Source organism: Malurus melanocephalus, unplaced genomic scaffold (genome assembly GCF_030028575.1).
Source record: "Malurus melanocephalus ecotype Western Australia unplaced genomic scaffold, MMel_1.1 scaffold_76, whole genome shotgun sequence".
In the NCBI taxonomy this organism is placed as follows: domain Eukaryota; kingdom Metazoa; phylum Chordata; class Aves; order Passeriformes; family Maluridae; genus Malurus; species Malurus melanocephalus.
Genome location: NW_026623308.1, coordinates 2,469,599 through 2,613,777, shown reverse-complemented (window position 1 = coordinate 2,613,777; position 144,179 = coordinate 2,469,599). Strand labels below are relative to the sequence as shown.

The 144,179-nt window shown below is 39.4% G+C and overlaps 2 protein-coding genes across 2 annotated transcripts in view; one reads left to right on the top strand and one right to left on the bottom strand.

Moving 5' to 3' along the window:
• ANKRD29 (ankyrin repeat domain 29) overlaps positions 1-16,558 on the bottom strand; it is a 31,092-nt gene extending 14,534 nt beyond the window's left edge. The window contains exons 1-5 of the mRNA XM_057367258.1: positions 16,489-16,558; positions 10,762-10,872; positions 8,963-9,061; positions 7,023-7,121; positions 711-809 (exon numbers count right to left, since the gene is read on the bottom strand). Of these exons, the coding sequence (XP_057223241.1) occupies positions 711-809; positions 7,023-7,121; positions 8,963-9,061; positions 10,762-10,872; positions 16,489-16,509 (429 nt within the window). The 5' untranslated portion in view covers positions 16,510-16,558. The remainder of the gene's footprint in view (positions 1-710; positions 810-7,022; positions 7,122-8,962; positions 9,062-10,761; positions 10,873-16,488) is intronic.
• A 14,209-nt stretch (positions 16,559-30,767) lies between these two features.
• On the top strand, positions 30,768-134,505 carry LAMA3 (laminin subunit alpha 3). The gene is made up of 76 exons (XM_057367257.1): positions 30,768-31,040; positions 36,861-37,013; positions 46,700-46,817; positions 47,431-47,549; positions 49,073-49,243; positions 50,310-50,407; positions 51,899-52,014; positions 54,935-55,053; positions 58,393-58,483; positions 59,468-59,599; positions 60,946-61,008; positions 62,094-62,135; positions 62,267-62,404; positions 63,256-63,390; positions 66,411-66,457; positions 67,361-67,460; positions 68,707-68,759; positions 69,125-69,230; positions 70,161-70,260; positions 70,700-70,856; positions 72,640-72,778; positions 74,453-74,595; positions 75,882-75,982; positions 76,101-76,254; positions 77,641-77,801; positions 79,690-79,798; positions 81,746-81,843; positions 84,027-84,192; positions 84,603-84,729; positions 85,580-85,719; positions 86,098-86,213; positions 86,714-86,925; positions 87,720-87,924; positions 88,545-88,689; positions 89,470-89,610; positions 90,958-91,122; positions 93,360-93,461; positions 94,407-94,490; positions 95,430-95,660; positions 99,358-99,471; positions 103,170-103,279; positions 105,081-105,161; positions 106,531-106,637; positions 109,312-109,362; positions 109,746-109,897; positions 110,423-110,533; positions 110,633-110,744; positions 111,336-111,503; positions 112,619-112,815; positions 113,560-113,676; positions 114,145-114,296; positions 115,632-115,773; positions 116,350-116,449; positions 116,822-116,938; positions 117,022-117,201; positions 119,026-119,168; positions 120,212-120,385; positions 121,528-121,679; positions 121,780-121,942; positions 122,420-122,553; positions 123,039-123,186; positions 123,401-123,520; positions 124,437-124,561; positions 124,889-125,009; positions 126,113-126,253; positions 126,993-127,123; positions 127,939-128,073; positions 129,675-129,819; positions 130,112-130,263; positions 130,666-130,855; positions 131,141-131,281; positions 132,083-132,242; positions 132,377-132,504; positions 132,624-132,717; positions 133,058-133,177; positions 133,355-134,505. The coding sequence occupies exons 1-76, from the start codon at positions 30,783-30,785 to the stop codon at positions 133,495-133,497; spliced, it is 10,026 nt and encodes a 3,341-aa protein (XP_057223240.1). The 5' UTR covers positions 30,768-30,782; the 3' UTR covers positions 133,498-134,505.
• The last annotated feature ends 9,674 nt before the right edge of the window (positions 134,506-144,179 follow it).

The window sequence follows — 144,179 nt, the reverse complement described above, 5'->3', positions numbered from 1 at the left end:
GCTGAAAAAACTCATATATCTCAGGGAAACAACTTCCTCTTTGTCAGTCTTGAGTGCCCTGGGGTAGGAAAGAGCAGTGGGAAGCAGAGGCAAAATCTGCTACTCGTTTCTGTTGAATGCCGAAAAGCCTAACTTATCTGTGTGTCTGCTGGAGTAAATTAAATCCAGAGCTTCAGCAGTTCAATCCAAATTTCTGAAAAGTCAACTGAACAACATCAGTTCAGCCATTTTAACTATATTTTGTCCAAAACACTGGCAAGCTGGAAATTCACAAATACCAAATAACGTAATTTCAACTGTTATTAAAAATATATTTTAATTTTTACTATTCTTTCTGACAGAAAACTAATGTACCTTGGAGGCTCTAGAGCTACTCACTCTTCTGCAAATCGTGGTCAAACATGACATAGTCTTTCATCCAAGGCTAATGGGTAACACAAGCCTGTTCCAGATTTGGTATGTATCCTTCACTCAGATAAAGAACCAAAAGGCAACCAAAAAATCTTTTCTAATTTTGTGCTACTTCTCTCGGCATCATGAAAAGCAGACAGTTAACAAAATTCACATCTTAGAGGAACAGAGTACTATAAAACTGCAGTGTTTGGCAAATGCCTCTCTGTTCTGGAGCCAGGGTGTCTGCTGTTGTCCAAGCAACAGCACATTTGTTCCACCACCACCATTGTCAATATTGTGTGTGTCAAATAACTCACATAGAGYTGATCGTGAATGTTGGCGCCGTGCTTCAGCAGAGTTTCCACTACTTTTGCATGCCCGTACTGACAGGCAGCCAGGAGAGCTGTACCTCCATCCTGTGAAAAAGYAAAGAATGGGCACAGTCAGGTGAGAGGGCAGGTGCTGGACTGAACATCACCATTAAAAAAAAAGAGCCAAACGTTAAGACTTTTCAGAGTTTGGCTCCCAGCGGTTCCGCAATGGGTAGCTACTGAATTTTTCACTACTTTAATGCCAAGCATTGACAYGTAAATCTTTCAACTTGGCTCAGTCACTATATACATTTTTCTCCTGAGTTTTCTTTAGGGAGGGACAAGAACTAAGAAGATTCTGCTTTTTTGTTCCTCATTTTCTGCCTCGCCATTTTAAGATTTGTTCCCTTCACAACTCCAAGCTATTCCATGTCTCTTCCTTTTACACCCAAATTCCTCATGCATGACAAACTCTTCCACCGATGGAAGGACCGCATACCCTTCCACTGCTCCAGAGCCTATTGATCATCTTCTCTTCTTTGGCCAGAACATTGTGCCCTGTTTTCTCCTGCCTCTCATCTGTGAGTTGTTAGCCTGAAGCATTTTAAAGTATGCTAGCTAAGTGAGGAAGTGTCAATCTGACCAAAGGCATGACCATCAGTGAAAGCCCTGTTATTGCTGCTTGAGAAGCGATCCCTGCAGGTAGGATCAATCCCAGGCAGYCAGAGTTGCTGCACATCACCACTAAAGGGAGACCTAGGCACATGCATCAAGCCCTGCCCGTAGAAACACTCCCTTGGGAGCCATCTGGGAAGGGGAACACCTCAGTGTCACTGGCAATTGACTCCAAACCAGCTGAAACAACTGAACCAGCAAACACAGGTCTTGCCATCCTAAGTGTGCTATGCCCCACCCAAAAACTGCCAGTATTTCTGACACAGATATGGAGTGGAAACTCTTATCTTCTGCCTGGGATGGCACCATGCCATAGCGCAAAGATGATGCACACCCCAAAATACCCCCACCACAGGTCTTCTCTCTCCTTCCCTGCCTTGTCCCARTCTCAAGCCTCTCCTCCACAAGATAAGCTATCTAAAGTATTTCAGGTAAATGGTTTCTAGAGCTGTTATTAATGTGGACACAAGACTCTGCTTTCCCCTAGACTTGTTCTCTGAAACAACTCCAAAGTTTGTCTGAAATTTTCCACATAGACAGATATCCACAAAAGAAGTTACAGCTTGAGTGACCAAACAGATCTTTTTTAATGGGAAGTGCCAATCAAATTTATTAATCAGTGGTGCAATTTCAGGGCTATAATAGCCTTGCGAAAACTCAAGCTCTGACATGACTGAGCTAACACACAGGCACTGTTTATAGCTACCCTCAAAACCTCATATTCACCCCTCCTGCCTAAGAAAATGAAAAGAAAAGAAGGTTTGGGTGTCAGCAAAGCCAGAGATGTGAGGCTGTTGTGTGACAGTCTAAGGATTGCCTATTAATTCTGGATTATTTGAGTAAATACAGTGTGTAATCAGGTCAGTGGAGTTAAGTTTCTCTTATGAGAAATTAGACTTTACTGCCAAGTTAGCTACCATAATTTAATGGGAACTGCTGGAACAAAACACAAAAGCAATCACAATTGTGCCTGGAATAAAAAACACTTTATAAACACTTAAAAGACAATGGAAAAGCTAATAGCTTCGTRAAACCTATTTCCTCTTTCCAACCAGCTGAAAGCCACTTTGCTCAAGTGGTGATTTACCAGCTCAAATGGCTACAAACAAAAAAACCCAGAAATTTTTTAAGACTCTTTCTCAGAASGAAGTTGAGAGAAATAGTTAAGTGAATTAAGAAGACAAACTATGCTATCCAGACTGAAGGACCTCTGTGGAGATGCAGGGAAAGAAAAATTTTAGGAAGCTTAAAAATATCAAAATTCCCTGTATGGAGGGTAAATAGACATGCTCAGTGGGAAAAGTTTGTTTATTGCTTTATGGTCTGGCTTTTGTTTCCTAAAATTCTTGTGTTTTCCACAAACTCCTGATATTTTTAGAAGATTGTTCGGTTATTAACATAACTGCAGTAGGGAGCTAGTTGACAGATCTCAAATAAAAGGCAGGCCTGCAAAGCTAATCACAGTTGGCATAGCAGAGCTGAAGCCCAGCACTTGGAATCCAAATGTGTGATCCCACCTTGGGAGATGCAACAGCTTGAGGTTTAAGAAGCGCAACACTCTCCCAAGATATGTCTAAGTGACTCAAAAAGGAGATCCTGACCAAGTGTTTGGTTTAACCCAGTGAACAGTTGTAGATAGATTTTTTTACTTTTTTTTTTTTTTTTTTTTTTTAAGAATAACACAATTCCAAAATACACCATTGAGATCTTTCAGACTTGAGTGACAAAGTTTTCCTTAGATCAGCAGAGGTTAGAAGAAGAGCATTGGATGGTCCCCAATTCCATCTGTCCAATCTGAATCAAATATTTACTGGTCAGAGAGAACTGGGTAACAATCCCTGGGCTCAAAGATCTGGTCCCTGATCAGGAAGACAACTGAACTCTAAGATCTGCTCTGYGGTGTGTCTGATACTTGAAGCTGAATAAATACACTCAACAGAAGGGACTGGGATTCCYCTGCATGCTCTGAGTTTGGGGCACCATTGTGAAAAATCAGATCCTACATCTTTCTGTAAGAAAGGGAAGCTGGATGCAGGAATCTTTTCCACTGACCATAAGACAGCACTTAGCTCAATCTAGGAATTGCCAAACAGTGTGAAGGTCCATTGTTTATTATTAGGAGAAAATTCAGTCCCCCCCCCCCAGCCCTTGCCTCTACTGAGCTTTCATCTGGTTTTCTCTTACACTTTACTCCAGCAAGTTCTAGCTGAAGACCCTAATGTTTTAGAGACCACAGGAAAAGCAGGTAAGTTGTGGGAGGTTAAAAAAAAAGTAGATGACAGAGTTTTTAACATCCCTTTCAGCCACGTGATTACCTCTTTCCTTCTTGGCTTCAGCTGAGATAAGTAAAAAGCTGAAGCAGCATCTTTGGTACTGGCAAGTCTCTTGGAAAATCTGAGCMGGGCAGCAAGTGGGAACTGGACACATGAGCAAGCACTGAGGCACTGCTGAGGCTATCCCCCTTCTGCAGAGCGCAGGAGGCCGCCTGTGCTACCTCTGAGAGAAGACACATTGCCTTGGGTTCACTTCTTGCTCATATCCTGTTTTCCTGACACAATGAAGCTTCTGTTAATCCTGCACTGCAAATGTTTCCAGCTCAGATAGGAGACACTTTTCTCACTTACCTCTGCAATTCTTCCCCTGATACCATTTTTCTGCCTTCCCCAGAGTGTGTCCTTGCTGCCAGCACATAACCGCAGCTGCCAACCTCCCGTGAAAACACTTGGAACAGTAGCACTGGGCAAGACCACGCTAAGTGGTGTAGACTGCCCTATTTACCTGCCCCTTTCCTCTGTCATCATCACCTGAAAGTAGCTTAGAATTCTATGCTGTTTTACCATAACTTGAATATGCTACAGAGGAGRGGAACTGATCTCCTGCAGTCACTACCTGCTGAAAAATAGCCTCTGAACAAACTGTTCAACCTGCAACTGTTCAACTTGGAAAATGTTCCACCATGCAAAACCTTTTAAGAACTCACATGCTTAGAACATGTATCAGAATAAAAGAAAAGAAGTTTCAACCTATATTAAATATTTCTGGGTGTCAGACTGGGACAATGCAGAATAAAATTAATGATTAATATTAAATGCAATAATTATAATTATATAATATTTAACCTTCAACAGTACTACTCATTTCTTTACAACATCATTATTTATTGCTAATTACTTTATTATACTGTTCTAGAACATGTTTACTTTTCCTGCCATAACAAATACAAATTTTAATGATAYAAGGCTTAACAAGAGTTCCCTGCCTGTATTAAGATAGTTCTCCTGAATTTTAGTATACAAGTAAAAAAAGTAATAATCACAAGTAATAATCACACAATTACAGACAAGTGCATGAAGAAGATGCTGGGGTTTGCAGTTCCTTGCTTTAAAGTCTCTGTTTTCTAGGATACATTCAATTTGTGGGCTTATTTCAATCTCATGTCTTAATTTATGATAGAAATATATACATTCTTTACAAATGGATTAATTTTGCACTGCCCTTTAAAAACAGACAGATCAGCCATATATTTTCTAGTGCTGCTCCCAACTGAGTGTCTTAGTGAGAAAATACCTTATCCCTAAACTGAAAAGGAATATTTTATTAACTCTATTGTTTCTGGGACTTGCGAGGGATATAGTCAGTCACCTTGGGCACCTGTTAACAGAACAGTGGAATTACTTCGAGCTATGAAAACCRTATTATTGAATCAGAAGGTGGAACTGATATGAAAGCACACTAACAGACCAGTGGAAAATGCACTACACCTCACTGGTGCCTCCTGCTCAGGCGCACACTGGGTGATGCTACTGGAAAATCATCTCACATGCACATCACACACCAGTTTCCCATGTTACATCCATTGGGAGCTGGTGTTATCTTTCAACCAGCTTGTCTGGAAGTAGTGGAAAACTGTAGAGTGGAGAGGAAGAGCAACCTGAAGCTTAAAAGATACTTGGGACTTGGGCAAGTCAGATCTGGGTTCAGAAGAAGATGCAGAGAGGAAAAGAATGGAAGTTTCCAGGTGAGCAATAGTAGACACCAAACTTGCATATCTCCAAAGATAGAAGCCATTTGGACCAGCTGACTACAGGAATATTCTTTTATAATTTAAATCTTTGCTCTCTTTTATCTGCCCTAGTGTTTCACATTAATTTATTTTGCATGCTTCATAAAAGATGATCTCTTTTAATGAAGGATCAGACAATTTCAAGCCTGCTGTTCACCTTCGGGATCAAATCTTGGCCTCTTCACAAACTCCTAGTTCACAGGCTGTGGAAAGATTCAGTGAAAATGTAACTGTCTCTGTAGACAGAATAAGGTACTGAGTCTCTGACTTCACAGCTGAATGCAAGGGAAGATGACCCCTCTGAACCTGGATAACCCTCATCCATACTCTGAAATAAAAGTCAGAGAAGCAACACTTACTTTAGTGGGCAACCTTACCCAATAAATGTCCCACATGAGGTTATCCAGCAATTTAAGAGCCAGCTGTTGTATTTAACATTGCAACCTCCTGCATTGCCAACATCCACAGCTGCACTCCATGTTGTGTTAAACAGCCACGATTTCATTCATGCTTTTATTACTGATTGCTGCTGTGGTCAGAAAGTTGCTCACCACAAGCACAGATCCCTGGAGTACCAGAATCCTACTGTATGGGCATGTGTGGACTCTGGCCACAAAATCTCAGGATTTTAGCCCCTGGAGCATAAGGAGTTGAGTTTCTGATGTTCCATCAATTCCCTTAGTACTTAGAGCCTGTGTTTCCAGGGACTCCAGAAAGCAGGTATGAATTGAGGGAATCATTCAAAACACAAACTAAAATATCTCAAAAAATYGGTAACTGTGGGGTAAAGAGCTATTCCTTCTTCAAATATCTCACTAGGGATCCCAGAGTAAGTGACTGGCAAGTGTCCTGCTCCCCAGATTATGGGAATGCTTCAAAATGTAGCAAGCATGTCAAGGACATTTAATGAAAATATGTTTCTATTTTCCTGTTTGCTGAAAGCAGAGGTGCTAAYAGTGCCTTGGGCAAAGAAACTGGGTTGATGTTCTGCTGTTAATGATGAACTGCTGATCTTGCTGCTGTTGAGGGGCGAGGAACCCAGGCCCTGCCCCCTGTGCTTCTGGGTATTCTATAAGGATTTTCAAGAGGGACCTGCCTGAACAAATAAATAAAAGCTCTGAGGTGCATTTCACCTTCTTGTCACAGATGGGTAAGTGGGAATTTAGGGAGGACTGAAGCCATACTCTTACATATCCTATGGTGGCAYGCAGAGACATCCCAATGTAGATCAAATATAAGTTCTATGCAACTGAAGTACATAAACAAGTAAACTGGAATCCTACCTAAAAGGTACAAAAAGACCCTTTGATCTTATATTGGAAGATGGCTTATGAGGAAAGACTGGTATCACTATCAAGGGACAGATTCTTGATGAACTTACGCCATTAAGTCTAGGCAGTAAAAGCTAGTCCCAAGTTAATATTTCACAATGTGTTGCATTATTCATATTACACAAAAAAGGTTAATGTAAAGAAATTTCATCATCTTAACACTGCCCTGCCATATTACATGTGAATACAAAAAACTCAGTCTTGACTGTCAGAATGTATCAGCATGCAAAAACGGATCCATCATCTTACTTTATTCTTAAATTCAGTGGAGGCTCCAAATGAAAAGAGATACTTCACTACATCATTGTGGCCTTGCTGTGCAGCAAAGAACAGAGGAGTTGCACCTGACTGTAAAGGAAAAATTGATTAAAAGAGTAACAAACACATAACACACTTGACTGAAGTATAAACATTTCAAATTAAAAAGTATGGAACTCAATCAGTTGCGTATCAGCTGAAAAGACATRATGAATCTGAAGACTCCAGATGTTTTCAGGTGTCTTAACTCAGTCTTCTTCCCATTGCACTGAAAAATCTTCCCAGCATCATACATCTGAGTAAGATCCAAGAACTGAAACCCCGCATTTCAAACAAGTTGTAGAAGATACTGTCATTAACATGAAAGCAAATTGGGCTCCAAAAAATGACCATGTTAGATTTTAATGGCTGGACAGAAGGAYRAAAGAAAGAAAGAAAGGGAAGGAAGGGAAGAAAAGGAAGGAAGGGAGGAAGGGAGGAAGGAAGAAAAGAAATGTAGGCTTTTCTGACTTCGGGCTCTCTCACCCCCTTGCAGAAAATACAGGAAATGGTAGCTACACATTAAATTCATTCCCATACCCAAAGCGTCTACAATAGTACATGGCCCCATTTAGACCCATTTCAGAGCCTCCTGTCTTGGACACATTTATGGAACCCTCACTCCCCCAAGCTTCACAGCAACTTCAGACCACAACGAGTACGGTTAGAGTATGTGCATTTAGTTGCAGAACAGTGCCTCTGGTCTTTAGATCTTAAACTTCATCTGTTTTGATTCCTTTCTGCAACAGAGTGATTTTGGAGGCTTTCAGTGTTTTTCTTTTTGTGGGCTTGTTGAATCAGTACTTCCTGAGTGATAATCAAGAGCAGATCCATAAAACTGTTCTTAACTTTTGTTACTGCTTTCCAAGCAATGTTTACCGAAGGGAAGGGACATATTTAATCACATATTTTGTTAGAACAGGACCCCACTGAAAGACACTGACAATCGTGGTTAGAGCAAGTTTAGGCCAGTAGGTGCAAAGACACCTATATCATCAAACATGGCATTCACTGGCTCAATAACTTGCAGATGTCAGCATGAGATTAATGCTCTGGTTGCAGGTAACCAAGGAAAGTAAGAAACATTGCCTTGTATTGTTGGAGCAATGAGCACGCTGCTGTCCTGTGCTACCACCATCCCATGTAACAGCACCCCATCCTTTAACTGCTCATCTCTCAGGACCAGTGCCTGTCCCAGGGCAATTTTGCTCTTTGCACAGCCAATATGCAGACCAGAGCAACTGCAAGTACTCCTTATCTGTCTGCATGGAGTATGAATGAAAGGAACTTTCCCAAAAAAATCAGTTGCTGATGTCTCTTCCATGCTGATATCATGGTGCAAGACATGCCTTGAATGTCAAACAGAGATGCAGGGTAGGGTACAGGTGATAAAGGTGTGTGACTGTTAGAGATGAGTTGGCTCAGACTAAAAGGCAGAAACTCCAAAACATAGAGAGTAAAAAACAATCCCTGCGCTAGCAACAACATCTACTCCATTTTAATGACCAGGCAGCAAATCAAAAGGTAAAGGTCTCCTCCTTATWATTTATTGCATCCAGGGAGCTGTAAATTATTGTGCCAATGAGTAAAACTGCGAATACATAAATGGCATAACCCTGGGGGGTTACATCCCAGATGTAACTGACCCTCACCAACCAGATGTGCTGAAAATGTTGGATGAGTTGTTATAAATGTACCCCTGGCATCTGATTTTCTATTGTAAACTCCAGATATCTGATTCCCTGTTGTCCTCAGAACAGAGCCTCTTAYACKTGTTATAAACACACTRTRCAGCAGGTGACAAAGAAACAATTGGCAACAAGCAGCAGACAACACTCTTATTATTTGCAATAAACCAACARTCACTTAATCAAGCCCTGTTTGAATCCTACCTCTCTCTGCAGATTGATATCTGCTCCTTGCAACACCAATTCCCGCACACAATCTATGTGGCCATAGTAAGATGCTACCATCAGAGCTGTTGTGCCAAGCTGGGAGTAAGGAAAAACAAGTCAGTACCTTCAACAGACACCTACAGCAATGAATCAGGCTGTCTGGAAGAGACAGCATCTCTGCCAAAAAGCTGGAGGGAGCTTATGATATCTTATTGTCCCAAAATAAGTGCAACAAGTATAAAAAGAATGGGTTTTGTTCCTAAACAGCTTTTTTTCTCTTTTTAGTCAGAGAATCCCAAAGTTCTTTGCATCATTTCCAGAAGAACAACCTCAGACGCAGGAGCTGAGTGACTCAGCTGAGTCACTTAATTCTGAGTCATAGTCAGGAGTAGGGGCTGGGTGATTTGAACAGTAATTCCCTATCCAAATAATGAGAGCACACTCACTCGGTGACTCTTCATATTATAAAAGAGAACTTTCTGTACAGAAATATGTGTTCAGCTCCCCCAGTAYACTATAAGGTCACTTCCAGTGAACGAAGCCGTATTTGTGTGTATGCAGTGTATGGACAATATGCAGAAACCGCATGCATAAGGATGAAACACATCCTTCAAAAGCATTCTTATACAGTAGYTCAATTAAAGAAGGAATGGGTGACWTAAAAAAGAAGCATGAGGTCTTAAATTTTACAAAAATAATTCAGTCTAGAAAATGTGTATGTCTGATATAATTATTAATGCAGTGCAGTGTGAAAGTTCTTATCCAAAGGTAGCCTTCTTAGGAGTAAAAATGAACAGTAGTCACTTTATTTTTACACACTGATCTCTATCCTGTTTATTTCAAGCCTCCACCTGAACATCCTTCCCTCCCTGTCAGAAGGACTGTCATGGCACCACCTCCAGAAGTACTGTAGAACAAATACTTGCCTACAGGGCAAAAACGAAATGAAAATGAAAAGACAGGTTGAAGTCAATGGGCTTAGGAAATGTCTTACACTTCGAAGGTATTTCAAAGTGAAAGAAGCTGTGGCAAGTTCATGTTTCAGGCTGGAAGTGGCACTAATCCTAAACAACACCAGCACAGTTCAGTGTCAGTCAGTCTCAATGCCAAAAAAAGAAACCTGGAACTTCCCAACCTCATTTTTCCCTTGCTCTTTGACACAGCTTAGCACAATCAAGTATCTCATCATGTGTTGTAGGCAAAATCGACATACTCATTATCTATGTTATCAACCCATTTCTAATCTCAAAACTAATTTCAACCCATGTCAATTACAGTAAGGGAATTCCCATGAAATCCATCCTATGTCTGGGCTCCTCTTGCTTGGCAGTCTTGTGCCTTCATGTTGGTGCCCAGTCCAGAGACTGGGCGGAGAAGGAAGAATTTAGGAGGCCAGCAGTTGTAATTATGAGATCTGCTAGCTGATAGAATCATTGCTACCTGGGCTCAATTGAGTCAGCTCTTCACTGTGATCTATTACTGCAGTGACATTTCTTTGCAAAGAGAAGCCCGAGGTGCTAGGATCTGTGTTTTCAACGTCAGCACCACAAATAACTGTGTAAGACACATTCTTGAGTGCTGGCAAATTCTTAACCCCTTGCCACTGATGTAAATCATCACACATTTTATCTTACATTTCAAGCTTGATTACTGACAAGAGAAGGTTTTAAATCATTCTGAAGTGCCATAACATTTTCATATGTTYCATGTTAGATCACTACTACACCCTCTGCATGGTGGGCTATGGAAGGTGATGCAAAATGAGTGCTGTGGCTATAGGTGCATTGTGTGCATACGCTGTCTTTGCAGTCCACATCGACTCGCCCACTGTTCAGCAGCAGCTGGAGGAGAGCCAGGTTTCCTTTTCTTGCAGCCCAAAACGCAGCATTGGCAAGTGGTGTTTCTTTCTGGTGGAAAAAAGARAAATAAGAAAAAAAGAAAAGAAGCTGAAATAAATCACTTCAGAAAACATATTGGACAAGCGCACACATTGCATACATTTTGCATTCAAACCAGGCAAGTTTCAGCTTAGTGTGTTGTACTTTTAAAAGCAGAACATGGAAAGGAAGCTAATTTCATTTCTTTGTGCAAYTAAAGAGGTCAATCTTCCTGTGCTACCTCATGTTATTTCAAGTCTTCCCTGTGTCCATGGCAGCCTATGTCTCCTAGATTATTCTGTAATGAGAGATGATGCTAAGCCAGATCCACAGGGAAACATCATAAAAAACAACTTACTCAGGGATACCTGTAGTGTCTGGTTTGTGGTGGGGCTGCCCACAGTTAGGCTGAAGCATCCTGCTGATACGTCCTGCTGCAGGACTTCCTCTTGGGTTCCAGATTAGCTCTCTGTTGTCTCCTTCTCTGCACATGAAGTTCCAATACGGAAACAKATTGCTCATCCATTTCCCAGACTGCTTGCTCTACCTCCTGCCTGGAATTAACACCCTGTGACTGTGGGCCTGTGCAATATCTSCTGGGTAAGAGTGAATGATGACTGCTCCAGCATAGGAAAAGGACAGAAAAAAAAAAGACATGGACTTTGCTCCTGAACTCTCAATCTAATCGATGCAGAGAGCTGCCAGTATGCTGCCTCGACAGGTAAGCAGTGTCATGGGTGAAGTGTTGGGGGGAAACACCGTGATGACAATGATACCTATCCTAGAGCAGGCTCATGCTGCTGATTTTTTAATAAGGCCCCAAACCACCAACAGGTCAGTAAGGCATCACTTCACTGATAGTYACTTATACCAAAACAGAGCCAAAAAGACCCAGGTGCCTTGCTTTCCAGTGATACTGAATAACCCAAAGAGGATGCAGAGTGGATATAAAAGTCAATCATTCAGCTTTAGAAATGAAATAGGCACTTCTCCTTGTCTAAATGCCAATGCGGACATGTAATGCGGTAGGGAATCAGGATTCAATGGTTTTATGGTTTGTAATTAAAATGCACATATACAGCACAGTTTAAATACCTTCCTTCACTGACATGAAGACAATAAACTTTGCAGAAACCCGCAGACACAAGAATCATAGATCTGAACCTATCTCAAGTCTGTAACACCGAGCACTTTCCATGGGTTGCATTTTTAATATTAATAGGTTGGAAAATTGGCAGCTGTTCGAGACAAGAGAAGTTCCAACCATTCAATAAATTATAAGTCACTTCCTATAAATTGATAGTGATATTTCTTGTACCAGAACACACAGGGGCAGGAGTCTGAAAATTTCAGCAACTGCAATAAGCTAAATTCTGGTCTTCTTTTCACAGCTAATGCATTTCTCCGGAGAATCTGTAGATAATGTTGACTGAAGTAGAGACAGCAATTTATCCCCTCCTTGCTGGCAACACTGTAGTGTCTTCCTATCTTTACCCTTAGAACCACTAAAATTTTATGTAAAAGCAAACAATTGACCTAAACACACAGAGGCTCATGTTGCTCTTTCTGCTCTTTAGACAGATATTTATTTATAGAGCTGACAGTTAGGAATATTGTCTTATTAGCTTTGTTATTATGATATTCACCAGAARACCATTGCTAAAGAATTATATTTAGACCTTATAGAATGGAAAATCAAATTCCTGACCTTTTACTGTCCCAATCTATCCCTTAAAGCTTTAGTAAGTTTAGAAGTATATCCATAAAGGGAAAGATTTATTTAACCCCAGTTTTCACTACAAGGGTACAGTAGCAGACGGTATTTTATTATGCACACCATGCACCACCACCTTCATTGGTCAGGTGGGCAGGAGCTGAAATCAGTATTCAGGAACTCCTTACCTGATTTCACCAGTTCACATGAGAAGAGAAAAGAACTAAATGTCCAGTGTCACCCTGGACTGGAAGCAGAAGTTCAAAGTATTTTGCCTTATGAGTCATAAATATCTACCTTTTTTTTCTCCCTTCTAAGTCCTACAGTAGCTCTCCAGCAAAGTTRTCCTCATACTTTGGATCAGACCCAAAGAATGGAAGAATTCTTCAGTGCATCAAGGACACAAAACTAAATTTTTCGCAGTGGTGCTTTTGACCCCATTTGCACTGACTGCTACCAGCACTTGTACTTCCCCTTGTGCCCTCGCGTTACTTGGGATTCCTTGTATGGGAGTATACAGCACATTCACACCATCAGCCATCCAGTGATTACATTAAAAAATCAGATGCAAAGCTGAGCTATTTTACCTGTTGAGGTGAATGAAAGTGCAATCATTCAGATTGATTTGAGCATTTTACAAGAACAGTCTCATTGTATACCATGTGGCAGTTTGTATCTCTGGATCTCTATCTATCTCTGTGTTCTTCATTTTCTTCAGCAATACTGACACAGTGGTAGGCAAAATGTAAGACACCACTTTGGGGATAATAATCCAATTAATTGAATTCTTTTTTTTGGCAATAAATGGGTTTTAAACTGCAGGATGTGACTGCTGCTGTTTGGTTATGAATTCCGTCTTGTCTCATCACATACTTTGTAAGGAGAGATAATGCTGAATTTCAAGAGATTAATTGGACAAAATTTTCATGTAATTCTCATCATAAAGCTAGTCTGCTCCCAAAGTATTCTCAAAGTAAACAACTGATCCTCAGCACTGACAGTCTGGGAGCAGGATGTAACAAACATTTGAAAATGATTARCTAATAGCTTTGGTGAAAATTGCTTATTTCATTATGTCATTTGCTCCAGCATCAGCAACTTTMAGGATAAAATTGCCTTCACTTCATCAAGTTCTCTAAAGTTTTATTTTAAAATCTGGCTCTGCTATTAATTTTGATTGTTTGTATGTTTTATGASAGCCCAAAGATGAAATGCTGGCATTGTATCCATGCTGAACTGACATTAGAAAAAACAGTTAATCAAAAATGGCCTAGAGAAAAACACGTATTATAAATCTGACAAGACCATTTCTATGCAGGGATACAGAAAAAATGGATTGTCCTAATGTTTCTATGTCATTTTAGATCTATTGAGAGGGAAAGTACAATTTAAATACAGTGACTATGAACTCCCGCTCCCTGCCCTTCCTTTGACTTGCTGTTTGCAGAGAAAGGGCAGGTGGCAGTGAGGAGACCCCTGAGGAAGAAGAGAGCTGTTCTTAAACAGGGGTCTTGTAGATGGAAGAAAAGAAGCAATAGACAAAGAGAAAGMAAAGAGAAGAAAGAGAACACTAGCACACTAGCTTGTTCCTTGTGCTGTCAAAATACAAGAAAATTCCCTTTTCTTTCTTAGTTTCCAAACCAGTCCTAATGGAAAGGAGGAACTCAGTAAAAAGTTTTAAGAAGAAAAACTGGAAATCAGGATCAAGCATGACAGAAAAGGCTAGTGCAATTTAGGAGCAAAGAGCTCTTTATTAGCTAGCAATACATCCTACATGAAAGATCCTGATCAAAAAAAAAACAAACCAAGGTTATTCAATATATAAATGTTGTTTAGTCAGGCTAAATGTCAGAAGAGAGGATGTTTGTGTGAGAAAGAAAAATAAATGCTATTCCATGGGTAAGTAGGATAATAAGATGGAAAACAGGAACAGCCAGTGGCAAATACAGATAGTAACGATCCAAGTTAAGTTTGTGATCTTCTGAGAGAAAGAAAAAATGTCAAACAAAAAGTCACAGAAAAGGAAGAGAAAACAGAGAGAGAGAGAGAGGGAGGTATGGACTACAATTTCTCAGAGGGAGGGAAAGCAGTGAGCTACTTGGAGCAGGAATACTTGAGAATGTGAGAAATAGGGCACAGAAAAGAAGTTGGTAGGGACAGAACAGAAAGTTTTATCTGAAGTATAAGTTAAATAAACAAGGAGGMAAAATAGGATAAAAAAGCAAGAAGAGGCTGGCATCACCAGGGACATGGGGATGTTAGGGTGGATGCTTGTGAGTAATGAAGGCAGGAAAAAACTCACACAGAATGGAGGGACAGGAAGATTAAGGAAAGAAAGAAGGTGTGAGACCAATGCAGGACCAAAAAGGGAATGACCACAGAGACTGCAGTCCAGAAAGCCAAGTGTATCCTGAGCTACATCAAAAGAATCATGACCAGCAGGTTGAGGAAAGAGATCATCTTCCTCAATTCTGCTCTGGTAAGACCACACCTGGAGTACTATGCTCAGCCCCAATATAAGGATGTGGACGGGCTGGGGGAAATCCAGAAGAGGGCCATGAAGATGGTCAGAGGGCAAGAGCACTTCTCCTATGAAGACAGGCTGAGAGAGTTGGGGTTGTTCAGCCTGGAGAAGAGAAGCATCCAAGGAGACYCTACAGCAGCCTTACAGTGCCTAAAGGGGACCCTCAAGAGAGATGGAGAGGGACTTTTTACAAGGACATGTAGTGATGGGACAMGGACAAATGGCTTTAAACTGAAAGGGGGTTGGTTTGAGTGGGTATTAGGAAGATACTCTTTATTGTGAGGGTGGTGAGGTACCGGAACAGTTGCCCAGAGGAATTGTGGGTACCTCATCCATAGAAGTGTCCACAGCCAGGTCGGGTGGAGCTTTGAGCAACCTGGTCTAATGGCAGGGGCTGGAATGAGATGACCTTTATGGTGCCTTCCAATCCAAGGCATTCTATGATTTCACCACCAAGCACAAGGCTGAGCTGCAGTTTGAACAAAGGTTCTCTRCTGAGTGCCACAGGAGGAAACCACCTGCTGCACCACCATAGAACTGACAGGGTACCACCAAAGCACCAGCATTCCAGGGAAGAGATACACTGACAGGAGTGAGACAAGTACAGGGAATAATCCATCAAATAAAGTAGTGCAACACAAGCAATATGGCAAAGRACTGGCATTGAGCTGCTGATCAATAAGAGAAGGGCAAGCACAGCTTCCAGAAAGTGCATAACAGAGAAGATGTACATCCATCACAAATATTATCTGTTAACATCATTAGTAAATTGCTGCTTGCTTCCCTCTTTGCCAAATAATCTTATTAATCCTATCCCTAAATTAAAAAACTTACTTCAGGCAATCTTTTGAAATGACTGCTCTTGGACGGGTTTGCATGGAAGAAGTACAAAAAGTGATAGGAATGACAGCTGGCAAAGGGAACGAACCAGTCTGGCTTCAGTGGCCACCACAGCCTGAAAGGAAGAGCACGGATAAAAGCTGCCTCCTAACTATTACACAACCAGCACCAGCAGAGACGGTCGGAAAAGTGAGGAGGAGGCTCCTGACTGCACCAAAACCCACAGCCCGGAGCCCGGCCACGCTAGAGCCAGCGTAAAGCTCCACGGAGGCTCGCAGTTTATGTAACACAAGCCACGCACCCTTTTGGGGCTGTCAGCGGGGAAAAGCGCCGGCTCTATCAGCTGCCAYCGCAGCACTCCCGGGGCGCCCCAAAGCTCGGGAAGGACGCTGCTGTTTTCTTTCCTTCCGCCCTACACCATCCTCGTTTTTTCAAAAAAAAAAAGAAAAAAAAATTAAATCAATCCCCARATCTACCGGATACGACAGAGCACTGCACGGGCTGCCGGCATGACAAGCGCAAAGCGGGAACCCAAACGCGCATCCCCCCGCCCCGCTGCCCGGCTCACCTTGAACGACATCCTGCACATCGCCGCGCTCCGCCTCCGCTCCGCACCCTCCCGCGCCGCTCGGTCCGCACCGCTCCGCGCCCGGGGCTGCGCGGGGCCGGGGCGGGGCGCGGCGGGGYCGGCGCCTCCCTCCCGCATCACTTTGTGCTCATGGGCTTCTGGCTACTATTCTTCTTTAAAGGTTCTTTTKGGGGTGGAAAGGGAGTATTTGGTATTATTATTGTTATTAGTATTAATAATAATAATAATAGTAGAATATAATTAATTCTATTCGAACATACATTACTTAAATTAGCCCACTAGTGAATATAATTACAGAAAACGGTATTTCATGGTTATTGTTGCTGCTTATAATTATTATTGTTATTTCTATTGTTGTTAGCAGTAGTACTGGTATTATGAGCAGTATTATTTAAAATGGGCCCCTGCTSCAGCAGCATCCTGAGAAGCCAGCCCCCACAGTGGGGATCCCACACTACTTAGCGTCGGGGTCAGACCTAGAGATCAGGCCTCTGCAGCCCAGAAATAGCACTGAAATGGTCCAAAGCAAAACCTCCTCACCCCAACCCCAGTCTCACTCTGGTGTTAAGCCCACATGCATGGCACCTCTTTTCTATTTTACAGCCTGTTCCCTTCATATCTAGAAAAAACACAAACTGTTAAGAGCTACTGCTGTGAGTAAACCCATGGTGTTGCCACACAAACTTGTGGTGGGGGTGAGCATTCCTTCACCTTGCATGCATCCAGCTATCACCAACAGCATCTTCCACGGGTGATATGTTCTCATTAGGAAGCCAGTAAGTTCTTAAGGGCTTAATTTTAAGCCTTTAGAAATGAACAGCCATAAAGCCAATTCATGTCCTGTTTTGCCTGGCTGCCACAGATTTCATTCAAAGTCTGCGTGATATAATGTAGGCAAAGCTAGGCATGCTCTGGTGAAAGATTTCTGAATTTCTTTGCTATTGTTGGTTTAAACTGAGCCCTTAGGGATTTTCTTCTTTTGATGTGCACACATAAATCCCATTCACGAGAAAATTATGCGCGTGCATTGAGAGAAAATACTTGTGCTGAGATCCAAACAGCTTATTCTACAAATCTGCAAGTGAAGGGGTTTCTGCAGATCTTTCTCCCGAGGCAATGTTCATCTGTGCATCTGTGCACACAGTAAAACAAACAGTAGACAAGCAGATGAAAGGTGCTAATAGCACCAGCTCATCTCAGAATGCATGGCCTGGTGTGAACCTTAATTACTGAGATCATACAAACCTGGATGATCATTCTGACTTTTTCTTAAAACTTAAAATTATTGAATAAGCTCAGTACATTGCATAGTTGAGAGTCATCCTTGCTCTAATCCAGTTACACAGTAATGATTGTCCACTGAAAGAGGCAAATATTACTGAKCTGTACACATTCCCTATCTCATCCTTGGAAAATCCCTATATTTATTCAATCTATTGTGAATAACATGCCAAACTTTTCACATTCATCAGCCAAAATGTCAAATYTTATGATGAAGAAAAACCAAAGAATTCTCTGGATGAACAACGAAAAAGGAGACTAAAGCAGTACAGTTTTTTGGGGGTCTGTATTTATCTTGAGTGTCAGGAGAAAAATTTTAAAGTGCTTTTTTAAATATCCCCACAAAATCTGAAATTGCACCTATTTTTAGTTGCACATGGTCTCCCGTGACTTTTCTTTTTCATATTTAAGTRCAATAATTTGTCAGAACAGTTGAATACAGAATTACATATATAAGGTGTGTTCTTTTTTTGGTGATCCTTTTAAAGTTTATCCCAAAAAGCATTTCGAAACCATTTTTTTTTTTTTTATGTAGATCTCTGTCTGTTGTAACAGTCAAATCTTGTTTAGGGGGAAAAGAGGAAACACACCTCATATATCTAAAACTAAGAATTTACAATTAGTATAACTGAACCTTAACAGTCTAACATAAGAATCATTACTAGAGCAGATGTAATTATTGCAGAAAAAGAAAGAATTTATACAAAGAAAAAATCAGTATTAACAACATTTAAAACGAACAGTTAAAACTTACATACAGTTCCTGGTTTTCACTCCTCTTCTGGATATTATCCTCACCTTTCCCCTGCTCTGCTATGTCCCAGAGTTGGTGGTTTCATTCTGTTGGTGGTGGTTTGGGATGTTATGGTGAGCTGTCAGCATCTGGAATTGGTTGTTGCAGTGAATATGATGTTCATGTTAATGGCTTCTCCTCCTAGTCTGTATCCAAAGTCCTTCTGGCTCTAGGATCCGCATAATTCCGTTTCATATACTTGATGAAGTGCTTGTACCTCTGACATTTTTTTTCACTGGTCTGCAGCTCCATCTTTCAGAAAACTAGTTCCAATTTCAATTAGAAAAGCTGCTGTTAGTGATGAGCCACATGAAATAAAATTGAGGGAGGTCAAGAACAGACTAAAGAGAGCAAACCTGAAACGTCTCAGTCCCAAGGCCCTGCTAACTCAATGCCTGTTACTATMGTGGGAACACTGTATTTTAGGGCTACTTGGTGATGAAACCCACATCGCCCTTACTTTTGATTCTTGGCAGAATATTTAAGATTGCAAGATACTTGTACTGGTTGGGATTTGTTAGCTGTTTGGCAGAATTCATCTGTGGSGCAGCAGGCTGCATTCCTCTCACCYAGTATTTCATCACAGTGATTATTTCAAATATCTTGAGTCATGTTGTTTTGTGCAAATCTGAAGGCTACCTAAGAACAATTGCAGGAACAAATTAAATTATTGCCTTTAAAAGCTGATCCAACCTTACACTTCTGTGTAAGTCACAAATAAATCACCTGAGCCAGAATGGTTCAGGCACATCTATATATTGATGATTAAGAGAAGTAGCCCAAATTTGGGGTTAGACAAAACATTCATTTGGAGATCTTGATCTATACATCTACAAGTTTTTATGCGAGGATGACATTAATTTCTATTTGCTTTAAAAACAGCAATCAGCAAACACTCATTTAGAAATGAGTGAAAAGCAATGTAAGTTTACTTGCTGTGTATGGAAATGGATAAATACATTTCAGTAGATGAGGTGATCAGTGTGTGTTTTGTAACTTTGGTGAACTCTGACATGGGAGTCTGCCYTCATCTCAAGAAGCTGTTGTTAAATTTGACTGGCATCTTCCAGACTCCAGAGCTCTTTATTGCAGGGTGTGTCACACAACTGCATGTGTGTAACTCAGRAGATATCATTGACAAATACATTTCTGCAATAGCTTTTGTCATTTCCCATATGGCTGTATGTCAATAATGTCAATGTTTTTGCTKTCAATATCACCTGTATAAAGATCATTGGTGAAAGCCCATGATATTTATTCTCTTATTGTAACTTACTTCATTTTTTCTGAAGCTTTAAAAATTGGGAAGATCTTAGTATAATGTTATTGATTTCAGCTGTATCTGAATTGTCTTCTTTCCTTGGACATTTGCTTCCATTAACATTTAGTTATTGAAATAGTTTTTCAAATGTAAATAGGTTTCTATGTTTGTTTTTTTTCTAGAAAAAAATTATCCAAAGTATAAAGAGTACAGGCAATTTAAAATAAAAAATGGAGTAATCTTCAGCAGTTTCAGTGACAAATTTTGAAGCCTGGATTTTACCCAGACAACAACAGTAATAAGCCTGGCTACCATAAACAGCAAATTCTATTTCTATTTTACTGAAGGTATAAATCCTATTTACAACTCTAGTTCCCTCTGCATGATTTCAAAATCCTGGATCACTGCCTCTTAGAGGACTGGTGTATGCTTCTGTCTATGACCTCCCGTGTGGGCTTGGGCAAGCCTTTTTTGTGCCAAAATCTTTCAAAATAACTTCTCACTTTGGCATCCTTACATTCTTTTTCATTGTAACTCAAAATGCTGACACCAGGACATAAACTAATTYTGAAGCCATCAGCCTAAGGTTTTTSTACATCRGTTTTTRTCAGCAAYATTCAATACCAGCACWCAGTAARAGAGCAGGTCTCTTTTTCTCTTACCCAATCCTTGGACTCTTTATGTTGCTGAAATCACTCTTGATGTTGGCTAAATCCTGCACAGTGCTTTGGAGTGAACTGARCTGGCAAGCTCAGACACCACCAGCAGTTCTGCTGTGCCAGCATGGGCATCTGCACAGACCAGCAAATCCAACAGCTTGGCTGGCTAAATCAGCTCATGCTGACCTCTCGGGGACATCTGCTTCAGTGCTCTTGTCTGGATGAGGAGTACACAGCTGAAGTSAATGTCTCAGTTGTCTCCCTTTACTGTGCTGTTTTCTTATTGTGGAGGGATCTTGTACTCTACAAACCGGATCCATTTTGGACTAACCTCACAGAACTTCTCCTGCAGCAGACTCAGTGCACTGCAGCTGCAAACTGGGACTGAAAGAGAGCTGATCTGAATCAAAACAAACACAAAACCCCCAACTTGAAATGGGTACAAATGTAGACTTCAGGTCCTTAGCACCAACTGTATGCTCTACAGATCCACTCSTGTTAGGCTGCACTACTTGCAAATGTAGACTGGTAGGGTAGTGCTACTACCACCACAGCTAGATTAGGTATTGCTACATTGCAATGCAGCCTTTGATGTAGGAAAAAACCCTCTTAAAATAAGATGCCTGGTGCAGTCATGTTGGCCTCCCACCCCTGCCTGAAAAGTAGCCAAAGCCTTGTGCCATGGCTTCTTCCCTTTGTGTGTTCTCTCATCCARTGAGAATCTGGGAAGTCTCACTATTTGCCCAGGACTTACTGATGTTCTGCAGCACCTACCAATGGTCCACAAACCATCTGGAAATCCTAGGCTTGTCTTCTGCAGTTTACTGTARGTCTCATGTATGTGCTTCATCAAACCCCTTCAAGGACATGGTGAACCTGACCTTTTTCAGGGTGCACAATGCAAATTCATGGYACATAACATACACAATAAATGTGATACTTTCTAGGCATGCTGTATCCACCGACAACAGTTTGTGTCATCAGCTTGTACCTGTTCMACAACAGTGATACACCCTGGAGTGCCTGGACTTGCCCATCCCCTGCCTGGAAGTATTAATCATTCCTAATCCAGCATGCTATACCACCTRGGAATATTCTTCAGTCCAAAAGGAATCTTTGCTTCTTCATTTGATGCCCGTTGGCTTCTTCACTTAGGGTTGAATAACTGGGCTTGCCTCTTTCAATAGAATAGCACTGCTCATCTCATGTTGAAACACTTGAACAGGCACAGAGAAAACCAGCTTCATGTCTCAGATTGATTACTGCTTGTGTACTCAGACAACCTTTGCACAAAATATGGTAGGACATTATGAGGTGGATATTAATTTGAGTGCAATCTATTATTGCTATTCCAACTGATTAAAAAGAGGAATAGTGACAGACCTGAGAGGCATTTCTAAATTAATTCAGCAAACTGGTATTTTACTTCCAGCATTCGCTTGCGTACACAAGGCATTTTAAATCAGGAAAGCGGCAGCAGATCCATGCATGTGTCACTGTTTTAATACCCTAAATTTATCTATTCATGAAMAAAAAGATGCTGCTCATTTCAAGCCAGAAATTTTATTCGTGTGAAATTTCATAGACAAAGATTTCAATAATGTAACTTTGTGGAGATCTGCTACTTCAGGCACTTAAATCAGTAAATCCTACCATACAGTGACAGCTCCAAGGATTAGTTCATAGCATTGCGTCAGGTTGATTCCTGCTGCCATGCCTTTCCAGTACATTTTCACTCTGTGTTATGAGCCTGATTTCAGGATTTAGGAAGTTCTTTTGCSTGATTCTTTAAGGAATATGACCTAGTTTTGTTTATTTCTTTGTTGTAGGACCTATTTTGGTCCAAAATTTTGGGAAAACTAACCTAGTGGGTTGACTCCAATTTTGCAATCATGAGGAACATTACAATCTTCAATGTAATTATCAATTACAATCTTTCATGTAATTATCTTTTTTTTTTTTACTGTTAATTTAAATTCTTCATGTTGAAGAAAATGCATTTAAATCATCAACAATAACATCAATAAAGCAGTCTATGAACCAAAATATTTTCCATCTGGTCTACCATTTCCATTAATCTTTCCCTTGCTAAACTGTAGCACAAACTGTAGCTACATGGGCTGTTCCTTATTTCCATAATATTAAAAAAAAAATACAGGTCTATTTTACAAAAACTAGTGTATGAAGAAAGTACTTYGAGTTACTCTTTATTTTGGAAGGTACTCCTGGAAATTACTAGTGATAATAATAGAAACAGTAAAAGTTACTTCGAAAATAAATCTTGCAGACTTATCAGGAAAACTGTACTAAGTATTTACATGTTCCATAAACCTTTTAAAAATAGAATGGGAAATTTACAAAACTGGACCTGAAAACGGAAAAGTTTATCTTTTAATAGAAATAGCTTACCCAGCATGTTGGTAATACTATTCATTCATCCTTCTAGGGAGCTCTTACCTTAAATCTTTCCTTTCACTCCATGGCCTTTTTGCTAAGGCCTCCTCTGACATCCACTTTCATATCAAATTTGCTGGTATAAGCTGTTGAAAGGACGTGTAGCAGCTGGGGACCACAAGACTGCTATTAACTTCCTTCATATGAACCTTTGAACTGATGCCTGGGCTAATGACCAAGGAATCAGAGAGAAGTTAGCATTACACTCGAGTAAGTAGTAGAGAACAAATTCCAAAAATTGCCACTTGAGTGTTTCAATGAGTTTGCTCTTTTCCTCCCTCTTTTGTTCACAGCAAATTAATAGGTTTTGCCATGGATATGAAGAGACAGGTCAAGGAAATCAATGAAAGGATTACAACTACCATGTAAGACCAATTTCTAGTCCAGTATAAGCACCAGCATGCCATCTTCACTTAAGTGCAAATGCCTTCCAACCATSATACAGTTCAACATAAACATCTCTATGTTATCATTTCTACAGGTATATCACACTCCATTTTTTTTATCCTTCTCCTCCCAGTCTTGTAATTTTGTTCTCTTCAAGTTATATTGCCTTAAGACAGTATACTGGTTGTGACTGTATGTTTTCTTCATCTGTCATTTGCTTTTGTTTTCCCTGATTATCCTCTATATCTGCTGATTTTATGACTCAGTCTGAAGTGAACCATTTACCTATTTTCCATCTGCCCAGACAGAGAGAAGCCCGTGAGGCTGTGCTCAAGTTTGCAATCTTTCTAACCCTGTGCCTGGCACTAAAGTGCTGATGGATAGTGGTGCAGACAATGAAACTGGCTGGCTGAATCCATGAACAATCTCAACYTGATGGACACTGAAGCTCTCTAAACAGAAAGGCATATTCAAATAAATAATATCATATCCATGTTTTCCCAGCCATTGTTTGGATATCATTGTATATAACTTTACTGTGAGAAGTATTGTGGATCTGAAAACACACATGTCATGTGAGTGCAAGAACAGTGCATGATATATCCCATATGCTACTACAGATAGGAAAAACAGCAGGTTACCCAGGGCTTGCTGAYTTTTTTCCACACAATATAAGTGACTTCTTGTAAGTGCAATACTTGTGCACATGTACTAAGATAGAAAAAACTCAGTGTAAGAAATCAGGCCAAATTCTAGTTATCCTCCTAAGCCTAAGTAAACAGATTTGTTAAAGGGGGACACACCTCATTAGTGCTGCACAGGAACCACAGAACTGCTCTGTATTTAGCATGGAAGTGTAAGATTCTTGCCGTCTCATTCACAAGAGCYATTCTGACCAGCTGAACAGTGTGTGTTTACTTATTTCTTCTCTGTCCCAAAAGCTTTGTTCGAGGACAACAGAAGCCATCATGGAGCACAACTTTCAGGGTCCATACACTCTGAAATGACTCCCTGGGACCTCAGAGCTCCCCCCACCCAATTAAACTGATCTGATAGATTAATATCATCCTTGCTTGGAGAGAGTGGAAGTCCTCAGAGGAATGGAATGAGACCTTGGGCTGAAGGTACAGATGACAGGGCACAAGCAAGTTCAATAGGAGTCAACTCTATACGTGTGAGAAACTACGTGCCTTGCCAGGTACAAAATGTATTTGAGTTACTGGGTAACTCAGTCAGTTCAATTTCTCTGTCTTATGCTCTGCTGGCCAGAAAATCAGTCCACTAACTGGAAAGAAAGCACTTGGCTAAAGAACACAGGCATACAACTGTATGATAAAATACCCAAATGACAAAATAATACCACAGTAGCACTAAGAAGCTACTATCACTATCACTATCACATTTCCTAATGAAGCTCCTGGTAATTACCATTTCTGAAACCAATTTTTACTAAGAAACATTCACTGCACTTTCACGTGGGATTTGTTTTAAATTCACTGTATTTCCCAAGTCACAAAAATTATTWTTTTTTTTAAAAAATCATATTTTTAAATACATCTGTTTGAATTTCTAGCTAACACTTTTTGTCTGATCCTCAGCTGAAATAAACCAATTTAGCTCTACAGTCTTCTCAGTCTGTACTGCTGAAAGTCTGGCTTCCTGTCACATTTAAACATCAGGTTCTATTTAAAAATTAAGAACTTGGTGAGATTATGCCCAGGTTAGAAGTGGGACTGAGGCAAACTTGAGGCAATTTGTAACAGCAACACTACTTAAAAGTATAAAAACCTTTCTGGAAAAAGATTCCAGAAAAAACACTGCCTTATAAGTAGAGATCAATCAAAGACAATTCTGGCAGAGAAAACTATGAAATTCAGATGCCAATCTAATTTAACCAATGGCTAAAAAAGCCTGTTAGGAAAAGCAGTTTACAAAGAAGTGGTTTCCACAAGACCTGCTTGGCGTACTGTGGCAGAGATTCAGTGGAGAGCTGTTTTCCCTTATTATGATGGCCAAACAGCAATAATAGCACCRATGTCAGCAAATAGAAAAACAGGATGTGAAAAATACAAGACCTGACATTTTAGTTTTCCCCAGATGTTTGACTGACAAGTCATCGGGTACTGACCAAAGAGAGCGTGTACTTCTTCACAAAAAATCAGGCATTTTATGACCAAGACTTGTTTTCTTTGTTTTGAACAGTAAGTCCATGAGCAACTCTATAAAAAAGTACAGGAAGCCAAGAATAAAAAGGAAATCCATTAAGAAGCAAAACAATAAAGTGGATGAATTTTAACGCTGTCTATTAGAAAGTTTATTCAGGGRRAAAAAAAAAGGTACATCAGCCTCTGTAGTTAACATGAGTTATGGTCAAGTGCAGTTTGCTCAGGGAGTCTTAACTATACCTTTAGCTACACACCCCAGAATATTCTTCTGGACTTATTCTTTGGAACACAACTTGGTGAAGTTGTGTCTCACTTTCACAGCTGCTCTAGCGCCAAGATACTCACTGAGTAAACATTAAAAGATCAAAACTGGGAGGGACTGTCACGAGTTCTACACACTGGCTAGAGATGAGAGCTCATGGTTTTGCCTTGAAAGCGTTATTTCCCTTCTCATGAAAATGCAATTTGCCTTCCCATGAATGGGGAACGTGCTGTAAAGTAGCAAAGATTCACCTTTCCTCCTCTTCCGGCTTAGCACTTCTCTGCASTGAAACAGCATGAAATACCAATCTGCCACAAAAACATTTTAAAGTTTTTTGGTTCACAATCCCATCAAGCCATGAGTGCTTACTAGTAAGCTTTTTATAGGACAGTTAAAAGAAGACCAAAAGATATGAAAAAATACAAGAGCTATGATGAGAATGCTCTTCAAATGTTGCAATTTAACTTGAGAGCCCTTAGAAACTGCGAGTATTCACAGTGGTTTTCTATTATAAGACTATGTCAAGCAAACTTAGGAAGCAGAATGTACAGGAAAATCTTAGTACATGAGATTGCTGACTGGCAGAAGAAAAGATAGAACTTGTATTAGGCTGTACAAGGATGCTAAGTACRTGGTAGCTACTAAAATACCATGCAACAAGCACAGTTGCATGGTACYGCACCATTATGCAGCCATCTAATTATGAAAAAGTTCCAAAAGCATCAGCTGAAATTCCTGAATCATGTGAGATGATAGGACAGACAATATGGGAGGCTCCAATTGAATGGATAACAAGATCTTGCAGGCTCAGTACAAAGACATTCAGAAAAAGATAGTCTACGAAGAAGGATGGTGTCATCCTAGTGTGTAAAACCAGAAAGAAACAGGTGAAAGAAACAAGGAAAAATGAAATCAAATCAAAGGACAAGACAAAAGAGCAGTCCTTCTGAAAGAAGTTCTGAATAACTGGGTTTGGGATTACACTAAGYAATGTAGTCATCTAAACTGCTTCTGCTGATAGAACTGTATTTTAGACCTCTGTCCTAGCTTCAGCATGCCTCCAACCCAGTTACAAAGAGGATAATTTTTTCAAAGTGACGTGGTAGGGTCCTCAAATACTCTGGTGCAAGGAATTTCTGAGAGGTGAAAAGACTACTGTTGTCAAAAAAAAAACAGAGAATAAAATGATCTTAAATAGAATGTATCTTACTTCTTGACATTCAGGGAAGACATAACTACAATGGACCGTTTTACTATTAAACCAGAGCGCCTGCAAGTAACTTTATGTTAGTCTAGGTGTACGGCAAAAAGCTGTTATTAAAACTAATGGAAGTTTACATATAGACACAAACGGAATATTAGTCATGCATAAGCATTTATGACAGGATGTGATAAACGCATTATTTCCTTGATAAAAACAGGGATCGTAATCTGAGTTTGAAAGCTTCTGGTTGGGTATTTACAGTCTAGGTTACAGATGTGCTTACCTGATATTGGTTTAGTCTGTGGAAGAGTCTGCCTGCAAAGTATTGAGCCTCTCCTCAAAATTATTAAGACTGGCTTAAACATAAATGCCACGTAGAAGAATTTTATGGGGCAACAAGATGCACAATTTAATCTTTAATGATCACTGAGCAGAGACTCGGGACTACATAATCTGAGAGAATTTCTAGCAACCTGGTATCATACTGATTCACTATTATCTCAAAAAAAGGAGCAAACTCCCATAACATCCGGTGTGGCAATGTGGGATGATAAAGTAGGARCTAAATATTACCATTAATTACTCAGTGAGCAATAAAAAATATTACTCACTGGGACTATTTATTGATGGTTTCATTTTTGCCATAGATTTATAACATAACATATATGAAAGAGCAGTATGAGATATGCTATACTGCACATACCACTAAGAGAGGGAAAGAGAACACACATCAGCATGGCTAATTTTGAACAAACACACTTGACTTGAAATTTTAAATGAACGTATTTKAAAATAGAAAGAATKATCTATATTCAYAGTAGCGTRAATAGTGTMATGTAATGTAATYTACTTAKGTTATARTAATAYAGACCCAGAAACATTTTTCAATTACCTACATTCATTCAATGAAGTGTTTGATATCAATCAACTAACAAAATTTACTCCTTGCAGATGGAAGAAATAAGCAAAGCAGACCTTACAGAGACTAAAAAAAAAAGGAGGAGAGATTTTACTAGGGGCGCTGTCTTATAACTGCTGATTGCAGAGAGCTGCCAGCTCATGAATTCTTACCTGTGTTTCTGGAACCTGTAATTACAACAAAAGATGACATGAGGGGAAGATAAAGTATCATCCCATGAATTATTGATAGTGACTTTTTACAGGATGAAATTCTACATTAGATAGGGTGAGCCAAAACTCAGTGAAGTCACTGAATTTTCCACCTGCTAGTGACAGGCTATGCTCTCATCATCACCTCCATATACACACCCACACTACTGCTCTGTCTGCTTTCTCACATAAATTTTTCTCTCTGGCTTTGCATAGCTCCAGGGTCTCCATAAAATTTCTCGTCACCTTTTACAGGAATCAAGTTTTCGAGTACCCTTGGTGGGAATGCCACTATAAGCACTTTTTCCAACCACTTTGAGTCAAAAGCAAAAGTTGTCATAGCATTTTTTGTAATACTTGCCCACATATTTAGAGAGATCTGTAGAGATTTTTCAAGAAAATCTAAAAGGTGATAATTTGATCTCTATTTCTAGAAAACACACTGAAAAAAAAAAAAAAAAAAAAAGAAAAAAGAAGTTTGTTTGGTATAAGTGATTACCAAATACAGAAAAATCACCTAGAAGGCCAACAAAATCTTTTTAAATCTAGCAACACATTAAGGAAAACGCACATAATTTTATGAGGGAAGGAATAGGAAGATTTCTTCCTCTCTRCTTGTTTTGTGAATGTTTATAAAGTTGAATCCCTGTTTTTAGCTTTTAAGAAACAATATCCAAGAACATGTCATTATTTTACTAAACTATTAGGTTCTTGCTCACATAAGCTGTGTATTCTCATGTGATACTAACCAATAAATTTGCCAATACTCCCTGTTTGAGAATGGACATCCTTTTGTCCTGTGCAACCCACCAAACAGCTCACAAGAATCTTCTCTTCAAAGTGAGGTTGCAAAGGATCTCCTGAAACTGGATTTCTTACCTGAACCACCCAAAAAAGTGGGCAGACCTTTCTAAGAGCTTGCTCGCCCTGGACTTAGATATTTCCAGATCTCCATTTGTAAAAACTTATATACCTCAGGATATACTCAGGATTTAACTGGTTTTCAATAAATAGTTTGAAAAGACCAGTGGCTATCCTATCATCTGATAGCATGGCATTTTGGTTAATGGAACATTTGCTTGTATTCAAACCTCACATATTTTTACGAAGTACAATCTATTGTATGAAGTGAAATTATCTTCATATGCAATAAGATAATTTCCTTTTCAGAATGTCACAGTTGGGAAAAAGGGAATGTTTTTTTAGGTGCTTTTGAAACCAAAAGCATTTATGAAATCTGATAGATGTGAATTGACAGTATGTACATGTATGAAAGCCTACTTTTTTTATGGAGGACACAAAAATTGTCTCCCATAGTTTTGTCTCTATGGTGTGCTAAAGCCATAGYGGTAAACAAGCAAGGGTGGTGAGATTTTTTTGTAGGCAAAATCAATAGCTTGCAGGCAAAATCAAGGCTGGTCCTTCCTGAAACAATACACCAGGGATCTCTATTGCCACTGCTGAGTGGCATGTAGCAAAGCTTTCATAAAGTTATGAAATGCTTTGCAACTCACATGAATCACTCTTAAAATATTGTAAGCATGTCAATCTACCCATATCTCTTGTCTGAATCCTTCAAATTTATATCATCTCTTCATCTATCATTCTCTTCTTGGAAGAGAACCGAACACTGGATATATGAGCATGTGTAGCTTTGGAAATGTGAATAGGTGTGAAACTTAGGATAGCAATACCATTAATCAGCGCAAACCTTGACAGAGATGACATGGTTCTTAGGCCTCCTTCTCCCTCCCCAACCTCCCCCCAAGCTCCTGTGTTATCCAAAGACTGTGCCAAACAGCTTCAAAAATACAGGAGGCTCATTGTCTGCCCTGGCAGAGCAGGAACACCCATTTCACAAGGAGCTGCGAGCACTGGCTGTGCATTGCAGCGGGGTGGCCCAGGCTGCACKGTTTCCAGCAGCCTCAGAGCACTGAAAACGACAAGAGGAGTTGAAATTTCTGCAGTACTGTTGTACRAGGTCTTCCTGACAGCTTGAAGAGAGAAACAGGATATACCTTKTGTGGGGTTAAGCTTGGACATCTTAACTTTACTCTCTGTATGTGACATGACGGGTCAGGGGTTATCACCGAATCACAGAATAATTTGGGTTGGAAGGAACCTTAAGGATCACCTAGTTTTCCAAATCTCCTGCCCCAGGCGGGGTCACCTTCCACCAGACCAGATGGCCCACAGCCTCATCCARCCTGGCCTTGGACACTTCCAGGAATGGGCAGTCCTGGGATTTACGGTGTTGTGGACAAATTATGAGGGTGGCATGCTCTGAGATTTCTTCGCGGTCTGTCAAAAGTACTGACCCGCGCACTCACCGATGACGAGGAGGCTCAGAGAGCTCCAGCTGAGCCGGGGGCAGCACCTCCCCCGGTGCCCGTGGAGCTGGGCGCTTGTGCCCACAGCTGGGGCAGCCCCGCCGGCCCCGAGACCCTTCCTTCCCCCGGCCCGGCCCGGCCCGCCCCGTCCAGCGCACCGCACGCCCCAGAGGACGGGGCTGCGCCTCGTCCCGCCCCAGCCCGCACAGCGGAGCGCAGGCAGGGCTTGAGAGAGGTGCAGACAGCCCCCAGCCTGCTTCTGCTCCTGCTCCTTCCCAGCTCCCGCTCCTTCTTCTGCCCCGCTCCCGCCCGCCCACGCCCGCGGCAGTGCCGCCCCGGGGGCGGTGAGGGCAGAGCCCGGCGCAGGATGGCCGCGGCGCCGGGCTCCCCGCGGCTCTGGGCGCTGTTCCCGCCGCTGCTCGCCCTCTGCGCCGCGCAGCCGGGGCCCGCCGCCTCCCGCGGGACGGGGCTCAGCCTCCACCCGCCCTACTTCAACCTGGCGGCGACCGCCCGCATCTGGGCCACGGCCACCTGCGGGGAGGCGGCGGGCGGCGGCGGGCGGCCGCAGCTCTTCTGCAAGCTGGTGGGGGGCCCGGCCGCCGCCCCGCTGGGACGCGCCATCCAGGTAACCTGGCTACCGGGACCCCTTCCCCGGCCACCGCCTCCCGATCCCGCGCCGCATCCCCGGGGTGTGTGTGGGGGGCTGTGCGTGTATGTGGGTGTGTGTATGTGAATGTCTGTTTTGGGGGTCACGTCAGACCCTGCTGTGCGCGGTCTCATTTTCTCCTGGCTGGGTATAGAACGGTAAAGTGGAGCAGCGGGARCCCAGGCAGTGAAGCGCCGGGCGGGATGGATGGATGGAGGCGAGCAGCGCCGCTTCTGCCCGCGCACCTGCCCTCAGGTGTCCCGGCAGCTCCTGCAGCCGCGCACCCACACGGGGCCCCGCCGCGGGCAGCGGCAGCCGCCCCTCCCGGCATGTGTGAGCGGCTCGTCCCGTCAGGAGTGCCCAGGATGGTGTTCTGTGGGCTCAGCACCTGGCCCGCGGTCTGCCGTGAGCAGCGAGATGCTGCTGGGGATAAAGCAGGGAGTTTGGAGGGCACAAATGGGACGGGACAGCATTGGGAGTAGCTGGCTGGAGAGCAGGCATCTCTCTGGGGGCGGCGGGCGAAGAGTACTGGCTTTAGTCAAGTATTTTGGAAGCGCTAAATGTGATGCTTATCATTTCTGCCTTGCACTGYTTGTGGGAGGAAGCCAGAGACTCCTTGGGACTGTGACAGGGAGTATAAGCACAGAGGGCAGCGAGGATCATGCTGTTCTTTCCTAGCACAGCTCAAGATTATTACACACGTTTTGTGCTAGTCACAAGAAAGATAACAATAATCTGCAAAACTTCTGCAAAAGGATTAATGGAAATGTATTTTTCCTTTGGAAGAAACAAATACATTTATACGTTTRTTAGATAAGGAAGAAGTAACAAATGCAGCAAACTGTTGTACTGTGAGAGATGCTTGGTATCTGTTTGATCAGAGCTTTCTTAAAAGTGGGGACTTTCCTGAAGCTTCAGACCTTCCAAAGTTATTTTGTTTGTATTATGTCTTGGCAGGAGGAGAAGAGAGTCAGAATGAAACTGCAGTTTGGAAGGGATTTTGAAAGCTTAAAGGTCCCCTGTCTGACAGCAGGCAATACAGAAAGAATGAAAGTAAATTGTTAGCATCTTGGAAGAAGGGCAAGTGTTTCAGAGTCTTAGGARGTGTTTGTATGTCTAATAGTGAAATAACCCTTAATATATTGTTTCAGAAGAGGTTGTAATGACTAGCAGAGTTGTTCTTCCCATTTTTTAATGAGACTAGGCACTCAAGAGAGGGAGAGAGGACTAAGAAGGTGCAGCGTATGTATTCCTTGCCATGTGCCAGAAGGGAGCGTGCACCATCATACAGCCTGTCCTCGCAGTTCATTGGGCAGCCACAGCCAGCAGTGTGCTTTGCTCTGGACTTCCCTCTGCCATAATTCCCYGCCTCACCATGAAATCTTCTTATATCTCTCTCTATCCTTATATTACCTTATATCTCTGTAGTGCTCTCAGTCATAAAAAAAGCTCAAAGTGCTTTTGGAGATGCTTACAGTATGAGTAGGATACAGTTTTACTAATAGGGAAACTGAGACACAGGTATTACATGGTTAAAGTGAGGTTACAGGAAAAGGTTGTGATGATCAGGAAACTGCTTRGTTTGCTGTTTGTAGCACACCTCTGAAGTTTAGGCACCCATCCTTCCATACTGAATGCAACACCCATGGTTAGAGTTGTTTGAAACAGCCATGCCACCTSGTGAATAGCAAACCCAGCACTCTCTCAGCAACTTGATATAGTCCACTGCTGCAGTGAAATTTCAAACTGGCATGCCTTGAAGTATCAGAAATCACAGGGTAATAAAAATCAGCCAAAGCAAACAGCAGATAAACTTGTCAAGCAAGCAGAACGAAGCCTGCATGTTGCCATTGATGGTTTTTGTAGTTGTTTCCTTTATATACTAACACTGAACTGGAAATGAGGGTTTGCTGTGTAAAGGAAGAGGGAGGCTATAAAGGGGGGCTTTCCTCTTAAATGTTTGGCTTGCAGGTCCTAGGTTAGAGGGTTGTTATGGTTCCTGCCCGATTAAAGTTCCCAGAAGGRCTACTGATAGCTCAGCCCTGGCACGAGGAAGCATGTTGTGCCTCTGAGAGCACTTGTGTAAGCACAGATACAGCAGCATCTCTTTCCAGTTTTAACAAAGCCCCATTGAGATATATAACATGAATACTTCTGCAGTCTACCAGTAGTTGCTGTGGTTCAAGAAGGGTTGGAAAGTCTTTCAAAAGGCCAGGGAAATCCAGACATGGAAAATGCACAATGTGTGTATTCTCAAGCCACTTCACCTCTCAAGTTCAAAGACTCTGTCAATAAGAAAATTCCTTCTTTCATGGAAAATTGGAGCAAACTGCATTAAACTTTTACTGAACCTGAGCTTACATAGAAGGATTTAAATTCAGCAGAATTATTCAACTGTTATTTCTTAAGAATCTGAGGGAAGGTCATGTGGTTTCACAAAGTGATAGGTGTAATAGCCACTACGTTGTGCTGGTTCAAGTTCAAGTGATACACACTTGAGTCACTTGGAATCTTTACAATGCTGGATTCCAGCAATTGCTTTGTGAATAGGGAAGTTGGAAAGGAGGTGCAGAAGAAGATCATGGTTCTGGCGAAGGGAGCGGACAGCTCTTTTGCCAGTGCTATCTGAAAATAAGGCAAAGAGGAAGAGAAGCCCCAGGATCATTTGCATTACTCATCCACTGGTTGTTCTTTTTCAGTTGTCATTTAGTGATGGGTCTTTTAATGAAGCCTGTATCCAGCAGATCCAGAAAGAGCATTTGAAGGTTGTCTAAAGGTGATCAGTGGGGTCGCCAGTTCCTTCATGGGCAGCTCAGCCAAGGCTCTTAAGGCAGCGTTGGACATACACTGTTGAAAGAGKTGTGTTTCCCTTATGTAGCACATTGGCATGTGGGACAATGACTTAATAAGAACAGTGTTGAGTGAAGAAATGCACAACAGTATAAAATATTTCAGCAGCTGATAGATAAATGGCATGCCTGGTTTTGCCTGCCAGTCTGTCCACAGTGGTGTGCAGGCATGAGTTAAAAGTCTAACTGCATACCTGTCCTGCCCTGCCAGTGGGCACAGAGCTGCTAGGTATGAAGTAGTGAACAAATCCTTCATTGTTGTCACTTTCTATAACTTACAGATGAGACATTTTCATCCCTGTGTGTCCCTGGTCCACACTGGCATATTTCAGCAAACTCTTTCATGCAGTTCCAGGTCTCTCTTTTGCTCAAGAGAAGCAGGGGAAAGGAGGGTAACAAGGTCACCAGCAAAGGCACACCTGCATGTCTGATGAACTGCAGCCAAAATCAAACCAAGGTTCAGGGCACACTCTACTGGAGTGGGGATGCGTCCTATAGCAGACAGGCTGGGCTCAGTGCGCCTGTGATACTGCCAGTGAGGAGGAAGGAAGACTGCTCTGTCCAATAATTTTTTTTCTTTCATTTTTGTTTTGCTGCCTAGTTGGCAGGGTTGCTGGAATGTAATTTAAATAACTGAAACTCCAGCTGTTGCAATGAAATTCTTTGAATTATGTGCCCAAAAAGAAAAAGATGGTATCTTGAGTTCAGTTCAAGTGCTCTGGTATGCTGAAATCRCAGAAGTGTGTGTAAATTAAACTCTTGTGTTTAATACTCCCCATTGTTTTCTTCTCATTCAACCTGCCTTTGAGGTCGTTYCCAGATCAGACGTGAAATTGCTGTAGCAGCAACTGTTTCCTGTGTACCTCCAGCTTGATCATTGTGAATGTAATTTAGATCTAAAGACTGTGTTTCAAACACATTATAAAGCTATTTAGGGAAGCTTGCCTGTTGTAACRTATATGTCAGAACTCAGGTATGCATTTATCAGGGAAGATGCTCTGATGTGGTGGTAGCTGCAGTTGCCAGTGCATGGATTGATTTCTCAGGGCATGGATTTTTGCAGATAGTGACATGATGTGTTCTTTGTCGTCACYGCAGAAACTGGCAGCATTGCCTGTAGCTAGCATGGGCTGATGAGTATCTGCTGCTGCAAACCATCTGAATCAGACAGTTGTCCTGGCATACTGTAGTTTGTATTAAAGTCAGCCAAACAGTCTTCTTGAGCAGAGCTGGAGGAGAATCGTGTTATAACACAACCCCAGAGGTAGTTAGCCAACTTGTGTATGTGAGTATTTAGTCTCTTTGAATTGTCAAGAGTTAACCCCTAGTCATATTGGCACCAGCAGTGCTGAATCAGACCAGCTAATGGTAGCCATTTGTTCTGAAAACTGCATCATATTCTGGGCTTTCTGTAAACGGAGGATGAGGATGGAACCATTGCTAGATGCAGAAATACTCAATTCAGTGAATATCTGTGTTTCATATTTGAAAGACAAGGGATGGTATATTTGTATCACATGAGAATGATGAAGTATTTTCCAATCCGCTAGTAGCTATGATAGATGTGAAATAAATTATGCTAAACATCTTAAACTCACCAAGCTCACAAGACTGCAGCCAGGAAKAATGTGAGAACCCTTCTGGTATTTCTCTATAAAAAGTTGCCAAGTATGATTGCTCCAGTTATTTTACACTGGTTAGTCTGACAGCAGCAACAAACAAAACAATGGCAGTTATWTGGGATTCTGTTAATTCATAAAAGGTAGGAATGTGCTTCATGCCAGGCAATGTGGAGTGTGGAAACAACAAAAGATCTGTCACCTGTTTTTGATGAAAATGTGTTTAGTTGATAAGATAACATTTGCCCCACTTCCTTATATTTTAAACAGGAGTCCTGCACAGTGTCAGCACCTCACAGACTGATGGATTAAGCAACTGGCCTACTGAAGTAACCGTGTACTGCCATTCAATGAAAACATAATTTTTTACRAAGATCTATGCCTGGTAGAGTTTAGCGTTTTCACTGATTATCTCCACCTAGTGATTGGAAYTTAAAGTGAATGGGATGCTAAAATGGTCCCTTAATAACTCATTTGAGCAGTTCASCACTAATCTTAGTAGACTGTAAAATGTGTTTTCTTGGAGATAAAAATAGCTTGTAGGGCAAGCCAAGATATGAAATCAAAAGACAATAAATTTCCTGAAGTTTATTCATCATTATTGTACAGAAGCCTAAGAGACTTGGAAACCGTATCTCTGGTTCTGGCTTTAGTTGTGGACTGGAAATTGGGCAGTAACTTCTGGAAATGAAGATACAATGGGATTCTTTAAAGGAAAGCTTAAAGGAACAGTCTGTAGGATCGCATTTTCCATGAGTACATACTGTTTAGAAAACTGATTCAGAATATATTACAAAAAGAATTATATATGGCACAAAAAGAAATGTAAACAGTATTATAAAATTCTAACACCAACCTTGTAGCCAAGTAGCAGAGCCTTTTTTATGGTTTTATTTATACCATACTATGTGCATATGTAGGTATTTCATGCTGTYTTGGAAGAATTGAGAATAATTTGTTTGTTGTTCCTAATCTAGTTCTCAGAATCTAATTTTCCTTAATTTTCTGTAAATTTCCTGCAGACACCACTGTAGATGTAATATAGGTATTTTCACTGAAGTTTTGATAAGTTAATRAAGACTTGCTGTAGTTCCCTTATTGAGATTTCTGAAGTCTTAGTTTGTAACATAAAAGTTAGTGTGTTTTAGAGTATAAGTGCATCATTTTATTGTCAGAAAATAATTTATGAATTAAAAATTATACTGCATAAAGGAACAAAATTTACCCCCATTTGTAGTCAGCATTCTAGTTCAGAATCTCAGTTAACAACCACGTGCCATCAGTGCATAAGATTTTGTGTGAGACCACRTTTGTAATTTATTGTGTTCCAGGGCCAGTTTTGTGATTACTGCAATGCTGCTGATCCCAGCAAAGCTCACCCGATAACCAATGCCATTGATGGCACGGAGCGCTGGTGGCAAAGTCCCCCKCTTTCCATGGGCTTGAAGTACAACGAAGTCAATGTCACTTTAGATCTGGGACAGGTAAGTGCCTGAGCTATGGGATGAGGTGTGATAATTTCTTGCATTTATGCATGTGCTTTGCAATTGGGTGAGACTTTTGAGTTCATGATTTTAACTTCTGACATCACCTCTGTTTTATCTGGTTTATGTTTTGTATTTTTTTACCAAGTTCACTATATTAAAGTGATTATTTTCCTTTAGGAATTTTGGTGATGGGGGTTTTCGTGTCACACAAATGTAGTGATGGTGTACTTTCTTGCTCAGACACTGTACCTGATTGACCTGAGGTTATGAGGGAGGACATCAGTTTAAATTCAGGCTCTAGTTTCTATTTAATATTCTTCTTTTCCAGGAGGGTAGAGGGAGAGGCTTCATGATCTCTGTGCTTCACACATTTTGAGAATAATGTTTGGAGTCTGCTTTTGCCTCAGGGGTCCTTCTGGTTTCTCTGTCATCCAGCAAGATCTTCAAGTTAGACAGAAAATTACTAATAAGGTGGTCTAAAAGGGAATGGACAGCAAAAACAGTGTAATGTGAATTAGTAATGAAACCATAACAAGAACGCCCATATTTCCCCTGCAAGTGATAGACAAGTAGCTATGAGTAAAGCCTCTGTGTCTGTTTCTTCAGTCACAGGGATGGATTCTCAGCTGCCATAATTGGGTGCTGATCCAGTGAAGTGAGTTACACTGTGCAAGTTCACACCATGTGAGAACACAYGGTTATGAATATATGTGTGGGCCTRSAAAATATGTATATACRCATGCACATGTATTTTGGAMCACCRTAACTGTTTATTGACTGATCATATAGGATAGGATTTTTTGAGTGGACCTTCAATTTAGTTGACAGCAAGGTGGGTGATAGCTAAGAAAATGCATCTGTGAGACTTAGCTGCCGTTTTGTTGGGGATTCAGGTGCAACTTATTTTACATCTTCTCCTACATGGTGTTTTAATACCCTTGTTCCTCCCATGGCTGGAATGGTTCTCATTTTGAGGATATCCTCATTCAGTGTTTCTGTCTCCAGGAAAGCTGCAGTGCAGAAAGGCCATATTAAACTTCTTTTYCTGSCRTGCCCTTGTTAGCTTCTTTGGAGAYCTACTGACAGACAAYTTACTTTTTGTATGCTGAGTGAACTTCTGAGAAAACTCCTCCTTGGGAGGAGGGATGTGAACTGAGTGCCCTCTTTGCATTGGACTCCTTGGAGACCAGCTRCTATGTGCTAAGTTTTCTGTAGTTATTAAAGGATTCCTTAGAGGGAAATTGTGTTTTTCTCATTACTCTGGTACTACTTGTAAAGGTGACTCTGAATCACCTTTYTTGGAAATGAAGGAAATCCAAGACAAAGGTGAAAATGACTCCAGGTCCTGTGGTCAGGAATGAATTTTTTTTTAGTTGGTGGATGGATGAGGGTTTAGAAGGGTTCATGTGATTTTTTTTTCCCCACTTCACAGTCATTATCTCMTATCTGCATTCATCCAGTTAAACCTGAACCTCAGGATTTGTTTGAACTTGAGATTCACTTTTGACATTTTGCTTMACATACTCATCTCCCAATTCATACAGTAGCACACAATACTAATAATGAAGAAGAACATTAAGTATTGTGAGAGATTAAGCCTACTCAAGTGAACAGGTAAGCACGGAGACCCCAATTCACCKTACTTTATTTCATGGTCCTAAATATTAGGAGCTTGATGTGTGTTAATCATGCAGACTTTCTTAGTAATTCACAGAGATCATTTTTTCAGAGTACAATTCTCCTTCAAGTGAACTGAGATGAAGAGTTTGRTTTTTAAGGAAAAATAAATCTTCTTAAAGTTAGATGTGTGTCTAAATACRTCACGAAACCATGTACTGTAATACGGAAAAGATAATAGGGATGTTGTTTTCATCACTAAATAKTTGTCCTTTTTTGTTGTTTTGYTTCTTTTTAATACAAGGCACTTTTCTTCTGCAAACAAAACATGGAAAAGTTTTTGAGTGAGCAGAACATGACAAAAGAGTAAGGTACATATGCGTGCAGGGAAGCAATGAGCAAGCGTAAGCTGGTCATCAAGCATCCACAATGAGAGGAAGCAGGACATAGTGCAAAGTTAAAAGCTTTTAATTTTCTGCATTCCTGCCATTATATCTTTATGATTGAGAGCAGAGTCCCAGTGGASCTTTGTGCCACAGTCTCACAACAATATTTAATTGAATAGTTGCACCGTGATGGAGGTTTTAGTGCTCACTWAAACTGAGTTGGAGCAGAACACCCACCTGGTGCTGCTTCTGTTTCACGAAGGCTAGGGATGATTTTGAAAGTCAAAATGCCTTAAGGCTGTTAAATCTGTTTGTAAGAAGAATGCTCATTTTGCTGTACTTTGTAAGATRAAAAAAAAGCAAAAACCTTAAAGCAAAAGCCCTGCTTTGCTTCCCTTTCTGGCTTTCTGTACTGTAGTTACATTTCTAATCAATCACAGTCTTCTGAATAACAATTATARTGTTTATCCTTGAGGCAGTCTCCCCATTCTGTTAACATACCTGCTTRCACTGTGGCTATTCCTGACTTGTTTAAAATATTTGGATCAAATGAAGTCTCAGTTATTCATCTAATTGGTTATGTTTTTCTCASTGTAGTTTGCAACATACTTCAAACTTCTGAATCCATAAGGTCTGACTGAATTTCATTGCCCTTCCCCTGACTCTTTTGATTGCCTMATTTCAGCAGGTGTGTTCTCATCTTTGGCTTGCTGAATGCTCAGCAGATATTATGGTTAAYAGTCCCTCAGGTATTTTTCTAAATTCTGTCTTCAGAAGAAATGAAGGTTCAGGATAGCATGATAGTGTATGATGAAAAAGAAATGTCCARCTACAGAGAGTAGTTTAAAGAAGTATAGCCACAAATTTTATTGTTGCTTCTAGTTATGTGTAATTTTTTTTAACTGTGCTTTTGTGGCAGTAATGTGGTACTGAAGGACTCAGGCTTGGTGAAGTGTTATACACTAATATGTTGAATAGTTTTTMTGTAGAGATATTATTAGTCACTGTTATAAATTAGAAATACTCAGTGGAATGCAATGTCCAAATTAGTACTTTTATTAGGGAGAGGGAGCAACTCGACCATAAATTTAAGCAAAGTGGTGTGGCCTGTGGAGGACTTCATACTTTTATGATTTCTGCCAGTTGAGGCATATAAACATTTTGTTAAAAGCTTCGYAGTTTGGCAAATCTTCTGAGTTGCTATTGTACGCTAGAGGTTTAATTTCTACATTGGGTAGCAATCCTTTGATTTACAAACAATATTTGTTGTTTGGAATATTATTAAGCTGTGGCTAATTGCTGTTACTAAAAACAATYGTTCTTAATTTACAAAAGATTGACATGATAACTTAAAATGTTTCTGAAGTTACCGTTAATTTCAGTGTCATTCTGTGAAATACAGTTTCCTGTGCTCACTTCTCCTGYAGGGAGAAACTCTCAAGGTGGTGGGAGATTTATCATGAGCTGCACTGAACTGAGTTTCCAAAAATAATCGTTGTGCTTGTGCTTGGCTTTTGAAGACTTTGTATTATCACTGACCCTGAAATCAGACCCAGCTGTAGCATGAAGTTGCATAACCTCTGTAATAACCCTGGGAAGTCCTACAGATTAGGGCAGGAGAACCACTGCATGAGGCTTCTGCAGTGCTACAGARCTGTTCCTGCAGTGAGCCAGAGCCCTTCCTCTGGAAGCCCTGCAACAGCTCTGAATCCACAGCAGCGCCAAGCCCTTTGCTACTGTTTTGGTTCACACCGGGGAGAAAAGGGGCTTCTAAGTCTGGGGAGGGTGCAATATTGTCCCTGCAGTACACAAAAATGGGGATGTTAACAACACCAAAGTGTTCCTTTATATTAGAGAGCTCTGGTTCTGATGTTTCAGGAAGCTTATTTGGGATCATGCCACAGAACTTTGAAGGCTTTGAAGTGAGTTGTGATTTTTTGGCTCATACCACAGGAAGGTATGTTTAGTTGTGAACTCAAGGGTAACACAACTTCAGCTGATCAAGTAGCAGCTGTCTGATAGAATCTTCTAAAAGTTGTATTGGGTAATACATGTTCCATTTTTTCCTCAGTCACACTACAAGCAGCTAGTTCAGAGTTGAGCTACCAGCCTTAATAAGGGAAATACCTTAAAATACATTCTTTCTTGCTCATGWTTTAAGTTATAATCAATGTGTTGTGTTTTCCTAAGGCATTAATTAAAGACCTTCTCAATGGCTCCGCACTTTCTCCTTATGTTTGCACTAGTAGATACATGGCATTGGTTTTAAAATGCATTTTTGATACTAATTTGCTATTATTCTCAAAATACACAGGACAAAACCTCACAAGTCTTGTTCCCTTTTGCTTTCCTGACATCGTCTTCCTCTGGCTCATCTTCAGCATCCCTTTAGAAAAGTCTTGGTTTCCACTCATTGATTGCATTTCCTTCCCTCCATGTCTGTACTCCTGCTTTCTCCATCTTCCTTTCCACGCTCATTCCTACAGGTTACWGTATTTTTGTGATGTGCTGTTCTAAATACCTCACTTTCAACCAAATGTAGTAAAAGCAGAACCTCTTCTRTTTGCCTCCAACAYTGCRCTTCCATGGGTTTCCTTCCAGGCTSACAATCCTGTTGTGTTCCTTCTRCTTTGGACTGCAGCCCTCATAAGGGGACATTCATCCTCTGGACAACTGAGGGCTGAATCATACGAATCCCTACCCATGTGAATGGTTTCAGTGTTCTGTGAARAAATAGGCCATATGTAAGAAATAACTAAGAGGATTGAGTTAGTCTTTGTCTGAATCCTAATGGAAAAGTGGCTGCACAAGAAATTTCAGGAAAATAATGGAGAGTCATTGATGTATTTGCCTGCAGCCTTGGCAAGAAGTCCAAGGACTGGATGAATATGGAGAATGGACTACACTTTAATTTCTGGAAGCAGTTCTTCCTTTTGGAGTACTGCCTGTGAAAGGTATGGAGASCTTCTCCCTTGTGGTCCTGCCATTCACTGGGATAGAGAAAATATCTCCAGRTATGGCAGTGAGGCCTCTTTGCAGGCACTTATCTAACTAAGTACACTCTTCAGCATCAGYGGCTGGTTGAAGGAAAGCACAGTGGGAATACAACATGCACGGTAATAACAGAACAGCATTAGAAATCCTGTGCTTATTCCCTCGCTTCTGCGCCCCAGACTGGGAARTTGGCACACAAGGAATGACTTCAGCATGCTGTGCAGTGAGAGCCTCTACGGTCACTGTCAGTGTTTGTGCAGTGTAGGCATTGCTGTGTGTATGTGAGTGCAGTTAAACTGGGTGGAACACACTCAGGAGGTCTGATGCCCCTCAGGTACTACCCACACACGATTTTCTCTGCACCTCTATTACAGCTTGGGTATGTTTTACCACATACCCAAAAGAGTAGCTGGCAACTGCCAGAAAGGCTGGGTCAGTTTGCTCTAGCTGGCATTTTTTTGTACTACAGTTTACATTACAAAATACACTTTTGGGAATTGGCAAATACTGACCATTAGGAGTGTTTTACGCAGTATCTGGATCTGCAAGGGTACCTCAAGACCTACTGAGATATTTGAATAAACGGACTCCTTCCCTCTTTGGAACATCAAGAAATCAAAACCTTTAATTTGAGCTAGAGTACGTGAGATTTTTATTTGATTTGAATAGATTGTTGCTTTTGTGGCTTGGTCTCTGAGAGGAAAAAATGGTCAAGACCTTAAGGCTTCATTACACTAGGTAACTAATGGGCATGCACACACTAACCCTATGCAGTCAGTGGCACTAAGTTGTATTGTGGGACATGTGCTGAGCACAGTTCACATTTCCTTGAATCCCTTTCTTGCATCAGTCCCCCTTGGAGAAGTTTCATTTGTGTCCTCTTCTGGGCAATCTGCAACATCAACCACATTATTCAAGATAATGAAAGAAACCTAGAAGAACAACCATACCATGTTGAGGGAAGTTTTGGTGGTGCAGCTAGTATCTGCTAATAAAGTCTGAGGAAATTTCACCCTGCTGGAAACAGCTGTTCTCCGTACTTCTACAATTCAGATTACGTGAAGAAGCAGTGGTATCTTTTAGATTAGAAGAAGCTATGGTATCTTTTTGAACATATCTAGAGATCTATAGAATGCCTCACATTGATGGTATACCTGAATTTAATTGGATTCTTCTTACTACCACACTCCAGGACTTTTTATTCTTCATGAGCCAAAAACAAAGAATAATTGTTTCCTACAGATGTGGCACACAACATCGTGATTGTTTGAAATATTGTGTAGTTTTCTTTTGTACTATTATCTGTCCAGCACTCATTTAACAAGTAATTTCAGTGTTTTAGTATTCTGGTTTGAGCTTATGCTGTCAGGAATGGAGGAGAATGTGCTATACCTTTATATATGCATAGCTAACTTTTACCCATTTTTTAATGGTTTTTAGGATTCAAACAAGTTTTGGAAATGTCTCTCAATAAAGAGTTGTTTAAAATTTTAAGGAGAAAGGAGAAAAAAAAATTAAATTTAAATGATTGTGAATTTAGCGTTCTCATGAAAATACAATGACTAACAGGAAGTTTTCTTTCTGTTGGTTTAAAGTAAGTACGTGCCTGCTGTTAAGAGATCATGAGTATATCATTAGCAATAATGATATCTTTTAATATCTTCTTAAATTCACCTGGAAGAACTTTTACAGAAATTTCTCTCTTTATAATGTAATATTCGTTATGTGTAACGTTGAATTTTAATTTTCATTCTCAGATGAGGAGGGCATTTTGCTCATTCTACTGGATGATTTTAAAAAACTTTTTCTGGGTTTTTGTGAGTCATTAAGGCCATTGATTGCAAGAACATTTCAAATCTGAACACACCTGAGTGAACAGGAAAAGGTGACATCAGTGTGAAGCTGGTTAAATTCCAGCTGTTAATAATCCTTCAGGTTTGGCCTATGGTGCTGGATTACAGCAGGATATGGTATTTGACACTTCAAGCATGCATTTCCAGAGTGCATTGTTTCCATTACTGGAAACAAAATGCTGTTTCCRCTTTCTTTATTCATACAAGAAAATGGTGAGAATTTTGATCAGGCCAAGTTTTTGGGAATTTTTGTGAAAATTTTTTTAGTATTTTATAATTGTACCAAAATGCTTACCTACAGTTTTAACATTCCCTTTGAGAGATGGTTGKTTTTTTATGAAACAAATTCGGTTTAAAAGCAACCTAATTAACACTTTTTGAAAAATTAGGGCACCTTCTTTTTTTGTCAAAAATTATTGGCTGAGGGTAAACATTGCTTTGACTTTAGTCTGCCTTTTTTTCAGAGTAAGTCTTAGATCAGGGTCAAGATTTAAAGTAGTGAAAGCATATTAGAATATGTGATTAAAATTGGCTTTAGTAGTTGCTTTTCTAGGTCTTATGTCAGCAAGGTTATTYTTTTATCTTCAGCTAGGATTTATTTGCTAAACCAAGGATTATTTTTCTTTCATTGTTCTCATCAGATCTGGAGAGAGAGCATTCACCAACTTGGTCAGTATTTAATCTTAGTGGAAGTTCAGATATTCAGTTGTCATTCTGCATCCTTGATCCAGGTCAAAACCAAATCATAGGCACTCATGCAAATCRGAAGCAGGACAGATGATAGGCCTGGTGACTGTATTTCAGTGGTATGTTATCATTAACACTAATTTAACTTTTATCAGACCTGTCCCTTTTCCATTTCTGAATGTGCCACTACAAATGTGAGCAGTATTTCAAACTGAGATGTAAGGAGAGATGCATGTCAGTCGAAGATTTTCATATGTAACAGTACTGTGAAGATGCCATACTTTTTTTCTTCCATTTTTTGATTTGCATGGAGGTATTCAAGATGTGCTGCTATGTGGCAATTTTTTAAGCASTGGCAGACTTGCAGGGTTCCTAATATAATACACATTTTTAAAGAGTAGGTATAAGGCCGTTGTTGTAATCATTCCACAATGTGACTACAAGCAGTGGAGCCCTGGAAAAGGCAGGACATTGTCTGTGTGCTTCCTTTATTTCCTCTTGAGCTTTCTAAACCATCTGTCTGGATTGAATCTCTMTCAGTCAACACACAGAGTGTTACTCACACTTGGTAACATGCATGTAAATATGGGACCCCCAAAGATGTTAAGACATCATTTCAAAGATGAAAGACTATTAATGTTGCTGCCAGTGCAAACCTGGTTTGAACAGCTAAATGCCTCTTGAGAGATTGAGCTGACCAAAAATGAGAACATGAAACATTGGTTTTTTAGGAGTTTCAGAACGATTGTGTTTTCCTAGAAAGATACTGATCTTTGCATTGAGTGGCCATACCAGATGACATGTAATGTTTGTATGGCCAATATCTGTCCTCTGAAACTTGACAGTGAAGTAGCAGAAGTTACTYAAGCAAAGAGTATCAGAAACTCAGTAAGAGAAAATCTTGCCACAGTCCCCAAAGTCCCCAGGCATGCCAAAAGATRCTGTTCCCAGTTTGTGGTTGAGAGCTTGTATGCATTTGTGGTTTGGAGTCTAATAAACTTTGAAAAGTATTAGCTGCAGGGTTATGACATTTGTGAGATATGAGCAAAGATAAACTGCTTGGGTGTATTTGATGTGAGGGCTCTGCAGCAGTTACTTGACAGACTGCTGACTGCAGCTCCCTATCTCCCCCATCAAAGTGAGAATCTCCTGCCAGCAGATGATTCTCARTTGAGGTTGCTGAGTGGGAAATTTCAGTGCAGTTTCACTTGAAGAGTGTACCTCAGTAATGGTTCACTTGCATTGACAGCTCCCATCCATGTCATGGTTGTTTAAATTTTCAATGGTCTTTAGAATCAATCTGTGTTTAGATTTTTGTGTAAAAGTAATTTTTATTGATGTTYTARTTGTTATGACTGTGGSCTATCCCAAGAGGCTTACAGTAAGRTTTCCTGTCTTGTAAGATCCATTTTTTCTCTAGTGTTTGGGAGCTCTCTGTCTCTGTGGTCTATCTCTGTGATACACAATGAACACCTAAAGAAGCCAGATGAAATTTTGGCCTTGAGAACCCCGAGCTGATGAGGCTCTGTGAGCTGTTTCAGACACTGAATGRACTACCAGTTACAAGAATCTGTCCTGTGTTATTTGATACCCACAAAACTTTGTGGTGGCTTGCTTCCATTACTTGGAAAGTCTGTCAAGTGGCAAAATCATCTGGAAATAATCTTAACATTAGGGAGCAGGTGGCTGAGATTACTATCAACCAAAGGAGTCCCAGTGTAAGGGATATTTGCATTTTCTCTTTTGTGATTTTGATACTCCCTGGCTGCAACTCCAATTACACGATTGGAATGCATCACAGATGTACCAGGATGCTGCAAAAGCAGCTTGGTTGAGAGATACAACTTTTCCAGGTTAAGTACTATAACCCTTACATACCCAAGCAATCAGTCTGCTGCACAACAGACCAATTTGGAAGTGTAGGAGTTGACATTTAACACAATCCTGTTGCAGATGTCTCAATGTTCTTAAACACGTTGCCAGGTGAAGTGGTCAGCTGAGAATCTGGCCTCTTATTTTAATGGGAATGAAATGGTATGCTCCCTGTACACTGAAGAAGTGCTTATTTGCATTAGTTTTATTATTGTTGTGCTTTTATAGAGTTAGAAAAAGCTTCTGACAAGATATATGTATATTCTGTTACCAGCTCTTCCATGTTGCCTATATCCTTATCAAGTTTGCAAATTCTCCTCGTCCAGACCTCTGGATCTTGGAAAGATCAGTGGACTTTGGAAAAACTTACACACCCTGGCAATATTTTGCTTGTAAGTATCAATCCTTGTGTTGCTGCTCTTTTGTAGACAGGTTTCTTTAATCATTTGCTCAGTAGCAGCAGAATCAAACCATGGGTTTGCTGAAGATTTGAACTTCAGAGAAGACAATGAACATTAAATACATATAGTTCTCTTTTCCTATTTAGCAACAATAAATTAGTGATAAGACTGTATGAGTATGATACTTGGAAAATGTAACTCAGCACGTGAATATTTTTTACACTCCTGGGAATTTTTTATTAGTTTTGTCTTGGTTTTTGGGTATGTCAGAACTTCAGTGCCCTTCATCCCATGGAACCCTTGAGTTTCTTACAAAAATCAAAGTGAAATACAAATGCAAAATCTTAGGGTACCCAGATAGATTTTTTTGGTGATATGAGAAATACTGTGCCATGTCTTGTCAGGCACCACTCAATTGCTTAGGAAGAGAGATTATTGTTTTGAGGAATGTCTTGTTTTTCTGTGCTGAGTGACACAATCATTGTTATTGCTGTATTGTGGGGAGAACTTATCTGAAGCACAGGGGATACTTCCCTCTAAATTTAAATTAGAACAGTAGTGCTTATTTTCACRTATAAAATTATTTTTGTTCTCCCTTGGCTAGACTCAAAAGCAGATTGCTTGGAGCGCTTTGGAAAGGAAGCAAATCTTCCCGTGAGGAGGGACAGCGATGTGCTGTGCACCACGGAGTACTCTCGCATTCTGCCTCTTGAAAACGGGGAGGTAAGTGCTTTTAGGAAAGCAATATGTGATGCTGGAAGCAAACAGCATTGGTTTCAGGGTTTTGTTGGAAGTAATTTTTTAGCAATGACTACTTGCACCTCTACTAGTCCATAATGGAAGTGAGATTTTGGGAGGGTGACCTGACTCCTCCTAACTTTTGCCATTCCCTATGGGGGTAGGGGCTGCTCAGAGCAACCTGTGTTGATATTTACCATCATTTACGTACCTCACTATAACCATGTACATTTGAAGTGTTGACTGCATTTTCTGAATGCTTCCAGTGTGCATGGCATAGCTCAGTGCASCAGAATTGCTCAYRTGAGTAGAGACTGTAGAAACATATYTGCCATTCAAGAGTAAGTAGCTATTTTAAAAGAGAATATGTAAGAAAGCTATGTGTTTATAATATAAAAAAGTGTTTGGGAAACGTTGCTTTGATTTTAGCCATTGTTCCTTACTAGGTAGAGATGTGGCTTGTGTTGTTTGAATGGATGTTGAACTCCTGGATGTGCTGATGGCTCATCCTGGCATTCTGCTCTTAYGCCTGATGTGATTATAATCCAGATCTGAACTCCTTAAGAGTTATCCAGGGTTTTGAGCAGATGGATCTGGGGTTTTGTGTTAAAATAGAACTTATTCCTAATGTATCTGTAAAATTTTCCTAATACGATATTGTAAAGAATTATTGCCACAGAAGAGCACTGCTGGTGCCATTCCCTTTTAGATATCTATAACTTTTCCTGAAGAAACTGCTGCAGCTGGAACAGTCATCGTTCCCTTCTTATGTGCCTCAGAGTATAGGAGCCATTTGAAAATAGGAATCTGTTATCTGGATGGTTATAAAKAAATTAAAGTCTTTTACTAAGCCCTGTACATATACAGCAGATTATTCATTCAGTAGAGATTCATGATTGCTAGGCTGCTGGCAGCTGTTTCTTTAAAAAATAAAAAAGTATTCGATCCCTGTTTTGGAAGTCAGACAAACCTGCTTTCGTGTGAGGGGATTTTCTAAAGCAACACTGTGTACTTTCTTCCTGAAGACCATTAGTATGCTTGCAGGCACTGGACCTGCTAACAATAATATTTTCCAGGAATGTTTATGCCTTGACCCAAAAATAAATGTGCTTTGGGAAAGAGCCAAAATCTGATGTTTTTACTCAGGCTAAACTTCCATTGACACTGTCAACTGTTCAAATAACTATTTGCAGCTATTCCTGTTGTTTTGTCCTACTTAATCGTACTTCTTGTGTGCTATACCTACTGTTTTCAACACAGATACAGGTGCTTTTTTTTTTGCTTTTTTCCAATGTGCTATATGGATAATGAGAATACATTAGGCTCCAAGACTAACAACACTTCTTTTCCCAATATCCTGACTTCAAGTATGAAATCTCTAGTTGTTACTGCAAATTTGTTCAGAAACAATAGTAAGTTTTTAGATTATTTTATTAATTCTGCTCTGTCCCGCTGTTGGCACTTGCAGCTGATATATTTTAACAAGARTGTGCTTACCTCTTTGCTAGATTGTAGTATCTTTGGTAAATGGCCGCCCAGGTGCAAAAAACTTCACTTACTCTCCTGGTCTTCAAGAATTCACAAAAGCAACAAACATCCGCCTTCGTTTCCTCAGAACTAATACTCTGCTTGGACACTTGATATCCAAAACTCAGCGGGACCCCACTGTAACTCGTAGAGTAAGTATTGTTGTCACTGAGATGTACCCAGCAATCACATCCAGCATGTCAGAGACCAAAAAAATGGTCTGAATGTTTTAAGTTTGCAGCATCTTGACAATGAATTTTGTAGTAATCCACCTTGAAATTGCCATATTTGTCTCCAGTTTTGTTTGAGACAAGAAGGTAACTGGGCCAGCCATCCATGGATATGGATTTATGGAGGGGGAGCAATGATTAATGATTTTGTAACAGACCATTTTAATTTCCTGCTTTCTAATATGGAAGGAAGTTTTGAGTGCATCATGGGAGCTATAAAGAGCCAAAGTAAAATTATTCTAAACTATCTTATGCAGAACTGAGGACTAATTCTCTTCAAGTTTATTTGTCATTACTTTCTGATACTTAYTCACAAAAGGTTTTTGGAACCTGAGTTTCTGAAAGAGCAGAAATCAGAGACTGTACTTGAAAGTTGCTATCTTTCCACAAATCATTCGAGATGCCTAGGTGTTTTCAGTGGATTTTTGGCTATCYAAGAGCTTGAAGGCTAAAGTTCCACTCCCATTCAGTGGGGAAATACAAGGAAATTCAGGGAACACCATACAGAAATTAATATACTTACAGAGATCTCAGACTTCATATTGTATTGCTATTTTTAACCTTTTCATTTAAAATGAAGATTCAGTAACAATTGGAGGAAACCCTGGGGTGAGGCACCAAACAAATGTGTGTGAGGGTTTCTGTGCTGAAAAAGATAAAGCTGTTCCAGTTATTTGACAGCACTCCCATCAAGTGCCTTTATTGCCTTAAGTAAATTTTAAGATGTCGTTCAGAGGCAGAGGCAAATGCAGTATGCAATTTACTTGGCAAACAGCACAGCTTTAGTGAAAGGAACTTCTGGTGTTATCCTGGCCATAGGGTGTAGGATATATGAATGAAATCTGAAGTGTTTCATTAAATTGCTAAAAGAGAGTGCAAATTTTTATTGYAGAAACCTTCCAAGTGTAGGCAACCTGTTAATATTTCTGAAATACTGCAAGCAAGGAAAGACCTATACAGACCCTACTTCTTGTGCTTGTTCCCGTAGTATTACTACAGTATAAAGGACWTCAGTATTGGTGGTCGATGTGTTTGCCATGGCCATGCTGAAGTGTGCAATCCAAAGAGTGCTGAAAACCAATACCAGTAAGTAAATGGAGCTGAACAATAATCTGAGAAAAACAATATATGAATGCATTCAAATGATCTATTTTATTATAGAATGATCTAGACATCCAGGGATGTTTTCATGATATTAAAAAAAAATTAGAATCTGCTAATGGTTGACAAGAAGACATGTCAAGAGCCATTGTGTGTGAAATATAATAATAGGAAGTCTTTACTTAGATTCTTCATTTTAATTGAAATACAAGTTTGGCAGATTGAATAATTTCTTAGAAACCCATAGCTCTTTTTTGAAAACATAAGTTGATATCACCTTCTTATATCAGGAGTTTGAAGTCCAACTCAGGAACAAAATCAGTGAACTACGTGGAGATAMTGAGCATTATAACTGAGCTTATTCAAGATCCAATGGCTTGAGATCATTACTATAAAAAAATAAAAACAAACAATGAACTATTAATTTTCGCTGTCAAGTTTGTGATCTCCACATTGATTTCACAGGGAGTTATGCCAGGCTTCTTGGCTCACCTGCTCCAGGGAGGTGACTGTGAATAATCAGGCTGTCTCAAACTTATTTTAAAAACCTGCTTTGAACTGGCTGTTGCTTTTAACCATGATGGCATTAAACCAGACTTTTGTCAGGACAGTGCAATATTGTCAGTTGTGTTTTTATGAAGAGTAAGTGGAGGAAATCGATGCTTCCATTGCAGATGTCTGTGCTRGAGAAAAGTAAGTAAAGGTGAGAAATCTGTGGAAATAGGATAGTTATACTCAAAAATTCTATTGCCCCTGGGTTGTTAGACAACACATATGAGAGAAGAACATTGTAATAGACCTTTTGAGTCCCAAAGCCTTTGTTCCTCCTGGGATTCAGTTACTATGCAGGATGGTAAGACCTAGCTCATGATTAGAGCCTGCCCTTTAAGTAGGCTATTCAGCTAAATTAATCAAAAACACCCTACATTTCATTGGTGAATACTGTGCACTATCTTAAAAATAACAAGATCGAGTGATGATCTTGGTTTATTAAAAACACTGATAAAATTATTGTAAACAAAGCATATTGAAAAATGATGAAAGCATGCATGTAAAGGTGATAAATATTTTGATTACTGTAGGCCAACAAGCTTGAGCCTTGGAATGGAGGTAAAACCGGATACATCCTAAACTATGATATATCAACTTGATTTAATGACCTAGAATAGTTTYGTAGTCATAATTCAGTCTATTGAATTCAATTATAAAGGTTTTCTATAAGTAATCTGTTCTAATAAATTCATAATCACATGATAAAATTAATCAATCTTGAAGAATTTTAGGAAAGTTCCAAAGCATTCTAGTATTACTAATTGACTTCTTTACATGTGAAGCTTATGTCCTGTCCTTTTCATGCTATGTGTAAGTTTTAGACTGCAGTAAAAGAAAGAAAAAAAAGTTTGGTTTTTTTTTCTTTTTTAAACTTAAGAAAAAAAATTTAAGCCCAGCTTTATTAAGAGGTTTTCATTTCTCTAGATTCCAGTGTGAATGTCAGCATAATACTTGTGGGGAAACCTGTGATCGCTGCTGCCCTGGATATAATCAGAAACAGTGGCAACCTGCAACAGCTGGGAGCACAAACATATGTGAACGTGAGTATCCAGAAAGATGGTGGGTTAAAAGAGATGCTGACAGGAGRGTGGGAATTAGCTGTACCATGCATGTTCAAGGTACACAACCAGCATGCTGCATGCTTTAATACCTTTCTTTTCTGTACAGAGAAAATGCTTTCTTTACAGCAGTAAAGAATAAAAAATGCAGTGAATATTATTTATGTTCTTCTTTCTTATTAAACACTAAAAATATTAATTTATGTGAGAATATGACATGAGAAAAGTATAATCCTTTTTGTAGATCATTGAGACAACATCTCTCCGTAGTCATAGCTGTCTGCTGACAGCTTGGATCTCCAAGTGGAGCAGGGACCTTAGACATCTTGTACAACTCCACAATGTTCCTTTCCACCACCCTACCTCTTGGTGTTCAGATTGCAGAGAGGTTGATTGAGGCTGCCACTGCTTACAGGTGCTTGAGCTGCCCTCAGGTTGACAGTAGCCCTTCACTGTGTGTCAGTGGTACAAAGGTGGGGAATCCTGGCAATTCCACACTTGTACCTCTTCCCATCCTTGTATTTGGGAGTTTGGAGTACTTCAGCCCTACAGACTGAGTAATTAAGCTGAAGAAGGCYATTCTTTTGCCTTTCTCCCACTTCCCCAGTATTTTGTTCTTTCATTAAAGAAAGCAACAGCATGGACCCTCTTTTGGTGATGGGTGCGTATTGTCACAATTGGGTCTGCACCCCTCTGGCCAGAGACCTAATAGGATGGTACAGAAAGTGTTGCCATCTCTGTGCACATCCRTTTTCTTTGTGTCTGACCCAATTAATTTTTCTCATCTGCCTTTCCTGAGAGTAGCATAGCCAGTGGGTACAAACTGTTAACAGGAGTTAACAGTTTGGAAAGCCAAAGAGRTGTACCTATATAATTAGTCTGAGGAATAAGGAGATTACTTATTTTATTAAAACTGCAGTACTAAGATTTGGGAGCAGGGAGGGAGGTTGTGTGTGATTAAAATGTTTGATAGGGGGTAGGCATGTTGGGACAAAATTTTTSAACAATATTTCAAACGTCATTGAAGTTCCCCTCTTTGAAAGGAAAGCATTTTCTGCCAGAAAAGAGATAGACAAAGAGCATAAATAATGTCACATTTTTTGAAGAATGAGTTTATAGAAGATCATCTACAWGATTCTGAGCCAAAACCACTTAGTTTCTAACTATGTCTGAAAAAATACCCTTTTTAATAGGGATTGCTCCTAGCAGTTTGAAGTAATTTGTTTGCCAGGTGCAGACCTCTTTGCTGGCAGCCAGTAKTGAAGGAATTAAAACAACCTTGTTCAAATTTACAGAAGCCTGAGGTTTCTTGAGAAACTGATTGAAATAGGTTGGTGGGAGTTTGTAGGGTTCAGCCCAACATTTTGCTGTCAGTTTCCCATTATATATTGATCTGCAAATGGCCCAAAGTGATGAAAAGGTGCTTGATGCGGTAGAAGGGATTTCTGTTCTCCTATGAGTGAAAATGTTATTATTATTATAGTCAGAGCAAATAATTTCCCGTTGCTGTTAGAGGACATAGCTGATGTGTAGCTCACAGGCGGTTTGGCCCTAGAGGCAAGAGAGATTTTATTTACATTGTGTATATATATACATATATATAAATATATATAATATATATATAATATTTTCTTTTTTCCTTTTCTGACTTAATACTTGAGCCAGCATCTCATTTGTGTAATGTTTTATTTTCTTAAATAATTATATGAGTAAGAAAACCCAAAGTCTTCATAGGCTGTTACAGCCTGACCAGGGAACCCAGTCTTGAAACCTGTCTTGTTCTTGTCAGCAGATGAGGGCATCTGATTGCAGGGCACCTCCTCAGCTGTGTGGTTGGTAATTTCTAGGAAAAGGTTTCCTTGTCCACAGCTGTTCAGATATAAAGACATAGAGAAGATACAGAGAATGATCCAGTTTCTCTTCTGTGTGTGTGTAGCAAGGCATGGAGAATCAGTCATCCCTGAGCTGTGCTCCCAGTTGTGCCAGGTACTTGGAATAGAGTTCAGAAGAATTACCTCCCATATGCTTCCCTCATACTGAAGAAGAGCCTTAATTTCTGTAACCCATTGCCTTCCAGAGTATTGTGTCACCTGGTCCAGATGAAGGGAGGATTTCTCTAAAGGTGAAATTGTAACTTCAGGAATTTCCTGAGGTTTCCCTGGAGTGCTGAAGTAGCTGTAATTAAAAGCTCAACTAGCGCCCAGATGCTTGGGGAAGCCTGTTTTTGCTTCCTGCATTCTTTCAAAAAAATACCCATTTTCGTCTCCAACCAAAAAGAAAGATCAGATCAGGAAAAAAGAGGACATGGGGTGAATTTATGGCCCTTTGATTTATTCTGTTTGTTTGCTGTTATGGTTGGTTACTACTCAAAATGATATTATAATCCAGTTTGCTGGTATATCTGTATCTACAGCTGAATATGAGAGTTCTTTGGAATAGATATTTTTATTAAAATGTGTATATCTCATCTATGATCGTTTATTTGAAATAAAGATTTACTGCACACAGCATCAGCCCAGCTGTATCTCATGCACTGAGACATGAAAAAATTAAATAAGCCTTTGAGCATGTTCTTGATAATTTAAAAAAAAAAACAAAAAACCTGCTGTGGCTGTTCTCCTCAAACATCTAGTTGCGCATTTATGCATAAGTATGTAGTTTTGAGATGGTATAGTTGTTGCCTTCTCTGATAAGCCTRGCAGAAGGTTTTCTTCATGTCTACATGGCTTCTATATTCCTGGTATGATAATCCAGTTGATGATAGGTAAATCTGTGCATTTGAGTATATGCCTGAGTGTATGTACACATTAAAAAAAAAWAATCTAATCTTCTTTTCCACCTCTGCTACATTGTTGAATTCCACAATTATAAAGAAAGCTGACTTGGAGTATTACTTTTTCAGCCTGCAATTGCCATGGACATGCCACTGATTGCTACTATGATGCYAATGTTGATCAGCGTCGAGAAAGCTTAAACATCCATGGGCATTATGAAGGTGGAGGAGTCTGCATTAACTGCCAGGTAAAAGGGTCATTTTGATGAGTTTAAATAAATGTTTCCACCAGTAGTTTTGGGTCTGACAAGTCCACATAGACTCATTGCTCTGATGGTGTTACTGCTTATACTCAAAGCTGGAAAAAAGTGTATGAAAGTAACTTGCATTGTTCAACGTTTCTTGTTAATGTGTAAAAGACACATAAAAATTGTATTAATGCTCAGTCCTTTGTGATTACAATAAAACCACACAACATAACAATTTAATCAACTATAAAAATTCCYCTTCCTGTTGTTACAAACTCTGCCATTTCCCTGCTTAATAGAAGGAAGTAAAAATAACCAAATAAAATGCCAGCTCAGGCCAGCTGGTTCCTTACTGCAGCARAACACAGAGGGCTCTCTCTCATCAGCAGAAATAAAGGAGAATCTAGACTATACCAAGATGRAAAGTTATAGGTATTGGAAAAGCACAGAATCATAGAAGAGGCCTCTGGAATTCTTCTGGGCTAATGCTCAAACCAAGGCTCAATGCAAAATTTTATCTGGTTGCACTGAGAAACAGCCAGCTGAATTCTGAATATTTCTGAGGATGCACATTACATAGACTCTTATTCACATTCCTGCTTTGTAGGAATTTCCCCAGTTGCAGCTTGTGGTAGTTGGCTTTTGGGCTTTTGCTATGCTTATGTGAGAAGAGTGTGTTCTGTCTTTTGTGTAGAAGAAAGATGTCTTAGGTAGAGGAAAATGGCTGTTAGACACCTCCCCCTCCAAGCCAACTCAGTTTCCCCCTGAAATGTCACAAGCTCCGGTCCCGTCACTGTCTTAGAGGTTGCACTGGATTGAATCAAAAATTGTAAWTTTGGAATCAGAGACTTTACACTGTGTCTGTCATAAATGGATAGTACATTCTTGGAAAGGAAATMATTTCTGTCATTCTGATTTTGTTCTACTCTGGCAATGACTATGAGGAAAATTCAAACAAGACTCTGATAAAGATCCAATCTTGGACTTAATCCTTCTTTTGAGTGGGACTCTACTGCTTGACTTTTGAGGTCACTTACAACCTGAGTTATTCATTGGTTCAGTGATCTCATGGTTAAATAAATCCAGATTTACTTGCAACTCTGTCTTTCTTTTGTTGTCAAGTCATCTGATGTGTGACAAACAGCTGACCAGAACTTTGCATCACAGGAAAATTATCATCAAGTCTATGTTCCTGTGAAACWTATGCAACATGATTTATATATTACCATGCTATGCATTTAAAAATATAGCTGTATTAAGCAACAAAAAAGGGAATTATCCAGTATAGAGTATGTTTTCCATATTATTGCCACAATATAATCAGATACTGTCCAAAAGGCAGTCAGAAGAGAGTRGAGTTATTTTTACTAGCATAAGGAGAAGAAATGTTCTTTGTCTTCCAATTGACATTTCTGTGCAGGACTTTGTTCATACATAATAAGATTTACCATGTTGGTCCCTTCTGTTAGCTCTTTGTTCATGAAAGAATATTTCTTTTATATTGCTTCCAAGATAGAAAAGAGCAAAGTTAGTCTAAATGTACAAGTCCTGGTTATRTGACTGATACAAATTGTTCATAATTAATTTTGTGGAAGTTTAGTTGGATTAAATAAGTTTACCATAAACCCAGTTATAGCTTTTTTTTCCCATTGACAAAACACATTAATTTTAGTTTACTTTTCTGTTTGTGTCAGGGGAAAGAAAAGTTTTAGGAATAGATGCCTGAATGAAGAAGTGATARAATTGAAATGTTGCATACAAAGRTAGATTCAGTTTGTTTAGAGAGTGRTAACAAGGGAGCTCTGGAAATCTCATAGTCCAAGCCCMTATTCAGAGCAGGTCTAATTAGATCAGGTTGCTCAGGTGTCCAAGCTTTGAACACCTCCCAAGGATTGGAACGCCACAACCACTCATGACAACCTGTTTCAGTGTTTGACTGCTTTCATGGTACATTTTATTCCTAATATCTAATGGGAATTTTTGATGTTCCAATCTGTGCCTCTYGCCTGTGATCCTATTGCTGTGCATCTCTGGTAAGAGTCTGCCTTCATCCCCTCTGTATTCTCTGATCAGGTAGTTGTAGATAGCCACAAATTCACCCTTCTCTTCTCAACACTGAAGAAACCGAACCATCTCATCCTCTTCTTGGATGTCATGTGCTTGAGTCCCTCACCATCTGCATGGCCCTGCCCTCAGCTCTTGTTTGAGATCAGTCAGAAGCTCTGTGTTTATCTGTSYTGGCCTTCTGCCATATTTGCACATCTGAAAGAACTGTTCCTGTTCTAAGGAGGCTGTCCATGAKAATCAACTACCTCTCTTGGTCCCCTTTCACATCCAGGATGCTTTCACGCAGAATCTTGCCAACCAGCTATCTGAGCAAGGCAGAATCTGCTTTTMAGAAGCCTGGAACTGTAATTCTGGTATTTGTCTTGTTTGCTTGTCTTTYATGCACTCAAAATAACTTCTGGATTACTTGCACCCTGCTGCATTGTCCTTCTGGGATCCTCCTCCTGAGGCTCTGTCTGGGCTGGGGCCACTGATGTGCCTCTGGAGTGAGCGCCTGTAGCCACCAAAGAATGTGCAGCCTCCTGAGTGCCCTGCTCATGAACTGCCCATCAGACCACCCAGGAAATGCTGTGCCCATGCTCAGCCCTGAATTGCAACATTCCCTAAGGAGGAACTAAACAGGGAGTGGGAGGTGGGGGAAGCTGCTTTGGTCTGCTCCAGGGCAGAGCTTCCTGCTCTGGTTCCCTGGCTCTCGTGTCTGTGAGCTCATCATGACCAAGATTTACTCAACTGGTACTTGCTATCACTTCTGTAGTTAAATTACTTAGGACTTCGTGCATGTGTGCCTAAACCACATATTTTTAGAGACATATGGAAAATCTGGTTTGTGCTGACTGGACTGTTCAGCTTTTGGTTTATTTTGGTCTTGCTGATCTTAGACACAAGTTATTAAAAGATTAATATATAGTATACGGAAAAATTCATGATGCAGTTGCTTGAACAATATATACATCATGGTAAAACAATAGCCTAAAAAAGATATGATATAAAGAGATAATTTTCCAAAGATTTTTTTAATGAAAGGGGGAATTTATAGTGCTTTACAGATAAAATTCAGCTGCTTTATGCAAAAATACCATGATTCAGCAGTGTGTGGAGAACAGGTGGTTAAAAAATGCCTCATGATGATTTACGTCTTTGTTGCAGTTGTGTTTCCTTCTTTTTCCCCCTTCTTAGTTGKGTATAAAAACAGTGTAAAGGATGTTACTGTTTCTTAATTCTTCCAAGTTGCTCTTTTTATCTGGTATTATCTTTTTGTTTTATTCTGCACAGCATAACACAGCTGGGATTAACTGCGAGAAGTGTGCAAAAGGTTACTATCGTCCTTATGGTGTTCCAGTGAGAGCTCCTGATGGTTGTATACGTGAGTCCTTCTCTGTGGAGTATATTCTTGTGGTGGGTTTTGGGGTTTGGGCTATAATCAARGCACAGGATGCTTCTTTTGGGGAAGAAAAATGAAAGAGTGGCCGAAAGATGTTGGAGAACAGCTACCAATGAATTTCTGTGTTGCTTTAAACCTTTTAAATTGTAATTCTCTCAACTTACATTTCATATGAGCATAAATCCTCACAACAGCAGCAGGATAATTAGATGAAGGAGGCTGTAAAAGGTACTGAGGAGAATGGATCATGGAAACCTGGGGTGCTGCTACACACCCTGCAGTGAGGAGGATCTCAGGACCTCCAGGAAGCCGWTCTCATTTCCTGTTCTCATGATCTTGCTTCTCTTAGCTCTCTGATATACATGTAAGGTATCCTTTGACTCCTGGTCACTTGGATATTTGATTCTATAGCTCAAAAGGTCACAAGGATCATTACTCTGATTTTATGCAGTGCTGAAACCATTGACTAAGAAGCGATGCAATGGGGTAGTTACTAATAGAACATTGAAAAAGARCTGAGTATCGGTAAGAAGCAAGTTCTGGATTACAAACAGGCTGAAGGAGCCATGTGACCAGTAGGAGGAAACTGCGGTTGTGTTTGGGTATGGAAAGGAATGGGAAGTCAGCAGAGCTGTGGTCATGGTGTTGCATAGAGTGTGTAAGTGAAAGTGAATAGTGTGGTGCTTAGCCTAGGTCATGGAGAGAGATGAGTGGTTGCCACAGAGAAATTGCTGCAGTRCTGTGGAGGAGTAACATGCAGCTTCCATAATTAAAAATCCCTGAACAMTCTAATAAAATAATATGAGTTTTCCTTTTAAGGGATGTATTTGTGATATAAGTGCTTGGAAAATGTTAATTCTTTAAATAATGAGTCATYCACATATGTTATAATGCCATGCTGCACTGCTGTAAAAGGCAATTTAATTATTTTCTCAAGAATGCCTAATTGCTGGTACTTTTACTTAGCCTGCAGTTGTAACTTGGAGCATGCAGAGGGCTGTGAGGAAGGGTCTGGCCGCTGCTTCTGTAAGCCAAATTTCCARGGAGACCACTGTGAACGTTGCGCTGATGGCTTCTATGGTTATCCATTTTGTGTCTGTAAGTRTACCAGTAAAATTGCCTCTTTTTCTGTATTTTACATGTGCATTGAAGAATTAATGGTTTTCATTGCTCTTGACTTGGTTAAAAAATGTCTGGCATTTCAGCTTCACCTTTATGTGTTCTGATAAATCAGTTGTTACAATAATGAAGAGAATTGGTTTTGTTTAACAAAATGATAGTGACTTGAAAAACAAAGAGATTGTGCTGCATTCTCACAGTTCTGCATTCACTGGAGAAGTCAAGTTTACAACCTATCCTCAGTGAGTTGTGAATTTCAGTCCTAAAGCCCTGAACAAATTATTTAAACATGTGTCAATGTTTTTAGGGATAAAGACAGCCTGGACAGGGAAGTAGAATGTGACTGTAATGAGAGAGAGGAGAGAAAATGTGTATGTGTTCTCCTTGACATCTCCTAGGATTTGGAACTTGCATCTCTGATAAACAGTGCTTTTCCCATTAAAAATTATATGTATAGTAATTGAACAGAAAGTGTAACATCAGGATTGTATTTGCTGCATARAAGCTTCAGACTCCATGAAGAGATTGCAAAAGTTCATTGGTGGGATGTTTTGTGCCCTCAGGAGAAAGAAATGTTGTTCTGACAGCTGCTAAAGAAGTGTTGTTCTGGGACAAGATTTGAGGTCTGACTAGAAGAGAGGTACTACGATAAAAACACAAGAAGAGGGAAAACAATAGAAAACAAAGGAAAAAAAAAACCCTTTGAAAAATTGAATGTTGTTTGAATTCAATGATGTCTGTGATAGAATGAATCCTATCTGTACGGTACATTCTAGATTATCAAATCTCATATATCCTTGTGATTGAGATCCAGTATTTTAAAATAAGCTCAGAGGGATGTTAATCCAAGTCCCACTTATGTTTGTAGCTCATTGACTTTGGATCCCATCTCAATTCAAGAATGTTTAAGAATGGGAAAGACAATCCAGCAATCTGGAGGATTGTTCCCAGATTGTGTTGTGTACATGTCATGAATTATGGCAGTTCATAGAAGATGGACCTTTGGCTGGAAGCAGGAAATGTGAAATAAATATGGAGCTCCCCAGATAACTCTCACAGCACTGTATAGCGTAAGAAATCTTTCTGCACAAAAGGATAAGGAGCAAAAAAGCAAACTGATGGCATTTGCTCTTTTGAGATGGGATGTGTGTACCTGAATTGGAAATCAAAATTACTATCTGTCCCTAGGAAAACTAAAGAAAATAAAGCTGAAGTTGGTTACTAGAATCACGTGAATATCATGCTCTCTGTATTGACTGTCATGTTTTTAAATGAAATTAATGTGTTTGTTTCCAATGCCCCTTGTTGTTTCTTTTGTTTTAAAGATACTCCTGTATATCCTATTACTTCTTCGATTCCAAGAGATGATGTGGCTGGTGACATAATAGGCAAGTTCTTGGTGGCTTTTTCCCCATTTCACTATTTTCCCCCCTATTGCTTTTTTTCACTTTTTCAGTGGTGCCTGCTCTTTTGTGTAATCATAGACTCATTTAAGGTGATCTTTATGTAGTAATTTTGCCTCTGTTGGTATTTAGCTTTCAAGAAAACCTTTGTTCTTGCCCGAAGTTCATCATATTGCCATGTTTGTACCAAACAGTTTAGTGGGCTAGCTCCAGAAAGAGTTATGGATCACAATAACTTTGGTCAGCCTGAGGCAGACATCTGCAGGAGGGGCTGACCATCTTGTTTGGTGCACTTAAGAACAGATCCATCAWCACTTTCTGACATGTACAACTTTCTGACACGACAAMCACTGCTTTGCTGTGTAAATCTCTTTCTTTAGGCTAACTGACCTCTTCTTCTGGACTGTCCTCTCTCACATGGTAAATTGTACATTGCCCTTGGCAGTGAAGGACTTTGTTTTCTAAGAAAGCTTCATATTTATTGTTTAGTCCACTGCAAAGCTGTCTAAAATCCATACAAGGATTCCATTGATGTGCTTATCTTTTTTATCTATGTTATAATATTGCACAACAGAGACATCATCTCAGCTGGCACTTAGTCACTTGCATACTTATAATGCACTTCGCCTTTATACAGCATACAAAATAATTGCCCTGGTAGACCTCTGGGTATGCTCCATTGCATACTTCCTTTTCTCACAAATTTTTAAAAGAAGAAGAAAGAAAATTCAAAAGGAAAGTGAATAAATGTAACAGGAGAAAACAGATCTTGAGCTATTTACACTTTCAGCAAGCAGCATCTGAATTTGAAGGCATAAGAAAGGCAGCTRCTTCTAAGTGGAAGCTTCTGTAGAAGTTGTAAATTTGTGCTGTTAGACTAAGTATAATTACAGATAGTGTTTTTTTTTAAATGAGATTTGTGTGTAAGACTCATACAAATAGGGTTTTTTGGGTTCAAGAGTAATAACTACTAAGTACTGATCTGTTCTTCTTTGGCAAATGACAAGGAGCTCTGGTTTTATATGCAATAACTTTGTTTTTTTTTTCTTTTCCTTTCCTGTTTTAACTAAAAGGAGGCTGCAAACCAGGGTTTTTTGGCCCCCAGTGTCTSCGTAAGTGATGTATTTTCTTTAAAACTTGGAGTCTGTGCTCCAGAATAAATTCCAACCTTTGGCTTTCTAGGGAAATAAGAGCTTTAAGATCATAATGAAGCAAATGTTTTCTTTACAAATGTGCTCCTCAGCGTGCCAGTGCCATGGTGCAGGAGTGCTGGGCAGTGACTGCGATGGAAGCACCGGGCAGTGCAGATGTCGAACTGGATTTGRGGGTTTTTCCTGTGATACCTGTGCACCTGGATATTTTCAGTATCCCTTCTGCSAGGGTAAGCCAAACATTCCCTTTTGGCAAGCATATCCAAAACATGGACCCATGTTTTATACTGAAGGATGGAGTTRTTTTGCCATGGAGATGGGTTCATAACAGGCTCTTGCAAAGCTCACACAAGTCAAAGAAGAAGAATAATGTGATGTGGGGAGATTTTATCTAAAAATGCCCCTGTTTCCTTAGTTGCTGTCTGCTGTGTGATGCAGCTGCCAGTRTATAGTTGGATTTAGTAACATTGATGAAATGTAAAACAACATTTCTGTTGTTCAGAAATATTTCTGTTACTTACCCTTGTTTGTATTTTGGTTTTTTTTTAAGTGTTTGAGTTTGCAGCTTTACTTTGATGCACCAAGCCACCCTTTCTAATCAATACTAGAAAACTGACTGGTTTTTGAACTTCAGTAGCTCTCTCTGTACTGTCTTTTTAGGCAATTTATTAACGACTGCCACCTGAGGTTGTAAATCTAAACCATAAATTGTTTCACATGAGTCCCAAAAGGGATGGAACTACTTCCAGTTGTTGTCATGCYGCTTGGGATTGATTAATCAGACTCTGAGTGGGGCCAGGCGAAGTGTAGGGCTTTGACACTGATGTTGAACTTTGAGCCAGCTTAATTTCCTCTTTCATTRATGTTTCTCTTGTTGCTGAATTATTGCAGATGTGAGCAATCAATAAAAGCTGTTATGAATCCATCTAAATCTGATGGGAAAATTGTGGACCTGTAGAGCATCAGGGAGCAGGGAGCTGCTTTTAGTGCTCTTTTTTTCATATACATTTTTATTTCAAGAGAGGTAAAAGAAGAGAGCCTGTRCAGAAGCTGTCTCTAAAATACCTTTTCTCATTGGCAGTGTGTGAATGTAACTTGCTGGGTACCCAGCCCGAAGTCTGTGATTTTCTTGGGAGGTGTCTTTGTCGCTCAGGGGTTGCTGGACTTCAGTGTGACACCTGCCAGCCTGGCCACCACTCATTCCCTGCCTGTCAAGGTAAGGCTGCTGATTGCATGCACAGCATCAAACAGGCCCCTGAAAAGGCAGACAGGAGCGCTTTTCAGGACAGCAGCCAAAGCAATGTTCACAGTAGCAAATGGGCAAATCTCTCTTGGGCTCTACAGTGAAATCCTCATATATTCTAATTCTCCAATTTCAGGCATGTTTCCATAGTTGGAAAAATTATATAGTGTGTTTCCTCACAGGCTTTTTTTTTTTTTCCCTCATGGTCAGACTGTTTGATGTCAGCACAGCTGTCTCACTAATCACCAGAGCATTTGAAAGCTGTCCTCACGTGGAGGCTCACAGCACCAGGGMACACTTGACTTACAGCATTGCAGTGCTGTGAAACCCTGGTCTGGTTCTGCACAGGGGCTTTGTTTGGTACCTTGTAAAATGTGTGTTCTRTAGATCTGAAAATCTGAAATTCTTATTTGGCCCTCCTTGGTGATTTCTCACTCATTTTAAGATCATCTGACAGGCACCATCCTAGCTTCCATCCTTGTAAGCGTGAAACATGAAAGATCTCTGTGGGGTTTCCCACAACGGACTAGCCTGCTTTTTTACGAGACAGGGAAATTAAAGGATTATTAACTTTGGAGTATCATAGTGGTCTTGTGTGCCTTCAAGGACTCCATCAAAATCCTACTTGGCCCAAGATTTTGTCTTCCTTTGCAGTGAGTCAGAGGAGTGATCACTTAATCCGTAGTGATTTTCTATTGAGAAAGAATATAGAATGTTGCCGAGTTGTGGTATGTGCTTTCCTGTACTGATCAACAAGATTTATGTATTAACATTATCAGTGACTTTCTTGTCTCTTGCTATTTTTCATTGTGGCTACATCAGTCTTCTTCCTTTGGGCTAATGGTGTTGTTTATATCCTATAAATGAACAGCAGAATTTTTATGCCCTCATGCCCTGGTTTCAGTTGGGGTGCAGTTAATTTTATTACGAGTACTGTGTGCAGTGCAGTTTTACCTTTTTTCCCAATTCTTCTTCCTGTCCCAAGGGTGGGGTGTGAATGGCTGTGTGTATCTTGTTGCCAGCTGGGATTAAATTGTGGCACCTTGCACAGACAGGTGGTGTTGCGCAACCAAACAAAATGGGTGGAATAAAGAAATATCCCATGACTGTGGTTTTTATGGTCTGGAGTAGATGAACCTTTTTAATGAAAAACGTAAAATCAGGATTCTGCTTTGGTACACACTGTTCAGTGGTTTTAAAATAACCTTTTTTTTTTTTCCTAGAACAAAATCAAGTAGCAGTCTTTAAACAAATCAAACACGTACTGGATATGTTTGATCTTTGAACACCAAAAGCTGAAAAGAGACACAAAAGCTTAAAAGAGCATGCAAAAACAAATTGTAAAAGACAGATAAAAATAGTTGAAAACATAGTCAGTGGGATTACTCAGAATTGCTGCAGTTCACAGTTTGTTCAGTTAAAATGAGCTGCCATGGGTTTAAACATAAATTAACACAGCATGCTGCAAGCTGTGTTGCAAAGCGAGCAGCCCAGCCTGCTACTCCTGTAAGGAACTTTTGTCTTCAATAGGGAGACAGATCTTTATTTTTCTGGGCTGCTGTGACTAGAACTAATCTCTCTGGTCTTGACTTGTTGAACTCAATAGAAGCTTTATTCAAATAAAGTAATATAAAAACAAAGCCTTTAAATGAAACAGTAGTACTAAAATTAGGAGAGAATGCAATAGAATAGTCAGTTCATGGGGGACTCTAGTGTAGGTGATGTACTTGGAAGCTTCAGTATTTGTATTTCTCTTATACTAACTTCCTAGCAAGCTATGTCTTTGCAAGCATCTTTAAAGTAAACACAGCAAAGTCAGATGTCTTTGACTGGAGCAGAAAGAGGAACCAAAAGGGGGAACCAGAAACATGAACATGTAACAGAAAGACAATGTTTGCTTTATATTTCTGTTAGTCAGACATTTCTGCCAGTCGGAACATCAGAGTGATTAACTGCAGCAGTTCATCTTGGACCTAGGACATCTAGGGTGCCAGATGGGATGCCATTCATGTAGCTGTGAAGTGCCACCCTTCAAAGTGTAACATTCTAGCATCATCTCAATAGAATAATCTTAACTGTTAGCCCAAAATAATGGTAACTCCGTGACAATTTTGTTGTTATATTTGACAACATGCTATGAATATATTTTTTAAAGATGTTAAGTATTTCTCTCGTGACATTCTTCCTAAATGTAAGATGGATTTCTGTCCCTTACATGTATTTTGCAAGGCATCCAACTGAATCTCTTCAATGTGTGTTGTAGAGTTGCAAGAACCTGACTATCTATGGTTGAGGAYGCAATTGCAGAATAACCATCTGATTCAGGATACTTATTTTTGGTGGTAAAATTATGGTTTGTTGGGTTTTCTCATGACTCATTTACATTCAAAGGGAAGTTTTTTTGGCAAATTCTAGATTTAGACATGTATCTGCAATTTTTTTTTCTCTGTGCAGAATGCAATTGTGATGGTGTTGGCTCTTTGGAGAAAACCTGTGGTCCTAGAGGGCAGTGTCTCTGCCGCAGTAACTATGCTGGACTTAGATGTGACCAGTGTGCTCCAGGGTATTACAGCTATCCCAACTGCTGGCGTGAGTAAAAGCTTTCCCTGCTTTTACTGGGGTTTTCCTTCCCATTTCTTCAACACGGAAGAAAGTAAATCTTCTCAAATATATTTCCATTTAAAAGATTTCCATTTTAGATGATGGCACAGGAACTTTCAGAAAATGTCTGTCAGTTCTGTAAGTTAGCGTTCTGCTTTTCCAAGTGACTGTTTTGCATACAAATCCGAATATTATAAATGAGGCTAAATATMCATTTTAAAAAATCATTTCTAAAGGCTTCTGCTGTCTTGGAGTTTGAAGTGTTCGAGTCTCTCCAAGGTAACTGTATTAAAAAGCCCTTTCAAGCTCACACCTGCTACATTATGCTTCTGCACTACTACATTCCACAGCTCTGTTTTTAAAAGATCTTTCAATCTTTTTGTTTTATAAAGGTGTGAGCAGCGAGTGTGACCCTGCAGGTAGCATTGGTTCCCACTCTGTAAGTATTCTACCACTGCAGCTAACGGTGCATGTTAATCATTCATGTGCCTTTGCTGAACACATTCAACTCATTGCTCAAGCCCTGAAGCCTGCTTTTAGCCTCTAAAAGAACTGCACAAGCTTGTTTGCAGAGTAAGAGTGGAAACAAACTTGGTGTTTTGTCCTTTGATCATATCATGCAARCCCTTGTCAAAAGTGGTTTTTTTTATCTTTTGTATATAGAATATGCATACTGCTTAAATATTTTTGGTATACTTTTAACACTTAACATATACATGAGGGTATAAGCCTATGAATGTCTCAAAGACGTTCTGGTTCTGGGTTGCAATAGGMGTTTTCAGCATCAAATTATACTTGAAAAATCATTGTATCTTTGTTTCTGTTCCACTATTATTATTGATATGATGATGGTTATTAGGAATTACCAGAAATCACAGTCATTGTTAAATGAATAGCAAAGACCACCTAGAGGATGAGTCTGATGGATGGTAAGGGTATCTATGTAGGTTTCTGTATAGAGCTGAGRTTGTCTTCCACCAATGAAAGAAAGAGTAAATAGGAAAATTATTTATTATTTTTAAGGAAATTTGGGGTTTATACTTTGTACAAACCAGTTAATACTTCAGATCAGTTCTAATAAGGCTATAAAAGAATTGGAAAGTGAATTTGTTGGGACCCTTAGAATAAATTAGATACATAAAAAATATGCAGGGTGGAACAATTGTGTGCTGAYATTATTAGATAGAAAATACTAAGAAGTCTGAATCAGCCTGAGATCCATGTATCTGTAAAAGTCAGTAAATGCCTGAGTTGTTAATAATACTAGGGTTTTCTAAGTAGTAAAGAGCAGTAAAATTTTTATGAAGCAAGTGAACCCATATTAGCTCTCTTCTGTCATTAGGGTTATTGTCAATGTCTCCAGCATGTTGAAGGTCCTACCTGCAGTAAATGCAAACCCTTGTACTGGAATCTGGCCAAAGAAAACCCTGAGGGATGTACAGGTATAGCTGCATGACATATTTCTCTGGCTTGTGAAATGTATTAAATTCTTTTAAAAGRTATCTTTACTCACTGTCACCATCTTTGGTGCTCTTTGTGGCTTTCACAACTCTTGTTAACAGCATGTTTCTCATGCTGCTTAGTTGTAATACCAAGTTACCCATGATACCAGCAGCTACTTTCAGAAGTCAGGCCATAGTTTCATGGGTGTTTGCCTAGTGCTGAGCCAGGGTGTGGCTGAAGCTACARTAATGTTCACTTTGCATGGCCCTGYGGCAGATTTACTGGAGTGAGATAAGATTTCTGCCTGTAGCCCTGAAATCAGAATTTGGCTCCCTRTYTTGAGAAAAAATGTGCTTTTTTRCTTTAGATTATTTCCTAGCTTGCYAAGGAGTGTAAAGCCTTCTTGTGGSCTCAGGGTGTGACAAATCTGTTATGGTTTGTATCTGTAATTATATATGTATTATATCAGATTATGTATAATAATCTGTGATTGTCAGTGTTTTCCAACAGGCCATGTGTGTGTTTTTCAAGCAGTTAATAATAATTAATGAAGATTCAAAAGGATAAAAATTAAAAAAATAAACCCACTTTTAAGATTCTCTCCAGCTATTTTCTTTCCAACAGATTCCACCACAAGAGCCACTTAGATAGGATGAGCAGCTTTAGACCTGATACTGGTTTCATTACATTTTTGGCTTTAGATYTCTGAATACCAAACAACTCCTCAAATATTAAGTGCTGCACTTTTCATRTAATTCATCYTCTCTGCCTTCAGTCACAGTCAATWCTGGGTTTCTCCAAACTTCTRCTTTAGCMCAGCTCCTCCCTGCAGTRTTTTCYTAATTTCTATTTCATATGGAGAGTTGATCTGGTCCCAAAGGAGCACTGCAGAGTAGAAGGTGCTGGTCAGGCTAGAAGATGCTATTTTGTATCAATTGTCTGAATGTTTCTGAAAAAGAAAACAATTTTAAATTCAAACTGAATTCCGTTTTTTGTCAAATACAAGTTAGATCACTTTAAAACACACTAGTAAGTCGCACATACTTAGAAGTCCTCATTCTTTCTCCTTCTCTTTTTCTTCTCACCTCATACCAGTGTCTCTCTGCTGTTCTGAACCCTCCAAAGTAAAATCCACCTTGTGGCACATTGACTCAAAATTTCAGATTCAGGGTGAAGGGGTTTTTTTCTCTGCAAAGTATCATAAAAAGATGAAATGCTGTTGTCTTTTTTTTTTCATCTGTGCAGCATGCCAGTGTGATGTGAGTGGAACACTAAGTGGAGTTGGAGAATGTCAGCAGGTAAAGTGAAATTAAAATAAAGATATTAATTCAATTGATTATTGTAAAGATAAATAATTGTAACATTTGCTAAGGTAGAAAATACTATTTATGGCTTTTGAACATAAAATAGYTTTATACAGCAAAAGATCAATTTTATACATCCAAGGATGTATAAAGTTTTTTAAAATTTTTTTCTTCTTGAGCTTAGGTATTTTCTAATCTGTTTATTGAAGAYGATAAATGACAGAAATAATGTCCAGATAATGGGTTTTTTTGCTGAGATTAGGAAGGTTTTCCTATTTAGAATTAGGGGAAATTGAGAGTATTGAAAGATTAAAGTTCTGGAAAGCTACTGAAACATTTTTCATTACTTTTCTTCACAGGAAAATGGGCATTGCTACTGCAAATCTAATGTTTGTGGATTTTCCTGTGACACTTGTGAAGCTGGTTATTATGCTCTTGAAAAGAAGAATTATTTTGGCTGCCAAGGTAAAATGAACAAAGGACATCTCCAGCAGAACATTTGCATTTGGCACAGAGGTCTTTAGAATTCCCTAGGCTGTACTTCTAAAATGGGGGTTTGGGGATGTTTGAATTACTTGTGTGCACAGTGTTTTGCACTAGTGCTGGTCATTGCTTGTAACCTGTGTGACTCCTTTGCCTGTCAGCAGGAGAAGGAACAAGGCAGATGTTACCACTGTGCTTCCCAGCCACTTTGTGCATGTCTCAGAAAACAGGATGCTCTTAGAGTACAACATAAATAGTTGTTTAGGAATATTCAGCTTGAAATTTTCAGCTTTGGCATACTTGTTCCTTAGTACACCATGTTATACTTTGTTACTAGAGGTGCCCTTTAGTTTGTGCCAGAAGGCCTGTTCTCCTTTAGAAAGTCATTTAATGTTGTTGTCCAGTGTCAGTTAAAAATATGCATATTATATGAACACATATGTTGCACTTTTGTCAGATAAATTAAATATTGGGGTACCAGACTTTGAAAAATTAACATCTTGCAATTTTTGTAAATTGGGTTTTAGATTTTGTTGTTTGTGGGGGAGGGGGGGTTAAAAATAATTATTCCTCGTGATTTTGCTGCAGAAATTCTGACTTACTAGGAAAACATTTGAATAGCTTTTCTGCAAAACTGCAGCCCTGCATTTAGCAATGTGGCATGGTATATTATTTTTTAAAAAGCGACTTGTCACATTTTAAGGAAAAATTTTTAAAAATCAGCTACAAACATGGGAAGCTCAAAAGAATTGCAGGTTATGAATATGTATTAAGATGTGTTTGAAAGAGTCCAAAGGGCTCCGGGAAGAGGAAACCAGTCATGAACGGTGTTTAATGAGGTGAAGCTGTGCTGTGTTTTCTGATAACTTTTGTCACTCTTTTCCTGACTGGCTTCTGCTCTTTGCCTGACAGGCTGCCAGTGTGAYGTTGGAGGATCCCTCAGCCCAGCCTGTTCCCAGCCCTCGGGCAGCTGCCAGTGCAGAGCGCACGTCGTGGGCACAACCTGTCAGGAGTGAGTCCAGCCAGAGCTCCTGGCAGAGCTTCAGCACAGTTCTTGTGAAACTGCCTATAAGTCCCTTGTTAAACTTTCATGTGAGATTCTGGCTTGCTTATTGTTATTAGTTTTCCTGGGCAGTTTCCTTCCTGTATTTTAATAAGATTTTCTGACTTGTTTCCTTAAATAACCAATACCAGTTTTGCAGTAGTATTGCATATGTATCTGTGTATCTATCAAGAGTTGTATAGGAAAAAGTATGTAAGCTGTAAAAGCTTTTGGAAAGAAAATTCTCATTGCATCCCTCTTACCAGCTGTCTTGAATCTATGATCTACTATCAGAACTCCTCAGTCATCAGTAGATCACCTCCATTCCACTGCTTTTTGCCCTTAGATGTAGATCATAAGTGACTGGTAATTCTTCACTGATGTGTTGGGGTTTCTTTCTTGTTGAAAGGCCTGAAAGAAACTATTTTTTTCCTGATCTGCACCACATGAAGTTTGAGATTGAAGATGGTACTACTGTCGAGGGAGGGGAAATTCGATTTGGCTATGATCCTCAGGAATTTCCTGGCTTCAGCTGGAGAGGATATGCCCAGATGTCCTCTATACAAGTAAGCTGATATGTGACTCAAGATTTTGGGGTGAAAACGTAAGTGCACTATACGTATGTCTTTAGAGTACTGCTGTGTATGTAGAAGGTGAGGAAAAAAGGCAGAAAAAAGGACAGGATCTTACTAATCCAAACCCTTTGGCACTATTCTGCTGTTTGTATTAGTGAGTGTTGGTATTATTGTCAGGCCATTTGTACATTTCTTGTGTGAATATGGGTTCTTCACAGATGTTCTTTGAGGTTGGGTTTTTTGTGAGATAGCTGTAAAGAGGAGACTCACAGCTTTAAAGTCTATAATACTAAGGTCAGAAAATCTTGTCATGCCAAGAACAGTGTGAATAGCAGAAGATTAATGCTTGGCTAAATAATTTGAATTGCACAGGTCCGTGACAGTCTGTGTCCTTAAGATTTTCAGGTACCATCACAGTGCTGTCACTGAAGTCATATTACATTGCRTAAAGAAGAAAAAGGTGCCAGCTTTTATTATGAATGATACCTTCACATTACAGCAAASAGGAAAGTGTGGGGTTGAGTAAAAAAATCTGTGAGCAAGGGCATATTGGCAAAATTTGTTTTAGTTTCATGATAGACTACAAATAAACTAAACAGCTGAGGGAATAAGTAAATCACAGTTAGAAAGTCACCATAATTTCTCTGAGAAGGGACCTTCTGACTATGGATTGAACTGCTGATCAAATGAAGCAGTATTTTAAAACAGTTGATTTGAGTAATAAATGGGATTTGTTCACTTATTTGGAAAGTARTAGCTTTGGTATAGTTGTGTCCAGCCTCTGTTTGTCCAGGGACTAATGAATCACTATAGCATGAGACATAAGCACATAGCAATTGCACAATGATTTCTTTTATGTTCTTCATTTTACAGTCTTTCTTCTTTCTTGTTTTATTCTTGGGKTTTTTTAATCCCAGATAATTTTTTAATTTCCAGTATTATTCCATATTCRTAAATGAAGGCAACTCTTCAGTATCTGTGACTTCTTAATGCCTGCTTTYTAATTCAGCTGCTTTTGCATTTCTTATCTAGTGGCATTTTGTACAGGCTTTTCGTTCTGTTCTCAGATATGTGAAACAGAGAAAATGTGTGCATTTGGGGAAGCAGAGTGCTCCACAGTAGTGGGGAGGTCACTGTGCCACAAGTAGCTTGGAAAGGGACAGCAAGTGGATTGTGAACTGGTGGGAGCTGGATAATGAAGGGAGCTTTAGGATTTAGGATGGAAAGAAAGAAACCAAACCCATGAGATTGCAGCAATCCTGTTTTTTCCTAATCTGCCACTGACCCTTAGCATTATTTTTTGTGCAAATGAAATAATGGGGTTGTGTGAATGCAGAGAATTTTAAACAACTGCGGGATCTGGTAGAGGAGCAGAAGTTTCAGTGGCAGTCTGAGGTGTCTGCATGCTGTGGGGTGTTGTGTGTGGTCTCGGACTGGGATCAATGATTGTGGCCTGTTCCTTGGAAAGGCAGGAATATTGACAGCCCTTGATATCAAATGTCTCCTTTATGGCGTGTGTGGGGAGAATGACAGTAAAATACTGTCCGTGTATCAAGGTGGGTGTCAGCACCTTGAGTGTTAGTTCAGCCATTCTGTGTCCTTCTGGATCAGGTGATATTCAACAAGAGTTTTATTTCACAGATTTTGTTCTATGCTCTTTTGTAAGCTGCCCAAGCCTTTTGTCTTTGCCAAATGGTTTTTCTTTCTCTGGGTGCTAGTAACAAATAATACACTTTCCATTCCTCCTTTTTCCCTTTCTTTTTATTTTTCCCAGCCAGAGGTGGTTGTGCCTATCACTGTGGCTTCCCCTAAGCTCTTCCACCTAGTCCTCCGCTATGTCAGCCTGGGCTCAAAAAGCTCTAAAGGGAAGATCTCAGTTGCTGAGAGAAAACATTTTGGCACTAATTATACTTGTAAGTGAATTAATTTTCTCACTAGGCTTGCCTGTCTTCCTCTGTCATACACCAGCATTGCCATTCCAGTATATGCTTGAGAGCATGTGCCTYTCTCTTGTAGCACTTTAGTCTGGTGCTTGCATGGCTTCTAATTATTCCTTTATTCAGCACTTTATGGCTGTTTTTGTTTATTAACTTCCATTTTTCAGAATGAAGTGAGGATAACTTTGAATGTGGAAAAATCAAGCCACTACTTATTTCGCATTATCCTGAGGTATATTAACCCTGGAGGCGAAACATTATCTGGTCRCATATCTGCTTGTCAATCTCAGCCTGGAGCAGGTAGGTGTAACTCAGCAGTGCAACCGGTCACATGAATGTTAGATTAGCAAAGGCTTTCCAAGGTGCAAATCTTTAATGTTGCTTAAAAGGCATCACTTTTAACAGTGTCAGTGCTTTTGTGCTTCTCCTTGTACATTTTTGCTGTGTAATCGATGTGGCTGTGTTTGCATGAAACCGCTGCTTGCAACATTAATCAACATTTGTTTCTTCAAATGTTTGCCACACTGAGTACTTTCAGTCCTGTACTTGGGAGCTCTGAACTGGGTTTTATGAACCTTTTAAAGAAGAGGTAACAACACTTAGCTTGTTTTCCTTGCCTTTCATGTTTAAGTTTTAAATGCGGCTTCTGCCTTCGTTTTATGAGTAACATTTGTTTAATGATGAATCCACTCTGCCGAGTTAGTTCTGATTACAGACCTCAAAAACATGTGATGCCTTTCAGGCCCTGATAAAAGATAAGTACTCCATATCCTTTGAATAGGGGCATATCAAGCCTATATGCAGGCATATCTCTTACTATTCCTAACCTCAGCATACTGATAGGAGGTAAGTTATAGTTTCTTTTAGCAATTCAAATAAGACAACTGAAGACTTCATAGACACCATTCAGCAGAGTGGCAGCAGTTTGTGGTCATCACTGACTTCTAATGAGAGGGAGACAGGGAACCAGATTTTGTTTGTACGTCTTCAGAGAGGAAACCTGTAATGTTCATAGCAACTAAGCCTCACAACTTTTATTTACAAAAGCTATATTTCTGTACACAGCTATATTTCTGTACTACATAGAATCATAGAATGATCTGGGTTGGAAGGGACCTTAAAGAWTATCCCAGTTCCAACCCCTTTTCCATGRGCAGGGACACCTTCCACTAGACCAGGTTGCTCAATGCCCCATCCAACCTGGCCTTGAACACTGCCARRGGAGAGGCATCYRCAGCTGGCCTTCATCYCTGCTTAGAAGTTTTCTGTAAGTAGACATTTTAGATGCTACAGAGAACCTCTTGCCTTGTGTCAGCTGAACATAWTGAGAGTCAGTGCAGAGACAGGTTGAATGGAAAGTTATGGAAGGGGAAACTGAAAAAGCAGTTGTTTCAGAGTATTGCAGAACTGGTCATTACAGGGACAGAGCTCTGCTTTTCTGTACGAATTTGCTGAAGAGTAATAAGAATGAAAACAACTCCTGTATAGCTGTGTGTGGTCAAGTGAATTGCTAATGCCTATTGACTGAAAAGCTTTGATAGCTCCTGTCAAAGTTTAGTGGAACAAATTATCAGTACAGCTTACTAGGCAAGTAGAGACAATTTTCACAGTCGCCTGTGTTCTTTACTCAATTTTTTTTTCTTCTGGCAGSGGCTGCTCAGAGCAAAGAGTTTGTCTTTCCACCTAGCAAGGAGCCAGCTTTTCTCACAATCCCAGGAAAAAGCTCCACAGAACCTTTCTCACTGGTTCCAGGCACGTGGATTGTCAGTATAATGGCAGAGGAARTCCTCTTGGTAAGAAAACAGTTGAGGAAAACAACTGATTGAAGGCAGTCATGATGTTACTGCTCTGGAGTTATTTGCTGGAAAAAGCGCTGCAAGCAATTGCAATTCAGCACTAGTGAAAAAAACAGTATAAGTAGCAGAATACAATTGTAAGAATTTACACTTATGCTTCTTATTTCTTCTCTGACTTTCTCCTGTTCTATTTTTTCAAGCCTGTCTGGAATCTGTACCTTAAATGATGAAGTATTATTAACATACAGCACTAAGCATAAATGCTCACAAAAATTACCATGTCATGTGTAGARTTTAGCTCAGTCAAGGCCTTAGTTTCTTGACAAAAAATCTTCTTAAGAGTATTGTAAGATGGGCTGCATTATGAGCAGGTCAGTTTATGGCTGCTTTTATCCTCCCAACATTTCTCTCATTCACTGAAAAACTGAAAAATTTTCTAGCAGCACTTGTAAGAAATTGCTAGAGAAAGAAACGGTTTGAGGTGATAGGAAAAGCCTTAAATATATATGATCACAAGGGCAGCATGCTGAAAATCTTGAGTATTTTGTACAGGGATAAAAAGTAAGCAGTGTCTCTAATCATTAAGCCTGGGGCTGTGTTAAATTTATGGAATACYACATGAAGTGTTAGTAAAGAGCTTGCAAACATATTTCTCGCTTAAAGTAACAGTAATATTGTGCTGTTTTGTTTTTTTTTTACTAATACATTTGAAAAGAATTTTTTTCATGATATTAGCCTATCATGTTCTCACATTAACAGTTTTTATAAATAAGATCTAGTGTATTAATATAAGTAAGCAAGGAAGAACAAAAGTATACCAGCTTTTGAAGCACATCGTAATAGATTCAATGGGGTAATAATGGAGTATTTTAATCAAGTCATCAGGGATACATGAATCTCCTGTTTGAAGTCACCTAGAGTCGAGTTGTGTGCTTGTGGATTGCACTCATGGATGACGGCTGCAGGCATCTGGTTGGGTGTTACTGAGCTGCAGGGAAGCTCCTTTCTGAGCACTGTCTTATGCAACACATGATGGAGAGTGCTTCAGAGTTTCCCTGATCACAGGGCAGCTGCTTTCCTACCACCTTTCTGACATTATAGAATTGGGGAGTCACAGTCTGATGCCCAAGTAATAACAGAAAAAAACCCACCTACATCTTGCAGATGCCCTCTGTTCAAGTTATTTATGCGATCAGTTTCATTCATTGTTACATTGTGAAAGCCTGGAGATGTTCCTTTTGTCACTGTTTGCATGGTATTGCATTTGTGTTCTTTTTTCTTAGGATTATCTGGTGCTGTTACCCAGGGATTACTACGAGGCATCCCTGTTGCAGATCCAAGTTACAGAGCCTTGCACACATCCCAGACCTCCTTCAGCAGAACAGTCAGTATATATGCTATAGCATGGTGCAAACCAGTGCCTTGGTTTATTTTGTTATCATCCTGCTGCASTTGAAAACAATAATAATCCTGTGTTTTGTTTGTTGTTTCTTTTGTGTAAGCTGCTTGCTCTATCAGCATTTGCCTCTGGGCAGATTTTCCTGTGTCCTTGGTTCAGAGGCAGTGCATTTCAGACAYGGGAGAGAATCCAGAAGAATACCTGTGCGACAGCCAGCTCCCAATCAGCCAGTGATGGCCCATATCAGTGGAGGAGAGGTCAGATTCCTGCCTGCTAATTGCAGTTCCATCTGTGTTGTTGACTATAAACCTACCAGACTAAAATGGTTGCAGATTTACAGCTCAGGATTTTTTGATCTGTAACACATACCTAAAACAGACTCTGCTCCAAGGTCTGCATTTCACACAAAATTATGTGRAATTATCAGGGTAAGCAGATTTACAGCTGTGACTGGAGTGGGCATTCCACTCTGGCAAAAGCATTTTATTGAATAAAAATCCTTCTGCTTTAGGCATGCTGGCWTGTTCAGAAGAAATGACATAATGATTTTTCAGCAGAAATTGTATACATACATCACTCTAAATTAGTCTTTTTTTTTTTTTATTATTATAGTAAATAGCTGTACGTACGTGAAATGTCCGCCTTACTAAAAACAAGCAGAAGCAGCTATGTCACTGCTGCAGGTCCATTGAAAGAGAAACACGTTTTATGAAATTAAAAGATACACTAGAAGTGTGTTTGGCAAAAGTAAATATTTTATCAAGTATGTGACAGTGATGTTATTGTGCCCTCTATTACTGTACTTGCATAYTTCTTTTRAAATTATCAAGTGAAACAAGAATAYTTGCATGTCCCAGGCTCTGGTGCTTCATCACAGATGCAGGTGCAAAACTTTACTGGTATGAATAATTGCAGTGAAGTCAAGAGGGCTGTTGACAGAATTATTTACATGTTTAAGTGTTTGTAGCCTAAGGAAATGCAGAGGAATTTAAATTTGAAAATAATTATGTAGTCAACTGAAGCAAAACCTTTGTAACCACAGCACRAAACTACTAACAAGTATTTTGCATCAAATATTATATTAACCACTTTTGTGCAAATAACCTAAAAGAAAACCTTGATGCTTCAAAGTGTCATTGTTTGTTGGAGAAGATGCTTTCACTCTTTGCTGGGAAACAAAATACAGCACTGCTATAYTAGGAATTTTGTGTTCCTGGAAATACTTTTTTCAGTGGAAAAGTAAACTCAGTTTTTATGAATTGTTAAAGATAGCTTAGAGATGACAGTGACARTTTTTAGCATCTTTAACATTTCTTCCCTTTCTGCTGGGGAGAAGAGTAATAATAATATACTCATTTTAATATACTCGCTTCCCAGGGTTATTTTACAGCTTTCMTAGAACTGTTATAATGGCAGCTGTTTCTTGAACTTGTTTGACTCCTCTTATTAGAGGGCAAAGCAATATTTATAAGCAATACTTACATTCTGCTGGGTGTTTTCTGTTGAGGCACTGCGGGACTGGCCCTGGACTAATGCTGACCAGTCAAAAGAGCAGGAAATAGGAGCAGGAAATGGGAGCTTCCTGCAAGAAAAGGGAGTGAAAAATTTAACTGCTTTTTTATTTTTCAATTATTTTGACCCAGGTCARTTTAGAGATGACCATAAATGTTCCTCAAGTTGGTCGCTATGTTCTGGTTTTTGAATATGCCAATGAAGAAGATCAGATATTCACTGCAGAGGTAACAATACATAGCCCTGGACCTGGCACTGAAGGCAGAGTGAGAATACACAGTTGTAAATACAGGTAAAAATTTCTGAAGTAATCACTCAATGATGAAATAAGCATTTGCAATATAATTATACTTTTTATATATTAGAATCTGCTTTACCATGTAGATTGTTCAAATTCTAGGGTGATTTAAAAGCAGGTGCAGGATTTTATTTAGCTTTTTAATTTTCTTTTTGTAATCAGCTCATTAAATACTGCTATTGATTCAGTGGATTGTTTTCCTATACAAAGGGTTAAGTCTAGTGGAAGAGCATCACTGTTGGCTGCAGATGCCTGCAGTGTTTTTCCTTAGTTAAAAGTGTATCTGAGTCCTTTGGCTATAAAAAAATGCAGCAGCCAGTTTTACTAGAGTATTCCCACCATTTCTAACAAGATTTGCTGAAGCTGAAGTATAAAGGTCTCTGAAATTCTGTGTGGAATCATCGTCTGGCTGTTAGGCTGTAGGCAAGRTCTTCAGCCAAATGCTTCTTTATCCTTTGTGACTGATGAAGTTACTGCAGATGTTTCTGCTCAAGAGATTTTGCCTGCCCTGAATGAGATTGTCTTCAAATTTGGGCACCTCATCTTATTTTGAGCCCTTGGGAGAGCCTACCCAATGCCAGGGGACTACAGACATGCATCCTTTTCTCCCAGAAGCCAAGTGTTTGGCAGAATGGAGGCTGAGGRTTATTTGGGATGAAATTGCTCAGTGAGAAAAATCATTTCCATCAGCATGTTTATGATAGAGCAGAGTCCTTGTGCAGCAGTGACCTTGTCAGGTTATTGCTGGGGAAAACTCCTATTTTAGCCTGTTACATAAGACTRTGAGCCCCAAACTTCTTGCTAAAAATCTTCCATTTTATTGGGTTTTTTGTTCTTTTTTTATCCCCAAACACATTTCATGGGCTAATTTTGAACATACTTGTTTGTTTAGATGTCACATTAGAAACATGCTCATGAAAATACAGAGAAAGCCCTTGTTGCTTTAATGTAGCAATGCAGCAAATCCCTTCTGCAGGCATTCTGCATGAACCGAGTGGTCACACTGTGAGTAAGGTGCTGTGTCATCTTTCCTAAACAGGAAGGTACAAGCCTCTTSTGATAAAAAATAAATCAAGCAATGACATGGTGAGGTGCATGAAGATAACAGTAACTTGTAGGACCTATAATATATTGTGCCAGGCTTTCTAACAGCTCTGTGAGCTTGATTGTTCCAAATAAAGCATGGTAAGAGAATAAAACCTCACAAGCTTTCAGCAAATCGTGACCAAGGGACCTATATTTCTCTAGTTTTACATGTCCTTAGCCCTGAGCTGACCTTTTTTCTGATCTGTGCTTTAAACAAAAGTGAAAMTTCCACATTCTCTGGTATGTAGAGGAGGCAAACCTGTTTTTTTCACTTGCATYGAGGTGTATCTTAGTGTACAAAATAGCATCCTAAAATGCCCAGCTGCCACTGTCTGGGCAAGAGCTGTTGATCCACATCCTCAGTGGCTCACGGCAGTAGTGGGAAGGAGCACCTGGTGTGTCCTGGCACCTGAAGGAGCACAGYCCAGGCACAGGAATTTTCATTRCACACYATGTTACACAGCAGGGAAACCTCTGCAGATAAGCATGTATGTGTATCTGTCTGTCCACATCCTGCTTAAGCCAGTAGCTCAAATGGGTGTCTGAGCTGAGATCTGGAGACTTCAGCTCTGGGTGAGTCAACCCATAGAGGATGAAAGTGTTTTGTACATGGCAGATCCTGTGTCCCACTGGCAAGGACAGTGCATGTTTCACAGTGGCTGCAGGTAGATTAGTTATGATCCAGCAGGATGGATCCTGGTGTGGCTAGTCAACAGCCAGGTAATGAAGCCAGGTGACACCCCAAACAACATGGCAATGCCAGCAGGCTCTTCCTTAATCCTGCTTTCTGTCTCAGCTTCCTTTGTCGCAGCGTTGTAGTTGATGACAGGAATCGAATCGCAGCCTATGACCTTCTGGCAGACACGAGGATACATCTTAAGGCATCATCAGTTAATTTTCTTCTGGTAAGCTGACATTTTCTTTTCCCTTTTATAATACTTGTTCCCTGATTGGGTAAACAAATTTATTTGTCTTCCTATCTTCATACTCTGTTAGGTAATATGTGAAATTATGTATATTAGATGCTTGAATAGACATGGTTTATATATACCCAGAGAATGCTGAGGCAAACTTACTAGTTTCAAAGACAAAGAGATTTTGCATTTATTGGCAAGGTTTTATCCAGCTTTCTTGTGCTTTATTTCAGTTCCCCTTTCTCCTCTACAAGTAAACTTTAAGTATAAAGTATCCTGGTAGCTTTTATACCTAATTTTTTATTTTCTTTTTTTACCTTTCATTTTTTCTAAATCCTCAAAACCCATGTAGGAGTTTCCTGTGTCTCTTACAAAATTCAGGTAATAAATGCATTTATTTCAGGTAATAAATGCATTCATTAGTCATATAGCATTTAGATATTTCAAATACAAAGCYTTCACTGACCTCTTTTGGCCACACCAGGAATATACTTTTCTGGAGACTGAATTTTCTGTTACATGTTCTGTTTTCAATTTTAGAAACAAGGTTTGTTAAAACCCAGCTAGTAACAACTATTAGGACTAACAGCTGATACGTGCTTACTTCATTTCATGAGTCAGTGTGAACTAATACCTTTTACACTGTCTGTTAGCTCCCTGCTGTGCTGACAAGATCCAACCTTTATGATCTTCAATTGTAAAGATTACACTTAGCAGAAGAATAGGAAGGGGGAAAAGAAGAGATAGATGCTAACCATGAAGTCAGTTTTGGGGTTAATGATGCTCGTGTGAACCCTTGATGCAGCAGAGAGGCAAAAGGGAACCACTCCCACACATTTGATCTAAATAAAGGGGAAATGGGGTTCTTGAGGCCATCTTGCAACTTGATAGTCATTATCTCACACTGATGCGGACAAGCCGTCTAAACCCAGAACACACTTGGCACTAACATTTTAACTCTTGAGGTGCTGTTCAAAGCTTTAAAATGTGCCTTTGTTCTGCTTCAATGCCCGGTGGGTTGTTATATGCAGGACAGGCAAAGGGTTGGCTGCCCAAAAAAAGGGCTCTTTAGCACTCTGCCTTGTAGCTACAAAGGCTTTTTCCCCCCTGCTTACTGCTTTTAAAACACAGGCTGATCCCTCTAGGACCTGCTTCCAAACAAAATCACTTCGCATAATAATGAATTCCCCTTTTACGCAGTTTTTATTTACATAACTACTTAGCGCCAGCTATCTTAGTGCTTATTGGACATCTTATCTTCTTTTCAAATAGTCTGTGGATAAGTTCTGTAACTGTGCCTATGTATCTTCTCCTATTTTATTAGGGCATACTCTTGTGTCTACCCACAAGTGTCCTTACCACCATGGGTACAGCAGGGCTAGCACAGATTCGTTTGTTCATGTCTACCTTTGGTTAAGAAAAAAAAGAATCATATGAAATCTTACTTCTTTTGGAATGAGTTCTGAATCCTGGGAGAGAAATCCTGGTGTCACTGGAACTCACTCTCATGGACTTTGCACAAGCAAGTGTTTGTGACTGTATTTGAGAAAGCCAGGGAATTCCCTCAGGGTCCAAAAGTCTCTAACAGCACAGATGAGGGCTTCTCCCTCCTACTTCTCCTCATTCCTTGCCTTGCTTCTCAGCCTTCTGGTGATCTTMTGTCTTTCCCTTTACCACACACATGTTTATGTTTTAGTTATTTCACTTCTGAAGAGCCAATATTCCTTTGACAAGGACAGAAAAATGCTGTTTAATCCTGAGTCATTGAGGTGCAGGGAAGTAAAAGGGATCCAAAATCTTGGGGGGGGGAGTCTGTGAGAGAACATGGCTTTGGGCTCATATCTCCCTATGCTAAAATTAGGCTTCATCCTTGCTCTTTAGGCCTGGCACTGTATTTATTATATTAATTGTTAMTTGTGCCTTGTGCTTGTTTTTCAGCACAAGATTTGTATTATATCAGCTGAAGAATTTTCTCTAGAGTACGTGGATCCAAAAGTACAATGCATAGCTGCTTACAGGAGTACCAGGGATGGAAGGTAACTTGCTTGGTTTTATCCTTTCCATTTTCTGAGGATAGCCTTGAAAGGTAGAATAAATGGTGTTTTAATTCCTTAGAGTAAAGCTTTGCTCAGTGACTCACAGGTGATTTGTGAGACCCTTTTGCATAGTATTTGTAAAGAAGCTGAAATATTAATCTAGACAGTCTCTGCACAGGACTTTGTTAATAACAGGCTCTTCGTGGCCCATCTGAGCTACCCAACGCTGATGTGTGAGAAAACATGCATTTTTCACATGCCATCCAGTATGACAGGTGTCCAAGCTGGAGAATCATTCCTACTTTGGTGGCCTGAAATGCTTGCTGTTCCATCTGTGTTTTTTCCTGCATGTTATTGCTTCAGCTGTCACAAAATGGTTTTAATTTGTCATAAGGTGTGGGATGTGACTGCCCTTTTGGGCACAAATCCACCAGCTCAACTTGGCAGCATCAAATTATTCAACTTGTAACACCCCCCTTCACAAGCAAGTCATTCCCTTGTCTGTCTGAACATGGGGCCCTGAGGGTAGGTGTGCCCTTATCATTCACCTCACACAGCAATGCCAGCTGAGCCTTTCCATCATACTTTATAGGATGAAAATTAGGGGACTCATATACTGCTTGGTTGACTCAAGCTGACAGCCCTTCTCTCGCTGTGAAGATCTGAACCTGAACCTTCACTTTCCAAGTGGTCAGGTTTGGGTTCCACAGAGCATTCGCTCTGTCCTGTTGAAGCTCTTYCCCCCTCCATCTTTTATTCTTTRGATAGAGAGGAGCTGTCACTGCAGCTTCCAAATTAGGGACATYCACATTTCAGTGCCTGTTGCACTCCCCAGGATGTGCCTCGTGATGCCTACTCCTACAGCTTTCTTCCTACTGACTAGCAGTGGGAAGGGCCTCAAAGTAAAAGTGAATGTCATTTGCAGGACTTACAAAGCAAAAAGAGTTGGTGATTTGGTCTAACAGTTTTCCAGATGGTAGCTTCTAATATAATGGTTGAATTGAAATGGAAAGCAAAAAAAATCTGGATAGTAAATTGGATAAAAACTTGTGACACTGCTTGGCTTCCAAGCATGCATAGCATTGAATCACAGCTTTAATTCTCCTGCTCAGTGTTACCACTGAGAGCAGCTTTCTAAGACTGAAGATACTTGTCAGGGAAAAGAGGTTGGGTGACAAACACGATTCAAAAGTAAAACTAATGTAGAAATGAAATGTACACATTTTACTTCGGTTTTGTGTTGGGTATTTTTTAAAACTCTTATTATATTTGCAGTTTACTGTATGTTTTTGTTTTGTTTTTATTTGTTACCTGGCAGCATTTTTGCTTTTCTGAAAGTGTTTAAGTTCATCAAGTTGGAAGATGCAAAGGCTTGGCTCAGTTTAACAGTATTATAAGTGGATGCTGCACATGATTTCCCACACAGGCCTGGCAAATACATCTGAGTTCTGGCCCTGAAACGTACTTGCCATTCYGGTTCTGGGTCTGTCTGGAGCAAAGATCAATCATTGTCTGTTGAGTAATTAAAAGAAGTGAACAAATGCATCCAGGAAACCCCCAAAAATATTTTATCCTTCAGTCTTGGAAAATTCTTCCCTCAGTCCCATAATTAAATATGCCAAGGAAGAAGTAGTTAAACACAGCAGTGAATGAATAAGGATGCTTTCAAGGAGTACTGTTATTTTTTTTGGCTCCAGTTCTACAAATATTTGAGTATATACTTAACTTCTAAGCACTTAAGTAGTCCCATTGACTTCAGTGGGAAAACTTGCATGTTTAAAGGATACACCTTTATAAATATTTGTAGAACTGAGAATTCAATGTTAGTATAGATTCTGGTGAATATAAGTACCTGGATTAACTAAAATGTATTTAATTTTTGATGCTCCTGATTCTCTTAAGTTTCCTCTTCCTTAGCAAAGTCTTTCCACTGAAACTTACAGGTACGGAAATTTTGTGTGAATAAGATCAGTTAATACACGCTTTATAACTTAAATCCGTACCACTTGTTTTTATTTACTTTCTGATCATTCACAAAGAATCCAAATAGGAACACAGATTATTATTATATTATCAATTGCAGTACAGTCTAATGCACTGACTTTTGTAAGTCAACAGCTTTTCCTCCTATGATTRAAACTTTCTTCTGGCCCCAAGGGTAATTACTGTGGTTCTGTGTTTAGTGCAACATGCATTCCCTCAGTTTTTGAAACTCCAGCAGCAGCTTTGGTTTTGGATGCGTTCAAAGACAGGAAGATTTCTGAAGTCTGGGAGAATATACTCCATGATCCACTAAGTGCCACTTTACCTGCTGATTCARTTCATGGAGTCAGCTTGACACCATTACAGGTATCTCATATGTTGAAAACTTTGTTTCGCAAGTCGCAAATTATTTTCTTAGTAAAGTTAAATAGGGGAAAAACTGTAAAAGAATCAAAACTGGATGATGTGATACCATGAAAATGTTGTGAACTGGGTAAGCCACAGAGACAATATAAATAAAGGGAATCCCCCACCCCCAAACACCAGTTTCTTTCTGAACTACTCAGAAAGAAAGTTTGTCTCACAGACAAACAGAGCATGCAGTTGTAAAGCCGTGTTCCTTGTAGAAATTTAACTTGCTGAGACATGCTGAGCCCCCTCTCTTTCACTGCAGGTAGGGGGCACTGAGCAAAGCTGGTAAGCACAAGAATGTTTTATAAAACAAATAAAATCTGTGATTCTGTGATTTTATACCAGAGCTGTTCTTATTTCTCCAGAACCAGATCACCTTGAGTGGCAGAGTGCCCCACTTGGGCAGATACATATTTGTGGTACATTTTTATCAGCCGGCACACCCAGTGTTCCCTGTGCAAGTCCATGTGAATGCAGGACATGTGTGGTCAGGTAGGCATCTGAATTTAATCTAACCCCTTTCCTTTCGCAGCATTTTGGGATATGGAGCTGTGTTGGTTTCACCCTGGATGACACTAGGGGCCCACCAAAGCCACTCTCTCACTCACCTCCTCAACTGGACAGGGGAGAGTAAATATAACAAAAAGGCTGTGGGAGGAGATAAGGACATGGAGAGATCACTCACCAGTTASCAACATGGGCAAAACAGACTTGAGTTGGGGAAATTAGCATAGTTTATTACCAGTCAAATCAGAGTAGSGTAATGAGAACAAAACCCAAATCCTCACTTTCCTCCCACCCCTCCCTTTTTCCTGGGCTCAGTTTTACTCCCAAATTTCTCTAACTTCTYCCTCTGAGTGGCACACGGGGACAGAGAATGTGGGCTGCAGTCAGTTCATCACACGATCCCTCTGTTCCTTCTTCCTTAGGGGAGAACTCCTCATACTCCTCCCATGCTTTAGTGTAGGATCCCTCACATGGCAGRCAGTCCTTCACCAGCTTCTCCAGCATGAGTCACTCTCCTGGGCTGCAATTSTTCACTAACTGTTCCAGTGTGGGTCTCTTCCTTTGTGTCACAAGACCTGCCAGGAGCCTGCTCCAGTGTGGGCTTTCCACAGGTTCTCACTCCTCTCTCTGATTGCAGCTGCTGTGGAACAGATGCTTTTTCCCCTTTCTTAAATATGTTATTCCAGAAGTGKCACCATGGTCATACCTGGCCTTGGCCAGTGTTGAGTCTGTCAGATGTGGGAGAAGCTTCTGACAGCTTTTTGTAGAACCCACCCCAGTAGCCCCCTGCAACCAAAACCTTTTCATATAAACCCAATATGTTTTTTTCCTCTAGGTTCTTTCAATGCTTCATTCTGCCCTCATACTTCTGGCTGTCGGGTTCAGGTGATTGCAGAAAACCAAATTGAGCTAGATATTTCTGAACCCAAGGTCTCTGTTACAGTGGTGATACCAGATGGAAGAATGCTGGTTCTGGTACGTGCATTACATAAATATACTYGAAAATGTTATTCTCAGTTTCACCRTTCATTTAGAGATAGATACTAAGATGAAAATGAAAAAAAATATTTTTTTTAGTGTTGTCRTTCAGATTTTTAGGATCTTTTGCACTGCTTTTGGTTTTATTTAGAATTTTTAAGATGCTCTGCACAGTTTTTATTATACACTGSTTGTAGCATCACAATTTTGAGGGGAATATGCAAAGTTTATTTTCCTGTTTTCTTGGTAAAATCTTACAGGTTTTRAAAAAATCCAGAATGTATAATAAAGCAACATTTAAATATGTAAATGCCTTAGCTTGTGCCTTTTTGTTTTTCTCTGAAATGTACAATTTAGCTTTCTTATTGTTTTAAGGAAAAGATCTTRGTTGTTCCAGCAGACACCTACAGTTACAAAATTCTTGACAAAAAGACAGTGGACAAGTCATTTGATTTTATCAGCCGATGTGGAGGAAACAGTTTTTATATTGAGTAAGCATCACTTTCTAAAAAACTGAACATTGACAAAAAACTGTATTAAAGAGCTGTCTTACATCCCTATCATTGTGCGACGTTAAAATACTTTTCATGGCTTATGCTGGCCCATTAAGTTTCCATGAGTCATTCTTCCATGACTTTCTATTGCAAATGCAATGTAAAGGTAGAGCTTTATTGCTCACAGTACAAAAGAGGAAAATSTATGTCATCTTCCTGTCTTTGGTATTTCCATCTTTGGTATTCGGTATTTTGCTTTGCAYGTCTGAACTGATACRACTAATAKGCTCACTTGCTTTGAAAAAAATCCMTTACCTGCATGTTCAAAGGCATTCACYTCTAATTCAATTAAAGTATATCCTTGCATGTGTGCTGCTGCCATCCTTATGCCAAACTGTTTCAAAGACAGGAYGCTAATTTACTGAACCACTGCAAAGCACTTTTGTTACAATTCTCGAGTGCCAGCACTTACATGATTTTTATTTCAATTTAAATAGCCCAGAAAGATCATCAGCCTTCTGTAAGGAYTCTGCAAGGTCACTGGTGGCTTTCTACAACAATGGAGCCCTGCCATGTGGTTGCCACAGTTTAGGTGCCACAAGCCCCACGTGYAGCCCCCTGGGAGGGCAGTGTGTTTGCAGACCCAATGTCATTGGTCGCCAGTGCAGCCGATGCCAAACTGGCTACTATGGATTCCCATTTTGCAAGTGTGAGTACGTGCTTGGACTTGTTCAGCTCCTGACTTGACTACCTACTTAACTCTCTGTATTTACTGCAGATTTACTGCAGCCTGGCTTTTCTTTGTAGAGGCTGGTCAAGCCATTTTAGCTTCACCATAGCATAGCTTTCAGTTTAAGGCAGAAGAAATCTCATTCCCCTAAAGCACAGTTAGTTCATGATGAAGTGTGCCTTTGCATGTGTTGTCTGATCAGATGTAGTAAGCTTACAGCTAAACTGGTTAAAATCCGTATTGCCAYTATTTCAGTGAAATGGATTTTTTCTGCACTGACTGACTGCTAAATTATTTCTAGGTTGTTAATGTTTAATCCCATTTTACACCTTCAATCTTTTCCATAGATAACCAGAGACACAGCATTCCTACTTCCTCATAGTAATAACAACATATCTATAGATCACACCAACAATCGTCAGCTGCTTTCCTAGATATTATACTTGATCTTTATAAACATTGCTTTATAAAAGTGATGTCCTTGACATCAAAACTGCTTGTTTAATCCTTGTCAGTTTTGGCAAGTAATAAACGTAAAAAGTGGTGAACTTAAACAACCCATCCATGGGAAAGAGCCAAGCATTAAACCTTCTCTTTGAGACTATTGGTGCCATCATATAGCTGATTTCTATGACCCTGAACTTTAAACTGGTGAGAGAAGAGAGTCATGTCTTCTATATATAAAGGTGGTGTGTATTTGTTGCATATTCAATAAGAGTTGATTGTTGTAAGATGAGATGTGATTGATTTGTAGAACAATTTCTTTGATCTAGTGTGCAACTGCGGGCAGCGTCTTTGTGATGACACGACTGGTAAATGCATTTGCCCTCCACGAACTGTGAAGCCAAAATGTGAAGTRTGTGAGAAACATTATTTCAGGTATCACCCCCTTGCTGGCTGCAAGAGCTGCAACTGCTCAGAAAAAGGAGTTGTTGATGCGGCAAGCCCAGAATGTGATAAAACCAGTGGGCAATGCAAGTAAGTTTGGGTTCTGTGCATTATAAACAATGCAGGAGTGGTTTACTTCACTGTTCTTTTCAGGTATTTGGAGAGGGTATGGGAAATTGAAGGCATTCAGTCTTCATTGTGAGATAAGTGGAGTTTAACCATTGCCAACAGTTGTAACTAACCCAAGATTTGTTAAAGATTGAGGTGCCCATAATTATTCATATGCTTGCAATTCCCTATTTTTTTGTTAGCCGGTGCACGCTTTGAGTAATACCCAGCCACATTTTCCAGCTGTCAGTCTTATTCCAGCTCTGCTTACCTATTTTCAACATCTATGTTTTACACCTTGGTGTAGAGACAGAGTAGTTCTGCGCTGCAAGCATTGAATAGCTGCMGAAGTCTAATTCCGTTGTGACTGTTTTTATCCTTCAAGGTCAAATCCATTCCTGTTTCCCATGGTCATTTGAAATGTCACACTATTCAAAATCTGAGAACAATACTAACTCACTCTTTTTCTCTGTGGAAATCAAAAAGTTGTGTCATAGCCTTGCAATCCCTTGAAATATCCACCTGCCTGTTGTTTTATTTTCCYTTCCTTGCTCCATTCCTACCTCCCTTACTGACTTTCTCCTCTGTGCTTGTTGATAAAGATGCAAACCAGGAATAACAGGACGTCGGTGTGATCAGTGTGCTCCTGGAACTTACAGATTCCCTCATTGTGTGCCATGCAGCTGTAACAGAGATGGAACAGAACCAGATGTTTGCGATCCCCGGACAGGAATTTGTCTTTGCAAGGTCAGATAAATCAAATTACTTCTGCATTCACAGGCATCRTTTGCACATCAGTGACTATTTCATATATAATGGGGTGTATATAACTTATATAACTTATATAACTAAGTTTTCAGTAAAAATTACATGCAACTGTACAAAGTCATCACACTTTGCAGCTTGTGCACAGATTATCATGGTACTGTTAGATACCATTTTTCAATATCTGTAAGTTGTACAGGTGGTCTTAGGTTTTGCAGGATGTTATAGTGCTGCAGATTAGATGTCCATTGATTCACTGAAGCAGTCTGTACCCTGCATAGATCCATTTTATCCATCCGCATCTTGCCTTTTGGATGTTAACCAAGTCCCATGCTTTTTTTAGCCATATTATGTCAGTTGACATTTTACCACATCATTATAGCCAGGAAATCTTCTTTTGTTTTGATCTGCATAATTAAATGTGATAAATGTGAACTTTCACAAGTGACCTTTTATATTGTGGGTTTTCAAAAGACAGCAGGGGGGTTTTGGCGAGGAAGTTACCAGCTATCTGTGACTAATATTTGTTACTCAGTGCTTCACATTATAAACTGGAAAGACAGCTCACAAGATAGCCTCCAAGACAGTTTTATTTGCATTTGGAGCATAGTCTATCCAGACCGTCACATATTTTCATTCATATTTCCATATCCTTAAGTTAAACATTCTTTCAGAAGATTTGTTTTATGTGAGGGAAGTTTTGGGGGCCTCAGCAAAGCAAAAAGAAAAGCACTGAAATTTCTTTGAATTATGTCTTAACAGGAAAATGTTGAAGGTGCAGCATGTGACACTTGCCGACCAGGATCCTTCTATCTGGACCCTTCCAACCCCAGAGGGTGCACACCTTGCTTTTGTTTTGGGGCAACCAGCAGCTGTCGCAGCACGAATCGTCGTAGAACCAAGGTGTACCAATTTTTGTTTTTCTTTTCCATCATAAACCTACATTTATTCCATTAAGGAAATAGCACATTTCTTCCAAAACTGAAAATGTATTTTATTAGTTTCTAAGGACGAGAAAATATTGTCCAAGCAGTGGTGCAGTTTTAGTGCAGCCTCCTTAAGACTCAGGTATAGTCTGAAAGTGCCTTTCAGCAGAAATGGACCTTTCCACTGTTTGTTACAAGTCACTAGTTGGACTGAAGTTGAGGTGGCCTTTATCTTGATTGCCTTAGCTTCAAACTCTGTGTYATCTTTAAAGTCAATGGTCCCCTTCAAGATCCTTTGATAAGGATGTGTCATTTTACATGCCTGTATTATAGAGGCATTCTTAAGAATTGTGTAACAGATTCTACAGAGACTGTAAAAATTGTCTTTCTTCCCTCCCTATAAAAGAAGCATGACATCAAGTGTGAGAAACAAAGATAGATTTTTAGTAGCATCAGTGAACAATAAAATGGCTGAAGACAAAAAAAAAAAAAAAGAATCAACACCTGCTTGAAAAAAATGCAAGAGAAAGGAAAAGAGAGGGGAGCTAGAATGGTGGATGAGCAGTTTAGTTAAGGTTTAGACATGGACTGGATGTAATCCAAATTATGGCCCTTTGCTGTTTAMAAGCAAAGGATGAAAATCTGATCTCAGTGACTAAGTAGCAAACTTGCATTTGCTTGGGAATRTTTCCTACAGTGATTACTTGTCCTCACCAAAAGTTGTTTATGAAAACATGTCTATCTTTGTTTTATTGCTTTGGCCAGTCAAGGGCAGCCCACCAGAACTCAGAACTGTTCTGGTACATAAAAATTGTGTTCTCTTTCCCCCAGCATAATGATAAATAAAAGGAGGCATGGTCTCCATAAACACAAAAYGTGCATTCAAGTGCCAGAATATTAGGCTACATTGCCTATGTATCCACAATTAACCTACCACATCTGGTCCAAACTCTGTTTTTTAGATTAGTGCCCTGGGTTTAATTTTGGAATGGACTTAAAAAAGCAGCTCCAAACTGCGTCCTTGGTTTGTGTATGCAATTGCTAGTCACCTGCAGAATGCTTCATATGACTGAAAATAGAGTTTCATTTCCAGGTGACAAACCAAATGCTTCCATCCCAAGTAGGTTTGGTACATACTTAAATTTTCACTCTCTTTTGAGGTCTGTGAAACATTTATTCTCAGTCTTTAGGCTAGCTCTGAAGAGGTTGGATCTCATGCTAAGGGAATTACAGAGGTTAAACAATTTCTTCTCATTACTTGGTCCTGGTAAAGTATAATAAAGAATGAGACAAACTTTTATTTCCGTTATTTATTTTTCATTAGTTTGTGGACATGAGGCACTGGCGCTTGGAGGCAGTGGATGAAAATATTGACATTCCAGTCACTTTCAATCCAGTCAGTAACAGTGTGGTGGCTGACGTTCAAGAATTACCTGCTTCCGTGCRTAATTTGTACTGGAAAGCACCACCATCCTACCTGGGAGAGAAGGTAAATGCTGCCTAACTCTTCTGCTTTAGTAAGGCTCYTAGATAAGTTTCTCTCTCTTCCCTTGTCTCTCTTACCTGTCTTGCCAGGAATCACAACATTTTACTTCTGAGTACAGTKTTGAAATTAACCAATAACACAGAATTAATCATGTTGCTTGGTGCCAGCCAGGTCTGTATGTGAGTAGCATGATCAAGAGCTGAGTGGGTAAAATGACTCAAATGTCTCAAGGAGCTGATACCTTCAGCTGCTTTTCTGAAGCCCAGAACATGTAGAACTTGCCAATGTGGTTGCTCTGAAACCTAGAACACATAGGGTTTGTCAGTCCTTTAGATGGTTTACGGTATGTTCTGGGCAGATTTCCAAAAGAATAAAAGATGATTATGTGCTCAGTGGCACACAGAAAAACCCCAGCATTTTGCTTTTGCTGTGCTGCTTGGGAAGGGCATCAACTGGTTTTTTACCCTTTGTGTTCTTTGGGCTYCTCTTTGGACTCATGCATGGGAGCAGTCTTCTGCTGACATTTAATACTTAGGGTCACACCAACCAGGGCACTTTGSTGATGGTGACTTGCAGGCCCAGAGCTCCAGGATCTCCCTGTTTAGAACTCTGACAGTGCCAATACTTAACAGTCAGTTGCAGAACAAAGGCTTTTCAGATGCAGTCCTACTGAGAAAACAAATGGTAGACACCAAGGCACGAAAGATGGTACAATTTTTGACCTTTCTCCCACTCCTCATTTTAAAGACTAGAGCAGTATTTTTCTCCTCTCCTCCTCAGAGCTATTTATATCTCAGGTGAATAGCATGTTTAGTTAGGGTGCTTTTTGTTAATATTATAGAGGTTCTTGTTTCAATACCTACAATTTATTTTGGAAAGAAATTTCATGTTAAAGCATATATTATCACCTGCAGTGTTAAACCAAAAGTACTTTTGTTGTTCCCCTAATAAGATATAAAGCAGGCAATAACCCTTTTTAAACACAGCTATTAAGGTCAGCACTATGAGTTTTATGTTGCATGTCACAGTATCTATCTAGGCCTGCCATTACTTGCTTTGATTTACGATGACAACGCTGCAAATAAAGTAGTCCTAATTTGGGTCCTGCTTTTGCTGTACGCTGTGTGTGAGTGTAAATTTTAGCACAGGCAATACTGCAGTAATGAAAGTCCCACCAAAAAGCTATCTAGCTGTTAGTTTACAAGCTCATAAATTTAGCAATTATTCATGTTATTGTGTTTTGAAAATGTCAAGTTTTGGTCTGCTTCCAGTGATAGCATCTCTTTTGGAAAATGTCAACAAGATCACTTCAGCTATTTTTCATTATGATGAGGKTATACATACTGTTTTCCACTGTTTTCCATTATCTGAAACCTTTTAACTGTTTCTACTGGAACATTTATATTTAGCAGAGTATATTTTCTTTCCTCCCTCTGTCTTTTGTTTACAAAGTTAAAAGGGAATGAAATGTAAAATGTATAGCAGTACAGAAGCTAACAGTAGTTGAGAAATTTGAGTCATGTTGTCTCCATTTTCTTTTCTATTTTAACATTCTGTTGAACACTAAAGACACTCGTGACATTAGAAAATAAATACCTTACAGATAGAACACAGAGGTTAGTTTGTAATACCAATATTGTCCTCTTAAGAAAAAAAAATTGAAACTGTGGTCACTTGTAGCTGAACCAGAAGTGTGGTTTTAGCTCAGCCTACAGCCACAATCTGCTCACAACAGAGCTGATACCAGAGGAAATCCTGTCCTGAAGGCAAAGATTTCCYGATTGGATTCATGTTTGCAGTAAGTTTAAAAAATGCTGGCCTCTGAAACCCACCTTTAAATATGCCTAGTCTGACTTTTTTTTATCCATGGCTGTTTGTGGGGTTCATCCACTTTCATTGTCAGTCTGATGTCTGCACCAAATCTGTTCTGTACAGTCAGGAGAGAACAATGTTGTGTGAACATGTGATTTCTCCATGACACAGATGGTGTGATCTCGAGTATGTAAAAACCCCATGATGCAGGTAACCTTTCAGAGAAGAATGTCAGCTCAAAAAGTTATGTCAGATGCACACAGTAAGAAAAAAGAAATTTCTTCCAAACAACAATATTTGGAATGARCAAAGAGCAAGTATGTTATTTATAGTGCTGGAAGATGGGATAAAGGGGAATACAAATTTRCATTMATATCAAGCAGTAATGCAATAAAGYATCTTTGGTCTTGTGCATTTTGTTTCTTCAGCTTTCTTCATATGGTGGTTTCCTGAGTTACCAAGTGAAATCTTTTGGCTTACCWAGTGAGGGCATGGTTCTTCTGGATAAGAAACCTGATATACGACTAACWGTAAGCATTAAAATACTATTTTTTCTTATAAGCAACACCAATAATCTTTATATTACTTAGGAACTATGGCAGATTTTGCTCTTATAATCATCTTAACTATTAAAACTTGCTATAAAAGTGATTTTACTGCCTTTTGCTCAAAGCCATCAACACATCTGTCTTTATTGCAAAAGTAGCATATTATTAAGCATAACTGATTTGAGAGCAAGTAAAAAGATAAAACAGGATTTTCTCTGTAGAATATGCCTCTGGAAAAAAAATTAATCAATGCATTGCACACTTGTCAACAAGTATGGCCTCATCTCTGCAAAAGATGCCCTGGATTTCATGTGTAATTAATCTMATTTTCTGTGATGATTTTTTTTCAGCATAAAACTAAGCATAATTATAAGGCTTCAAGGGACTAAAATAAAAATGCAGTTTAGGTTAACAATTTTTTAATTTTATCACCTCAGGGCCAAAATTGAAATCTTTGACTATTTATTGAAATTCTCAAGGGGGTGTTTKGTTTCCTCAGACSRTAAGAAATACTAATTCAATATTCTRGGRTTCTTCTTGGGAAGCATATCTCATAAAGTACTACTGTAATACCCACAGTTGCTGGTGCACCAGGATGCAAAGGAGAGTGTTTCAAAATGCAAAACCATTYTTACTCTGAAGTAATGTCTAGTTCCTATGAAAATTGATCAGCATTGATTTGAATCTCCTTGTGTTTTTCTTGAAAACAAGGTTGTTAATAGACAAAAGCAGTGAAAACCTTGCTGGCACTAGAACACAGTGCTCGCTATACCGCTTTCCTGAAAAAATTACATAGTTTTCCTAGTATGACTTAGTTTTAATCCCCCAAAGAACAGGATTAATGCGCTTCAACAAATAATTTTGCATCTGAACACTTTCCCATAACAAGGAGTGACATGACAATGTTATATCCTCATTGTCACACAGGGCCATCGAATGGAAGTTGTTTACATGGATCCCAACAACCCACTGCCTGATCGTCAGTATTATGGCCGTGTGCGGCTGGTTGAGGTAAGAGCTGAAAAGGGAATGGCCTTCTCTTTTCCTCCCAGAATCACATAAAAATACACACATGCARAGTATGTGCAGAAATACTGAATACTTGGTAACAGTGATGAATATAAACTTAAACACTGTAAACCTTAAATAGGAAGAACTTTTTTTATCTCTCTTTACTGACAGGTTGAACCTGGATTCTGGTTCATGACACCTAATTTTAGCACCTCTAAGTTAGGCTTCCTGTCCAGTTTAGCTCTTAGCACTCCCTCCAGGGCCAGTGGAGTAATACTGAGTAAGTCTTCAATGGAAAGTGATTCAYTGCAGCCATAGACTGTACTTAATAGGGATGGAATGAATTGTTATCTGTTTTCCTTGGTGTCAAGGTACCTAGTTCAGAATGGGGTGTCCAGCATTCAGGTAGGTGAATTCAGCAAAGATTATTCCTACCTTGAATCTGTTCTCAGAAGGTCAAACTGGGTTATTTATATCGGATGCAGGCAAAAAAGGTTTCTTCAATCCAAATACCATTTTCAACAATGCTGTGTTTATTAGCAAGAAAGCATGTGAAAGACAGCCCTGAAAGAGGGGGTTTTCAGGACTTCATTTTTAAAAATAAAGCATTTTCCTTCACCTTTTATGGTTTCTTGGATGATATCTCAAAGAAATTTGGGTGACTGAAGAARAACTCTACAGGCTTCTTCAATTTTCAGTACCTCAAAGCAATGTGTACCTTGCACAGGAAAAGCTGCATCCCTTTCTTTATGCTCATTATTCTTTTTTCCACTCATCCTATGTTTATTTTCCTGGCCTCTGTTTCACCCCACACGAACTAGYGTTAGAGGAGTCTGTTCCATGGATGTTTCCTCCCTTTTTCTGTCCTCTGGCCTTCTTTGAAGTTACTCTTTATAAGCAGCTGCAGCACTGTGCTCATTTTGTACCCTTAACGTGCAGGGTAACTTCAGGCACKCCAGCAGCGGTAGCCCCGTGTCCCGAGAAGAGCTGATGACAATCCTATCCAGGCTGGATGGCTTGCACATCCGGGCCCTTTACTTCACAGAGACCCAGCGCCTGACGCTTGGCGAGGTTGGGCTGGAGGAAGCCACCAGCCATGGAAGCGGCAGCGTTGCGCACAGCGTGGAGATGTGCTCCTGTCCTCCGGAGTACGCCGGTGACTCATGCCAGGTAGGAAACGTTTGCCTCCATACTGTGCCATCATCTTCCATCTTTGGCCTGCAGCTATACAGTACTGGGTTAGTCAGAGGAACAGGATGGTTATTAAAGTCATTAAAGGTGCCTCTTGCAAGCCTGTGCGCTTTCAATGGCTCGAGTGCTTTCACCGTCTGAGAAGCACTGTAGGGTTATTCTGCTCATGGTTGCTTTAATGGAGCTGCAAATGTCATTTTGCATATGTAAGGCACAGTAATGAGGGATTCTTAAGTGACGCCCTCTGAGAGGCTGAATAATCTCTTACTTTAATGGAGAGAAGGTCAGAATTGACTTAATTGAAGTCTGTGAGACTGTACACAGTAGAGAAGRTTCCTGGTGTTTTAGCAGGGTCCAATGGAAGTAACCTGAATCCATATAATTCTGGTTGTTATTTGTATCAAAAAATGTGTGAAACGTGAAATAAATATATTTCAAAAAATATTTGGAGAGATGAAAGATAGCGTAGGCATTGCAAAGTAATACTGTTTGATGAAAACTGGTAAAATCCTAGCCACAGCTATATATCCTGACCCTGATGCAGTTCCTGGAGCTGTAATTCTTTTGGTTGTCACTTTTAGCATAGAGCTTGGCTGTTGCCGTGTTTAAGCACCCAGTGCAGCAGAATAAAGCACCAGAGAGATAAGCAGTGTACAAAGTGCACAAAATGTGAGGAATTACTCTCAGAAAACCGTTGAGCATTACCATAAAGTAGCAAGTGCTGTACTAACCCTGCAAAAGCTTTCTGAATTGAGAATGAATGAATAATATCTAGGCAGGAGCAGCTGCAGAGAGATTGAACAAAAACATATGCCTGGCTTGCACTTCATGTGTGCATCCATTGCTTAGGGCAGCTAATTCATCATCTGCAGAATAACCCTTTTGGAAATACTTTTTATTCTTTCACACATTTATTGCTTTGTACCCGACACAAATTGATGAGCACTGACCAAAAATTCTACTGCCATCCCGTTGCTTTCAACATGCTGCCTTGATAAATTCAGCTGTTGAGGGTTTTTTACCATAACCTGGGGAAAAAGCCAAAGGAAGTGATCAAGACATTCACAGGGTAGTTCATAAGCCCCGTATGTTTATGCAGCATTACTCAGGCAGTGATTTACTGTTCTAATCACCAAGCTCTGTCTGGCTGCCTTAGGTGGGGARGAGGTGATGCCTGCCACACCCCGACTTAGGTATATATTGAGCTCCAGGAACYGCGAGGTTACTTGTTAACCTCAGGAACAGTAATGTGTGCTGAGCGACTTGACTCACGGATAAAGTTTAAAGGTGGGGCCCATCCCGGCACAGAACCTCATTAATCTGAGTCAGAAGCTGGAGAAGAAGAGGCGTAATAAGAGAAAGAACGGTGAGCTCTGCAGGGAGAGCAGCATATGTTCACAGGGGAGCCAAAGTAAAATGGCCCAAGCACAGAGGCCAAGAAATGTAGGATGGCTGGCTGTCACTTTAATGTCCCTGGGGAGTTGTTTAGCACGAGGTATGCAGCAGAGGCTCTCCTATCCCCACCTTCAGGAGAGGAATCAGTGGCAACAAGTTCAAATGGATTTTTACCCGAGACAGGTAATTTGCTCATTTTCTCATCCTCACTTGCTTCCTTCTTTCACTTCATTTTTAAATGAACTAATTTGGTAACAACTTATGCATTACTTAATGTATAAGTAATGAAAAGATTAATCTTATGTCTCAAAGTACTTTGCTAACRAAAGTGTGAACAAAAGGTTTCTTTTAAATTGCTGTTTACTTGAAAGCAATGATCCTAAAAAACACTTGAAAGTGGCTAGAGCTTTATCTTCATGTGGAATCAATTTATCATTTGTGTGGAATCACAAATGCTGCTTCAAAAACAAAGTGCCCACGTACTCCAAATGTGTCATTTTAAAGACAGCATAAATAGAAAAACAAAAGGCTGTACAGATTTGTTTTTCCAAATGCAATTAGATGTATTTTTAAAATGTTTGATTTCTTTTTCTCTCCAGAAAGAGACTTTAGGTAAATGAAATTTATATGCATTTTAGCCTATATTTTACTTAGTCATGCTGTTTAATGTATTTCAGGCCCTGGTTTCTTCTAAAGCCATGKATATTGGCTTCCTGTTGTTCAGGGAAAATATTCACCCTTTAAAAAATGCATCTGAAAAACTTGAACTGTCTATTCTAAATTTAGAATTTAGAATTCTAATTTGCTCACACTGAAGTCAGTATACAAAGCTGTTGATGGTATTATTATTATTCTGCATACTTCTTTTGGTTTTTTTCTCTATTGTCCTACATGTAGAGAAGGCAGAGCGATTGTTGTTTCAACAGCAGTAACTCAATATTCCATTTGGGATCTGCTTTGTGAGAGGTGAATATTTTTTGCCCTCTGATAGTGCTATTGTTGAGAAGTTCTTTGGTTAATCCTGCCTCTGCATGAACACTTACACCTCCAACCACTGGGATGTGATTTGTGACACCGTCCCACAGACCCTTTGTTCTTCCAATTGGTCCTATCAGTCTTACTCTTAGAAAAGATTTATGGCTTTAGAGTTCAACTGTCACTTGTTTTCTGCATGTTGTTGGGGCCAGYCCCTGCCCGAAAGGCAGAGGCAAGGCAAAGGTACAGCTCACAAGAACATTGCCTGAGGCAGGAACCTGGGAGGTGCTGGCTTCGTGGGGAGCACAGCTTTCTCCCCGCTTCCATGCAGCTGCTGATGTTCCTTGCACCACGCCAGCTTAGTTCCTARGGAAAACGACCTACACAATAGAAACAATAGACTTATGTCCACTCATTTTTGTATGGTTGGTGTGCCAGGAATATGCTGATCAGAGAAAGTGGGTGTTAATTCTTARTCTGAATACAGGAGGGYTTCATGCCCAGGAGGAATTCCTTGYGCTTCCCCTGCCCATGGCAAGCAAGAACCTGGTTTTAACAGATTAGTTACTATCTCTCTGCYGTACRTGAACAAACTTGATGTCTCTTGCTTCATTTATAATGTCCCTCTGGTTCAGCTCCCTTTTTAAATCCAACTGTGATCTGACAGYCTGAGCTCCTGCTCCTGTGCCCTCACTAGTTGAACATTCTTCTCATGCTTCCTCAGTCTGCAGGGCAAGCCTGTACTTAGAAATTAGACCGTGGATGTTTTGTTACATCACCCAGCTATGTCTAGGTGTGGCTCTAGCTCTTGGTAGATTTAACTGTGGAAGTCGTGATGAATGTATGTGAAAGGTATCTAGAATTATTTCCAAGGAATGCATTGTAGTGAAATTAATATCAAGATATAACCACTAATTAGTATGTGAGATTTCCAGATGTTCTTCTTTGGATTCACACTACCATGTTCTCATACTCAAATGTTTTTCTGTGGTTTAGAAATCATATTCTACACCTTCGTACATACCCACAGGAAACATGTTTTGCCAGGTGGTTAGAGTCAAAATGATTAAATCATCACTACCGATGTGTCTAAAGCACAAAGTCCAGATGAAACTTCTTCATCTCCATTTGTTGCTATTTACTGCATTAAAAAACTTAAACAGCATTATAAACTTAGGAGAGCTTGAAAGGAAGCTTACACCTTCACTGCTCCTTGGAAATGGCAAACATTTTCRAAATACACTTCCCATAACATGTAAAACTTTCTACCAACACTCTCATTTTTTTCTTTCTGCTTGCTGTTTAGGAGTGCGGCATTGGATTTTATCGTGAGAATAAAGGATTATTTGCTGGACGCTGTGTGCCTTGCAACTGCAATGGAAATTCAGATAGATGTCAAGATGGTACTGGAAAATGCATTGTAAGTAATTACTAACATTCAGTAAATCAATGGGAAGAAAAGGAGAAAAAAACATCTATCTTACTGCAGTATGGACCATACAGTATTGTTAAATTCAACACAACTAAAAATAATCCTTGTATGCCTCATTCTGTACATTTTATATATGAGCATAAGATGCATACACTTGAATGTACATTTAATGTAACTGTAGGTGATTGAAGTAATTTGTGTCCTTGTCTTCATTTTCTTCTTTCCCCTGTAATTTTTGTTAGCTCCTGGTGACAGAAAAGTCACCAAACTTGTACATAAGGAAATGTTTGTAGTTATTTATAATAAATATGAATTTTTATTTGTAAAAAGTCCTGAGCATTTTACAAATATATTACAGTATATTTGTAGAATGCTGACAAACAGCATATTCACGCATAGTCTTTTGCAGAATCTCTTGTTTAAATCATCTTCAGTTAACCACAGTCTACAKCTAAATGGGTTAAAAAATATTGAATTAAGTAAGATGAAATACACATAACAGAAGTTAAATTAATTAGAAAATATCAGCTGTTACAGAAGATGTGGTGGGGCAGATTTTTCTCCCTGGCACACTATTAAACCCAAAGCAGCCCCATGGGAGTGGATCATCCCCCAGCAATGGAAGTGTGATACTTGGCTGACTGTGCTCCTCCAGTTTATATCCATGATGGGTCTTTGAATAGTCTGTCCTGAAAAATTTCACCTTAAAAACTTTTCACTAATTTTTCATTTATTGTGTAAACAAGAACTTTGCCAACATCTTTCATGATCTGTCWTTTCTGTTACTTCTTCCTTGTTCGCAGTGCGTCCATTCTGCCTGCGGTGCATTCCTGTGCATTATGTCATTCTCCCCGACTTTGTTTCAACCAACTGTGTTSCTTTGATGGAAACTATAAAACAATTCAGCACATTCTGGGAGATGACTTACAGCCTGCTGCTTTGGAGGGGCAGGGCAGGCCATGACAGGAAAGTGCTGCAGCGCAGCAAAAAAGATCAGGAAGTTTCACTTCAGATTACAGTTATGAAGGCAAATTTTACTTTCGCCTCATGAAGTGTATGATCTAGGTTTTTCTTTAGTCCTGTCCTTCTCACAGCTGGATTAGCTTTGAGATAGAGTTAAATCAGCCCTTGGCCCTAGGACAAGATTTAGGGCAAGGAAAGTCATTCAGAATAATGTGGTGAAGAATGAAGGCCCTGAGGGCCTTGATTTCCATCATGAACCTCCACCTAACCAGGAGCAAGTTTGTCTCTCTGTAGAGGAGCCACGGGACAAAGACCTGATGTAGTGCAGAGAAGACAAGAGGCTTCTGACTGTGGAGCCATCAAGTTGCACATCCAAAGCGCAAAGCTTGTTCACTTGGCTTCCTGCTCCTCACCTGGAGCCCCAGACCTGAGTACCTGCATTTGTCAGTGTCTCTCCAGTGACAGCATCCAGAGGAGGCTCTGTGAGGGAGGCTAAGCCCAGGCTGGCTCCTGCCCCTGTGCAGCACATTCTTCCCTGGTTCAGGCAGTCGCTATCCTGCTGCTGCTGATGGAAGGAGAGGAATSCACTGCCATGCTGGAACCAGGGGACAATGGAGGAGGTGGAGAAGACTGAAGACCTGGTTCTCATGTGTAGGGAAAAGGCATTTCTCTGCCATTAACCAGGCTTTCTATCCTCATGGTCCTTGCCCTTCCTCCTGGAAGGCATGTTCCCCCAGCAGCAGCTCGGTGCAGAGACTTGCTCATCCCATGACATGTTGCTTCATGTCACGCAGCCCCATGTGTTTCACGTCACCTCAGTGGTTCTGCTGTGGCCTTGACACACTCTGCTCTGACTTCGTTATACCATACCAGTGCAAATTGAGTCAGATGGCCGTTTTCCTTTAGGGTTTGAAATACTTAATGGTTTAGAGATAGTCTGACTTCAGGGGTGTCTCTGACCCTGTGAAACCTGAAGGAAGATCCATGAGGGAGATGCTGCTCTGGCTTTATTCCACTATGCCTTGGGAGCTCCAAACCTTATATATGCCATGYAGCTAGAGGAGCAGCATGGCATATTTAAAGTGGATTATGTGTGAAATAGCTTAAATTTTCTTTGCAATTGCAGAATTGCTTCAATTTCTTTAGAGAGAGTGAGCAAAACAAAAAGCCAGGAGATGAACTTGGGGCGGTGGGAGGAAGTTGGTCTAAGATGAAACCAACACATATATTTTAAATAAATCTCTTTTACTCCTTCTACAGTTGGATTTATTCTTCAGGATTATAAAAAATTGACAGTTATTATTCAGAAATAGTCTGATTTTTCCATTAGGTTTTTGCAGGAACTTATGTGCCAGCTTTTATAGAGGTCGCATTTTAAAATGGTTTCTTTTGCAAACATAGTGCCTTCATGTTACTTGGTGTTTAATTTCATGTCAAATGTCCCATATGGGAACTGGAACTTTTCYTGTTTTCCCCAGAACCTTTTATAAGGTTCTTTAATCAAAATGAAAACAAATTAAGGGTTACTACCTGAGGGAAGAGCTGGTGTGAACAGAATCTAAGGGATTCTGTGTGTGAAGAAATGTGAAGGAGAAGAGAGCATTAGAGGAGATGGGAGAGACAGAACTATTTCTCATTTGAAGGGAAAAATGCCCCTTTTCTGCCAGTCATGACAGTAGGGTCTTCAGACATAGCCCGGAGCCATTAAGGTCCCTGAAATGGAAGCGCAGTTTGTTCAGTAACTGCTTCCAGCCAATTTCCTGCTTTCTTTTTTCCATCTTTTCTTTTATTAGTAAGTCTTCAGCTCTCTGGGATATTCAGTCAGTCTGTTGCATGGAAGGCAAAGAGTTGTAGAACTTGGGAGTCTGAATGCCTCTTGACTGTTGGTCATTTGGAATTTTTATTATGGCTGCTTACGTATTTTTATGCTGTTTATGTATTTGAACAACTTCTATTTTAAATTAGCAATGCTTTAGGTAATGCAAAGGCAATTTCTTCATTCTGTCTCCATAAAATATAAGTGTATGACAATTAGACAGCACTAGAATTCAGAATGTTTCTAAATTAAGACATGATTCCCAACAATTTGATCTTGGAAGAAGTGGCTCAGCTTCATTAGTTTCAATTGTATTATTAGTTTTTACTTTCCATTATTTATTCCAGTTACTATAGAAAAATACAGGTAACACATACACTGGAGAAAGTACATGAAACTGAGTTCTGATCTGAATCTACTGAGAGAAAYGATTTTTGTGTTCATTTAATGGGATTTTTCAAAGTATGTACTTGGGTTCAATTAATTGCATGCTTTTAAATTATATCTGCCTTCTAATTAGTGTTAAGATGCAAAAATATAAAAGTAGTGTATAAATGCACTGATTTTTAATTGTGATATCAAGACAGAGTACATTAATGGAATGCTCCTTTACTAACTATGCATCTGATATTGAGTTTCTTTAAAAATCCGTTGAATTCAACTTGTTTATCTGTTGCTTTTCCACAAGAGGGAGGAAATTGTGTTTTCTTCAGTTAGAAAATAGACTGAAGCTATTCAGTCCAGGACCAGTTCTGTCCTGGTTGTGAAGGCAGTTTGGCAATAAATTCTTGATTGTATGTAACGGAAAAAACATGTTCTCTGAGTAAATTAGCTGCATTTTTACARTAAAGCCATATTGAGTGATAAAGCACTGCTAACTCTCTTGCTTGTTTCCTTTTCATTTAAGGGCTGTCAGTATAATACTGCTGGGGACAAATGTGAGCTCTGTAAAGATGGTTATTTTGGAGATGCCACTCGGGGTTCCTGCCGGGAGTGCCCTTGCCCATATACAAACAGGTACAGTAAAAGCTTGTAACAAGAGTCAAGCCAGGGGAGGGAAGAAGAAAAAGGCAGGGAAAAGAAAAGAGAAAAAAAAAACAAACCACAAAGCCCAAACTCTGCTACCATAGGAATATAATGATCTTCTTCTCTGCTCWCATATTGAGAACTTGGTGGTCTGTCTCACAGCATTGCCTTTTTTAATAACCTGAATATTCCAACTGTCATTCAGATCCTGAACTTCAGAGGCACACTGCTCATAGCCTTGGGGAGTCCCAGGCARTTGTAGTGGGCTTATTTTCAAAATCACCAGCACTTCCTTCATAGTGAGAAATACTGGATGGAGGTCCTTTTTCCCTTACCCTGGGCACGTCTAGAATCTTTCTTGTTTACTGGAATGCAAGATGTTTAACCCCATTACCCTGGCTAGGAGATAAGYAGCAACAGTGAAGCTAGCCTTTTATGGGAATTCAGAAACATTATTAAAATATAAAGATAATATAAAAATCTTAAGGTCTTAAACACATATCTAGATCTCTGAAAGAGTATGGTTGCTTTTCATGTGGAGGATCTGTTTGAAGTGCAAACATACTGAGCTGAAAAGTGAAAAAGTGAAACTTCCTTGGATCTAATAAGGTTGCCAGGCTTTTAAAATTGGACCATAAATTGCATTTTAAATGCATGGTATGTTTAGCCAGATTGTCATCATTGGTAAATTCTGAAACATGTTAAATAAAATCAATATTAAAAATTGAAAAAAAAAAATTTAAAACCCTAAGCTATAAATTGCTGAAGGCAGCACATAGTATTTGCCAGGTGCTTTAACACACGACAAATAACCTTAACTAAGAGATTTAYACCATCAGACAATAGACAGGTTTAAAATTTATCAGAGAGCTCTCTGATAGATCTGGTTTTGACAGCCTTTTCTGCAGATACTTGCCCGAGGCTGACTGAACATGTTTTTAGTCATCATTTGCTTTCAGAGTTCTAAAATATCTAGGAGGCCATAAACCTATGCAGTTTCATAACTGCAGATTAGGGTGGTGAATTCCATCCCTGACATAGGAAATGCACTCCACCTGGCATTACTGGAGTTGACAATTTTCAATCTAGTCAAATACCAGAAATTCTTAGTACAGATCTATGATACAGACTTATTTATCCCACTATTATTGATTAAAAAATGGAAACAACAAACATGTCCTGTCTCTACTTCACCTCCTCCCTTCTCCTTCACAAACATTGAACTTAGAATCCAGACAAGTCTGCTTGAGAGAGCAGAGAATGTTCATTGTGTTAACCAGATCCTTGAGATCCCAAAAATTGTGCACAACTCCACTTGGCCTTGTTTAAAAATACCCTAAACAATATTAGCTGCATAAAAGCATTCTCTAATGTTTTCATCCATTAAAAAGAAAGACAAGAAAAAGTATACAAACGTGAGAAAATCTTGTCTAGCACAGACTATTGATTCTTGCCTGCTAAGATAAAATAGCTAGCCAGACTTGTATTAGTTTATGACTTCACTATTAAGGTTTATTGTAGGCATTCCTTTGGGTAGTGAACTATTATACACAGTCCACAGGACAAAGAAATKATTTTATTTTTTTTAGTCTGAGGAAATAATTTACACAAAAAAAAATACATAACTTCAAAGAATTCGTCACAGTAAATTATCTAGAGGCAGTTAAATTAGCTGCGAAGTAATTTGATGGTGTAAAAACTTTTTTTATCTGAAAGTCATTAAACTGAACCTCTAGAGTGTAAAACCTATTTGATGATAGGTTCACAATAATATTTTTGCTTCTTCTCAAAGCTTTGCAACTGGCTGTGTGGCAAATGGTGAAGAAATCCAGTGTCTMTGCAGAGAAGGCTATGCGGGTGCTCGTTGTGAACGGTGAGTAAACTCTTTCTTAAAACCAAGAGTTTTGAGAGACACAATGAAAGGAGGAATGTGTGTATTGGGACAGACACAAGCACATATGCACAATATGCTTAGGAGTAGCTTACTTAAGGAGTAGCTTTTATATGAACAGCTGCTAAAGAGGGGTGCTGTGGTGTAATTCCAGTCACAAACCCAGTGCTCCCTGGAGAAATGTAAGCACTTCTCCAGAGATACTGGCTGCACCATTTTTACCAAAAAGAGGTGTCTGCCTCTTTGCCTAAGTGTGCTATGCCTTGCCTTATATTACACTCTGGTAATAATAACTCCAAMTTATTTAATCCCTTTTCAAGTTTTCCTCCAGTGTACATGATGATGCCTCAGTGGTCTTAGTTATGCAACAGCAAACACGTAACATTTTGCACCATTCCCTTCATCCCAAATCATTCTAATGTGCTCCACAGCTGGAGCTTACACACATCAGGCTGAAGCCATTTCTTTTGCTGGAACATTGCAGCAGTTTGGCAAAGCAAGAGAAGAACAGCGTGGCAGTATCAGGCAGGCCAAGGAACCAATTTCAATGAGTTTTGAATGCAGAGTGAACTGAAGTGTAATGGAGTGGTGTTGTCTGCTTTGGAAATTTGAGGCCAATAAATTATGATGTCTCATCTGAAGACAGGACCTGCAGTTGGACATAGTCTTGTCCTTCAAGACTGTTACCTTTGACCCAGTCTGATTTCCAGGTTATAGATATTTTCCAGATATAGCTGTACCCAGCTGCTGATCATGGCCCTATGGTCCTGCATTACCACCTTTATRGGTCTTACCATAGACTGACTTCGAGGAATATTAGCTATCCTGTCTAAACAATGTATTTTACCTTTAAAATATTTAGAGATCAGTCATACAGACTGCTTTGCTGACGCGAGGCAAGAGGGTTTATCACCCAGCAGAAGGGTAATGATGTCATTCAGTGCCATTGCTGTTTGAAATCTCAGCTGTGCATGCAGTATGATCCTCCTCAATACATGTTTTCTGCTGTGTGTATGATTTGCTTAGTTAAACCTTGTCAAATAATCTTTGTATGTATGTATSTGTGTACATTGGTTTTTTTTCAGATTGAGTGAATTATTCCTGCAAGAGCACAGTGGGAGTTCTTTTATTTTTAGAAAAAGATTCTGCAGCGCTCACGAAGATATTTTTAGCATAGTGCAGAGGATACTGTAAACCAAAAATATATTATTTCTGTCTAAGTCAAGACATAAATCAAAAGTTCTTGAAAGTTTTTTCAGGAGRATAACTGGGTTTTTATCTTAAGGGAAAGTGTATTTCACAAAAGTAGCTTCAACTGTTTAATAAAAATTACTTCTATCTCTTTATCTAGCTGTGCTCCAGGAYATTTTGGAAACCCACAAAAATACGGAGGCTACTGTCAGAAATGTAACTGTAATAATAATGGACAGCTGGCTAGCTGTGACCACCTGACTGGAGGTATGTGAGGGCCTGTGAACATGCAAGGGAACATTTTTTCTCTCTGGGAAACAAGTTACCTCTTTGGATAAGCTGAACTGAAGGAAAGATCTAGCCTTACAAGAAATGTAGATAATTTTTTACAAAATATAAGACTTCATGAAACATAACACCATGGTAATAGACAGGCTGTCTGAGTCACTGAATTTCCTCTTGCAATCCATTTTATCCTTCATAAATTTCCCTTCATAAATACTGCCAACTTTATTTCGGTTTTATTTCATGGCAGTGTTTTTAAATATATCATGATTCCTCTACTGACATGGTTAAACCATATAATGTGAGTCCATGTTATGGATTTAGGAAACTGAGCATCCTTAATATGCCTTYTTAAAATGTATTTGGCACAGTTTAGTGAAATCCTCGGAGTCTGCATCAGGCACTGCCTTCTTAGGTATCCGAGCTGACTGCATTTGCAGTGGTAGTTAGAGCCCAATCCAGGAGGCTCTTTTATAAATCCTGCTACACTCCGCTTTTCTAGCTGAGGCATCCATGATTTCCCAGACTCAGTCACACTACTAGTAAGCCCTCACATAATGCCATGGGCATATGTTTGCTTTATCTATTATAATTCTGAAATAAAGGGCCTGATCCTACATTCCTCAGACTGTCTTTACCTTGATTCACCTCATTCCTTTTGGGACAGTCTTTTATATTCAGAAACACAGGCCACTGCTCCTGAGATGTCCTTGATTATCCCAAAATGGCTGATTTTCATTCAACAATAAAATTTCACTTTTCTTTCCCTGCAGACAGATTTTGTTTCTCATTTGTTAGAAAAGTTTCCAACTAATAAGTTCCAAATATTTCCTTATTCTTCATTTCTCTGCACTGCTGTTCGTACTGCAGTCTGGTWACTGCAAGGAACCCATTGTCTTTGCTTGGCCACAGAAATTAGAAAAAACAGCAAGTGATGTGAACTGCTGTTGGCAGCTGGTGCTATTTTTCAGTAGCTTGTTCTCATTTCATATTTCATCATTGAAGTAATACATCTCTATTGTATCATACCTTGCRTGGAACACATCCAAGCACTGTTTGATGTTTTATCATTCCTTTCTTTTTTGAAGCAATTGTTTGCTAGGACAGACTAATCCATAGGGCAATATTCAACAAGCCAGTTTGTGTTCCTCCAACTACATGTCCTGATCAGCCGTCTCTTTCTCTGCATTAGGAATRAAGCCCTCTGTGATCATTGGCACAGCATGTTCTAGCACGTTCCTTTTGTGTGATGTTCGGCCCTTGGCCAGCACTTCACCATTTCTTGGCTGATGATGTTGGGGCACAAGCTGTAATAACAGTTTTATTTAATTGATACTTCACAGTGACTGCTGAAACGTGTCTGGTGTTAGCTGAGTTACACAACAGCAGAACTGCAYGGATGTTTGAATTTGGGAGAAATTTCCTTCTAGCTCTTAAAAACATTCTATATGACTCGTCTTCTTTTGGCAGCAGTGATCACTACCAATCCCATTTCACTTCCTGATGACTTAATGTTCAAGTGCCAAAGGAAATGGCACAGCTAGGCAGTTTGTTCCAGGCTGTTTCATGCTGCTGTTAAAGTTCAGGTCCAATTTTATCACTGTATCCTCTCACAAGTTGCCAGCTGTTGTTCTCTTGACAGCAGCAGCCTATACTGAGTGCATCCTTTTCCTTCAGAGTAAAAGACATGGAATCATTAAGGTTGGAAAGGCTTCCAAGATCATCAAGTTTAATCTTTGATCAAGATGCACAGCCCTTTTCATTTTCAAGAGGAGATGAGAGCTTGGCAGTTGGACCAAGCCTGTAAAAGGAACGTGGGTGTTGAGATGGGGAGATTCCTGTCCTATATGATGGCATTTTTAGGAGCCAGTTTCTCTCCTGCCTTCTAGTAGTTAGGATCCTGGGATGTCACTCCACATGCACCTGGAGACTGTTAAGCTTCTTAGAACAGGGTTAGTAAAAACCAAAGAAAAGAGTGCATTGGACAGGAAGTCACTTGTGCTGGCTTGTTGGATAGTCTGAGGGCAGTGTTTGTTGTAAACTCCTATCTGTGTTCCAAGCCTTGTCTTACGTACTGTGCCTCCATCGACGCACACACTGTTAATTTCTCTCAAGCTTGATTAATACCTTAATCTTKCAAGCTGTGACAGGCATGAAGGAAGGCCATAAAAAATTTGTCAGTTCCCTGTGGGTAAGACATTCTTTGGGGAATTAGAATCTGTGGTTTGAACCTGGATACTAAAGTAGATAAAGGGGTTTGAACCTATGTCCTGGGTAAAGTACTTTAACAATATAATCTTGTCTCCAACTCTGGTGGTGTTATTCTAGGCAAATTCTRGTAATTTGGCCCATTGTGAGAGGGTCTCCTGCTGCTGCTCAAGGAGCATATATTGTAGGCTTATAGTAGATTTCTTTYGAGGGATGGAAAAGGTGTTGCTTTGAACAAGGCATAAGTGGGAGTTGATTATGCTCAAGCCTTCTAAGCATTACAGCTCATTCACAGTGGGTATGATTTATAAAAGGGCAGSATCATGTTTTAGTGGCTACCAAACATGAAAAGTGAGGGAAAAATTGCAGTAGTATTTCCATAAGAAGACTTTGGAGTAGTGTTTCCACAAGAAGACTTTGGTTACTAATGAACATCTTGTGATTTCAGAATGTTTCAATAATGAACCAAAAGATGTGGATCCCAATGAAGATTGTGATTGTAAGTAATAAAATAGAACTGCACTTGGATTAGTTTCAGCTGGCTCTGAATACATACTGAGGACTCTTTTAAGGGTGACAGAGTTTAAGAAGGACTGAGGTATCCTATAATGAATGTGTTAAAAGCAAACATTCAACCAAATACTTGTAAAAATTATTAAAGAGGTGCTCATTTAGTCAGATGTAAATGGAGCTTCCTCCTTACTTGTGGCTTAGGTCACATTCTTTAGTACTGCCAGCTTTGTTGTTGCCTTTGYTCTTCAGGCAGCACCAGCTGACAATAGTCAAAGCTTTTCCATTGCATGTCACTTATTAATGTGCTCAGTGAAATGTTCTTTGTGTTAAATATCAACGATATGGATTGATTTCCACTGCTCTCTCCAGCTTGCGATAGCTGTGTGATTACACTGCTGAAGGATTTGASCAAAATAGGTGACGAGCTTCAGCTCATTAAGTCTCAGCTGCAAAAYGTCCATGCCAGTAGCCACTCTCTGGAGCAGATGAGAGACCTGGAAACACGCATCAAGGACTTAAAGGTAGGCACACAGGAGCAGAAAAGTGGATTTCAATGGATTTCAGACTGGGAACTTTTGCCATAGTTTTGTTAGTTTGCAAGGAGACATACATGAAGTCCTGGATTCCAAATACCAGATGCTGGCAGCACTGGGCTTCACCTGTTAAAAGGTAGCTGTGGTTTCCATTCCTCTGAAAGAGAATTGGTATCTGCTTTTTCTGAGGTCTGCTCWCTTTGAAAGTTATATCTCTGATGTTTCCCTCCAGCTATGTCTTCTTCAAGCACTTTGTATATCTACTTTACTGAAAACCCCCAACATTTCCRTTGCCATTACCAAAATTCATTCTAAAGAAATGTTCTTTGGTTGGAATAGCAGTTGCTGTACTCACAGATAAAAACCCCAGATTTTGAGAAGGAATTAGTTCATTTTCATATCAGTAATTCTGCTTTTTTGACCTTGGACAAGACTTAACTCAGTGARTTTTTKGCTTTTTGTCTGCTGTGTACTAGGTGATTTATTGGATTATTTTTATCCTTTTTTTTTCAGGGCTTATTGAATAACTACCGTTCTGTTGTTCATAATCAAGGTTCAAAGGTAGATGAGCTGGAGAGAGAATTCATTAAACTAGATCATGATGTAAATGCTCTTCAGGAAAAGGTGACTTACCAAATCAATTTTAAAATACACATCTTGTGACTATGTATGAGCATGCTGTATCCACATACTTTCAATCTGATAATTTTTTTTCCTTGCTAGGCTGAAATGAACTACAAAGCAGCTGAGAGATTATTTAACAATTTTGGCCAAACTCATCAGAAAGGAAAGGATTTGGTTTCACGAATACAAGTAGTGGTCAACAATATAAAAGGTAAAAAAAAATTTCTAACTCCATAACATGTTTTGTTTYATAACATCTTTTCAGTTTATTTACAATATTCTTAATTAAGCATAAGAAGTTTTCTTAGAAAAGAACTTCATAAATCAGAATTTAGTCACAGCTGTAGAATTCACTCTTCCTATTRGAAATCTAATATATGATATTAGTTTAGAACCTTACCTTCCTTATGAAGTGAAAAGGGACTGAGAAGCGTCACTACCAGGATGTTTCAAGCAACGAATTTGATTATCCTGAACTAAACTCTAACTTTGTTCTGGGTTGTTATCATGGGCTCTTTAAAGTTAGAAGCTTAAAATTATTGGTGTGTACTTGGTCATTTGGGACAAATTCCAAGGTCAATGCCCTCTTAMTATTTTTGGTTGTGGGACATGGGATACTTTTCATCTTAGTAGTATTAATACAAAATGGATTTGCTTCATTAAGGAAAAAATAAGACATGCCTATTCCTGAAATCGTTAATGAAGCAGATCCATCTCAGAAAAGCAGTTGGCCCCATCATTTGAGCATTTTGAACAGGCTTAACACATCCTCTTTTTGACTTTGACAGTGGTTTCTTTTCAGTGCTCTTGGAACAGATAGCTGGTACAAACGCAGGAGGTAACAACCTGCCCCTGGGAGATGCCTCTGAAGAGCTGGCCGAAGCTCGGCGCATGATGGCAGAGATGCGGAACCGCAAYTTTGACCAACTTCAAGCCGAGGCAGAGAAGGAGCGAACAGAAGCTCAGCAGTGTAAGTGCTTTTTCTCTCAGCTTCTGACTTTCTAGAAAGATCAGYCTTAAATCTGAGGAATTATTGATTGGGTTGGTCTGCAGGAAGGGGCTTTTTGCAGTGGATCCCTGAGATTCGTAGCTGTTTTAAGTCAACAGGAAAGTGGTAGTTCTGGAGGGGATTTAAAGAATTTTTGGTTTGTTATGAAAGAAAATGAGTTGAGCTGGGGAAGAAAGGCAGCAGATTCTTCTTTTGTAACCAGATCATTCTCAGTAAAATAAAGGTGTAGCAAATCCTATTAAACCTATGCAATATTTCTGTGTATTATAAGAAATAGGCTATGATACAGAGAGTTTAGAGGAATTGCATGTTTAATTTAGCATAGATTTTCAGAAGTTGCTAGAGTAGTCCGAGGGTCAGATCATTCAAGGACGAAGAAGTTCGAAAGTTCTAGTTGCACTAGTTGTACTCCCTTTCATGTTCTGTGCATGTATTTGACTGGGACATTCAGAAACTTGACTCCAGACAGTAGAGACATCAAGAAAAAGTCACTGGCTTGTCTCCTAACCAGTGGAGGAATGTGAAAGACCATATGACTGGCAGTTTAGTTTCCCACAACTTTGAACATTGATACCTACCTCTGAGTGACTTATCTGTATCCCATTTTGTAGGCAGTGAAATTGGCACACTTTAGMGTGTGATTGACCTTTTTTGTGTTCCTGCATTTTTTGAAATTAAATGTGCCCTTATGTCTCCATTGATTACGGGAGAGAGTTTGATAACCAGCACAGCTGTAGACGTCTACATTGTGGCTGAAATGGTTGATGAAATTATGTTATTCCATATAAAATTTAGTATTTTCAGTTCAGCCTCATCCTTAATTAATATAGAAAACATTATTCTCAACATTTATCTGTGCTCTGTGTCTRCAGCAGCAAACTGAGGAGCAAATTTGATCCAGTGAGGTGCTGAATAGTATCTTTGATATAGCAACACTGAAATTAGCACTGCAGAGGATGCTCAGTTCACACAAGCACAGCTTTATAATCCTAAATGTCAAGCTCTTTTTAACGAAGTTTGTTCTGGTTGCCTTCTTCTCTGAAAAAAACCTATTCTTTCTGGTCCTGATACTGCAGTACTCACACGTATTAAGAATGAGCTACAGAAGTACCATCAGGAAAATAGTGGGCTTATTAAAGTTGTGAGGGATGCATTGAATGAATATGAATCCAAAATCACTGACCTTCGTGAAGCTCTGAATGATGCAACGGGACAAATCAAGCAGGCTGAAGGCTTAAACAGAGACAACGCAGTTCTGCTGGAAGACATTAAGGTATTGTTGGGGCTTGGGAGAAAACATTTTAACCTCAGGAGAGAAGAAGTGGTTTTGATTGCTGCTTTTGGCCTCACAAAGGCAAGCAGCACTAATTCTTCAGACTTTCTTCAGGGCCTCTTTCCATCCTTTGATACATGCATGGACAGGTATAAGTATAGTGTATTCTTGCTTGTGGCCTCTTTGTGCGACCGRAATAGCATGACCAAGACATACCTCTGATGAGAGCAGGGAAGGAGAGTCTTCCTAGCACTTCTCTTCAGTGCCACTAGTGTTTYTGTTTCCCATTCTACACCCAATTTCTGATACTGATGTACTTTTCATAAAAAGTTTTTTAAAGTATTTGGCTTTAAGAGCCATGAAAGATGCAAGGGAAAATGTGTGCAATACTGTTGAATTATTTGGRATTAATGTTCTACAGAACTGCTTCTGGTGTCTCATGAGGACAAAGAACAGCTGTTATTACTGAGCAGTGTTTGATTCTAGAGCTGGTAAAATAGTCCAAGGAATAAGTGTGTGGTGCAGGACACATTCTTTTAATTGTGATTTTGTTGAAATAAGTGCACAGATTCCACATTTTAAGAAAAAAGTATGACAGTACTCATGGTAAATCCTACTGTCAGTTAAATTAGGTTTGAGTTTGTTGTTTTGGTTTTTGGTTTTTTTTTTGGTTTCAAGATACATTTTTTCCTGCCCCTTTTCTTAACTTAATCACATGTTTTTCAACTTTYCATTTTTCCTCAGAAACGTATTGAGGAGACAAATGTACAACAGAATGGTGTCTTGAATATTCTGAACTCTGCCCGGTCTTCCCTGACACAAGCTCACAGTGCATTTGGGTTATTACAAAAGAGCAAAGAGGTAAAGTTAACCACTTTAAGAGAGGGTTAAAAACCCCAATATCTTGTTGGAGATAAGGCTTATCTGAGTGTTACAAGAAAGAAAGGATCTCACAGACCATCCTGGGTGCAAAAGGAGCCTGCCTGTGCAGGTTTCTGTAAGAGAAGCTCGTTGAGGGCTGCAATGTGTCTGAGGAAGGCACTGAGCTGTGGATATCAGAATCAGGGAGARCATCTGTGAGAAATACCCTCTGCCATTGTGCTATTCTTGTATTTCTTTCTAGCTAATTGCTTTTTGTCATTGTCAGAGGCAGGATACCGGGTTAGAAGGGTCTTTACTCTGACTCAGTTTTTATGTAAGGGGTCTGGAAGCATGATGTAATGACTGTTAGTTGTTTCTAGTAACCTRCAGAGTAAGTTGAAGAAGTAGATGTGGACAAAATCAAACACTTACAAATACAAATAGATTTTTTTCTTTCTAAAACCATAGGAATATGAAAGCCTGGCTGCTCAGCTGGATGGAGCAAGGAAGGATATGAATGAAAAAGTGGCAAATCTCTCATCAGCAAGCAAAGAACCTCTGGTGGTGAGGGCTGAGGAACATGCCAAATATTTGCAAGATGAGGCAAAACAAATGGAAGAGTATGTTGCTATTCCTGTAAAGGAGTAATTTTTGTACAGAACATCAGTGGTTGTAATGGTCTGTCTATAACTTAACCTGCTTTACTAGCCATTTCCAAAGCTAGAGAGAAATTAGGTAGGTCTTTTTCTGCTTCTTCATTATGTACAGAAGTTTTCTTTTTTTTCTCCAAAAATCAGGTCTTCCTGTATTTTTCCTGATTTTTCCCCCAAGAAGTGCAAACTCCCATAATACTGTTCTGTGCTACTGTACTAACACTTCATTTACATCTTACYAACAAGAGGAAGTCTTCATGTACAGGGTGGGAACATGTTTAGTACATTTTTTTGTACATTTATTTCAGGTACTCATACTCAGGGATGCTTTTATGATATCAAAGAGTTGAGGCAAATAATTTGAATAAATGCTATCTTGGCAGTCTTCAGACACCTGCTTAGCACTGCGGAGGAAAAGACCTCCTTTAGTTTTCTCATTCTTTAAGGAATCTTCTAGAAAGGCAAAAATATGATAAACTTGACAGGAATCCAGTTTCTCTCTCTGTTATTTGTACTTTACATTGGAATTTTGGGAGAGGTTTTGGAGGACTTATTTCGTACAGCAGAAAAAAAAGAAAAAAAAAGAAATCCTAATTTATTTTTCTCTGTGCAAATTGTTTGCATTTTGTCACTACACCAACTAGAAAGCCTCAAAAAGTTAAAGTCCAAAATTCCTAACACAGCTGGAAAATTTTTGGTTAAAACCCCACATTTTCATTAATTTTTTTATTAGTTTTCAGTGTGACTTTTTTCAATTAAGAAGACACTGTTCTCACAAATACAATGCAACTAATACTGGACAGTTGTAGTGTTCACAGAGAGAAGAGATTTTGTCTGTTTTTTCTGACTCCAGAGCTGTTGTGCTGCTTCTTGGAGAAAACACAAAAGATCTTGTAGTTGCTCCATCTTGTGCTTCATCAGGATCCTGGAGCAGCTAGAGATGATCTGAAATCTACAGTTCAGTTCTCTGAATTCCTCTTTATTAAAGTGTTTTGGAGGGCTGTGATTGAGGTTCCTTATTAGTGACCACATGATTTGGTGAATTCTCTCTATCTTAATCATTTAAAGGCTGCTTTGGAGTGCCGCAGCTGTGTTTTTCCATTCACCTGAACTTACCCTGTCTTCTGAAGAGTCTTTCCATGTTGGTCTGCCTCCAAGTTTGATATTTCTGCAGAATGAAGCTACAGATCTAATGAAAAACGTTTTCTGTATGRTGTTACTTAGAAAATAGTGAGTTCAGATCTGTTGGCAATACATCTCAGTCTTTGCAGAAGGCTGCATTTTTCACCCTGTTTCCTGCAGAATAAAGAACAGTGCCAAGAAGGGCGAGTTGGTAGGCTGTGCCGTGGAAGCTTCTACTGCCTATGACAACATCATTGGTGCCATCAAGGCAGCCGAGGAAGCAGCCGAGCAAGCTGGGAAAGCAGCTGACTCAGCTTTATCGGTAAGTGTCAGTAAACGGCCAAGTGATGGCAAACTTGTTACAACCAGATTTGTATTTTCTTTAGCTGTTAGAGAGGCCCCAAAATCATGTGCTTGGCATGCTTTATTTTTCTGTGACCTTTGTATGAGCTGCTGTTCTTCACCTCAGTGAATTAGTCTTGGCTCAGCACTAACCAGGGCAGTTACTGCCTTTCTGGTGGCACATGAATAATGACTGTTGCTTTCAGTGCAAAATAAAGAGATCTTTTAAGGCAAGCCTGCTAATCAATGCAGGTGATTTCATGAATTCTCTTCTACTTTGTGCTGCTAATACGCACAAGCTCTTCGACAGAGGCATAACACCTAACAGCTGTATTCTACCAGTTTCCTCCTAAAAATCCTTCTTAAGTTTGCTGAAGACTGAGATTGTGGTATGCTTAAATTACCCTTGATAATTGTTCCTAAAGGTTATGTTGTTCACATGAGATCTCTGCCCTTGCAGAGTTGGGGGTTCTTTAAATTGGATTGGGCTCTCTCTTTTACTCTTTAAATGTTAATGTAATTATCAAGCAATCTTACAGTACCATTCTGTTATCAGACTGTGAAGAGAGAAGACCTATCAAGAAAAGCTGCAGCATTGAAAACTGAGAGCAGTGCACTCATGGATCAAGCACAGGAGACTAAAAGGAAATTGCAAGGTACTAAGAAAGAAAGTGGTAGTAGAAATTTTCACACTTCATGAGAAGCTTTCATTGAACCATACATTTTCGCAGTTCAGCAAAGCCTGCAGCACTTGTTTACACAAAATAAGCTGGTTCCATCACAGTGGGACRTTTTGTGATGGTTATTTGCAATGGCAAAAAGGAGAGAAAGTAGATTTTTTGCTTCTGCTATGCTATACACATTTCACTACTSTCCAGCAAATCCTTTGCCCTATGTTGCAGTGGATGCAATACTCAGTGGTAGCATGAGCTGTGTAAGAGTATAGAGAAGTGCTGCARCACCACCTGTCCAACAGAAAAATGGTATTTTTTGTTTAATATTCACATGGGACTTTCACTGTTCTGCAGCTATTGGTCCAAACCTCGAAGACCTAAAGCAAAGACTTGATGTCGCTGATGGAAAGAAAAATGCACTGCAAATTGATCTTGTCACTGCTCGAAACAATCTCAACGGGATAAACAGAGGTTTGTTAATTAGTGATCACTTCAGGCCTGCCCCTTTCATCTGTTACCATAAGAATCTGCACGTTCATTTCTGTGTGTTTCAGATGACATCGACAGCATCATCACCAGTGCAAGGAACATGGCAGAAAAAGCCAACACTGTCACGGATAGTGTGATGGCTGAACTGGTCCCAATTGAAGCAGAAGTGGAAAAAATCAAGAGTAACTATGGAAGCACACAGAGTGCCAGCTTCAATAAAGCACTGATGGAGGCAAACAATTCAGGTATTGCAGGTGCTGTATAGGATCTACCAAATCAGTGTTAGATGAACATAGCCAGCTTTGCAGCAGAAGATTTATTCATTCCAAAGCTAGGCATGTACCCTAAGTATTCTGAGCTTCCTTTATTGCCAGTAGAAAGGGACAGGCACAGCAGAAAGTWGCTCAGGTCATTCTTTGGTATGCATTAAAAGCTGGTACCATGACTGGGCTCTAAGGACTTCGGCGCTAGTGACAAGCAGGACTCTAGGGGTCAGTACTGGTGTGATCCGTTTAGCATCTTCCTTAACCATCAGGATAATAGGGCAGAGTGTGCCCTCAGCACATTTTCTCCTGMCACTAAACTGGAAGGAGTGCCTGACACACCAGAGGGTTGTGCTGCCATCCAGACAAACCTCAACAGGCTGTGGAAATAGACTGCCAGGAACTTCATGAAGTCCARCAAGGAGAAATCCTRCACCTGASGAGAAATAAACCCATGTACCAGTGTATGCTGAGTGGTGGCTAAGCTGGAAAGAAACCTTTGAAAAGGTAGCCAAGCTGAAAAAAAGGACCTGGGGGTCCTGGTGGGCACCAAGCTGAAGATGAGCCAGCAAKGTGCTCTTGGGCTAAAAGGTTGAAACACAGGAGGTTCTCTCGGAACATCAGAAAATTCTTATTTTACCGTGAGGGTGACTGTGCGCTGGCACAGGTTGCCCGGAGAGKTGTARYCTCTGCCCTTGGAAATATTCAGAAGCTTCCTAGACACAATTCTGGACAACTGGCTCTAGGTGGCCCTACTTGAACACAGGAGTTGGACAAGATGACCTCCAGAGGTTCCTTCCAACCTCAGCTTCTCTGTGATTATGTGATTTTCCACTACATTGACTGGAGAAGGGACACAGATGATTAGCTTAGGCTAGATGTCTGTTAGCTGAAATYAAGTGAAAAGGATTGCATAGAGCCTGTGCTGAATACAAAATTAGGGACAATCACAKTCCCAAATAACTTCATTTTACATCTTTCCAGCCACTTTATCTGATAAAGTGAGATTAAAACATTTTAAATAGTTTAAATACAAGAGCTAGTCCTGCATGTTATTGCAGAGTTTTAAGTCATCCATGCAGTTACAAGTCTGGTTCATAAGTTATATTTAGAGAAACAAAAGGTCTGAATTTCACTTTTTTTTGCCTTCTGCATCATAGGGTTGCGGTATGCAAATACTTTCAGGGTGGGTTTTTTGGTGTTGGTTTTGGCTTTTTGCAATCACAGGAGATGAGAAATTGTTTCCTGTTACAGTGATAGTTGAAATTCTCATAGTATTTTCTATTCTCCTGAAATAAACATGGCCAGATACTGTAAGACTCACTACTAAATTGTGCTGTCTAGAAACCTTGACACAAGGGTATAATTCATGCCCTACTCAGTCAGGCCTGCAGTCTGCCTACCCCAGTATTCACWCTCTGAAAGTGGCAGCAGGAGATGCTGCACAGGGAATGCTGTTCTTTATCCTCATTCTTCTGTAGCATCATCAGTCACTGGATAATAATGTTAGAGACCACATTGCTGTTCTATTTAATTTTTTTTCTGGACCTTTATCAAAAACATTTTTGGAAGCAATAATTCTGACYGCTTTACAAATGTCTTTGGCCAAAAAGGTCAGGAATACAATAACCTCTGTATCCACTGCTAGTTCTAGTTAGAGCTTCCTAATATTGTAGGACCAGTGAAAACAGTTCTGTCATCACCCTGCCCACTGCTTTTCTGATAATTGTGTAGTGATACTGCAATTTTGCRTCTTGTTTTCATCCTCYTTTCTAGCATCAATGATTYRTTTTTCTTTCATTGCAGTAAAAAATTTGACAAACCARCTTCCAGATCTGTTCAGCAAGATCAAGAGTATCAACCAACAGCTGATGCCACTAAGCAACATCTCTGAGAACATAAATCGCATAAGAGAGCTGATTCAGCAAGCAAGAGATGCTGCAAATAAGGTCTGTCCTGAGCAGTACAATCATGCTTGACCTCAGTGGTTTGGCTACCAATAGTATTTTTGTTMATCTTTCTCTTTCTAAATTATTTTGGGGGAAAATGGGTGTGAAAGACTACACATAAATTTAATTCAACAGCACCACCCAGCAATTGAAGTAACTGTGATGATGGGAAGTATAATAATTTATACATATAAATTTCTGGATGCAGTAGCTTCATCTTTTTCCCATTACATTTTTTTCCCAGGGCGTCTCTGCAATACTTATTTGTACAGCAGCCTCTTGCTTTCCAAAGTACATTGTGGTGGCTTTGGCAGCAGAGCTGGCTCTGCACCTTAGAGACAGGGCTCTYTACCCATGCTTGGCCAATTGAAAGCTGACACTGCCAGAAAATTTGGGCAGCCCTGTGCTCTCATGACTCCAGCTGCTCCAAGGTGTTAGAACTTGGCTACTGGCACTGTATTAGACTGCCCTTTCTCATTTAAGCATCTGCTGTAGTTGCTGAAGTGACAGTGTGGTCTCAGKTCCTTAAGAATCATCCCTGAGATCRTCACAAATAGCCTGGAGTTACAGTGAATAAGAGGAGTCAGTGATCATGGTGTATTTAGCTGTAATAGGATGTGTCTTTACAATACCAGAGGTGCATTGTAATTCCCAACAGACAGTCAAGTCCAGCCAAGTGAAGCATCAGGATGTGTTTGTAGACATCTAAATAATTCATAGACTTGCTCTTTAGAGTTGCAGGGCACATCCTCCCCTGTCCATGTATTGAAGGCAACAGTTACTTGACAGAGGCACAGTAAGGGTTGATTAATTGATGTCTGGAATAAAAAAGTGCTGTGTTAAGTATTGATAATACAGACTACTGCATTATCCAGTCTGTTTCCTAATTATWTTGTTTAGTAGGATCAGAGTCCAAATCTGTAGTAATAGATGGCTGAAACATGACTGGGATGTGTAMTGGGTTACTTTGCAGTTAAACATACCAGTGAAATAGGAGTAGTAGCAACATTTTATTGTAACATACTGAATTTTGTTTTTAACAGGTTGCTATTCCTATGAGGTTCAATGGCAGCTCMGGTGTAGAGGTTCGACCTCCGAGCAACCTTGAAGATCTCAAAGGCTATACTTCACTTTCCTTATTTATCCAAAGTCCTCAGCAAAGACCAGACRCTCGCCAGAGGGCAAATAGGTTTGTCCTGTACCTGGGTGACAAAGATGTAGGTGTATTTTGATATTTAATCTGATTTTTAGAACAGACATCATGTTTTGATAGAGGAGTGGGAAGCAGTYTGTTCTGACTGAAGTTTGTAGTTACTCTTGGCCTATTTCTTTACGATTGCWTTTAAGTGCTGGTGAAAGTGTTTTRTTCATTCCTTTACTGGCAAAGTAATAAAAAGAGGCTGACTCCTTGTCCTTTGATGCTTTGCTGTTTTGCTCCTTTGGAAGTTACTTCTCCATCATGGATATCATCACACAGTCTTATCAGAACTGTYAGTTTCTGCAGCAGTGCACAAACTCAGCCCAAGTCCTGCCTTAGAGCTTTGACTCTTTTCACAATAGAAGTCACTCTTAGTTTCTCTGGTTAAAAAAAAGTGATAATTTCAGTTCTGAAATTCAGCCCCTCAGCTCTTAATTTTTTTTTGTCTTCTGAATATGCAGAATAATGCAGACCTGTTTGTGCATTCAAGTTTGTTCAATCAGCATCAAACATTTTTAAAATTTCCTGCATGCAGTTCCTARTGTTGTTATTTGACARMAGCTGTATCTGTAGTGAGCCTCATRCYTACACAGAAAGCTGTTTAAAGGTATTTGTTCAACACTGGATTTCATCTTTTTATCCCCTGAGTAACTAGCCAGGACACCATGTTGAAAGCATTTTAATTGTTACTTCTGAAGTACAGTATCATGAAGAAATAAAATATAATTTTTGGGGGGAAATTACTGCTCTCATTTACCTCAGTTACTTGACCTTTGGAACCATTGTCCTTCACAAAATGTTGTTCTGAACATCTTTTTTATTTCGCAGATGTTGTGTCTAATTTTTAGTAAAGGTGTCATGTTTTCATAACTTTAGCTGGGAGATGTTACAAGTGTGGAAAATATTTTAGATATTATTGTTACAAAAATAAAAACCACACATGACTTTTCAATTAATTTATAACTATATTTGTTGAATCAATGCAACACATATGATTACAATTTTTCTTCCCAGAACTGATCAATTTAATTCTCATCATTAGGTGGGTGGATTTCTTGTGACTCATGCACAGCATGATGATTTCTCTGAGGAAGTGCTGCTGTATTTTACCTTCATTAAAATTAATCATTTATTAATTACTATTTGCTTTGCTATTTTTAGGCTTCCAAGGACTACATTGGTATGGCTGTGAAAGATGGATACCTTACTTGTGTCTATAACCTGGGAGATGGAGATGGAGAAATAAGAGTGCAGTCTCTGGTGACTCAAAGCAAAAGTGAGGAAGCTGTTATGGATCAAGTTACATTTGAAAGGTATAAGATCCGCAGTGCACAACAATCTTCTCGAAAGCCTGCTAATAACATCTTTATTAGTGTGATGTGATGTGATATTCTGTGTCTGTTTTGGTTTCAGGATTTACCAGTATGCAAAGCTGAGGTACATCAAAGCAGCAACATCAGTCTCTCCAGATWATCAAAGCCCTAGGAGTACAAGCAGTGGAGACAGTGACACTCTTCTCAATCTTGATCCCAGCACTGTTGTCTTTTATGTTGGAGGATACCCACCAGATTTCAGGGTACAAAGTGTTCTCTTTAATGTTTTAAAGAGATTTTGTGTTAATCATCCCGTTGTTCTTGTAAGATTGGAACTAGCAGTCTTACAAGGCATGTATAAAAACTTATCCACAACAGTAGGAATAGATGGGATGCAAGGAGATTCTGCTTCCTACAGAGTCTGCCTGGCTTGTAACGTGCTAAAACTCAAAGAAGGAAGCACGATGATACTTTATTTGCTCAGGAAAGTATGAAACCTATCCTGCCCTGCTAAGTACTCTTCCCAATCCATGTGACTCCGCTTTAAATTGTGCTGCAGTACACCTAGGGTGGTATCAGACAGTTTGGATATTATATACAAGCATATAGTATCTTTCCTATATATTTAGAATATCATATTCTCTGTCATAATAATATTTACAGTAAATCTTACCAGTTAGATAGCAATGTAAGATTTTGTCAGCTAATGTTGAAATGGTTTTAATGACACTGTTTTGCAGCCTCCACGTAATCTCGACTATCCTCATTATGAAGGCTGCATTGAACTTAACAGCCTAAATGAGCGTATTATCAGCCTTTACAACTTCAAGAGGACTTTTAATCTCAACACCACTGAAGTGCAACCCTGCAGAAGGTATGATATAAACACAGAAGTGTTTCRCAGTTCTGTGGTTTTATCATTATGAATTCTTTTCTCATCCAGAGGAATAACCACTGTAGCTAAACTGGTTATATTTTCTAACTCTTGATCATTACTACATTTTTTAGAGAAAATCCTCAGTGATTACATGATTCACATCTATGACAACCTCAGTCTRTTTAAATTTAAGTGTTATAAAACCCAGACACAATTTCTGGACAAATGTGTTCGGCTATTTTATAAAGCAAATATTGCATTAAGTTCAAAGGAGTCAGTCATTAATGATTTTCTCTCTAAAGACCATATGTGAATCTGGGAGAAGCCAGTGGAAGTTTTTCCTTCTGCTTGGATTAGATCAGAATTTGGCCCTTTACCAAATGCTTTAACTTAAGCATTTTTAAAATTTCAATGGCTGTAAGTSCATGTGGTAGAAGTTTTTGCTCTCATATATTCACACCTGTGACATTGAATTATTACAGGTATAAAGAAGAGACTGACCAAAGCTATTTYGAGGGCACTGGTTATGCCAGTCTCACAGCAAAAGAAGGAAGTGCCCAACGACTACGGTACGAGCAGACTATTGAGACAACTGCAGATGAAGGCATCGTGTTTTTTGCAGCAAATGAGGTAATGTGTGGAATGCTTCTGGCTGTTCTGTGGTTGAAGAACATCTTAAAAATCTTGCTTATTAAAGGACATGTTAGATTTAGTAATAATTGTAAGGAAATGTCTTTAGAGTGTTACTTTCATCTTTGTGGTAAATTAGTAGATTCTGCTGTATGTTTAGTGTCATATGGTTTAGTTTTGGATAGTTTATTTGTGTTGTTTTTTTTTATTGCAGGATCAGTTCATCAGTGTGCTCATTAAAGATGGTCATACAGTTTTTAGATACAAACTTGACTCCGAAGCTCCCAAAGAAGTAAAAACCAAAAAAACTGTAAATGATGGAACATATAAACAGGTATGTAATTTTAAGAATCAAGGGATCATTATTTGTAAAAATACACATTAACTGAAAATGTCCAGTTGTAAAGTTCAGTTGTGGAGTTTTCCTTTTGTGTGCGGGAATCAAGTCACTGGGGATTAATTTGGACATGTGAAAATTATTCTTTCTCTTGTCCTGCTTTAGTGTGAATAGTGCAGTTTTAACAGTAAAACCACCAAAGAAAGAATTGCTCTGTCAGAGCAATGCTTTACATAAAGATAGCTGTGTACACTGCAATTATTGATATTAGTGTCATACTTAGATCAGTGTTTTCACCACCTTGCAGTTCATTTCTTCATGGTGGGCTGATCTTTTATAGACATTACTCTTTCGCAGTCTTGGTTGTTGCTTGTCTCCTTAGTTTCTCTCCAGCTCTTTTGTAGCACTGCCAGAGTGAAATCATAAAGACATCATTAAAAACCTTTTAAATCCTTGTTGGTTAGTACTCTCTTTTCCCCTTAATATATTTCCAACTAAATAGTGTAAGCTGCAGTGTCTGCTACAAGGAATCTTTATGCTCTGCTGGGTAAAGTTACCTCCAGCCAGCTGACTGACTTGGTTTTTGTATGAGGCAGCAGCTTCAGCAGCAAATACAGAAAAATACCTGAATCTTAGGTGAGGAATGTTTTTAGGGCAATTTTTCAGATGAAAATAAAATCTCACCTTGTATTTGGATAGTTGAACTATTTCCCTAGGTATTTGCTTTGACTAAATCCCCAAAGCTTGCAGGGTATCTTTGGACTACTGCAGTTATTCTTGATTCAAGTCACTTGTAAACAAGAGGAGGGGGAAAAACATCACCACTGTGTTCTGCACTGTGGGGTGCTTCTAATCAGCTAAATAATTTTTGTTTCTGCCAAATGAAGTGATTCTAATTATTCATGTATTTCAGATTAATTTGGTGCTTGACCGAAGAAACAACATTGTGTACGTCAGTCCTGATATTAAAGCCAACGCAAGTGTCTTCCGTTTCACTGAGTACTACCTCGGTGGAATTCCATCTTTTCTACGGGAACGGTGAGTAACTATAATAAGACTGTAACATACTTTGTTGGGAARCTCCATCTAAACTCTTTCCTTACACAATTTTTTTCACGCTCTGTGTCAGCTATCTAATGTATAACACATTATCATGATCTGTGATTTTTGGCTAATGGAGAGATCTTTGCTGGAGTGCATCTGAAGATTTGGTTTGCTCAGCATGAGGTGTGTGTACATAAGAAAGATTGCTGTCATTCTGTTTTTCTGTTTCTTATATTGTCAGCATTTATAGGTCACTATAGTGGTGTGTGCTTTGAAATGCCAGGCTACTGAACTCTTTTTCCTTCCACTCCCTGAAACCAGCTTTAATATATCCACACCTCCATTCCGGGGCTGCATGAAGAATGTGAAAAACCCAGCCACTGCATCTGTTGTTTTTGATAAGGCTTTTGGTGTCAGCAAGAAATGTTCAGATGACTGGAAGGTAACTAATAAATTTCCTCAAAAMCCTCTGSTGGAGTTCACAGAGTGTGGTTTATYTATAAATTCTGGACCATTATGTTTTACTTAGGTGAAAAATTATATTTGGTTAATGTGATAGCAATAAAAGAACCTGGATTGGGTAAGAGGATATGGAAATAAAGGAGACACCACCCCTAATGTGACAGGTTGTTACAGCACATAGCKCACTCCCTATTTTAATACTGTTTGCAACTGAGTATTCGTATTACCATGTAAGCTTGTTGGCTTCCAGTTGCTGTTATCGATTAGGCTGGAATGGTTAATATTACTCTTTYCTTTCCTTTTGCCAAGGTTTTTATGTTTCCTAATTAAGTGACTTTTCAGCCTTTTTTCTTGAAAGATCTTAACAGACTATTTCCATCAAAGTCTCTCATTGTGAGACTGCACTCATCTGATTGTTCTGTAATTATTTTCTGTGCAATCTTGGTTTTTGCCATGTTCTTTTTAAAATGTGACAATGTGACATTTCACTGCTGGCTTAACCAGTGATGCATGGAGAGATGAAAACTATGCTTCTTCTGCATCTACTTACTGCTCACACGGTGCATGATCCCATTTGCCCTTTTTATTAGGGTATTCCACTGAAAGTTTGTGCTTATTTCCTTTCCCTTGTGGCATCTAAACCTTTCACAGAGCAATTTCTTCACAGACTSTCTTTGCAGAGGATCTAATCTTCATTCTCTATACAACTTCTCATGTATTAAAAGGTGTCCTATGACTCACAAAGTTTCAGTTATGTAGCTYGTCTGCACAGCTTCATAGTTACAAACTATTCCTTCAGCTGCAGTTTTGTGTACCCAAATGTGAAAACTTTCAAAGCCAGAGTAGCTAGAGATGAACAGCTCATTATTCTCAGCAAGCCTCCTCTCTCTTTAGTTTCTCAGACCATAGTTTATGCTGGTGAAACCAGCTCTGTACTGAAATAATGGGTTTTGAAGTTTGCCTTGTGTTTAGTTTTGACTGGAGCTGATCACAATTATGTTGAATGGGGCAGCTGTTGTCTCATATTGCCATTTCTTCTGATTAAAAGGAAAATCACTGAAGGCATTATTTTCTCCCATTTAGCTTGTGAGATCTGCAGCTTTCTCCAAGGACGGAACACTGAGCCTGAGTGCAGCAGATTTCCCATTTCCCAAGGATTTCCAAGTTGGCCTTGGCTTTCAGACCAGAGCTTCRACTGGAACACTCTTAAATTACAATCTACGGGTATGAAACACATTCARCTTAGCATATGCGATGTGTTTTATCTCTGAATCAGTCATGTTAGTTTGTGTCACAAGTCTCATGCAGAATCCTGTATTTTGAGGTAAGAAATGCTTTATTTGAGCATGGCATCTTGCATGTCATAGGCCAGAGAAATGCATTCTGGCAATTTCTTCACTTGGTCAACAAATAGTATGATAAATAACTGAGCTCTGAGCTCAAGCCTTCTGCAGAGTAGTTCATGCACCTGACACCACCATCCCAGTAAGAAGACTGTTGCCTGATACAGTTGGCCAGAAATTTTCTCAAGAAAAAATGGCATTCTGCCCACAAGTAATGTTACCATGTCCAAACAGGCAGAGGAAGGGGGTTGGTTTTGGCTATGATCCTTCAGAAAGCAGGGAAGTTTAGAACCCTATTCTGGCTGGCTAGAGGAGCTAAGAAGTGAGCWCACACCAGGCATTTGAGAATTGGAGAACTGACTCCTTTGCTTTTTGTAAAAATAACAAATATTTRAAATAAATGTTTGCTATTCAGAGTGCAGAGGTATTTTGAAACAGAAGCTATGCTAATCATGCAGAACCTGGTATAACATCTGGCACTAGATGTCTGAGAAATGCAGTTCTAGTRTAAGAAAATTCATTGCTTGCTGGCAACCACTGAGAACTGCATTAATGGCAGTAGCAAGAACTAAAGGCTCCTGCATTTATGTAGCTGATCATTTTGTGGGATTCTTTTATAGCCTGATGTTCTTTCCATCTTTCTGAGTCCTGGCTCTGTAACTGCAAAGATGCGAGATAAGGAAATCAAACTGGAAAAGAAATATGAAGATGGGTCAGTGCATTATGTGACAGTAATAAAATCAGAAAACAGGTGAGTCCAGTTCTTCATCTGGTTCTTATTCAAATTTTGTGGGACTCATTCTTCGGATTAGTAGCTAAAAATGGTCTCTTCTWGCAAAGGATACCTAAATAATGAAGGTAAAGGAGATTTTTAGTCTATGAATGTGGGTGCTGGTACCTGCGATGTTTCASCTGTACCCTGCTATGCATTTCTTTTAAAGGTTGTGTGAGTTTTGACTGCTTCTCTAGCTGGAGCTTTGGAGACTTYGGAGCTCTTCCCCTTCCCATAACCTTTATGTGTGTCCCTGTAACACAGGGGGTCAAAGGACCAGGGAAGAAGCAAATACTGTGTCTATTTCTTTCAGTAATGGTCTGTTAAGCAAGTATTGGAAGAGAAAATTTATTGTAAAGTTCCTAAACCACACTGATTGCTGTGGAATCCAATTCAACTAACATTTTCATGTAAAATTTCGAATGGTTGGTTATAACTTTGGGTGATTGTAACTTAATACTGTCTGTACCATTTTGACACAAAGAATTAAATCCTGTCCCATAGTTGGCAATGAGAGCTTTTTCATGAATTTCAGTTGCACCAGGATTTCACTGTAGGACTGAAGTATRAGCTTCAACTCTTGCTTATTATCTATTATGGAAAAGTGGAGCAAATTCACAGTAGTGAATGAGCACATACTGAAAAATTCCCATAAGTAACCTAATGAAGCTCTAGCATAATCACAATGTAACAAGAAAACACATCTCTCAAATGGTTCGTTTATACATGTATATATTTCTTTTAGTTTCCTATTTCTTCATATGTCATGCTTATTTCTATTTACTTCATTTCAGATTACATCTGATGGTTGATGATGAGTCAAAAGCAGTTGACTCTCCCAGGACATCAAACTCACAGGAATCAAACAGACCTATAAAATTTGGTGGAGATAATTTTGAAGGCTGCATCTCAAACATCTTTATTAAAAGGTATTTGGCCTTGAAAGAGTTATGTTTCATGCATTTTGRCCTTTTCTTTAATCAGATTAAAATTAATTTTTGCTAAAATGTTTTCCTTCCACATATGATATCTTCATGAATGCATAGTTGCTGCCCTCTAATACTCTTTCATTCGAGTACATTATAGATGGGATTCAGTTATAATTAAATCTGCTGTTCAGCTGTAAAGGAGTTTTAGTCTGAATCACACCTGTTCAGTAGTCTGTTAGCTAAATAATGAACTCTGCAGAGTGAATTGGATATTTCCCAACAGGTATCCAGAAAGATCTGCTAAATTGTATTAATATTGTTAAGCAGGTAATAAAAGGAGCAAAGCTACTGACAGAACCAAAACAGCCACGCAAACAAGTGAGGGCAAATGTGTAGAAATCATCTGCCTGATCTAGGCTGTCYCTTTTTTCCATGTGTTTGTCTCATTATCAGAGACACCTTTCAGGCAAAATTTAGGAGAAAAAGGAAGCATAAACATRTTTCTAGAAGAAAAGCCTTCCATTAGTCAGTCATGTCCCAGTGGGGCTTTRTGTTAGCTAAGTTTTGATGAGTATTTATACATGTATAGAGTTTTAAAAAAACACGGTTTTATTTGATTTTCRTAGAACCACAGAATGATTTGGGTTGGAAGGGACCTTGAAAGATCCTCTAGTTCCATCYCCCCTGCAACTGGCAGGGACACCTTCCACTAGATCAGGCTGCTCAAATTCTGTCTTCATTTGAAGCACTAGAAGACATGAATGAAATAATCTGTATACTAACCTCTCCATCAGAAAAAAAATTTGGAAAATTTTTGTGCAAAAATAGATGAAGAATTAATACTGTAGCTAGTCTGATGGAGTGAATGGAGAATGACCAGCATTAAAGAAGTTCTGGTTCTACTCCCAACTCTACCTCTCTTCTCATAGAAAACCACAAGCAAGGAGCTTTGTTGCTTTTCTGTAGTTGTTAAGTGTTTTGTAATTTACTGGTTATAGATGTTGCATACAACTTAGAAAATTATAGTATTACTTAATATTATTCTTTRTACACATGGTAAATTGGCTTTGACAGTCTTTCTGATAATTTGGTTATAATACTAAAGCTACATATGAAATTCTGATGGGCTTTGCCCCTTGACAAAACTCCTTAGAACATCTTATTTAAAGAGAGAGTGAAGCAGGGCCRGATGATGCCATATTTTCTTGATCTGAAACTGGTTACGTATAATTGACAAAGTTTTGTAGTCTGATTCAGAAAGCTTGCCCAATTAAGGCTGCTGTCATTTTTTTTTCTTTTTTCAATGGCCACGTATGTTTGTGTTTTTAAATAKCTTTTAGCAAAAATTACTTTTGTTTAGAAAAGACGAGAACCAAACATCAGAATTTTTCTGTAACCAAAAATAAATGAGCAGAACCAGGAAAAATATTATTTCCATCATTGAACATACATTTTTCATTGAAAAATAAAAACCAGTACTTTAACATCGGGTCATGGGAAATCAATTTTGTGCTGAACATGGTTTTACAATATGTTTGTTGTCGATTRCACTAAAGAAAAGGACTGCTGAGTCACAGCACTTACTGCTTTTATCMCTACAGGGCAGGTCAGCTCCCCGAGGTTCAAAATCTTGTTGATAATACTGGCAAGACTGGTGTATCCCTCGGAGCTTGCCAGAAATATGAAAACCTTGAACCAATGCTGCTGCGGGAGTTTAAAAATCCTCTCAGGCTGAAGATGCTCAAGGTAAGCCTATTGTTACTGTCATCTTTACTCCATATTGACACCCAGGCTTTGTCTCCACAGCCATTATTTCTGAGATTCAGATGTTCTTACTTTCCTTCCATCTCACATCTGAAGCAAGTTCTCATTGTGTTGGAGTTTTATGCTAAACCCACACCTGTCTAGAATAACAGCTTTTCTGTCATTTAGGGAATGCTGTTGACTGACTCAGGTGGAAACTCTTAAATGTGTTGATTAAAATGTTTCTGAGTATRTGCATGTATAGTAAATGTTTCAATTCTGTTTACGTGTACAGAATGAAAAATACCTTGACTATTTGAAAGCTGCTGATGTGCAAAACCACACTATACCAACTCAGTTACATGACAGCAGTGAAGCATATCTCTTTGGAAACATCCCAAATAGTTTCATATCCTACACATTTTCTCCATTGTTATTTACAGACAGGTAAGAAAAACGTTCTCTGTTCTCCTCCTAATACTTTAATTGTGAAAGCTGCTTGACTCTCTGGGTGCCAAGTGTGAGGATTTTCTTCATGCTTATGTCTTGGGCCATAACCAAAGGTAGTTCTGAAGGTCCAGGCTTTTCTTTTTAAGCATTTGCCTGAAGTGAGTAGATTTAATGGGGTATGGGGACAATTTCAGTGCATATTGATGCCAGTTCCTAAGCCTAAATGTGTCAGGTTTCATTTGCATTCAGAAATGCAGTGTATAATGCCACGATTCCACCCAAATATTCTTCTGCATTTCACAAATGGAGTTGCACTGGAGCACAGAAATAAGAAATTTCTTTTTGTAAGAAAACTTRCAAAATAGACCTATATTATGAGTATGCCTATTTCCACTACAGGTTACATTTTTCTGTAGATGTACGGACTCGATCGTCAAGAGGATTAATAGTTTTCATGGAGGAAGGCKCTGAGGACTCTTATATGGCTCTCCACATTTCAAAAGGACGTTTCATCTTTTCACTTGCCTCTGGAGGAAAACAAATCAAAGTCAAAACCAGTATTAAATACAATGATGGGCAATGGCACACTGTAAGTAGTATGGAACCACAGTGAAAGCATAACAGCAGGCACAGCCTATTGCATTTTTAAGAGAGTAGAAACTCAGTTTTGATCATTGTAAATTAATTCCTGTGCCTGAAAATTCACGTAGTTGGTAAGTCTCTGAGAGACCTCATTGAGACTGATAGTCCCAGCATATTATTTTCAATTTTAATATTTCARCAATATGATGTCTAATTTAAAGACAAGGAAGATCTCCAGTGGCTTTTGTTGGCTTTTGKATTTTTTATTCTGTTATCTTTGCCCCCTGGAAAGGTGGTCTTCAGCACAGATGGGAAGAACGCCCGCCTTGTTGTTGATGGTCTCAGGGCCCAGCACAGAAGATTGGCAACAAATTCTGCCATCAGCATTAAGCCACCAATCTACCTGGGAGGGCTGCCATCACTGAGAAAACAGGTAAATAATTGAACACACACACACACACACACACACACCCCGTGCTGCACTAATTACATATGAACGTCTTTAATATGCAGAATTTCCATGCTGAAAAGCTTTGGAGATGATTTCCAAGCACGGAATGGGCACCATGTGTGACTGGTGTTTGCAATGGTTCATTACAGATCTTCTTCCTCACCTGTTCACACAGCCTTCATCTGGACCCATATTTTCAATATGTTGCTGAGGCACTGATGACAACCATGTACTGTTTTCACTTTTATTCCTTACAAATAGAGAGGACCAAAGTCACATTTTCAATACCATCTTTCTGTGGAACATGTACCTCAGTGGACTAAGTGATAATCARTAGAGAAGCAAAAGAATCATTCTTATTAAGGAATTACAGATGTAGAACTGGATTTCAATCTGAAATACATGTGGTTTTATTTTAAAAATGGGACAGTTAATGATCCAGAGCATTTTATAAAATCAGATTTAAATAAACAGACTTAGGAAGGGAAGGGGTAATTGGGATTTCACAATTCCTCTTGCATTGTCTTTTTGACACATCGTTAGGAAGCATCTGTTCTACAAGCAAGAGTCATGTTAACTCAGAATCAACTATTACTGTGTTTCAAGCACTTTTTTAGGATTTTGGAATACCTTTTCACTGCATCAAGATGGGGTTTAGGTGTCTTTAGTGCCAGTTGGTTTTCTGTAGTCCAGCAGTCCAAAAGAACCAACGTTTAGTTTATTAAAACAAAAAAAACCCAAACCATAATGCTTTAATATGTGTGTTTTGAAATATGCTTTCAGAATATACCAATGAARAGTTTCAAGGGTTGCCTGAGGAATTTTAAGGTGAACGGAAAAGTCATGAATGCACCTCAGCAAAAAAATGGCGTACTTCCATGTCTGGATGTTCCCATGGACACGGGGATTTATTTCTTCAATGAAGGAGGATATATCACCATTGGTAAGATGTGCAGAGATTATGGTATATGGAATTATGTCCTAAGTGTATGTGTTTATGGCTTATTTGTTTCAACGTGGTTTTCAAATTATCTCCTCTTATGATCACTCCTCTACTCGCTGTTTAATTCTCCATAGGTAATTTGCTGATGGGCCTGGATTTCAGGATTGTATTTACMATTCGACCAAGGAGTTCAACAGGTGTTCTCCTTCATGCTGGAGGCAAGCAAGACAACTACTTGACTATTTATATGAAAGGAGGAAAGGTGGGTACAGACTGTTTCTATTTCAGCTGTGATTGCCCTGATTCAGCAGGGGGAATTCTGACCTTTCTCTGTTGCTCCTGTTCTTTGTCACAGTAGCTTAACAGGTAATTTCTTTACAGGTCATTGCTGCTGGAAATAGTGGTGCTGGAGAATTCCAGACATCAGTCTCACCTAAGAAGCCTTTGTCTGAKGGACAGTGGCATACCATTGCAGGTACATTGTACATTTCTTCTGAAACTTTGAAGAGACRRTGGGCACAAAGCACTGCAGCTCCAMATTKTTATTAATCCTTTAACTTCTGTTTAGTCTGAGAATACTCTTCAGAACAATGTTAAGTGTCTTGTGGTAATTGAGGGCTTTACATAAGATATTTTTGGTGGGTTCTGTTAARCCCCAGATGACCTTGGTTTGTCAGACTGACTCTAAACTAAAATAAAATCTGTTTTTTCTATGCTTTACATTTCAAGAAAGATGYKATTTAAAAATAGTGCCAAATCTAGMTGAYTCTTYAATAGGGATGAGAAGKWGTTCTTATTTAYTTGCTTCTTTGCAGTCTCTCAGAAGAAGAATACTGTGCAGCTGGAGGTGGGCACACAGAGTAACTAYACCACTGCACTTCAACCCTCTTCTCCTAGACGTGTGTATCAGCCACTCTACTTTGGCAATATTCCAGGTAATATTATTGCTTCTTATTTTTTCATGTTTTTTCCCTTTCCAAAATAACGGTCCCATCTATCCATTCACCATAGTCCTGTATCATTCATCCTCTTTTGAAAGCCTTGCAGTAACTAATGTTCTTTAAAATAATTGTTATTTAATTAACTTAGTTTTTCCACCTTGTTTTTTGTAGCAAATCTGGACACCCTGTGGCTTCCGGTTAAAGACTCATTTTTTGGCTGTCTTCGGAATATTCACATCAATGACAAACATGTCTCCACCAGGAGAATTTCAGAAGTTCATGGTGTAGTGAATTTGCACGGGTGCCCGGAGTAGTAACTGCTGTTCCACACATCAGGTGAAGAGGAGCTGTGCGGCTTCGCCTTTGCTGATCAGCGTCAGGCTGCTCGTTCTGAACAGCCRGTGAGCAGATGCAYCCTCTGGATGTGRACTGTGCCAAAGCAAACGAGAAGTRTTTGCTTTGATAAACTCCCTTTTAAATGTTACTGATTTCCAAGGTAATCCATTGTGCCTCTTGAGATATATGCAGAAGATATAATTGCATATACTTTACATGGCCAAATTCTGCTCTCACCTACAGCAGCAGAGACTTGAGCAACTCCAGTGTGTTAATTTTGGAAATTTGCCTTAATGTTGGTCATCTTGAGAACAATTTGATCCATTAATAGAAAGAATTTTGTAAAAATATAAATCTCTTTGGATTGTTGTTTATACAAAAATGCACATTGATGTTAAAAGTAATWATAATAATATAAATGGAGTTTGAAGCACTTTAAGGAGTGAAACTCTGGGGGTTTGTTACAAAGTTAGGAATTGTGGGACCAAATAAATGCAGTATGTTCCTAAAACTATTCATTTTCTTGTTTGGTTGTGTTAAACTGGTGGGTTTTTAATGTGCTTTTYAGAAGCTGCTAAATCCTGCTTGCTTTGTGGAAATAGTTCTGTAGGTTTAAGATGCTGATTTGCCTGAATAAGCAGGTATCCGTCATCTCTGCTCATCACAATTTGGTTATCTAAACGTCTCAGAAAGAGTAGGTTTTTTTTTGTAATCTTCAGAGCCAGAGAGTCTCCTCCAGAGACAATTCTTTTCCTAAKGAAATGAAGAAAAGTTTTATCAGGATGGAAGCTGCATCTGCTACAATTATGTAGCATGAATTACAGGACTAACCCAACAAAATTTTTTTTTCAAACATTCAAATTTTATATTTTGTAACTGATTGTGACCCACAGTGGCGGGCAGGGAACCCAGTTTGCTTCATTCTTGTGAGTAGAGAGCCAGACTGTATAGACTTGACATGGCTTCTTTTTCCACTGTCATTTAGAATCAGCATTTTGCTTTTGCACCCCCAATGCCTGGATGCCAACCCTCTTTTGCAAAATGCAGACATTTTCTAAGGCTGATCCTCCATGTAGGGAAGCATATAGACTCCCAATGTTCCTGCTTTCCTTTGCTGCCTTCTCAGTGTGCACCAGTGTGTCCTCAGGGTTTGARATGAGGTGCAAGCTGGACTAGAAGAAGCAGATGCCAGATCCATAGCCCATATGGCTGTGGTCATTAATCCAAATTTTTGCAGCTTTGCAGATCGTTTTCAGCTTTGCAGGCTGATGAAAGTGTCAGAAAGCTGTTTACGCTAAATCTTGTGTTGCTTTCTCTTCTATGGCAACTCTTTCACAAGCAAATCTATGTCCACACAGAAGTTTCCGAAGTCTAAAGCCAGCTTTGGTGGCAATGGGGTGCATTCCAGGGTTGAGGCCTCAGAGGCAGCAAAGGATTGAGGGCTCTGTAATGGCAGAGCCCTCTCTCTGGAGATGCTCTGCAGGAACACATTTTCCTGTACAGCAACCTGCCAGTGAGACAGAAACACCCTTCAGTCTGGAGGTGATGGGTTTAGAAATCATCTTCTGTCATAGCAACAACTGAATCCTTTCTACTTATAAAGCTCCCTTCTCAAATACTCAGGTGCAATTGATTTACTGGCCTGAGTTGACACTGAACGTTTCCAGAAGGAGAAAGGAAGAACAGTTTAATTTTATCATGCAATTCTCTAGTAAAGTTCCCTATCTCACACTCATCAGATGGCTCTGTGAAGCCTTTTCCTTCTTCCTTTACCCACTTCAGTAAAAAAAAAAAAAAAAAAAAAAAGCAAAGATTTTTGCATCACAACCTGGAGCTGGTCCTGAATTTTGATTACCTTCCATTTGATTTTGTTTTATCAGAATTAGTTTTAATGCTGACAAAAAGAAATAAAAAATATATAAAGACTTGAGTAAATGTAAAATATATCGATCAGTAAGTATTAATTACAATACAATACTACTTTTGCACAACAGAAAAATAGGAAAGTCTCTTTGGTTTGTAGTCTGTGATTGCTTTTTTTTCCCCCACATTTTTTTTTCAGTTCTATTGCTTCCACAGAGTCAAGCTGTCATCCATTGTTGGGACAATGAATAAACAGAGTTTCAGGTTTTGTACTTTCACCTAGATAAATCTGCATCAGGCTGAGGAACACTTAGTAAAAAGCTTTTTTATAGAATCACTGAATATTTTTGAGTTGGAAGGGACCCTCAAGGATCATCAAGTCTAGTGGATGATTTTTACATGAGGAAAGAAGTTGTCCTTTTTCAATTGATGAAGAATTTTTGTTATTGAAGAAATCCACATGGACACTATGTCCTGGGGTTTTTTAATTGTTAGAAGTGGTAGATCCAAGGCTTATATCAGTGTTGCCATTGGATAATAACTTCTATGAATGATTTGCCTCCTTTGGTAGTAGCATTTCAGGTGTGCCCCCAAAACTAGCAATTCCATGTTAGAATAAAATACTAAACAGAGGAGAGGCTTTCCCTGTAACATTTTATTCTGTAGTCATTATAGTAATCAAATATCTTGTTCAGTACACTGAGAGTGCATGGCTAAGAAACCCACACTCTTTAACAGTGTGTTAGACTTCTTCTGAATCCCAAATCAATTATAGAGAGCAGAAGATTTCCACTCTCAACTAAACCATATTGGTATTGTTAGCAGCAAATCTCTCYCTTGTCTGTATAAGTATCAAGGGCAAAGGGTTCTCATCCAGTTAATTTGGATTAGATTTAATAGGATCATGTTATCTGAGGTGGATGACACCAAGGTCTGTGAGTTTCCATTTATTACAACTACAAACCACAGCCAGATTATTGGCAGCTGAAAAGACAGAAAGCCTAACATTGAGAACTGACAGCAAATAGAATGAAATAGATCACAGGGCACTGTAGAAGGAAATACACATTCACTGTAGATAAGAAAAGCAAGTATATATAAAAAAGGAAAACRTACTGCCTTTTCACTGTTTATGAATGACTGTAACTTAAGTTTTCAATAACAAAAGCTTCCAATTAAAACTTTAACAGTCTTTCAGTACCTGAGCTTAAGAGTCTGTGCTGTTGTTTCTGTGGAGCTTTCATTTAAAACACAGAGACACTGACCTTTTACACTGTCGGCATCAACATGAATTGGGTGAGCTAACTTTCTCTGGTTTTGTAACCACTTACTTCTGTAACCTGTGAGCCAATTCATTGTAGCTTTCCATCCTCTCTGCCTCTTCATAAGTCCTTCGTGGGTATTTCTTATATATGGAATTTTTATATTATTTGGGGTATTTTCTCCATCACCTTCCTTTCTGTCCCTCATAAAACAGCCTGGAAAATGCATTCTCAGTGAAAACACTATAAATGCATCATGGCTTTGTAATGGATTCTTGCCATGCTTTTTGCCTCTTTGTGGTTTCCTCATTTAAAAAAAAACCAAAATCCTCCTGCATCTCTCTCTAATGATGTAAGGAAATTTAGGACACAACCTTCTGTAAATCTGTCTGCATTTTCTAAAAATACATTAAATGGACATCCCTGGCAAAATGGATGTTAAAGGGGATGGTGCCATAATACAGTATTATAGCTTCAGTGGAGGCATTAAAGTGCAAGGCAGAAACATAAACATCCTTTGTGCAGCTGGCCCAGACATCTTAAAATTGCAAGTGGCTGGTCATTGCCTGAACTGCAATGAAGCACCCTCTGAGGATGAAGAATTGCAAGCACAATAACCAATGAATTTTTATATTCTGTCAGTTTAGGGGATGCTCTGTAGCAATGAAACCAAACTATGACCCATTGTTCATATTGTACTGTGTCTCCTGCTTTGCAGCTGATAGCATCTTTTTTAAACATGGTCCTATCAGTTGCACCTCAGCCAATTACTGTGTTTCCTGTAGGTTGTTCCAAATGTGAAGCATTTGTGAAATGTTCCATGAGAAATAGTTTCTTTGTTAGGGTGTCACTCCTTGAGAAAGATGGAGCACTGCTGCCTTATCACACAGAATAAAAACAAAGATAGTTGGCATCATGGTTTTTTGTCTCTGTTCAGTTATATTTGAACTGGGAGCAACAGCAGATTTCTCCATTGTGTGGGAACCTATATCTAAGATTCCTGTCACAGGAGGACTGTGCACTGCTAAGACTGAATAATTACATTCATAGGTATGTCAGTAATTTATAAATTAATGTGTCACGGTTTAGAAATGGTACTCCACAGTGCAGTGCCCCCACTGGACTCTCCCAAACCACACTGACACTTACCTGCTCCTCCCTTCCCCTGCCCCTTCCTGCTCCAGCAGGGCGAGTAGAGAATTGGGGAAAAAAAGGTGAAGATCACAAGCTGAGAAAAGAACAATTTACTGGAAACAGCAATGACATAACAAACAGTAACATCAACAATTTTAATAATGAAAGTATACAAAGAGAGGTTGATTCAGGTGCAAAGATGCTCACTGCAAAGACATCCATGGCAGACAATACTGCCATGGTTTCTTCAACCAGAAGCCCCACCCTTCTCCACAGAAGCCAGAGTCCCTTAGCCCTGCTCCTGGAATGRCATGAGGTGGTGTGGAATAACCTCCTAACCACACCCCTTCAGCCATGTTCCCTCAGCTACTGCAAAAAATTAATTCTGTCCTGGCCAAAGCTAGGGCAATATGGAAGGAAACTCATAGAATTTCCATCCAGAAGAAACTTYGTATCTGGTTTTTGATGCCTGAAGATGTAAAGAAGAAAAATATTTTAAAGGATAGAGAAATAAATGACTGCGTTCAGCCAGCTCTTGCAAAGTTTTAGTTAACAAGATGTTAATAGCATAATAAGCCAAAATCTATCAGCATGAGGTATTATGTAACAGAGGAGTTATATGGTTGGGTAACAGCACCTGCCATAAATCTTTGTTCTAGATCCTTCTGAGTATTTTCTGATCAGAATTACTGTCCTGATACTACAAACCTGGAGAGCCATGGTACTGACTCCTCAGGTAAGGTCAAGGACTTAAACTAATAAAATTTACGTGAGAACAAGGTGTCAGATTAGTAATAAAGTTCTAACTTCCCTTTTCTGTACTAATTTAAATCAAAGGTAATGATATAAACCTGGAGACAGTAACCTAAGCAGCAAAGAAGATAAAAGTGCTCTGAGCAATTCTCCAGGAAAACAGAGCCATGGTCCAAAGTTCAATGGCTTAGTGGAAAGATTGAACCAGTTCACAGGACTTTGCTTCACACACCTTATTAAAACATGCAATAAATCTTTCATACAGTTTATAAAAAAGGTATTCTAAGATATTGATGAGGTTTATAGAGAATTGTTACTGTAGATTAAATCTGTTTATTATGTCATAAAGGACAGGACACGGTCTCCATAAAACTTAGCATAATCCTTTTAATGCAAATATACCTAAATGGAAACTTTACACAAACACAAAGGGTATTTGCATCAGCAAGAAGGGTGGAAGCAAGGACACCAAGCAGATAAACTGTGGTCCCTGGTGACTGTCAAAGGTGAAGACAGTGCAGGGAGATCTCAGAACACTTGCTGTGAGCCATCCAAGCTGGAAGCCAAAGACCTCACTGAGGCTTAGCTCTTTCTCATGCTACTTAAAATCAAAAGTAACTGCAGTCATCCCACTATTCCTCTACCAGACCAAAAAGGAAAGAAAACTCTTAGGGCAATTGCCTTATTCCTGTATGCAGAAGAGTAGGACCAAATTTTGGACTGATAGTTACATTTAGTCAGATCCTTGTAACTTGATATTGGCCTGTTAAAGGAAGGTAATGTTCCCAAAGAGCCACTTAAGAGGACATGTGACCCCTGATATACATAGGTACATTGCATTTATCACAAAAGATAAAACGAATCAACATGACATATATGCTCAGCMCAAATGTAATTCAAAACAGACACCACAAAACCACTACTGGTCATTACTGTTATTTAATTAAAATTGAATGAATAGGTTAAATCTTCCAAAGAGACACCGAATACCATCAAACAGAATAAAGGCCAGGTGCCTGATTGGTATAAATCAACATTGCTTTGTTGTTCCTGGATTTGGGCAGATAGGAGAAGACTATCTGGTTGTGTAGCTTATTGTTTTAAATGTTGGGGACACAACCCATGGACCTTATGAAAGGACTTTGCTGCAGAGTTAAAACTAGGAACATTACAGTTCACTTTCTGTGGAAAAAATACTAGGGTTTTTTAAACAGTGCAAAAAATGCTTTAAAATGAGATACAAGCCTAGACGATGGACAGAAAGAAAAATACCTTATAGTTGAAGAAGAAAGGTATGCAGGAAAAAGTAAGACTTGGTACTGCTCAGAGAGTATTTACCCCTGCCAAGGGAAGTGTATACAACAGAGGAGCTGTTAGAAACTGTTCTTAACTTGACAATTTTAGGTTATGTGGTTGCAACAAGGAGTGTCAGTGCAATCCACTGACCTCTTGAATCCAAGACAGTACCACCATCCTGGGTTTCTCCTGTGTGCCTTTGTGGCATCCTGGGTGTCCCAATCTCTTCTCAGCCCTGGGGAGGGCTGTGGGGCTGCCTGCACCCTTCCCCAGTGCTGAGGAGAACAGCTTTTCTCAGGCTTCCCCTCTTTCCTGATCTGCTCAGTCTGTGAGCTCACAAATCTCTGTCTGTGATGGGGAGTTCAGAAAAATGGTCAGTCAGGCCGAGTATATGACAGGAAGGAAAACATCACGAAGCTGCCACTCCTGACCCCTCTTTTTTTGCTCTCTGACCCTTTTTCTTTTGTTAGTTGTGCTCAATATAATGGAACATCTGGACTCTAGTGACAGCAACCAAATTTGCATGCATATAGCAGATAATTAAGCACGTGTCTATCTGCAGCTGCAAAGAGCAATTAGTCATAAGATAGCTTTGCACACCCCTTCCTGCCTATTCTTCTGCTCCCCTCAGAGGGCCCTCTCACGTGCCCATCTCTGAGGATCTGAGCACTGGCCTCCTTTTTATTTGTGAAGACAGTCATGCAGCTGAGCTTAAACCCTTCAATGTAACATTGAATAGGATGAACTTCCTCTGATCTATCAATTTCCAGGAGAAAATCTTTCTGCATAAGACATGATGCAGTGACCCAGATCAAAACATCCGTGCTTGCATCCCAGCATAGCTGAGACTATAAGCAGATTTCATTCCTCGTTCCTCCTCTTACATCTGAGGAAACTGAGCTCAAGAGAGTCACTTCTGACTGCTGATGTTTTCTGTGGCTGACCCTTGCCTCTCCACAGCTACCCAAAATGAATACTGCCTCCCCTGCTCCCTGCAGCTAGAAGTCTACAATTTCCCTACAGCTTCCACCACAGGACCATGAAAGGCATTTTATAAAATCATATCAAGTTAATACATTTATCCTATGCCTATGTGATTTATCCTATCCTTTTCAGTTGTAGAGTCCCCTGGCAATGAAGCCATAGATAGCATTCTGTTGCCTAGAACAGGTGTCCTCATTTCTCCTGTGAYAGAGTCAAATTTTCTAGACAGGTAAAATAGAAGCTGTTCAGTGCTGCAAGAGACACAGTTTAGAGTCATTTACAAAGCAGAACAAATTTCTAGTTTGTTGTAAACCAAAGAYTGCACTGCAAATTCCTGAATTGCAGGCTCTGGCATCATATCTTTTAATTTATCTGTATGCTAAAATGGAGTGTACTAATAGGGTGRGCTTCAGCTGAGGCAAGCTCAAGTTGGAGAAGAAAGGGCTGGAGTGTGATCAAAGAGACCACTGTGCCTCAAGCAGGGATTAGATTCAATGGAACGGCTTCACAATCTGGACAACAGTGATTATTCCATGTGGCTCTTCSAATTTGCTCATTGCATGACCCAACTGCCTGATCAAGGCTTTTGTTAAGGTAAGAGTCTACATAATGATCTCTGCTGGGGAATTCCTGTGCCTGTCTGAAATAACATTCTTGGGTATAATTTGCACTGTTTCCATTGGATTTACGTCTGTGTGTTAATAAGATGTAGTCATTCCCAGCTGTAACAAAATCACACAAATTACAGAAAGTGTTTGCATCAAGTAGTCATTTGAAAACAAAACTACAGTTTTCAGGAACATATTAAGGTCTAGAGATCTGCTGGAAATCAAAAGTTTGCTTTTATATAGATAAAATGAATATCCTGTGTTTCATAGGACAACACCAACAAGGCTTTTTTTGGATGCCCTGTAACAGCAATGAATAAAACAGCCCCGGCTGGCACCAACAAGCACTGTAACACTGTCACATGCACCTGCATTTCATGCATAACTGTGCTTATAGGAGCACATTCCACYACCAAATCCAGACAAAAATGTTAAGGCTTTTGCTATTAAGGTAGGTGAACTATTTTTTTTTTCATTTGGGAACCCACAGAAACTTATAAAATATGTGGACCTATTTGATTTTAAGCAAATGGAATGGCTAGACAGAGTTGTGTGTATATGAAACTGGCCAGTAGCACTGGTAACATCCACATGACTTGAGTAACACCCATAGCATTTGTGGAGCACTGTGGTTACTCATCTCACAGCTTCAGTGGGACAAAAATTGGTTGTCTGCTCTAGGCTATCYTTGTGTAATCAGTGGAGGAGGGTTAATTATGCCCAAAAAAAGCACACACAGACACCATCTCAAACACATGCTGTAAGAGGACGTGGCAGCAGCCAGCCTAGCTCTGGGCTCCAAGCAAGAAACACATTGAACTTACTCCCTGAAGATGGATGCAGCACTTGATTATACTTTAGTCCTCARGAATGCTCAGACCACCTTACAACCCAGCTATAGAAAAATCATTGTGCAGTATTTTCAGCAGACCACAGAGAAGAAAAGAACAAGYCACAGGAAATTATCTCCTGCTTCCAATTACAGGGAAAATTGACATTATAAATGTCACTCATCCTTTTCAGGATGCTCTCTCTGGGTACTGAGTCACCCAGACATAGCATGGTTAGCTTCTGGCATCTCTGTATGATGAACTACTTTTATCTGTGCTTTCTATGATTTGAAGCTTGAGAATCTATGAAGAAAACGTAGGTTGAACCCAAATGAAAGGCACATAAAATAAAGAGATGTGAGAAGGCGTATTTATGTATGCTTGTATACCTACAACCCCTCTAAAAATAGGTGAGTACAAGAGSTATCAAAACTAAAGGAATGGAAAGGAAAAGAGAAATGCTTGCCGGATGAATTGCAGTAGAAAATAGCATTTGAGAAAAAAAATACTAATGAAATGAAAAACAGGAAAGTGCACTGAAAAAGCAGAAGATTGTTTCTCCTCGTGCTGTGCCTGGAAGATGAGCTCTGAAGAAATGGCCTGCAGTAAACGCACAGCTYTTCTCCCTGTATTATCCTGGTTATTGCCATGCATAACTCATAATGGTTAAAATTATGCAACTCAGTTCAAGGTGCTTGTCTTGTAGGTAGCTCTCAGCCTCACAAAATGTGTTTGTAGAACAATTAATTGTGAGTCAGTACAGGATAAGTCACCCAATGTATGGTTTTAAAATGCACTGTGCTTTCAGAAAAGCAGGAGTGCTTTCAAAATCCAAATACACTTTTAAAAAGAGGAGGGTTATTAACTTTGTAATTATGATGTTACTTTAATAAAAATCTTGTTGCAAGTTAAGATTTGTAAGTCACTCCTGTGGTTACCATTACASGCACTCAGAATCTTGACTTTGATGTCTCCCTTTACCTGCAATGCAGTGTTTTGCTTGCAGAGCTGCCACTTCCTGTAGTGGGAACTGATTGTGGTAGTCACTGCTTCGAGGAATCTATAATTCTCAAGAGTGTTTACCAATTCACATACCTTGATTAACAAGTGCCCAAATAGGAACATATTATAAATTAATTTGAACAGAATATGAATTCCAAATACATGGCCYGAGTTTCTAGAAGTGGAAGAATGAAAAACCTAATGACAAGCAAAAAAAGAAATCACTTCTTATTGTAGCGAATAGGAACTCAACTGCATGCTRCTTATTTCATTAAGTACCAGGAGATAACACATACATTCCTGGGTTTGCTAATTTCATTACAGGCTGCCATCTTAAAATCTAGTTGGTCAAGATCARCTTCCAGTCTCTTAAATTCTCTAAATGTTGGCTACAGAAAATAATCTCACCAAATGAGGARAGTATACTTTTTATGTCTGCTTTACAGTTTTACACATCAAAATGTGAAGAATCTTCCATTCATATCCACTGACATCCCATTCATTTAAACTAACATCCATGACTGTAGAACAACAAATTAAGGCAAAGACTAGAATGAAGATTATTTAAGCATGTGGCTCTATTTAGCTGTTGCCTCCAGATAATGCTGTACCTGAGTGTATCTAAATACACATACTGCCTGAGCACACTCTTAATAGATGAGAAGCCTTCACTTCAGGTTTATACATGAAAATGACTTTTCCTGGAAATTAAATGGTTCTCTAAATGAAATGGTACAACTAGTTATTTTCTTGAGTGAGCAGCAAAAGTTGTCAGACCAAAGCACGTTTCACAGATGAAAAGGTGGTATCCAGAAATAAAAACTTCRATATCTGAGGTAGCATCTGTCTCTCAATATGGTTTCTAGGCTTTTTTCTGAGTTGTGATATATGCTGCAGATCATACTGCTTCTTTTAAAAGCCAGTTGCC